Source organism: Nerophis lumbriciformis, linkage group LG06, assembly GCF_033978685.3.
Source record: "Nerophis lumbriciformis linkage group LG06, RoL_Nlum_v2.1, whole genome shotgun sequence".
NCBI lineage: Eukaryota > Metazoa > Chordata > Actinopteri > Syngnathiformes > Syngnathidae > Nerophis > Nerophis lumbriciformis.
The window spans coordinates 31,661,879-31,806,057 of NC_084553.2; the positions used below are offsets into that span (position 1 = coordinate 31,661,879).

At 40.2% G+C, this 144,179-nt stretch overlaps 4 protein-coding genes across 6 annotated transcripts; 3 read left to right on the forward strand and 1 right to left on the reverse strand.

Moving 5' to 3' along the window:
- Positions 1-14,808: 14,808 nt before the first annotated feature.
- On the forward strand, positions 14,809-82,122 carry LOC133608689 (calretinin-like). Of its 2 annotated transcripts, XM_061964146.2 has the most exons (11): positions 14,809-14,997; positions 48,717-48,793; positions 53,815-53,904; positions 54,027-54,107; positions 58,809-58,865; positions 60,007-60,084; positions 70,757-70,812; positions 70,882-70,921; positions 74,267-74,320; positions 81,478-81,549; positions 81,625-82,122. In XM_061964146.2, exons 1-11 carry the CDS (start codon positions 14,907-14,909, stop codon positions 81,739-81,741), a joined length of 813 nt encoding a protein of 270 aa, XP_061820130.1. In that variant the 5' UTR covers positions 14,809-14,906; the 3' UTR covers positions 81,742-82,122. The 2 variants fall into 2 exon arrangements, with proteins under 2 accessions (XP_061820130.1, XP_061820131.1); XM_061964147.2 differs by lacking the exon at positions 60,007-60,084.
- A 10,633-nt stretch (positions 82,123-92,755) lies between these two features.
- Positions 92,756-108,987, forward strand: LOC133608690 (aspartate aminotransferase, mitochondrial-like). The gene is made up of 10 exons (XM_061964148.2): positions 92,756-92,924; positions 98,944-99,100; positions 99,204-99,332; positions 100,449-100,508; positions 100,574-100,735; positions 100,965-101,069; positions 101,222-101,372; positions 105,368-105,533; positions 105,609-105,759; positions 108,062-108,987. The coding sequence occupies exons 1-10, from the start codon at positions 92,842-92,844 to the stop codon at positions 108,182-108,184; spliced, it is 1,287 nt and encodes a 428-aa protein (XP_061820132.1). The 5' UTR covers positions 92,756-92,841; the 3' UTR covers positions 108,185-108,987.
- A 453-nt stretch (positions 108,988-109,440) lies between these two features.
- slc38a7 (solute carrier family 38 member 7) lies at positions 109,441-119,817 on the forward strand. Of its 2 annotated transcripts, none has more exons than XM_061964152.2 (12): positions 109,441-109,603; positions 110,523-111,114; positions 111,269-111,322; positions 111,758-111,902; positions 112,690-112,834; positions 115,155-115,253; positions 115,387-115,444; positions 115,540-115,654; positions 115,765-115,912; positions 116,864-117,063; positions 117,143-117,194; positions 118,789-119,817. In XM_061964152.2, exons 2-12 carry the CDS (start codon positions 110,860-110,862, stop codon positions 118,889-118,891), a joined length of 1,374 nt encoding a protein of 457 aa, XP_061820136.2. In that variant the 5' UTR covers positions 109,441-109,603; positions 110,523-110,859; the 3' UTR covers positions 118,892-119,817. The 2 variants fall into 2 exon arrangements, with proteins under 2 accessions (XP_061820136.2, XP_061820135.2); XM_061964151.2 differs by having other exon boundaries at positions 110,686-111,114.
- Positions 119,818-119,931: 114 nt separating this feature from the next.
- LOC133608691 (lysosomal protective protein) lies at positions 119,932-129,795 on the reverse strand. The gene is made up of 11 exons (XM_061964150.2): positions 129,511-129,795; positions 128,069-128,180; positions 127,862-127,999; positions 127,627-127,785; positions 124,828-124,919; positions 124,379-124,463; positions 124,140-124,286; positions 123,937-124,082; positions 120,335-120,497; positions 120,161-120,250; positions 119,932-120,102 (listed from the first exon to the last, which is right to left on the reverse strand). The coding sequence occupies exons 1-11, from the start codon at positions 129,678-129,680 to the stop codon at positions 120,019-120,021; spliced, it is 1,386 nt and encodes a 461-aa protein (XP_061820134.1). The 5' UTR covers positions 129,681-129,795; the 3' UTR covers positions 119,932-120,018.
- Between the last annotated feature and the right edge of the window lie 14,384 nt (positions 129,796-144,179).

The window sequence follows — 144,179 nt, forward strand, 5'->3', positions numbered from 1 at the left end:
GTGTATGCCCCCAAAACCCTTCTTCCTGGTCCCCCCACTTTCCGCGCACAACTCCCTCATCTGCTCGGCTACAGGTATGTCTCCATTCAAGTTCGCGTATGGTTATCATCCTCCTTTGTTTCGTTCCCAGGAATCAGCCATGTCCGTGCCTTCAGTCCATCTTCACCTTTGACGGGCTCACTGCACATACTGGCTGACCACAACAGGATCCCGGCATTGGAGTATCAGCCAGAACAAGAGTTATGGCTTTCCTCCCGTGACATACTGTTGGCTGGTGTCTCTTGAAAGTTGATGCCAAGATTTGTTAGACCCTTCAGGATCGACAAGGTCATTATTACTGCATCCGTCAAACTTAAGTTGCCAATTTCCATTTAGCATCATCCGATGTTCCACGTCTCCAGCCTCAAGCCTGTGACCTCAAGCTCGCTGTGTCCTCCAACTGTGCCGCCGCCTCTGTATCCTTGAGTCGTCACTTGTCTGCGACTTCTACTCCTTCCATTCCGTCTAAGCCAGGTAAGCCGCCAGGTGTCGCTTTATATGAGGTGGGGTTCTGTGGTGTTTGTCTCCGCTGCTTTGCTGCCGCCTGCCTGCCGCCTGTCTGCCTTCTCTTACAGCGTTTGCAATGAGGCTTTCTTAAGCCTTGCTACCAGCTACAGTCATTGACATTTGATTGTCATGCTACACATCTCCCCTGCTATTGTGTGATTCCTCCAACATCGCATGTAGGTTCTTTTTGGCTAACTCTCATACTCTGGACATTCAATGTGTAATATCAGTGTAGTTGTTGTTTTCTTCCACACGACAACGCTCTTTAGGTTTTGTCTTTATTTTTGTGGCTTTGCCCGATTTATGTTGTACTTTGTATTTGTATCTTTCTAATTGCGCTTTTTGCTATTAAACCTATTGTATTTTTGTACCTGTCTGTCACTCTGCTTTGGGGTACTACTACGGCCTAGCCCAGGGGTCGGCAACCCGCGTCTCCGGAGACGCATGCGGCTCTTTGATCACTCTGATGCGGCTCAGCTGCATACTTGCCGACCCCCTCGATTTTTCCGGGAGGTTTCCAGATTTCAGTGCCTCTCCCGGAAATCTCCCGGGACAAACATTCTCCGATTTTCACCCGGATAACAATATTGAGGGCGTGCCGTGATGGCACTACCTTTAACGTTTTCTACAACATGTCGTCACGTCTGCTTTTACACCATGCTATCTGCGTGCCGGCCCAGTCACATGTTGTATGCGGGCTCTGCCCTACCCACGTATGTGACTGCAAGGCATACTTAGTCAACAGCCATACAGTTCACACTGAGGGTGGCCGTATAAAACAACTTTAACACTCTTACTAATATGCGCCACACTGTGAACCCACACCAAACAAGAATGACAATCCCGCCCACCTCAACCGACACACGGAGAAGGGGGAGGAGGGGGGGGTTATAGCGGGGGTGTATAATGTAGCCCGGAAGAGTTAGGGATGCATCGGATTCTGGGTATTTGTTCTGTCGTGTTTATGTTGTGTTACGGTGCGGATGTTCTCCTGAAATGTGTTTGTCATTCTTGTTTGGTGTGGGTTCACAGTGTGGCGCATATTAGTAAGAGTGTTAAAGTTGTTCAAACGGACACCCTAAGTGTGACCTGTATGGCTGTTGAACAAGTATGCCTTGCAGTCACTTATGTGTGTCTGCAGAAGCCGCATACAACATGTGACTGGGCTGGCAAGCTGTTTGTACAGGTTGTAGAGGGCGCTAAAGACAGTGCCATCATAGCACGCCCTTATTATTGTTGTTTGGGTGAAAATCAGCAGACATTCGAGAGAATAGTTGCTCTGAAATCCGAGAGTCTCCCGGAAAAATTGGGAGGGTTGGCTAGTGTGATGCTGTCAAGCGGCATTCATATAAAACTCGCGTGCCGCACTAACATTACATTTTCATATTAAGGTGCGGGCCGCGTGTCTGAGACCCCTGGTTTATACATAGCACAAAGCAAAAAAAAACTTTGTATGCAGTGTTATTTCATTTTAAATTTCAAAAGAGTTTTGTGGCTCCCATTGTTTTCTTTATTTTGTGAAACGGGTCAAAATGGCTCTTTGAGTGGTAAAGGTTGCCGACCCCTGGCCTAGCCGATCGTAACATAAATAACAGGGGTGAAGGTTTTGACATGTTTCACTCTTGTGTGTAGCAATTGAGTCGATAGTTAGTTTACACTAATAAATACATACAGTGTCCTAATAACGCCAAATGGATGTTGTGACAGTCTCAAGCTGTCGGGTGGGTTCCAAGGACCATCAAGGAATGACATACTGGAGAGCAGGTGTAGACTTCTTTATTTTTGCAAATAAGAAAAAGTATTTTGTGGGTTGCTTTTCAGCTCTGCTTCGCACTGCTCGCTCCTCCGCTCTAGCTCTTCAGCTGCGTGCGTTGTCGTCTCCCTTGCGCTCTTTGTCGCTCTCGCTCAGCGTCAGCTTCTCTCTGGCTCCTTCTCTTTCTCTTTCGCTCTGCATCCGCCTCTTGTTGTGTCTGTCTTCTTTCTCCGTCTCTCTTCCCGACGTTTACAAATCCTGCCCTTTTATACGGTGCGAGAGGGTGATTACATTGTCCGCAGCTGCGCGATCCACGCACCTTGTACTGTTTGTGGTGACGCTCACGGCGCGCCCCGCGTCGCCGCTCGCCGCCATCTTGGAGCGGGCTCCGGTGTGCCCTGCCTCGCTGTCGGTCTGCCGGCCCCGCCACCCCACAGATGTATTTTGCCAAATGCCATAGCATGCTGGAGACATTGTTCTACTATGTCACCCAGTGCTTGTTTGCTACCTTGACGAGCTAAATACAGAAGTTTAATTTGGTGTAATTAATGTGGGTTGACACCGTGCATCATACAGTAGGAAAGGATAGAATAGGATAGGATAGAACTTTATTAAAAGTACAACGAAATTACATTTTCAGCACAGACATACACTTAAGAAAACAGAACAGTAACGCTGATGGATCGCTCCTAGGGCGGCCCTGTGTTAAAGGTGGAAATAAGCCGACACAGGGTGAGGAGGATGAGTTAATAAAAGTCGATCCCAGACAAGGCTCCTATGGGGTTGGGGCTCAGTCTGGGGCCACGAAAATGTACAGATGTTACAACACAGAAACCACGAGACTTGCAACAGGGCAGGAGGGGGCATCATCCGGTGTTGAAGCTGCGGCCTTACTGGCGCCGCTCTAGCCATCCGTCGTACCTCAAGGGGTTAAGCGGTGGCAAATGTGTGGGGTTGGGGTGGGGGTATGTGTGCTTATCTTTATCTGGCAGTCTATAGTGTGTGTGTGTGCTATGTTTATAGGCCTGGAGTCGCTCTGCAGGCACGGGGCACAGAATTTAACTCTCTAGGTGTTGCTGAAGGACGGAGGACTTTAGGGCAGCTATCACTGTGCTTTCCTTGCAGGGATTTTTACGGCATGGCCTCGGCTAGGCCCTTTGCAGGGAGTTGAATTGTAGATAAAGATCGATGTTTTTCAAACGAGCAGACACATTCAAATATTTTGTCTAATCTTAATCGTCCATTTAACTCTCAAGCAGTTATTGGCAGTATCAAGCTACATGTAGTGAAGCTACGTAGCTTAACTACATTTCCCAGTAGGTAGCGTCACTACTTTTTGAACGAGTTGCGAGTCCCGTAGCTTAGCTACTTTTAGACCCATGAAGCTAGGTAGCTTACATCAAAGCTACAAGCTACAAAGAGAGAAAAAGGAATGCAAATCCATGCCAGAAAAAATACGGAGAAAATATAATGACCTGGATGAATAACAACATCCATAAATACGGAGAAAATTCATGATGATTGGTTGATGTTCGTATGATGAGTCACAATTGGCTAAGGTTAGGGCAAAACATTACGGACTGGCCAATCAGAGGCAAGATAAGGCGGGTCATCAAAACCAGGAAGCAAAATCATATAAACCCCGTTTCCATATGAGTTGGGAAATTATGTTAGATGTAAATATAAACAGAATACGATGATTTGCAAATCATTTTCAACCCATATTCAGTTGAATATGCTACAAAGACAACATATTTGATGTTCAAACTAATAAACATTTTTTTTTTGCAAATAATCATTAACTTTAGAATTTGATGCCAGCAACACGTGACAAAGAAGATGGGAAAGGTGGTAATAAATACTGATAAAGTTGAGGAATGCTCATCAAACACTTATTTGGAACATCCCACAGGTGAACAGGCAAATTGGGAACAGGTGGGTGCCATGATTGGGTTTAAAAGTAGATTCCATGAAATACTCAGTCATTCACAAACAAGGATGGGGCAAGGGTCACCACTTTGTCAACAAATGTGTGAGCAAATTGTTGAACAGTTTAAGAAAAACCTTTCTCAACCAGCCATTGCAAGGAATTTAGGGATTTCCCCATCTACGGTTCGTAATATCATCAAAGGGTTCAGAGAATCTGGAGAAATCACTGCACGTAAGCAGCTAAGCCCGTGACCTTCGATCCCTCAGGCTGTACTGCATCAACAAGTGACATCAGTGTGTAAAGGATATCACCACATGGGTTTAGGAACACTTCAGAAACCCACTGTCAGTAACGACAGTTGGTCGCTACATCTGTAAGTGCAAGTTAAAACTCTCCTATGCAAGGCGAAAACCGTTTATCAACAACACCCAGAAATGTCGTCGGCTTCGCTGGGCCTGAGCTCATCTAAATTGGACTGATACAAAGTGGAAAAGTGCTCTGTGGTCTGACGAGTCCACATTTCAAATTGTTTTTGGAAACTGTGGACGTCGTGTCCTCCGGATCAAAGAGGAAAAGAACCATCCGGATTGTTATAGGCGCAAAGTTGAAAAGCCAGCATCTGTGATGGTATGGGGGTGTATTAGTGCCCAAGACATGGGTAACTTACTAATCTGTGAAGGCGCCATTAATGCTGAAAGGTACATACAGGTTTTGGAGCAACATATGTTGCCATCCAAGCAACGTTACCATAGACGCCCCTGCTTATTTCAGCAAGACAATGCCAAGCCACATGTTACATCAACGTGGCTTCATAGTAAAAGAGTGCGGGTACTAGACTGGCCTGCCTGTAGTCCAGACCTGTCTCCCATTGAAAATGTGTGGCGCATTATGAAGCCTAAAATAGCACAACGGAGACCCCCGGACTGTTGAACAACTTAAGCTGTACATCAAGCAAGAATGGGACAGAATTCCACCTGAGAAGCTTCAAAAATGTGTCTCCTCAGTTCCCAAACGTTTATTGAGTGTTGTTAAAAGGAAAGGCCATGTAACACAGTGGTGAACATGCCCTTTCCCAACTACTTTGGCACGTGTTGCAGCCATGAAATTCTAAGTTAATTATTATTTGCAAAAAAAAATAAAGTTTATGAGTTTGAACATCAAATATCTTGTCTTTGTAGTGCATTTAATTGAATATGGGTTGAAAAGGATTTGCAAATCATTGTATTCCGTTTATATTTACATCTAACACAATTTCCCAACTCATATGGAAACGGGGTTTGTATTAGACACGCACTCTTGTCACATGACGACGAGGGAGTCAGACATAGAGGAACGCTTCAAGCTGATAACTCAAAAAAAAAAAAAAACATAATTGAAAATGGCAGATGGGTTCGCTCCTGCAGATTTGATTTTTCCTTTAGTGATGAAGAAGCACCCAGGAAAATAATGCATGTTCTTGGCAATATTTAGACAAACGCATGCGTTTATGGAAATCAGCCCCAAACCTAAGTTTTTAGTTGTTTACTCTATAAACCAAAATCATATGTGTTCTCTTCATCCAAGACATCCAACACAAATTTAGAACACACATTAATGTGAGTTGAGTCCATGAAAAGTTTTACTGCACATAACCATTGCCAACTGATCCCACAAACACACAAGTCATTGTTTTTTTTGTCAAGATAGATAGATAGATGCGTTTTTTTTTTTTTTAATTATAGGCAGAGAAAATAACAAAGTAGGGGTGGGTCAAAGAAAAGGCAAACTAAAATAAATACATACTTTGGGCTTTGGGGACCCCTAGAGATAGTTGTAGGGTGTCCTAAGCTAAATGACAAATAGTTAATAGTATTGTACCCTTATTGGGACCATTTGTACACTCTTAGTATATTACATTGATATTATAAATGTGGGCCTATAGATATACATGCCGTTAAATAAGGGTCTGTTATCACAGGGTGTTGATGACAAACCGCAAGATGCAGAGATGGTGGCAGGCAAATTAGGAGGTCAGCCGTTACAGCCGACCTCCAGTCCCTATTGATGTGTGTACTGTAGCGTGAGTGAGATATGTATGCTTGTGGGAACTAATAATGCGATTAAAATTGGGGGACATCAAGGTCATGGTGGGTCCCAACCAAGCCAATCCCCCCAAATCCTAAGTGTCTAATATGCGGCTAAGATTGAGGGATGGACGAGCAGGGGACAAGACAGGAGGACTGGAGCCCCATTGGAGGCATCCTCAACCCCCCGCCATGCCTCCCTGCAGGACAATCCCCAAAGTCTTATATATGTGTGACTGTGTGTGCTATAAGTAGGAGGAGTAGAGGGCCCGGACATCCCCCCAGTCCACGCGGCCGACAACCAGGAACTACGGCCAGGAGGCCGCCACCCCCCGCCACAGCCCGTGACCCACACCAGACCACTTTAACGTGACGCCACGCGAGCCCATCCCCCGCCATACAAAGCCAGCCCCCGCCCGCCCCAACCCAACCCTGCAGAGCCCAAACCGGCAACCAAACGCAGAAAAACTGCACAGCCCCCACGCCCAATGCAAACACCGCATCACGGCCTTCCACACAGCAACGTGCTCATACGAGTCCCGGCCAGGGGAAGGATCCCCCCAACGGGGGAAGAAGCCAATGCATCCCGTCCGCACGCCAGCCCCCAAACCAGCCGGCAAGCCAACGCCAGCCAGCCCCCACAACCCCATAAGCGCACAGACACCAGCCACAGTCCCCCAACCACTCCAACCCAACACAGCGATGCCAACCGCTGGTATCACCACAGCAACCATCACCACCACCGCCCGTCCGCAGTGCAAACACCCGCGGCCGCTGAAACCAAAACAAAAAAGCGACCGACCCCGTAAACCACAACAACGCACACCCCCAGCTACCACCGAGGCCACCAACCCACCTACCCCAACTAATCCACAGCCAGGCCAATTGAGCCACCGGACATCCACACCCATACACACACCTACACATTCATACACACTTACATACACACATACACATATACATACATATATGCATATACATATACATACACATACACACATATACACACGCATGCATATACATATACACATACACACCCACACACACACACACATATATACACATTAATACACCCACACACATATACATAAGCCCACATATACACAAACACATACATACACAACAAAAAAACAAAAACAAAAAAAAACAAAAATAGAAAGAAAAAAAAAAAGAAAAAAATAAAATAAAATAAAAATAAATCCTTTAAATAAAATAAAATAAATAAAAATAAACAAGAGGCCTGGTCGCCAACAGTGCCCAGCGCCACCACACCCCGCAGCCCTTCCCGCACGTCCAGGCCCCCCCCGCCCACCACCCACCAGGCATCCTATCCGGCAAAAAGCCATAAGGGCCCAGCCCTGCGCCCACAGCCGGCATGCCACGGCACCTCAGCAGACCCGGCGCCGCGATCAGCAATGCACACCGGGGCAGCGACACATACATATGTACCTACATACATACACACAGATTTCACCATACATATATACAAACGTACACACACCCACATACACGCGCACCCATATATACACATATATAATTTAACAGAATAAGTTAAATATATTAAATATATTAAATTTTTTTTTATATACATATATATATATATATATATATATATATATATATATATATATATATATATATATATATATATATGTATATATATATATATATATATATATATATATATATATATATATATATATATATATATATATATATATATATATATATATACATATATATATATATATATATATATATATATATATATATATATATATATATATATATATATATATATATATATATATGTATATAAAAAAAAATTTAATATATTTAATATATTTAACTTATTCTGTTATCAACTACTTTTAGCATGTTATCATGAAACACAACTTGACCTTTACTAATTATTTCTAACTTATTTCACAGCATGTATCTGTTTTATATGAGCACATTTAATTTCAATGCAATTTGCCATCACTTTGCCAGATGCACATAATCTCTCCTTTTTGCACTGCACATCCTTTTAAATCTGGGCTTCAAAGTTGATATTACTACTGCATTATTACAGAGATCTGTATTTTGTTTTAATTGCAGCTACAAAAACAAACACCTCACAGAAATGTAGGAGAGTGTAGCAAAATGTAGTAGAATGGTATAAAGCACATACTAGTCACTCTTCATTTCATACTGTAAAGGCTATGTATCCTTCATCCTTTAATTCTGGTTATCGTCAACTGATTTTCTTGCCGCTGACGACTTCACTTAATTTTTTTTCATTGCTGTCACAAACTCCTCGCCTCCATAAGCATTGCACATTAAGCTCATGGACATGTGTGTTCTTGTGTACAGTGTGTAGGTTTGATTTGCTGTATTTTATTATAATCTATTTGTACTAAAGGATCGCAAGCTATTCTATTTTTCTATTTATTATATTCTATTTATAAAATATTCCTATGAACCTATGCTATTTATAACCTACTCTATTTATATCCTATTCTATTCAAAATATTATGGGCAAACTATCACTCTTGTCATTGGGATAAATCTGGGACCTCAGGTTCTAAATTCCGTGCCATTTCATGGGTCTCATGTGTGCTGACACGACAAACTTCCTTGAATCCTTGAATTTACAGGAGTACTTTGACTGGGTAGCCCGTTGATTACATTGAGCACTGCCACCACCTAGCTTCAGACTTGTGTATCATTCTAACATGAATACTAGAGTTTAGACACAAACAAAACATATCTTAATGTCACAGCATTAATTTTGAAATAGTAAAACAGTACACAGAAGTGCAGAAACGTGCATTAGTAATACCAGGGTCCCTTTCAGGTGAGCTTTTGGAGAATAGCGGATTCCTGCAACTGTTCATTGTTTTGCAATTTGTTGTTCAATTGTTTTTGCTTACATTTTTTGTTTTACCTAGCAAGATACACCTCTAACATCACATCAAACTTCAGAGGTCATACTGCTATCACCCATGACGTCATTGTGATATTTAGGTCAGTGAGCATCTGAAAAACTCTAAGCGGTTGTCCCCCTTGTCTGTGTGTGTTTGCAAAAAATAGTGGTGATAGTAAAGAGGAAAAAGTATGATGATGGCCATAGAACCTAAAGTGGCACTTACTGCAACAATTTCTGTCCTGGCTGGTCAGTTCCATATGGCTGAGTTAACTATAACGTAGTGCTGTCAAAAGATTCATTTTTAGATTTTTGAATTTGGATTATTCATGATTAATCACAGGTTATTACTCGTTTGTATCATTTAAATCAACTTAAAAAAAGAGCCAAGTATGTGAACAGAAATGCAATTTTATTGTCAGAATGTCAAACAGGAACTGTTTTTAAAATGTTGACTTAAAGGCATATAATTTATTTGTTCAAAACTTGGTGACAGCTTTATCCATATAAAAACCTGCGCTGCCTTTCAGGTAAACCATCTGCAGTTAAAGGAGAACTACACTTTTTGGGGAATTTGCCTATCGTTCACAATTGGAGGACAGAGTAAAACAACTTGCACTGAGCCTAGTCTATAAAATCCGCTACGCCTCCCTGATACCGAAGTACATGTCAAAATACTTCCTTAACGGAAATGACCGCCATAACCACAACACCAGAGGGAGCTCCACTAACCACGTTAAACCCAGATTCCGATCTAACAAAGGTCTTAACTCATTCTCTTTCTATGCCACATCAATGTGGAATGCGCTCCCAACAGGTATAAAAGAAAGGGCATCTCTATCCTTCTTCAAAACCGCAATAAAACTACACCTCCAGGCAACTTCAACCCTAAACTAACACCCTCTCCGGATTGTTAATAATCAAATATAAACAATCAAATGTAGATACTTTTCTTATGCCTTCTGATCTCTCTCTCTCTCTCTCTCTCTCTCTCTCTCTCTCTCTCTCTCTCTCTCTCTCTCTCTCTCTCTCTCTCTCTCTCTCTCTGTCCACTAATTGATGTACATATCCTACCAAGTCAGACCTACACTGTTTCATTATCCATTTCTCTGTTCTCAATTGTTGATGACTGATGATAACAACCAAACCTACCCCCCCCCTCCACACCCCGAATTGTAAATAATGTAAATAATTCAATGTATACACCCTGATGATTATCTTGTGTGATGACTGTATTATGATGATAGTATATATGATAGTATATATCTGTATCATGAATCAATTAGACCCCGACTTAAACAAGTTGAAAAACTTATTCGGGTGTTACCATTTAGTGGTCAATTGTACGGAATATGTACTTCATTGTGCAACCTACTAATAAAAGTCTCAATCAATCAATCAAAATCATTATGAAAGACATGACAACGGATGTATTTTTTTAAATGCATTCCGACTTGTAAATAATTGTAAATAAAAGTCCGCTAACAGCGCAGTCAATGGAAGGTCCTCTATTCTGCCCATGAAACCTAATAAATAACCAGCCAAAAAACACCCACAATACTCTATTTACATTACGTGACTTGTATATTAACCAAGCATTAGTGATAATGTTATTATAAGCGCTAACGCAGACAAACTATTTTATAACTACGCCAGGATAGCAAGCTTGTGTGCCAATGTTGACATGATCGACTGATCAGCTGCTTCCTCGTTTCTTTGCTCGTCCAATTTTATTTTACATCAAAAATCATGCCTCTCACCTGGATAGTAGAAGGATGAGAAAATGGCGAGAACAACACGAAAAGACGCTTGGTTCCACTCCCTCTTTCCTTCGCGAGGATTGTGAGTCATTCGTCATCTAAACGGGTATAGATGAACATTCGAGCAGTCGGCATCCTAATGAGAGGAGTAAGTAAGTGATGTTTTATTACGTTTGTTGGCTTTCATTAAGTCTGCAGTGAGCAATAATCAGTGATGTTGAAAAAAAATGTGTGCCACGAATTCTTAAAATGAGCAAAATCTGTAAATATTAAATATTACTATACATGTGCCTGGGTGGTGTGCCTTCAGGGCCAGCAAGGCCTTCTCTGCTGGCCTAACATAACCAGAAATCAAGATCATAATTAAAGATAAAAGTATTTTTTCATTTGCTTTCCCAAATATCTAAAAGTATTCATATTCTCTTCATGTCATATTATTCTCCCTCCAGTGCTGTTGTTTTTCGGTCAGAGTTTTTATCCAATCAGAATTCAGCTAGTTTATGTTGCCATGTTGTAAAAAATCTTCCCGGGAACTTCAGAATCAACAATGCGGACACATACAGTTGATAGATAATTGCGATAGCCAATCAGATCACGAGTTGTTGTCAGTAAGGCTTTCCAGCTGGCCTAATGTTGAACGAGACATTGATTACATACTCACTTGAGAATCACAAGTGAGTATGTAATCATAAGTTGTGAGTTGCCAGAGCAGGAAGTGTTAACCAAATCAACAGAGCTGCACCGGAACCACGCTTGGCTCGCAGAGAAACCTGATATCGACTCGCTTTTTTAAACCCACGATGGCCGAAGAAGAGCAAAACGTTGATTAGGTTGCAGATATATACTTGCAAGGCCATACTCAAGAAGGACATTTCTAGAGAAGCTCGATCTTGTGAGACAAGGTCAGCCGACCCTTGAGCTAGCTAACCTGTGCCAGCCGGTGAAATGGTTTGTCCGCCACTTCCAATCGAATAAACCCCTGGTTTCCGGCTTCCGATGAGTGCTGCAAATTGTGAGTTCAAATATGTTTATTTCATTATTTCCTCACGTTTAATATGTTTTTACAATTATTTTCACTTTGACGGTACTACGTAAAGATATGTTTTAATTGCTGATGCAGGTTTTTGATTTTTAAATGCGCTGGAAAATAGAGTTGATTCAATGCCCAGTTGTGCGCATGCATGTTTCTGTATAGTAATTCTGCAGCCGTGGTCATGTGCCCACATAAATTATGGTATTATGAGAGGTATTTCTTAAAGTCAGACTAAGTACGACATCAATGAAGGCCTTGGTGTGAAATGCACGGCCCGCCCCTGCTACTACATTACATATGGACTTACATCATGTATATAGAACCCTAATGGAGGTGTTTGGATGTTTTTCAAGGGCTTTGTAGGCACAGTAAAGCTCCAATGGGCTCCAAAGCAGACATTTGATAGCATGTATTTACTATTTAGAATGAATTTAAAAGATACATCCGTCATCCTGTCTTTCATAATGATTGTGAACAATGGGCAAAATTCTAAAAAAAAGTGCAGTTGCCCTTTAAGGTAAAGGAGCATGTACAGATAGAGCATCCATCCATCCATCCATTTTCTACCGCTTGTCCCTTTCGGGATCGCAGGGGGCCGGGGGGGGACAGGAGCCTATCTCAGCTGCATTCGGGCGGAAGGCGGGGTACACCCTGGACAAGTCGCCACCTCATCACAGGGCCAACACAGATAGACAACATTCACACTCACATTCATACACTTGCACCATTCACATTTAGTAGCATACACACTCCACCACTTCATCAACATCAAGCTCAATAAACCCATTGAACTGATCCCTGCCGTTGTGTCGTCTCCTTCCCCCGCCGTACGTAATACTAATTAGGACATCAATGAAGGCCTCGGTGTGAAATGCACGGCCCGCCCCTGCTACTACATTACATATAGACTTACATCATGTATATAAAACCCTATTGGAGGTGTTGGGATGTTTTTCAGGGGCTTTGTAGGCAGAATCAAGCTCCAATGGGCTCCATTGTTAGCAGACATTTGATAGCATTTATTTACTATTTAGAATGAATTAAAAAAATACATCCGTCGTCCTGTCTTTCATAATGATTGTGAACAATGGGCAAAATTCTCTAAAAAAAGTGCAGTTGCCCTTTAAGGTAAAGGAGCATGTACGGATAGAGCATCCATCCATCCATTTTCTACCACTTGTTCAATTCAGGGTCGCGGGGGGTGCCGGAGCCTATCTCAGCTGCATTCGGGCGGAAGGCGGGGTACACCCTGACACCCTGGACAAGTCGCCACCTCATCACAGGGCCAACACAGATAGACAGACAACATTCACACTCACATTCACACACTAGGGCCAATTTAGTGTGGATCATGTACGGCCAAAATAAATTGAGTGATTAATCTGCATATATACATGATTATTGCAATCATTTTTGGTGATTAATCACACGATTTCACTTTTGACAGCCCTACTATGAATTCAACATCAAGACTCAAAGAATAACTTAATTTATACCAAAAAATTAGATGGATATAGTATATGTGGGAACATACTCGTCTCCCAGGCACATGTAGTAACCTTCCGTAAAAATACAAGTGAGTACACAATCACAATCACTTTTAGATTATTTTTACTTATATGATAGTGAGAGTTTGCTTTGGATTGTAAGGGAAGATCATGCAAACTACTTTTGCAACAAGTCCTCTGTTTCTCTGCGTGTTTTAGTTTGATTTATGGTGATTGTAAAAGAGAACAATATGGACATCCTATTTTCACTAACAAATTGTCACGGCGCTTGCGCAATCCCTCATGCCTTCTGCTGCAAGCTCGGCTGGCACCTCCGCTGGAAGCGCGCCAGGACACGCCCCTGCTCGCTCTGGCCGCAGGCAATCTGTAATGAGCGCACCTGGGACTAATGAGGGCAGGCAGCATAAAGACCAGCGGACCCGAGGATCCAGTGCTGGAACGTAGTTCACTCCTCGTAGTAAGCATCCCGTCACTGGCTTCCCTCCTCCGTACTTGCTCTCTCTCTCTGTGCCTTCCCAGTTCCCGTGTCTTATGTCCTTTGTGTGCCCCGCAGTGCCTCCCCTGTTTCCTGTGATCGAGCTGTGTGCCTCGACTTCCCTCCGGATTGTGGAGTGCCTCCCTTGATCCTCGACCCCTGTTTGGACACGGACCTCGTTGCTTCCCTCCAGTCCCCGACCGCTTGCCTGCCCACTTCTCGCCTTGCCCCTTTGGTCTGACGAAGGATTCATCCAACACACACATACAATAAACTCTGGTAACATTTACGTTTGTACATGGTTAATTCTACACATTGTTTTGCACCATTCACTTAGAGTAGCATACACATCCCACACATTCATTAAGTTCAATAAACCTATTGAACTGATTCTTGCCGTGGTGTCGTCTCCTTCCCCCGCCGTACGTAACACGAATGACAACAAATCCATTGACACCCCAGAGGGTTTGTTTGCTTAATATTGTCAATGATAATGCATTACTCTTTTGAGACGTTCTTCCTTGACGTAGTCTGTTTGATCAGCAAGAAAGAAGCGTGCAGGACCCCCATGTAGAGTAATAGGGCTTAACATGTCTAACAGGCTCCTTTTCTCTTCATAAGAGCAGCAGCGTTGCATGATGCATCATCCAACCAGCATATTGGCCATCATTTCATGGCAAGTCCTATGCAATGACCAGGAGAGACCCCTCCCTCCCGCTGCTAAAGTGGTCTCCCTGAGGGGGAGGGGGGGCCGACATCACAGCTAAGGCGCTCCCTGGTGGCGAGCAGGAGAAGTGCGTGCGCCGCGGGGGGGTTTAAAAGCTGCGAGTGAGGAGGAGCGGCGCAGAGTATCAAGGAGCTACGCGGAGAAAAGTTCTTCCACTGCAGAAGTGCACTGAAAGGAAGAAGGAAGAAGCAGCAAAGAGAGAGATGGCAGCCCAGACTGAGCAGCCTCACTTGCACCTTGCAGAGCTCACAGCAGCCCAGTTCATCGACATCTGGAAACATTTTGATGCTGACGGTCAGTGACTCACAAGTTCAATGCATGTTTTATACAAATATGAAACTAGTCTTTTCGAATGAAACGTCCGTTTAAGTACATATTAAGCCAATAAATGATTATCTAGTGAAAATCATGCATTATAATGATCTGTTTTGAAGGACATTTGAGAGTTTTGCACAGGGGAAAAAAAACACTGTCGTTTTTCAATATTATAATTTGATTATTGTTGTATGTGTAATACTTGTAAGATTAAAAGTGGTTAAATTGAGTATTTAGGACAGAAGGGTGTGTGAATGGAAAAGCGCTTGTGGGATTTTTACAAAGAAAAACAAGATGTTGGGGGCTATCTCAACAAGATGGTGGGGGGTGTCAGTGAAAATGATGCAAAAAAAATCGAGGAGCTGAATGTACATAGTGAAACTCTTGGTCATGATCATGAATGCACAGTAAATACATAAAAATGCACACAAACAACTTTTTTTGTTAACTGATTTTCATATATATATATATATATATATATATATATATATATATATATATATATATATATATATATATATATATATATATATATATATATATATACATATATATATATATATATATATATATATATATATATATATATATATATATATATGCAATTGCAAGAACTAAAGAAATAGAGTAAAATATATTTGTAAAATAAATATTGCTGCGAGCCAAATAATGAATATTACTATGTATATATATATACTGTATGAGTATGTATATATATGTACAAATTTATATGTATATATATATACATATGTATATAAGTGTGTATATATATATATATATATATATATATATATATATATATATATATATATATATATATATATATATATATATATATACATACACACACACACACATATATATATATATATATATATACACATACATACACACACACACACACACACACACACACACACACACACACACACACACACACACACACACACACATATATATATATATATATATATATATATATATGCAATTGCAAGAACAGTAAAATATATTTCTAAAATAAATATGAATACAAACCAGCCAGATGTGTGCAGTAGCTGCTATGTAAATGGGTCACAATGCCAACTGTTGTCCTGCTTTGTTTTGCTGCGAGCCACTCTGATTTGCATGTCTCAACATAAATTGAAGGATTACCTTCTCTTGTGATTACAAAAAATAACAAACCCCTTACCTCTACTGTTAAACCAAGCAGAGTCTTACTGATTATTCAGAGGTACAGTAATATTAAATATCACTATTATCCATGCAGATTTGTCTCAAAGCAGGGGCGGATTTAGGATCGAGGAAGATCCAGGTTATGATTGTTTTTTAGCATGCTCGTGCAAAAAAATGGTGCTTTTTAAAAAGGATTTGGTATCAATTCTGACGACACTCAAAGCAAAAAAAAAAGAACAACAATGCATTACACTTTTAAATAAATGTGCTTTAATGAAGCAAAATAATTATTATCCAAGCTTGTTTGGATCCTTCCAATTTAAACATGTACAGTTTACGTAACATGATCCTTCTTTGTATCATAACTTCATTGATACTAACTTAACATTTAGAAAACCTGAATCCTCATCAGCTGCTGCCTCTCTGTCGGGGCCACAGTACTGCATTTATGAGAATCCCTTCCACAGAAAAATGTATTTCAGGACTTGAGCCCAATTAGTCACGTCCTAACAAAGCCCTGCCTCAAAGCAGCTAAGGGTTGCTTTTAGATATTGATATTTAATGTTGTAATGACTTGATGATCCCTTTGTATTTACCAATACCTTGGATAGGACTCAGAAGTGCTATGAGTTGACTTAACAAAATGCATCTTGACTCTATAGCACAAGTGTCAAACTCAAAGCCCGGAGCCACATCTGCCCTGTCACTTCATTTTATGTGGCCCGCAAAAGCCTCAAAATAATGTGCATCATTAAGGAACTTCATTTTTTTTGTTGAATGTAGTTAGTTTTGAGAGAAAACAATCGTCTAAACTTTAATGTTATCCGATTGTGCAACAAAATATGCCAAGCTTTTGTTGTTATCAAAAAATCTGCCTGTCAACATAACTTCTGATTTCAAAGTAAGTTATTCATCCATTTGTTAGTAATACATATAATAATTAAATGCATAAACAGTTGCATGATAATATAATGAGGCAATTATAGTTGAATGTTAATATATATTTACTATTCATTTAAAATGGCCCTGAATGAAAACAAGTTTGACACCCCGCTCTATAGCCTTTAGCATTGCAATATTTGGTCAAAACAAGGTCTAAAACAGGGATGTCCAAACTTTTTGACTTGGGGGCCGCATTGGGCTAAAATATTTGGCCAAGGGCCAAAACCTGACTGCATGTACAGTAACAATATATCCATTAATTTATTATCTACCGCTTGTCTCTCTCGGGGTCGCTATGGCGCTGGAGCCTATCTCAGCTGCATTCGAGCGGAAGGCGGTGTACACCCTGGACAAGTCACTACCTTATCACAGGGCCAACACAGAGAGAAAGACAACATTCACACTCACATTCACACACTCGGGCCAATTTAGTGTTGCCAATCAACCTATCCCCAGGTGCATGTCTTTGGAGGTGGGAGGAAGCCGGATTACCCGGAGGGAACCCACGCAGTCACAGGAAGAACATGCAAACTCCACACAGAAAGACCCTGAGCCTGGGGATCAAACGCAGGATCTTCTTATTGTGAGGCACCAGCCATTACATCTGTGACACCGTGCTTCATATATATATATATATATATATATATATATATATATATATATATACATATATATATATATATGTATATATATATATATATATATATATATACAGTGTTGGGACTAACGCGTTACAAAGTAACGCGTTACTGTAACGCCGTTAGTTTCGGCGGTAACTAGTAATCTAACGGGTTATTTTTTTTTTATTCAGTAATTTAGTTACCGTTACTACATGATGCGTTACTGCGTTATTTTACGTTACTTTTGATGTAGTATCGGCTAGAAACAGAAGCGCTGCGGTGTCGCGTTCTTCTGAATCTTCCTCTGTCACAAGCCGGAGAGAAGAAAAGAGGCGCGGTCTATGTGTGTGTGTGTGGGGGGAGGTGATCCGCGGTTTGATATATGAAACAAACAAAAAAAAGTTGTTGTCACGTTCAGTCCACACACAGCGTGGTCATGGCGAGCGGAGTAACGGAGGAGCTTGAACGCCCCCGCCATTGAATCGGTGTGTTTATAAGTGCAGACTCGGTTGTGCAAAACGAGGGTTTTAAACACATGCTGAACGTGCTTGAACCACGTTACGACATCCCGTCGCGCACCCACTTCAGCAATAAGATTGTGCCAGATCCTTATGAGCAGGAGAAGAAAAAAGTTGTGGATGAACTATCCCGAGCATCAGCTGTTGCGCTCATGACAGACGGGTGGATGTAACTATAAGCGCTCACTTCATCACAGCAGACTGGGAGATGAGAAGACACGCCCCCTCTACGAGAGTCACCTTGCGCAGGTGCTGACACAAGCAGTGGAGGAATGGAAGATAAAGATATCCCAGTCACACGTGATAATGCCAAAAATCAAATAATTACAGAGAATGAGGCAGGACTGGGACCACAGATAGGTGCTTTGCACATGTAGTGAATTTGGCATCACAGAAGGGAATCTCAGTCAATAGGATGGAGCGCCTCTTTGGGAGGATCAGGAAGGTTTCTTACTTCCACCCAAGCACAACAGCTGCTCATGTGCTTAAGACAAAGCAAGAAATGCTAAAGCTGCCTGCTCATACATGATGTCCCAACGAGGTAGAACTCCACTTATGATATGTTGGAGCAGCAGGCAGCTATATACTCTGCATTGACCCACAACACCCTGAAGACAAATGTCACCCTGTCTGATGATGATGTGAGAGTGGCAGATGAGGTCCTCCAGGTGCTTAAAAGTGTTCCATCTCTACTGAGCACTGAAACTTCACCATCTGTGTCAATGATCCTGCCACTGAAAACAAGGATTCTACAATCCATGGCTCCAAGTGTGGAAGACAGCAGCATCACTCCAGATGTCAGGCTTTATTTCACTACCTATGTTTCAAGGAAGATGATGTTTCTTCTTATGTTGCACTTAAACTTGTTTTTTATTAATGGTCATTGGTCCAAGTTTAAAGAAAGGAGGAATGTCTTTTTATGTTGCACTGTTTTTCATTCATTATGTTAAAAGGAAAATAAAAATGTATGTCAAGTTGATCAACAGATTGTATTATTCTCCAGTGCAATAACAGTACTGAAATGAAGGCAAAAAGGGCATTAATGGGAGCTTTAAAAAAAAGAAGAAAAAAAGAAGTAACTAAATAGTTACTTTTCACAGTAACGCATTACTTTTTGGTGTAAGTAACTGAGTTAGTAACTGAGTTACTTTTGAAATAAAGTAACTAGTAACTGTAACTAGTTACTGGTTTTCAGTAACTAACCCAACACTGTATATATATATATATATATATATATATATATATATATATATATATATATATATATATATATATATATATATATATATATATATATATATATATATATATATAGATATAATGGATATATAATTAATGATTATATAATTTTATATTAAGAGTATGTGAAAGTTCGACTCTTACCTCGTTTACTTCCGTGACGACCTCCTTAAAGGTTTGTAATCAATTATAAATATCAAGCAGCTAAAATGTGCCAAACATGGTTAAGTGTGGAGAGAGTTTTACATATTTCCCATCATGCATTGCAGGAGATTTAAATGGGTGTATATTTCAATTATGTGTTGTGCTCAGACATGTTTTATAATATCCACAACGTTCAGTGAGCAGGTTGTCTTATGTGTGACCATGTGTGTTGTGTTAGTTTATTTGCGCTATGAGTCGGAAAGGTTGTTTGGATTGGGTCATATATAACAATGCTGTTCTGTGCGTTCTGCAATTCTTGGTCATTAACCTGTATTTCTCCTGTTGTCCAGAAATTTGCGGCAAAGGTGCAGCAATCATACTTTCATATATTTGAAATTAAATTGGAGGCACCCCTCATGCTAGATTCCTTAATAATACTTTGAGGTCTCAGGTGCCAGAATGAACACTCCGACGGGCCCCACTTGAACCGTGGGCCATAGTTTTTACACCCCTGGTCTAAAATCAGGCCCTTAGATATTCAGAATTGGTTCAATCAAGACCCAATGGCCATGCAATTGTCTATTTAAAGCTCAGGTGTCAATCTCAAGGCCTATGGGCCACACCATTTTATGTGGCCCGCAAAAACCTGGAAATGTGTGGCGATAATGCATTTTGACATTTTTGCTAAATGTGTTTCAATTTTGACAGAAAAAAAATGGTACCGCATGCAAAAAGTTATTTCAATTTTCCTTTTTTTGTCTTTGAAAGCCTTTTGGAAATTAATTCTACTCACTGACTTCTGGTTGCAAAGCAAATGTTCTGTTAGTTCATTGGCATACATATGACAATAATTAAATGATAGGGGCAAATGTTCAATATTTTTATGTGGCGATCATACAGTTTGCAGATACAAGTGGCCGTAACTGCGATGAAAATGAATTTGACACCCCTGAAACAAGACCAATCGATGTTATTCTTTGATGCTGAGACTGGCCAACATAATTACAAATCCACTGAGCAATATCAAGTAGAGTAGTGGTTCACAAAGCTGGTCATTGTTTAACCAGTGTGGGATCAGTTCCCATTCCCTTAAAAATAATTCCTATAATTCACTATATGCCCCATTCTCACATGTGCTGAAGTGAAAAAAGCTGGAAATGCATATGCAAATTCATCTGGACCGTGAGGTCATCATTGAAAATACATATTAAGAATTTGGACGCAAAACAGATATCTCCATTTTCCTTGTTTTGAGTATGGTAAATAGTTTGTATTTATATTGCGCTTTACTATACCTGGAATGATACCTAATGTGCTTTGCATCATACCCATTTACACACACATTCACACACTGATGGCAGAAGCTGCCATTGAAGGCGCTAACCACGACCCATCAGGAGCAAGGTGGGTGAAGTGCCTCGCCCAAGGACCGGCCGTGACTAGGATGGTGAAAGCTGGATTCAATCCTGGAACCCTCAAGTTGCGGACACAGCCGCTCTACCACATGCACCACGCCGCCCATAGTCAGCAGCCCCATAATAAATCAGTGTTTTTTGTGGAGCTTTTCATGAAACATCCAATTAAGTCGTTTCCTACAACCAAAATGAAACTCCCAATTAGAAAAAATGCACATTCATTACAAAATTTTTATTTTTATATTTTTTTTCAAATTTTGCAGCAAAAACAGATAACTCCAAATGTTTCTTTGCAAAAACAGACTAATCCTATAAGGTGCCTGCCTGGCCCTAAAAAATAGTGAAAGCAGATCAGTTTTTTCAGAACAATGCGTATTCCGTCACTGTAATGAATGAATTTTATCCAAACAAACACCTTGTTATGGGTGATCCCTGGACAGGGGGGTCAGAGGTTTACATTGACCGCTCAATCATGATATAATTACATTGACAGCTGCATCACAAGACAGCAACAGCAGAGTAACCACACGATTCAGTTTGTCATTGGAGAGAGTAGTTGCTGTATATTATTATATCAGCGGAATGGTGTTTATCGTTTTTTTAAGCCTTAACTCCATCCCTCCATTTTCTACTGCTTGTTCTTCTGGGGGTCGCGGGGGGTGCTGGAGCCTTTTCATATAATGTAGCGTCGATTAATGGATTAGATCGATTTTTCACAGTTATAATCTAACTGTCAGCTGCCACGCCCCCATCTTGCAAGCACACACACACACACACACACACACACGCACACGCACACGCACACGCACACGCACACGCACACGCACACACACGTTCTTGTATTTGTTACCTTCTTGAATGCCTACCTCTTTAGGACCATCCTTTCTAGACATATAAAGATCTGTATTTACAACATTAATAATATATACATACTATGCAAATATAAAAAAAGGTAAGCTTTTAGTACAATTTGGGGGTGGGGGTGGGGGGGGGGTATTTTTGTTTGCAATTGGTTTTTAATCTTCATTTTTTACATCAAGTTATTACAGTATGTCTCTATATACATATATATATATATATATATATATATATATATATATATATATATATATACATATATATATATATATATATATATATATATATATATATATATATACATACAGTCACGATCAAAAGTTTACATACACTTGTAATGAACATAATGTCATGGCTGTCTTGAGTTTCCAATACTTTCTACAACTCTTATTTTTTGTAATAGAGTATTGGAGCACATACTTGTTGGTCACAAAAAACATTCATGAAGTTTGGTTCTTTTATGAATTTATTATGGGTCTACTGAAAATGTGACCAAATCTGCTAGGTCAAAAGTATACATACAGCAATGTTAATATTTTGTTGCATATCCGCTGGCAAGTTTCACTGCAATAAGGCGTTTTTGGTAGCCATCCACAAGCTTCTGGTTGAATTTTTGACCACTCCTCTTGACAAAATTGGTGCAGTGCAGCTAAATGTGTTGGTTTTCTGACATGGACTTGTTTCTTCAGCATTGTCCACACGTTTAAGTCAGGACTTTGGGAAGGCCATTCTAAAACCTTAATTCTAGCCTGATTTAGCCATTCCTTTACAACTTTTGAGGTGTGTTTGGGGTCATTGTCCTGTTGGAACACCCAACTGCGCCCAAGACCCAACTTTCGGGCTGATGATTTTAGGTTGTCCTGAAGAATTTGGAGGTAATCCTCCTTTTTCATTGTCCCATTTACTCTCTGTAAAGCACCAGTTCCATTGGCAGCAAAACAGGCCCAGAGCATAATAACACCACCATGCTTGAGGGTAGGCTTAGTGTTCCTGGGATTAAAGGCCTCACGTTTTCTCCTCCAAACATATTGCCGGGTATTGTGGCCAAACAGCTCAATTTTTGTTTCATCTGACCACAGAACTTTCTTCCAGAAGGTCTTATCTTTGTCCATGTGATGTCAGATGAAACAAAAATTGAGCTGTTTGGCCACAATACCCAGCAATATGTTTGGAGGAGAAAAGGTGAGGCCTTTAATCCCAGGAACACCATGCCCACCGTCAAGCATGGTGGTGGTAGTATTATGCTCTGGGCCTGTTTTGCTGCCAATGGAACTGGTGCTTTAAATGGGACAATGAAAAAGGAGGATTACCTCCAAATTCTTCAGGACAACCTAAAATCATCAGCCCGGAGGTTGGGTCTTGGGCGCAGTTGGGTGTTCCAACAGGGCAATGACCCCAAACACATGTCAAAAGTGGTAAAGGAATGGCTAAATCAGGCTCGAATTAAGGTTTCAGAATGGCCTTCCCAAAGTCCTGACGTAAACGTGTGGACAATGCTGAAGAAACAAGTCCATGTCAGAAAAATAACAAATTTAGCTGAACTGCACCAATTTTGTCAAGAGGAGTGGTCAAAAATTCAACCAAAAGTTTGGCAGAAGCATGTGGATGGCTACCAAAAGCACCTTATTGCAATGAAACTTACTAAGGGATATGTAACAAAATATTAACATTGCTGTATGTATACTTTTGACCCAGCAGATTTGGTCACATATTCAGTAGACCCATAATCAATTCATAAAAGAACCAAACTTCATGAATGCTTTCTGTGACCAACAAGTATGTGCTCCAATCACTCTATCACAAAAAAATAAATTGTAGAAATGATTGGAAACTCAAGACAGCCATGATATTATGTTCTTTACAAGTGTATGTAAACTTTTGATTGCGACTGTATATATATGTTTTATATATATTTGTTTTTATTTGTTTTAATCAATTTTGGCCAAAGGGGGTGCATTTCAATTTCTTACACACACTTGTTATTACATATGTTGACCAGAGGGGGAGCACTTTTAAAACCGACTCACAGTCAATTTGAAAAATCCCTCCTTTTCGCGACCACCCTAATTTGGATAGATTTCACCACCAGGGGTGCAAATGAGACATTCTTTATTGGATGCAATGGTTTTCTGTATTGGGACCATGATTTCGGTCCTAACTCATCGGTCCTCATATGGAAGGTACTTTTCCTTGTTGATGTCTCAAGAAGGGGAGAAATACAAGAACACACACACGCACACACATATACACACACACACGCACGCACACACACACACACACACACACACACACACACACACACACACACACACACACACACACACACACACACACACACACACACACACACACACACACAGCTGTCAAAGCCCACTGTGACGTCATGGATTCACCAACATCAAAGTCAAAGTTATTTTTATTGCCCATTTTTCAAAATGTGCTGGACAAACAGGTTAAGAGGGGAGGAGTATATTTACAGCTAGAATTCACTAAGTCAAGTATTTCATATATATATATATATATATATATATATATATATATATATATATATATATATATATATATATATATATATATATATATATATATATATATATGTATATATGTATATATATAAGAAATACTCAAGTATTTCATATATATATATATATATATATATATATATAGATATATATATATTATTGGAGAACTATATGGATAAACTGATGTTGTTGTTGTTGTGCTGGGACTCTTCACCCGTGAGCGTACTCCGGTTAGGGAATAAGGACACCGTTTTATGTTTCAACTTCTTTATATATGACTTTGTAGCAGCAGCAGCTAAGCACACTCTACATACACACTGTTCAACACACTGCCCGAAGGACCCCGAGAGGTAAACATAGCTGCCCGGTAAACTACCTGACTCAAAAAAACTCAACTTAAAGGTGCATGACTACATTAGTAACTTGTTTACGTCAGCAATAATATAGTCAATTATATTCAACAATTAACATTAACTAGGGAACTTTATCTTCTATCTTAATCACTGACAGAGGGAATTTATAACAGCCGCCCCCTAAATAGCATGGCAATTTTGAAACAAACATAAATTCCCACAGCAATCCTTTAACCAGGATTATCTTCAGGAAGAGCTGACAGCTGGACCAGCCGAGCAACTGGTCTCAGGTAAGTCTTCTCGCCAACTTTGACTTCAGCAGTCCGTATACATCCATCATCACTTGCATTCAGCTTTACCACCCTCCCCATTGGCCAGTGAGCACGTGGAAGCTGAGGATCAACAATCATCACAACTGTGTCTAGGGGGAGATGATCTGTGTGTTGGCGCCATCTCTGGCGGGTTTGAAGAGAGGGCAAGTAGTTCCTGATAAACTGTGTCCAGAAGTGGTCGGCCATCATCTGGCAATGGTGAGGGTGTCAGGGGCATAGGTAACTTGTGGAAGAGAGGCATCCTGCCGCCCCATCAACAACATGCTGGGCGTCACTGGGTCTGGATCGGCCACATCCGAGGATACGTATCCTAAAGGCTTGGCATTGAGGATGCCTTCCACTTTGATGAGGAGTGTGAGCAGAACCTCTGCTTGGAGCACTTGTGCACCTTTGACCACTTGTAGGGATTTCTTGACTGATTGGATCTCACGCTCCCAGACACCACCAAAGTGGGGAGATGCTGGCGGGTTAAGACGAAACTTAATCTGTTTTTCTGCAAGCCGCTCCTGCAACTGTGACTCCATTGCTGCAAATGCCTCCTTCAGCTCCTTATCTCCCCCTCGGAAGTTAGTCCCTTGGTCAGAGAGGACCTCAAAGGGAGTGCCTCTCCGTGCGATGAACCGTCTCAGTGCGAGGAGGAAAGCATCTGTGTCGGGGCTGGTGAGTAGATCCAGATGTATACATCTCGTCGTGAGACATTTGAAAATGATCCCCCAGCGCTTTTCACTTCGCCTCCCAGCCTTGACCATGTACGGCCCAAAGCAGTCCACGCCTGTTGAGAAGAATGGAGGTTTGAGCAGCCACAGACGGGCTGAGGGCAGGTCTGCCATCCTCGGCACCACTGGCTTCCCTCTCCACTTCATGCAACCAGTGCAAGCTCTCTGATACTTCTTGATAGCCTGCCTTCCTCGCAGAACCCAGTAGTAGCGCCTCATCTCTGCAAACACCCTATCAGGTCCAGGGTGGTGTAGCTGAGCATCCATCTCTTTAATGAGGAGTGTGGTGACTGCATGACGGGGATCCAACAGTATTGGGTGAATGTCAGTGGGGCTAGAGCTGTCTAAACGGCGCAGGCGTCCTCCAACCCGTATAAGACCCAATGTAGGGTCTAATTCTGGGGCAAGCGTACTTAGCCTGCTGCTGGGTGGTACAGGCTTGCCAGCTCTGAGGCATCTGATTTCTACAGAGAAGCCGTCTGCTTGGCTGGTTTTGAGCAGGTGGACTTCAGCATCTCTTAGGTCACACAGAGGTGAAGCAGGGTCAGCTGCCGCCCCATGAAGAGACTGTTGCGTAGCCTTGACCAACTCTCTCCAGCTGCTGAATCGGGTGAGATCTGGTATCTTGGGTGGTGGGCTGGTCTGTGTGAGAGCACAAAAAACACTGTGTTTTAACTCACCACGGTCCTCTGGCTCTGTGATGCTAGGACATGATGGCCATTCATCCGGTGGACGGCGAAGGAATGCTGGTCCCGGGATCCAACGATTTGGCGCAGCCAGCTCAGCTAACGTCTTGCCACGGGTGAGATCGTCGGCCGGATTGTTAGCTGTATCCACATACCTCCAGGTGTGTGAGGCAGTCAGCTCCTGTATCTCAGAAACCCTTGTTCCCACGAAAACCTTGAACCTGCACGACTGAGATGTCAGCCAGGTGAGAACTGTTGTGGAGTCAGTCCATAAGAAGGTCTGGGCAATACACAAGGTGAGCTCTTTGTGAAGAAGGGAGGACAGCTGGGCTCCTGTCAGCGCGGCACAGAGCTCCAACCGTGGCATTGACTGCTGGCGTTTTGGGGCCACTCTAGACCTTGCCATCACAAATGAGACATAGACAGTGTCATTAGTTCTTGTGGTGAGATATGCCACTGACCCGTAGGCTTGCTCAGAGGAGTCACAGAAGACGTGGAGAGTGTACTCTGTGGTGTCAGTAGCAAGCTCCAATGGTGCATAGGTTCGAGGGAGGGAGATGTTGGCCAGCTCGGGGAGTTCTCTCTCCCAGCTGGACCAGGCCTGGAGGATGTCAGGAGGGAGATTCGGGTCATCCCAGCTCCTCTTCTTTGCCCACAGTCTCTGGACAAGAATCTTGGCCCGTGTAGTGTACGGGATAATGATCCCGATCGGATCATACTGGCGGGCGAGTACCTTATAGATGTACCGCATAGTAGGGGTCTCACTCTCTGGAGGCTTTGGCTTGAAACCGAGCCGATCAGATGGACAATACCACCGCAGACCAAGGGCCGGCTCCTGTGGATCGTTGCTCTTCTCGGCCAGCCACAGCTCTGTACTTTCAGATTGGGCACTGGAAGGCAAGTGGGAGACAACACATGAGAAGTTACTTGAACACTGTCGAATCTCAAATCCTCCTGAGGCCAGACATTGTCGCATCTTGTCCACCAGGAGCTTGGCTGACTCAGTCGTTGACAGGCTCTGCAGACAGTTGTCCACGTAGAAAGACTGTTCGATGAACTGCAGGACGTCTTCATTTCCTGCAGCACATTCTTTAACATGTTTTTGCAGAGCAAATGTTGCACAACACGGGCTGCTCGTGGTACCAAATGGCAACACCTGCCATTGGTATACGTCCGGATGTTTCTCCCTTTGCAGGTTTCTCCAAACAAACCTCAGTAACGGCTGGTCCTCCGGTAGCAGCCGAACTTGGTGGAACATGGCTCGGATATCTCCACTGATGGCGACAGCGTGCTGGCGGAACCGCAGGAGGACCCCGATGAGAGATGGGCCGAGGGTTGGACCTGGGAGAAGCTGCTCGTTGAGAGAGAGACCACCATGATTAAAGGAGCAGTCAAAGACAAGGCGATGTTTGCCATTGTGATGGACGAGGTGATGAGGTATGAACCATGACTCACTGGAGCGGTTTCCCTCTCCCTTCTGGAGCTTTGTGACACACCCACCATCTATAAGCTTCTGGATCTCTGCTTCGTATATTTTAGCTTTGACAGTGTCTTTAAGCAGTCGTCTCTCTGTGCTGCGTAGCTTTGGCATCACTGCTTCAACATCTGCTTTTAGTGGTGGTGCGCCTTTTACCCGGAGCAGGGGTGTAGTGTAGCGAAGTGTGTCACCAACCTTCACTCTCTTAGTGCGTGCTTCCAAGACGCTCACCGCTTCCTGGTCCAGGCGAGACCGCACTGCTAGCCGCTCGCTACGGAATGGGAGCACATCAAGCTGCCAGAGGCGTTCGACTTGTTGGTAGATGTCATCTGGTGTAGGCTTGAAGGCGGTGTAGTAGCATGATGCAGCGGGGGACTGTGAACCATCTGGGCCTTGGAGTGTCCAGCCGAGTGCTGTATGGATAGCCACGGGTCCTCCCTTTGGGCCAAACCTCACAGGTTCCGTAGCAGTGATCGGGTGAGTGTAATCTGCACCAAGGAGCAGCAGTGGTTGCACCTTATTGAAGCTCTGCAGTTGTAATCCTCTCAGGTGGCGGTAGCGTCTCTGGAGCGCTGCTATTGGATAAGATTGCTCTGTCAGGGTAAGTCGACCTGCTGTGTAGGCCCTCTCAACCAAATGCTGCTGTGATGGTGATGCTGGAGAAGCTACATGAAAGTCGACTGATGCTCCAGTGAGGTGAACCACATCCTGACGAACAGTCCGCAGGGTGAGGGCCTCTGCTCTGCCTCTGAGCTGTTGCTATCTGGGGGGGCTGATAGGCTGGTTGTGCAAACAGTGGAGCGTGTTGCTGCACGGGCTGTGCAGACGGGAGTGGGGTGTATTGCCACACTGGCTGTGCGGACGGGAGTGGGGTGTATTGCTGCACTGGTGCTAGATTTACTGGTGTTTTCTGCATGGGCAGGTATTGCAGTTGTGCAGCTGGTGGCACTCTTTCCTGTACATTGTTAATCATTACTGTGGTAGGCTGGTTAGACGGGTAGCCTGATGTAACTGATGTCTGTGGGCTGGCATAACTCACTGCTTGTGAAGCTTGAGGTGTAGGCTGCAGCATAGAAACGTTCAGCGTAGTGACGGGAGACGATGCCCATGCAGATGTCACAGTTGAAGGCAGAGACTGCGTCAGTGTGTAGTTCTCCTGTCTACTACCTGGTGTAGGAGTCATCGCTGCTTGAAGCTTTAGTGCTGTAGAGGTGGTATGTGGCAGTGTAGACAGGTGTGGCTCATGCTGAAGCAGCCTAGATGATCCAAGATGGAGGCTGGATGGCTGTGACAGAGGGGTGCTGTGAACTACTGGACAGCTTAGCCAGGGTGATTGATATGTTGGGACGCTCATATTGAGAATAGCTGGTGGCCGTAGGACAGGAGAACCCTGCCTGCTTTGATAGCTCCGCCCCGCGTGTGCCGCCGATGGATGGCTCATATGGCATGTTAGCTGGCTGGGTAAGTCTCTAGCATGTATCGCCATGTTCCACTCGCTCACCTTGTCGGCCGCTCCCGGCGATAATGGACGATCGGGGATAGCGTGCGCTCCGTGCGGCTGATCCTCCATACACGCCGACGCTCTCTCCTCGGTCCTCCGCACGGGCACCGTGAGGAATGAGGGACTGTGGAAGGCTAACCTGGTAGCTTTCTAGACGAGTTGGAAGCTGTCGCTGTCTTGCTCCGAGTGCGCCGCCGTCTGCCGCTGTTGTTAGCGCGGTGTCCATTTCTCCGTCGCGAGTGAAGCAATCCGGCTCGAAGGACCAATATTGGAGAACTATATGGATAAACTGATGTTGTTGTTGTTGTGCTGGGACTCTTCACCCGTGAGCGTACTCCGGTTAGGGAATAAGGACACCGTTTTACGTTTCAACTTCTTTGTAGCAGCAGCAGCTAAGCACACTCTACATACACACTGTTCAACACACTGCCCGAAGGACCCCGAGAGGTAAACATAGCTGCCCGGTAAACTGCCTGACTCAAAAAAACTCAACTTAAAGGTGCATGACTACATTAGTAACTTGTTTACGTCAGCAATAATATAGTCAATTATATTCAACAATTAACATTAACTAGGGAACTTTATCTTCTATCTTAATCACTGACAGAGGGAATTTATAACATATATATATATATATATATATATATATATATATATATATATATATATATATATATATATATATATATATATATATATATATATATATATATATATATATATACACTCAAGTATTTCATATATGAAATACTTGACTTTCAGTGAATTCTAGCTATATATATATTTATTTTATTATGTATGTGTATATATATATATAGTATAGCAGTTGTGCACTGCACTCTCTAAAAGCCCTAGATGTTATTGTCACATATGCATGTACAGTAGATGGCAGTATTGTCCTGTTTAAGAGTGTCACAACATTGCTGTTTACGCAGACGAACTGCTTTACGGTAGACGAAAACGTGACTGCTGTTGTTGTGTGTTGTTTCCGCGCTGGGAGGACGTTAATGAAACTGCCTAACAATAAACCCACATAAGAAACCAAGAACTCGCCCTCGATCATTCTACAGTTATAACGTGATTGGGCAGGCACGCTGTTTATATTGTGGGAAAGCGGACGTGAATAAAAGCTGTCGACACGTCACTCAGGTCCGCATGGAGCTGGAGGGGGCGTGGCCTCCAGCTCCACCTGAATTTCGGGAGATTTTCGGGAGAAAATTTGTCCCGGGAGGTTTTCGGGAGAGGCGCTGACTTTTGGGAGTCTCCTGGAAAATCCGGGAGGGTTGGCAAGTATGATGATACATGTACACACGACAAGCACTGCCTGGATAGAAATTTAAAGTGTTGTTTTTGATGGATTTCAATGACATTCATACGTCATAGTATAACTCCATGTTCCATGATTTTGACACAGTCAAAAAACGGTGTCATGCCAAAGTCCGCCTCATTAGTATTGAGCCTGCCTTCATTTCAAAGTTAAGCACTTGCGCCTAATGGGCGTTTCCACAGGCTGGATGGGACAATATGAACAAGAGAAATGTGCTTCACTTCGAGCATGTGAAAAAACACCTAAACGCAAATGGGTGAATAGGGCCCTATGAGCCCATTTAACAAGGGACACATCTGATGTTGATTGCATCTCTTTTGTTGGTTTTTAATGGAGGCAGGAGGACCCAAAGGTAACGGTCGGCTATAACTTTAATGAACTGAAGAACAAAATGGAAGGAAGACAGACAAGTGCGAGACAAATAACATTAACTCAACATGACAGGTGTACGTAATACATTCTATTTTGAATTGTAGATCCAAGGACATGTTGGGGCCATTTAGAAGCTTAGTCCTGGAGCAAGGCTAAAGCATCTCATGTGGACCCATTGAGTGGTTACATCACTTGACATGAGGTCTGTTAAAAGCATCTTCATTTATTGGGTGGCAACACAAACAACAAACATTTTGACTGGTAAAGTGCTGGATGCTGACGATCAACGTACTCTAAATTCACTATAAATCGACAAGCATGCGCTACACTCTCTCTTGTTAATTACAGGAGAAAGCTGTGTCTTTGGTAGGGGGGTGGGGTGGAGGGGCCTGTCAACTTCATGTCCAGCCTGCGTACTGGGGAATATTTGCTGGCGTCAGTTCAGTTAAGAAATGTTGTCATCACAGCTGTGACACATTGCCTGGACCTGGTACACAAACTGTGACAAATAGAGTAAAGTTGCATGCTGGACGAATTGCTTTGTTCTTAGTAATAATGCGACAATAAAAGTATGTCGGGTTTATTCTCGCCCTCTGATGAGTACCTCATCACTGGAAGCAGTTATCTAACAGATCCACAATCCCCGGTGAGAGACAAGAAGGAAGAGTTGACGTGTTTTTATAACATGACGCAATCGAGGGGGTTTGTACTTGCTCTCTAGTGCGCACTAACACAAGTCTGTTTGTGTCACTTTGCAGAGAGCCTTAATCTACTGACAACCCTGTAGTCTTTCAGGATTGACTAATTGAGATACTCTTTCCCGTACGGATAGAAGGATCAGTTACGCATAAATCATCTTTATAAATCAATCTTGCCTTTTTCAAAACTTGCTCCAAATAAGTCGTTTAGAATTTGAGACATTAGTGATGTATTTTGCCTTGGTTATGTCAGCTATCTCCATATATGGTAGAAGTTTACCTGAAAACGTTAGCGCAAGTCCGCAATTTTTATTAAGTTGTAGTCCAAAGTTGTAGTCAATAAGTTCATTATTTTTCTCTGTCCTCTTGTTGTGCAGCAAACTGGCTTGTAGATGTACATGTATCCTCCGTTGTTGTCATTTCTAATATAAATCAGAGCATAGTGCTTTTATCTGTCAGTAGACTCGATATGGAAGCGCCAAAAACGACAACATGACTGATGGCGTAAAGACCCAGTCGAAGGGGGCTTGGCCTGGAGGAGAGCTTTGGCACGTAAATACACTATATTGCCAAAAGTAATTGGCCACCTGCTTTTACTCACCTATGAACTTGAAGTGCCATCCCATGGAATTGTCCAAAATGTTTTGGTATCCTGGAGCATTCAAAGTTCCTTTCACTGGAAATAAGGGGCCAAGCCCAACTCCTGAAAAACAACCCCACACCATAATTCCTCCTCCACCAAATTTCACACTCGGCACAATGCAGTCCGAAATGTAGCGTTCTCCTGGCAACCTCCAAACCCAGACTGGTCCATCAGATTGCCAGATGGAAAAGCGTGACTCATCAGTCCAGAGAAGGCGTCTCCACTGTTCTAGAGTCCAGTGGCGACGTGCTTTACACCACTGCTTCCCACGCTTTGCATTGGACTTGGTGATGTATGGCTTAGATGCAGCTGCTCGGCCAGGGAGACCCATTCCATGAAGCTCTCTGCGTACTGTACGTGGGCTAATTGGAAGGTCATAGTGCATAGTGCAAAGTCTTTGCACTATTCACTTCAGCATCCGCTGACTCCTCTCTGTCAGTTTACGTGGCCTACCACTTTGTGGCTGACTCGCTGTTGTTCCCAAACTCTTCACTTTTCTTATATTAAAGTTGACTTTGAAATATTTAGGAGTGAGGAAATTTCACAACTGGATTTGTTGCACAGGTAGCATCCTATGACAGTTCCATGCTGGAAATCACTGAGAGCGGCCCATTCTTTCACAAATGTTTGTGAAAATCATGCCTAAGTGCTTGATTTTATACACTGGGCCAAGTTAAAGTTAAAGTTAAAGTACCAATGATTGTCACACACACACTAGGTGTGGCGAAATAATTCTCTGAATTTGACCCATCACCATTGATCACCTCCTGGGAGGTGAGGGGAGCAGTGGGCAGCAGCGGTGGCCGCGCCCGGGAATCATTTTTGGTGATTTAATCCTCAATTCCAACCTTTGATGCTGAGTGCCAAGCAGGGAGGTAATGGTGATTAGGACACCTGATTCTCTTCATTTGGATTGATGGCCAAATACTTTTGGCAATATAGTGTAAGACTGCCCACAAAACGGCACATTCTGAAGAGGTTTGAAGATGGTCTGTAAAACATAATATACTGTATATTTGGACCAAAGCACTACCATTACATGTTATGTAGAAAATAAATCATAATAAAGCCCCTAAAAATTACGTGTTTACCGTTGACGTCATTATTCCCCGTAGTAGTAGTATGTGTGTGTTTTACCTCCATGTTACGTGTTGTGCTGTCCTTATGTTGATATTAGGCCCTTTTCCACCGCAGGAACTTCCCCACTTACCCAGGTAAATAAAGTTCCCCCTGTGTTTCCACCAAAAACTACCCAGGTAGATTTAGTTATTTAGGAACCTTTCTGAGTTCCACACAGCTAATTGGGACTTTTCCAAGCGACCAGGAACCTTTTCGGGGGCGGGCTGTGCTGTCGAACGCTGATTGGTTGAACACAGTTGGGGGCATTCCTAAAACGTCTCTTTCAAACACACGACCGTCATTGGAATATATGCAGCAACTTGTTTATTTCATATTCTTGTGTATTTCTATCACAACAAACTTGACAACGGAGAGAAAGAACAACAAAGGAGCTTTCGAAATGCAATAACTTTTGTGGCGCACCTTTGTGCTGAAGAACGCTAATCAGTGGAACTATTTTGGAGAGTTTTTACTCAGTCGTAGTCTTTAAATTATATGCAGTTTATTGTTGTTTGTTATTTTTTTTATAAACTTCATTTCGAGAAGCGGGCGGACTCTTTTAAACGTATTTACTGCTTACTACTTACTCTGACTTTGTTGGATAATTGTGGAAAAAAATGAGGCAGTACACGAGTGGGATGAAGGTAAATAACATCAAATATTTACTATTTACTTCATTACATGTTGTTAAAGTACTCAGTGACATTCCATTTGTGTAGTTATTAGCCTCAACCTGAGTAAACAGAATGCTAATGCTAAAAAGCTAACGCTAAAGCCGATGTGTTTGTGTTGTCGGTGTGAGGTAAAAATGTACATTTATTATTTATATAGTGTTATTTATAGCTGAAATTGACCAATAGGAATCGCCTGACCCTCATGAATTCATCATTTACCGAGAGGACGACTTTCTGACTGATAGACATTGCGAACAAAAGCCTGACTTTTTATAGACATTTCAGTACACTTTATTTTTTAAATCATATAATTTTGTATGTGATGGTTTTGTATTTTAATTACTTACTTTCTAGTAAAAGAACTGTGACCTAATATTGTCTGTTTATTTACATGACATCCCCCGAAAGGGACAAGCGGTAAAAAATGGATGGATGGATGGACATCAGGTTAGAAACATAGTAAACCACTCCTCCATTCCTCATCAGCCTGATTTGTATACACTACCCAGAACTGTGAAATGCGGTGAAACACTTCTACAGGAACCTTTCGTTTCAGGAACTAGAGGTTCCAGGAACCAAAAGTTCCTGAATTTTTGGTGGAAAAGGGCCTATTATTGATAGTGAGGTTAGTTCAGATGTGACGTTCACGAACGAATAGAGTCTTTCGAGCGGCTCCTTCAAGTGAATGACCAAAACAGATTCACTGTTGTGAGCCGTTCGTTTGCAAGCTGTTTCAAATGCAAATTGCCAATGCAACTATTATATGTGTGCCACCTGACTGCAATGGACAGACTTACATCCACTGAAAACCTTCACAAAATGAGCCAGAGTCAAAAGAAATGTAGCAGCATTTGAATACACTTTTCTGTTTTATTGTTTTGGTATAGATTTGTTAAGTAGCATGGTTTAAGCGTATACACACTATGTCGGGGAGTATCCATCCATCCATCCATCTTCTTCCGCTTATCCGAGGTCGGGTTGCGGGGGCAACAGCTTAAGCAGGGAAGCCCAGACTTCCCTCTCCCCAGCTACTTTGTCCAGCTCCTCCCGGGGGATCCCAAAGCGTTCCCAGGCCAGCCGGGAGAGATAGTCTTCCCAGCGTGTCCTGGGTCTTCCCCGTGGCCTCCTACCGGTCGGACCTGCCCGAAACACCTTCCTAGGGAGGCGTTCGGGTGGCGATACTGAAGACGCCGCACCGATCCGCCTGTCGATCTCACGATCCACTCTTCCCCCACTCGTGAACAAGACTCCGAGGTACTTGAACTCCTCCACTTGGGGCAAGATCTCCTCCCCAACCCGGAGATGGCACTCCACCCTTTTCCGGGAGAGAACCATGGACTCAGACTTGGAGGTGCTGATTCCCATCCCAGTCGCTTCACACTCGGCTGCGAACCAATCCAGTGAGAGCTGAAGATCTTGGCCAGAGGAAGCCATCAGGACCACATCATCTGCAAATAGCAGAGACATAATCCTGCAGCCACCAAACCAGATACCCTCAACGCCCTGACTGCGCCTAGAAATTCTGTCCATAAAGGTTATGAACAGAATCGGTGACAAAGGGCAGCCTTGGCGGAGTCCAACCCTCACTGGAAACAGGTCCGACTTACTGCCGGCAATGCGGACCAAGCTCTGACACTGATTATACAGGGAGCGAACCGCCACAATAAGACAGTCCGTTACCCCATACTCTCTGAGCACTCGCCACAGGACTTCCCGGGGTACACGGTCGAATGCCTTCTCCAAGTCCACAAAACACATGTAGACTGGTTGGGCAAACTCCCATGCACCCTAAAGGACCCTGCCGAGAGTATAGAGCTGGTCCACAGTTCCACGACCAGGACGAAAACCACACTGTTCCTCCTGAATCCGACGTTCGACTATCTGGAGTAGCCTCCTCTCCAGTACACCCAAATAGACCTTACCGGGAAGGCTGAAGAGTAGGAGTAGAATTTCTTATTCACATGTATATATTGTGCTAATTGTTATTTTATTTTTGTTTATACATTTTATAGCCAGAGAACTATGGATGTATTATGTCGGCAATATTTTTCCCTGTTTTGTTCAAATGTTTTTTTGTGGAACATTTTATAGTAAGGTTGATTTGCATGGAGGTTATCTGTCGCCTGTTCAGTTTTTATTGTGCCACAAAGTTTCTTAGGTGAAAACAAATCAAAATATTGATCTCGCTGTCAAAACGGGGATTATTATAGATAAAAATTCCGACAAATAGATTATAAATTGGTAAAAATAACTGCTACCAGTGATTACCAATGATTATTTAAAAAATCTAAAAAAAAATATGACAACGAACCAGTCTTTTGAATGGCTCTTGAAAAGGAACGGTTCTTTAATATCCAATCTCCTTCAGTCAGCCATAAATCCCATCTGTTCTGTCGAGTTACCCATAAGTTTGTTCTGCTGTATGTCAAACTTATAATAAGGTCATCGTTGGCTATTAATTGGCCTAATAAAAGAGCATAAATGCAAAAGTGCCCCTGACCATCCTCTGCATGGCTCAAGATTGCCACCATATAGGTAAAGTACCTAATACTTCTCTGGCAGTCTAAATTAGAGATGGAATTTATGGCTCTCTGAAGGGAATCAAATCTTGAAAAAAAACAGTTCCTTTTAAAAAGCCGCTCAAAAGACTGGCTTGTTGATATATTTATTTTTTACAATTTGTTTCAGAAGTTACCATATACTATAGAGGGCACCGGTATCTAAGCCACTCTAAACAAAATTTTTGAATAAATAAATGTGTACAGATTGGACTATAAGCACCAGATATATTCCAGTACGAAACATTTTGTAAATGTTTATTTAGATACCTTAATTGTTTTTTTGTTTTTTTGTTTGTTTTTTTGTTTTTGTTTTTTTGTGTCCTGTCCAGCTTCTCAGGCAAATCATATAGTTGATGTAGATGCCCATGTCGGCTGTTCAGATTTACTTTACAAAAGAGAAGTGTAGGATACTTCTCTTGTTGCCTTATTTGTATTTGACTTTATTAAATGTATTTATATTATCATTTAGTGCAGCCGGGCCGGAGCAGGAGGGGATAGAAAGAGAAAAAAAAAGAAGACAGAGGGGGAAATTGTGGGGACAAGAGGGGGATTAGACAGAGAGACAAAAACAACAACAGCAAACAACAACAACAACAACAATAGAGCAACATCAGCAAATATGACATGTACAAATATGATGGTAAAAGTTATAGCAAATAAGCAGTTAGCGAAAAATAAAAAATAATACAGAAATGACAATGAGCATTATTACACTACAAATGGATCAATACAAATACCAATAGAAATAGCGCTATTGATAATGAACAATACCAATAATTTACCTTTATTATCAACAATACAGTTGTTTAAATGCAACAATACATATACGTAATGATAACTTGAGATACGAAAGAATGCAGAAAAATGGAGGGGGAGAAAGAGAAGCAACCTACATTAACCTTGTAGATTGTTATAGTCACAATAGGTTAAGCTCTGTCAGTGTGCCATGTGTTACACCCAGTTTACCCTAAGGCAACAACGTTAATATATGTTTGATGAAACGTGATTATGTGCATGAGTGTAAGTATGCATATGTACTTGTATATGTACAGAATGTGTATATGTGTTTGTACAATGAATGTATATGTACAGAATGTGTATATGTGTTTGTACAGTGAATGTATATGTACAGTATGTGTATGTGTATGTTTGTATATTGAATGTGCGTGTGGATGTACGAACATTAGGTAGGTAAATATGTACTGTATTTGTGTATGTATGTGGGAGCGTAGGTACCTATGTACGTATGTGAGCATATGTGAATTTGCATGTACAATACATTCGACTCCCAGAGTGCGTGGGAGCCAGAGCACGGCCCCATCACCCCCGAGAGCCCAACCCACAAACAGGAGGCGTGGTGCCCAGGGAACCAGGGACCACCGCCCCCGCGCAGCCAAGCCGGCCAGCGACAGGAACCCCAGAGCCCGACCCACCGTACCGCCCACAAGGGCCAGCAGCAGGCCGCAGACAGACGCACCCGGCAGAGGACAGGGCACGAGAAAAGCAGGGGACAGCCAGACCCCAAGCCAGCGAGAGACCACACCCCACACGGGCAGAAAGGCGAGACGCCCCGCCCGAGGGACCCAGAGACTCCCCGCAACCGGACGGGAAGACCGCCCCCGCCCCACCGGCAACCGGGCCCCCACGAGCCCACCCCCCCACCCCCGGAGAGCGCGGCGAGGCCAGCCCCCGGCCACCCCACCCAAATCGGCCGCCGCAGGACCACCCAGGCACAGGGCCACGGGAACCACCCACCCCACCCGCAGGGACCCCAACGATGGAGATGGAACAACCAGCAACGGCCCCGCCGAGCCCCCCCCCTGAGGGAGGGGAAAAATTAAAAAATAATATTAATAAAATATATTAAAAAATAAATAAATAAATAAATAAATTAATTAAAATAAAATAAAAAAAATAAAAAAAATACCTTAATTGTTTCCAAATGGTGCCTGTCACACGGCAGTAAAACGGCTGATTAAACAAAACAGAAGTCATCGTCATGGACCCATTAGCTGCGAAAGCTAGCTCTCCAATCAGCTAAACAGACTCAATGGTGACGTCTCGGGGAATTTACAAAACTGAAACAATACAAAAATAATTTAAGTTAATAATACTAACACAGAAACTTGTGAAAGTGTTAGCATATTTGCTAATGCTAATGACGCTGGCTTGATTACATTATGATAGCACATACTTGCCAACCTTGAGACCTCCGATTTTGGGAGGTGGGGGGTTGGGGGCGTACTTGACTTTCAGTGAATTCTAGCTATATATATATATATATATATATATATATATATATATATATATATATATATATATATATATATATAAATAAATAAAATAAATACTTGAATTTCAGTGTTCATTTATTTACACATATACACACACATAACACTCATCTACTCATTGTTAAGATAAGGGTTGAATTGTCCATCCTTGTTCTATTCTCTGTCACTATGTTTCTAACCATGCTGAACACCCTCTCTGATGATGCATTGCTGTGTGGCACGCACACAAAAGTGCTTTCATCAAATGCACTAGAGTCTGGAATCTTCCATCTCTCCCTAGCATGGCCCAAAACCGGTCAATCTTTGCTTCCTGAGGAAGATCTTCACTGCCAAGCACTTGGTACTCCACTACTTCTTCCCGGAGGCTATCCAAGTCTAATCGCAGCTGCGGCTTGGAACTTACAAGCGTATTTCTTCATCTTACTTGTCGTCGGCGTCGCCACGGCTGTATCTTCCTCGTTCTTCTGCTTCGTCTCCTTGTTGTGTGCGCAGTTGTGCACTGCACTCTCTAAAAGCCGTAGATGTTATTGTCACATATGCATGTACAGTAGATGGCAGTATTGTCCTGTTTAAGAGTGTCACAACATTGCTGTTTACGGCAGACAAACTGCTTTACGGTAGACGAAAACGTGACTGCTGTTGTTGTGTGTTGTTACCGCGCTGGGAGGACGTTAATGAAACTGCCTAACAATAAACCCACATATTGAAACCAAGAGCTCGCCCTCGATCATTCTTCAGTTATAACGTGATTGGGCAGGCACGCTGTTTATATTGTGGGAAAGCGGACGTGAAAACAGGCTGTCCTCACTCAGGTCCGCATGGAGCTGGAGGGGGCGTGGCCTCCAGCTGCGCCTGAATTTCGGGATATTTTCGGGAGAAAATTTGTCCCGGGAGGTTTTCGGGAGAGGCGCTGAATTTCGGGAGTCTCCCGGAAAATCCGGGAGGGTTGGCAAGTATGTGATAGCACGTAAAAATTTGTACTCCTACAGGCATCACACATGGGACGGTTTAGTAACGATGAATTGTTTTAGTTATATTGTACAAACCCTGTTTCCATATGAGTTGGGAAATTGTTTCAGATGTAAATATAAACAGAATACAATGATTTGCAAATCATTTTCAACCCATATTCAGTTGAATATGCTATAAAGACAACATATTTGATGTTCAAACTGATAAACATTTTTTTTTTTTTTGTAAATAATCATTAACTTTAGAATTTGATGCCAGCAACACGTGACAAAGAAGTTGGGAAAGGTGGCAATAAATACTGATAACGTTGAGGAATGCTCATCAAACACTTATTTGGAACATCCCACAGGTGTGCAGGCTAATTGAGAACAGGTGGGTGCCATGATTGGGTATAAAAACAGCTTCCCAAAAAATGCTCAGTCTTTCACAAGAAAGGATGGGGCGAGGTACACCCCTTTGTCCACAACTGCGTGAGCAAATAGTCAAACAGTTTAAGAACAACGTTTCTCAAAGTGCAATTGCAAGTAATTTAGGGATTTCAACATCTACGGTCCATAATATCATCAAAAGGTTCAGAGAATCTGGAGAAATCACTCCACGTAAGCGGCATGGCCGGAAACCAACATTGAATGACCGTGACCTTCGATCCCTCAGACGGCACTGTATCAAAAACGGACATCAATCTCTAAAGGATATCACCACATGGGCTCAGGAACACTTCAGAAAACCACTGTCACTAAATACAGTTCGTCGCTACATCTGTAAGTGCAAGTTAAAGCTCTACTATGCAAAGCGAAAGCCATTTATCAACAACATCCAGAAACGCCGCCGGCTTCTCTGGGTCCGAGATCATCTAGATCATGCAAAGTGGAAAAGTGTTCTGTGGTCTGACGAGTCCACATTTCAAATTGTTTTTGGAAATATTCGACATCGTGTCATCCGGACCAAAGGGGAAGCGAACCATCCAGACTGTTATCGACGCAAAGTTCAAAAGCCAGTATCTGTGATGGTATGGGGGTGCATTAGTGCCCAAGGCATGGGTAACTTACACATCTGTGAAGGCACCATTAATGCTGAAAGGCACATACAGGTTTTGGAACAACATATGCTGCCATCTAAGCGCCGTCTTTTTCATGGACGCCCGTGCTTATTTCAGCAAGACAATGCCAAGCCACATTCAGCACGTGTTACAACAGCGTGGCTTTGTAAAAAAAGAGTGCGGGTACTTTCCTGGCCCGCCTGCAGTCCAGACCTGTCTCCCATCGAAAATGTGTGGCGCATTATGAAGCGTAAAATACGACAGCGGAGACCCCGGACTGTTGAACGACTGAAGCTCTACATAAAACAAGAATGGGAAATAATTCCACTTTCAAAGCTTCAACAATTAGTTTCCTCAGTTCCCAATCGTTTATTGAGTGTTGTTAAAAGAAAAGGTGATGTAACACAGTGGTGAACATGCCCTTTCCCAACTACTTTGGCACGTGTTGCAGCCATGAAATTCTAAGTTAATTATTATTTGCAAAAAGTTTATGAGTTTGAACATCAAATATCTTGTCTTTGTAGTTCATTAAATTGAATATGGGTTGAAAAGGATTTGCAAATCATTGTGTTCCGTTTATATTTACATCTAACACAATTTCCCAACTCATATGGAAACGGGGTTTGTATATTATCGTTCACATATTAGATCTCATGAGCATGGTGGTAAACCCCATGAGTGAGCAGATTGAGCAATATTTCATATTCACTGTGTAGGAATGTGGGGTAAAAATGTGTCCCTAAATGCAAGATAAATCCTAAGCAAGGATGAAGGCCTCTTCAAAATCATACAAATATGCATTTAAATATTATTAGCGGTATAAAGAGGCAATGTCCTTCAGTTTAACCTACTTCTTATATGCACAGCTGATCTACCTAAGTCTTACTTCACTGGATCCAGTTGCAAAGTGTGCTAATGAGGCCCTGAGGGGTCACAAGATAGAAAAACAACTTCCATGGTACTAGTTTTTTTCTCCTTCTTTTTCATCGTTTTGATTACCTGTACGTTTAAATTCCCATACAAACCTAATGCAGCTTCCACGTTCTTCTATCTATTGTCTCTGAGAAGACTGCTATGTCCTACACGCAGTTAAAACTTGAAACACACGTTAAATCAATAAAACAGAAAAGAGATAAATTCTCTCTTTACAGAGATAATTGATTGACATTGTCAGATAGGGAATTATTTAACAATATGTTATGTATGTTATTTACATGGAAGGGTCAAAATATTAAAAACACCTTTGAGCTATGTTGCAGTGAAGTCTCCCACCACTGCAAACCACAAGCACACAATAAACATACAGTATTCAAATAAGTTGCAATAATACTGGCATGTGAGGTCAAGGCTTTGCATTGCAAGACAAATTGAATGGCAGATGAATTTGAGCAATATCAAAGCATGATTTGGATATATTTGTTTCTGCAGTAATGTGTGTATGTCTACAAGGACAGATGGTGCACCAAAGTCATACAGTATTGTGTCCAGATGAGGCAGAGTGGTGAAGGGAGGGAAAGGGTGGAGGTGAATGAGAGTAATCACAAAGGAAAATAATTAAAAGAAACCCATGAAAAAAGAGAGAGGGGGGTGTGGCTAAATCATGGGTGTCAAACTCTGGCCCGCGGGACAAATTTGGCCCGCCGTGTAATTTCACTTGACCCGTGAGGTGATATCAAATTAACACTAGAGCTGGTCCGCTGATTATATACAGCGGCGGTCCCGCGGTAAATCGCTAATCCTCATACTTGCCAAACATCCCGGGAGACGAGTGCTGGCCCAGTTACATAATATGTGCGGCTTTGGCACTCACACAGAAGTGAATACAATGCATACTTGATCTTCAGCGATACAGGTTACACTGAGGGTGCTAGTATAAAAAAACTTTAACATTGTTAGAAATATACGCCACACTGTGAATCCACACCAAACAAAAATGACAAACACATTTTGGGAGGACATCCGCACAGTAACACAACATAAACACAACAGAACAAATACCCAGAACCCTTTGCAGCGCTAACTCTCCTGGGACGCTACAAGGTGTGTGTGTGTGTGTGGGGGGGGGGGGGGGGGAGTGGGGGGGGGGGGCGGTGGTTGGAGGTAGCAGTGGTGTATATTGTAGCGTCCCGGAAGAGTTAGTGCTGCAAAGGGTTCTGGGTATTTGTTGTGTTGTGTTTATGTTGTGTTACTGTGCGGATGTTCTCCCAAAATGTGTTTGTCAGTCTTGTTTGGTGTGGATTCACAGTGTGGCGTATATTTCTAACAATGTTAAGGTTGCTTATACGGCCACTCTCAGGGTAAACTGTATCGCTGCTGATGAAGTATGCGTTTCATTCACGTGTGTGTGCGTACAGGAGCCGCTCATATCTTGTGACTGGGCGGGCACGCTGTTAGAAGGGATGAAAAGCGGACGTGACGTCAGCTCGTAGAGGACGTTAAAAGCAGTGCCTGTATGGCACGCCACCAAGACTGTGGAATACGAGAAATAATGACTGATGAACACCTTCGTTCGATAATGAAGGTTGCTTCAGCTCAAAGCCTGAGCCCCGACATTAATGAACTAGCATCCAAAAAAAGATGGCAGGTATCTGGCTTGGGCACATCAGATTAGATCATTGTGTTGCAAACAGAGCCGTTTAAAGTCCTGAATGGTTGGTTTATTCATTATTTTATTTTCAAATTTATTAGCCTGTGGAAAAAGTTAATGTTGATATTTACCTCAGAAGGCTGCAAATAGAATAGAGGCATTCAATTTTTATTTAAATTGTATTTGATATGCCATTGATATTTTTTAATTATTATTATTGTTATTTGAAACTCGATTTTGCATGTCACTATAAAGTTATATAAGCCTTGCTTGTTCAATATTTAATGCAAAACTTGTTTGGGTCCCTATTAAAAGGTTAATTTGTTCAACCGTGGCCCGCGACTTTGTTCAGTTTTAAATTTTGGCCCACTCTGTATTTGAGTTTGACACCCCTGGGCTAAATCTTTACATTACTGTAAATTTTAGACTTACCGTATTTTTCGTAGTATAAGTCGCTCCGGAGTATAAGTCGCACCGGCCAAAAATGCATAATAAAGAAGGGAAAAAACATATATAAGTCGCACTGGAGTATAAGTCGCATTTTTGGGGAAATTTATTTGATAAAACCCAACACCAAGAATAGACATTTGAAAGGCAATTTAAAATAAATAAAGAATAGTGAACAACAGGCTGAATAAGTGTACGTTATATGAGGCATAAATAACCAACTGAGAACGTGCCTGGTATGTTAACATAACATATTATGGTAAGAGTCATTCAAATAACAATAACATATAGAGCATGCTATACGTTTACCAAACAATCTGTCACTGTTAATCGCTAAATCAGATGAAATCTTATACGTCTAGTCTCTGAATGAGCTAAATAATATTATTTGATATTTTACGGTAATGTGTTAATAATTTCACATATAAGTCGCTCCTGAGTATAAGTCGCACCCCCGGCCAAACTATGAAAAAAACTGCGCTTATAGTCCGAAAAATACGGTAGTTATTCAAGTCATACTCATTGTCCTGTTTGTTTTTTGCGGGCAACCCAGAAGACTAAATTATGTATTATCCCCGGTTATGTGACTCATCCTCGTAATTATGTAGAAAGAGGGACAGAATGCCCCAATAAGCATCAATCTGACTGCCCACTTTCACTCTCTTAGTCAAGAAAACACTCTCATTACACACTCCAACTGCTCCCAAGTCTGTGATTCATTTCTTCTGCTCCAGCAAACCCTGCCGCTGCAAATGCCACTTTGACATGCGACATCATATTGTCATGATAATCTCTATTGTCGTTTTGCTTTTAAGTCGTCACATCTTTAGTTTTTGGACACATTTACAAAAAAATCAGCATTAACATATGTTGATAATATTTTCTGTTGATTTAACGCCACACGATAATATTTGTATACATCTTATCTAACATATATATATATATATATATATATATATATATATATATATATATATATATATATATATATATATATATATTCTGGGACCATGTTTTCTGCTCATTCCAAACTCTGTTTACTCTTTATATATATATATATATATATATATATATATATATATATATATATATATATATATATATATATATTCTGGGACCATGTTTTCTGCTCATTCCAAACTCTGTTTACTCTTTAAACTCCAACCATTTTCTACTGTTTGTCGCTTTCGGGGTCACAGAGGGTGCTGGAGCCTCAAAAAATCTATTTTGTTGACAGTAACTGAAGTAAAAAAAGTATAATTTTCTTTATGTTTCTCAAGCTGCAGTATCTACACTAAAGTTACGCATTAAAAACCCTGCCTTATTAACTGTAAATATTTTTTTACTCAAGCAAAGTGTCCTTCACATTGATGTAATTGCATTTTTATTATACAATTAAAACACAACAACTTTAAACTACCTTAAACATTGAAAAATAGCATTTGTTGCATGTTTCCGCTTCTCAAATTAGACTTCATGTATTGCCAGATTTAGAGTGGAATAAAGACTGACTCTATTTTGAGATCATTATATCGTTGTAATCAGAATACAGCTTACATCTTGATCATAACAACACAACATACTTATACATTGTAAAAGTGCTCCATTACATTTGTAACACAAAATTCTTCTCTGTTGACATTTTGCAACAAGCATTTTTAGTAGCAATCTCTTGATCCCGACCATGGGATCATGGCCTTTGTTACTTGATCTGTGATGTGTTTACCTTGCTAAAGATTGTATTCATGTGAAAGATTTCTTTAAGAGAGATGTACGCTCAGGGAGACACAATTACATTTCATTACTTGTTACACACATGTAGGAGTTGCATGATTTCCTGGAGGGTGTGTGTCTTGCCAGAAAACCTGCTCAAATTTGAGAGCATGCTGCAACAAATGCATTCTCTATCCACAGTCCCAAGCCACTTCTAAGATACTAAATAAACTACGTTTTTTTCCAAGTACTGGAAGAAAAGGAATGGCTAAGAATACTACTCACACACCAAGCGGGACAACACAAGAAGCTAACTGCTAAAGCTTCAATCTAAAGTAGGAGTGATCGATCCAGATATTGATAAAATCCCTAATTAATATCAGTATATAAACCAGGGGTTTCAAACTCGTTTTTACTGAGAACCACATCGCAATTATGGCTGCCATCAGAGGGCTGCTTGCAATATATATGAATACAAACATATAATAACCTTTTTACACAATTTGCATAGGCAACTTATTTGAAGTATTATAATTTTTACGAACATATTGATGGATAACTTACTCTGAAATTGAAAGTCAAGGTGACAAGCAGATATTTAAAGGGGAACATTATCACCAGACCTATGTAAGCGTCAATATATACCTTGATGTTGCAGAAAAAAGACCATATATTTTTTAACCGATTTCCGAACTCTAAATGGGTGAATTTTGGCGAATTAAACGCCTTTCTATTATTTGCTCTCGGAGCGATGACGTCACAACGTGACGTCACATCGGGAAGCAATCCGCCATTTTCTCACTTTCGTCGGTGTGTTGTCTGAGGGTGTAACAACACGAACAGGGACGGATTCAAGTTGCACCAGTGGCTCAAAGATGCGAAAGTGGCAAGAAATTGGACGAAATTTGTTCAAAATACGAGGCTGTGGGGAAAGCCGACTAAATGGTCAGTCGCTTGTTCCACACACTTTACCGACGAAAGCTATGCTACGACAGAGATGGCAAGAATGTGTGGATATCCTGCGACACTCAAAGCAGATGCGGACATCAACTCCAAAACTGGACAGATCAGCTTTCAGGAAAAGAGAGCGGATGAGGGTATGTCTACAGAATATATTAATTGATGAAAACTTTATTCATTACTCGCGGTTTTACGTAAATTATTATACATAAACTGTGTTTACCAATAATTTAGCTTAAAAACATTTAAATGCAGACAGCCCATTTCAGGGCTGTCTGCACTCTCAAAGTGCATGTTGTTGCCAAATGTATTTCATATGCTGTAAACCTAGTTCATAGTTGTTAGTTTCCTTTAATGCCAAACAAACACATACCAATCGTTGGTTAGAAGGCGATCGCCGAATTTGTCTTCGCTTTCTCCCGTGTCTTTGTCGTGTCTTTTTCGTCGGTTTCGCTTGCATACGGTTCAAACCGATATGGCTCAATAGCTTCAGTTTCTTCTTCAATTTTGTTTTCGCTACCTGCCTCCACACTGCAACCATCTGTTTCAATGCATGCGTAATCTGTTGAATCGCTTAAGCCGCTGAAATCCGAGTCTGAATCCAAGCTAATGTCGCTATAGCTTGCTGTTCTATCCGCCATGTTTGTTTGTATTGGCATCACTGTGTGACGTCACAGGAAAATGAACGGGTGTATATAACGGTGGTTAAAATCAGGCACTTTGAAGCTTTTTTTAGGGATATTGCGTGATGGGTAAAATTTTGAAAAAAGCCACTAGGAAGTGATTTTTAATGGTTTTAACCCTTCTGAAATTGTGATAATGTTCCCCTTTAAATATTTAAATTTGATAACCCAAAAAATGCTTAGAGCATCTTGTTGCATGATCAGATATTAAAGTGTAGAACACATGCAATTGTGTGCAGTATATTTTCAAAATCGAGAGAAAACAATACATTTATACAGAAGTGGGATCTTTCTGTGTGGAGTTTGCATGTTCTCCCCGTGACTGCGTGGGTTCCCTCCGGGTACTCCGGCTTCCTCCCACTTCCAAAGACATGCACCTGGGGATAAGTTGATTGGCAACACTAAATTGGCCCTAGTGTGTGGATGTGAGTGTGAATGTTGTCTGTCTATCTGTGTTGGCCCTGCGATGAGGTGGCGACTTGTCCAGGGTGTACCCCGCCTTCCGCCCGATTGTAGCTGAGATAGGCTCCAGCGCCCCCCGCGACCCCAAAGGGAATAAGCGGTAGAAAATGGATGGATGGATGCTTTAGTATTTAAAGCCTATCGTATTAAATAATGTGGCGGGCCACTTTAAATGATGTGGTGGACAATTAAAGGATATGGCTGGCCAATTAAATGATGTGGCAGGCCAAAATAAATTATATGCTTGCCCAGATATGGTCCCCGGCCTTGAGTTTAACACCTGTGATATACACGACACAACAATGTTTTTGTTTACTTTGGTTACTTGTTTTAAAATCTTTTCAGTTCTATAATCTTTTATCAAAGTATCGGATCGGGACTCAAAATTAGATCTGATCTGAGGCCAAAAATGTTAATTGGGACATCCCTAATTTTTTGTAATAAACACCTTCTCAAATAGATGCCTCCTTCAGCTAGGATTCGAAAAATACTGTACATACATTTTGTATGCCTATGGATTGGAGGCAGAAGCATGCAAGGTTTAGATGCTATAAAGTAGAAATATGTCCATCTTTCATTAAATGCCTCAAAAAGTGCCCGAAGCTATCTAAACGCTTCATAACACTTGATTAGTTCCTTTGGTGTTGGTTACAGGAAATGGATACATTGAAGGGAAAGAGCTGGAAAACTTCATCAGAGAGCTGGAAACTGCCAGACGAGGAGCAGGCGTGGTGAGTGTTTGCTGCTAGGGTGCATTTTTCATCATCAAGAAATGCTTCAGGCTACTTTGAGCACAAGACTGTTCATAAATGCTATTCTGCAGAGTGCCCTGCTTCGTTCCCCATTTTTATTAACTTTGGTTAGTGTCAACGTAAAGGAGCAGGATTATGTACAAAAAGTAACACTTAGAAAACCTGTTCTAGAGTACATTAAAAAAGTGTTGTTTGTGAAATGGGTTGGAGTTTGTGCATTGACGCCAATAAAGACTTTCAAGTCAACACTTTGTGATTGTCACCCACTACAGCGACCACATGATCATGGCATACGCAGAGTCGAGTATATGTAGAGGGTATGGCCAACTCAGATTCAGGCGATCTCCTCAATGGTTGATCAAAAAGCACTCATGTGACTGTTGGTCGCCAGGACTGCTATTAACTTGGAGCTTGTTAATTTTTCGACATGTACTAATGCCCTGTTGTGTAGCATGGGGCTGCTCCACCAGCGAGAGCTGTGGAAAGCTTTTACATCGCTTTTCCCACAACCCGGATTCGTGTTTGCGAACAACATTGTAGAGCAGGCCTGGGCAATTATTTTGACTCGGGGGCCACATTTAGAGAAAAAAAATTGTCTGGGGGCCAGTATATCTATTTTTAGGAACACTAATACAAAACCTCACAATAATGTCTGATTGAATGCTAAAAACGTTATGACAGACCGCCTTAAAAAAAACATAATGGAATTTTTTTATTTTTTATGAACGATAAAACAGTGAATATTGACCAAATATGAATGTCACTCCCCCTTTCGATCGACATATTTTACCATCAAGTGAAACGCAAAACAAAAATGCAACAAACAGTGAAATATGAACGCGAAGGGTACAAAATAAACCAACCTACAATCTGATATATCACTAAGCTTTAGAACTTTGTTGTGAAATTCTCCTTCCGCGTCTGTGGAAACGCTTCCCGCCCACACTGCTTGGTGCCTCGTCTGAGCTGCTGTGACGTAGATTACCATAGTAACTAATTAGATGACCATAGTAACTAATTAGATGACCATAGTAACTAATTAGATTACCATAGTAACTGGTATATCATCCATAAGGGCAGATTCCAACCATTGAAATACTTTGTATAGTTCAAGACTTGCGGTCATTAGAAAACATCACTGCACATCATAATAGCAGCTACACTTTCCATCATAAAGATCTAAAAAAATTATTTGGGAATGTCCAGCAGGCCAGATTGAATAGCTTAACGGGCCGTATGTGGCCCCCGGGCCTTAATTTGCCCAGGTCTGCTGTAGAGCCACCAATTACTGTGTCTTGTGCGAGGTAAACCCACGACACAACATCTGCGTTTTGTTCAGGAGAGAACACACATAAGCTAATACAAATAATAACAAAAGAAATGAACAAATTAAAGAAATGGTTTGACAAAAATCTCAGTAAATTAAAATAATGCAATTCGGTAATAGTAGAAGAGAAGTTCAAACACAAAATAGACGGGATAATGGAAGTGTAAACAAAAAAAACTAATTTGGTGTGTAATAATAGATGGGAAAATGAAATGAAATATCATAAAAAATATATAAGTAAGAAACATGTCAATAATGAATAAAGCGAAATACAAACTTCTGGACCAAAAATCACTCCATATTCTCTACTGCTCGCCAGTGCTACCATATCTGAGTTATTGTGCAGAAATATGGGCAAAAAAACTACAAATATATACTTATTCACTTACCATGTTACAAAAAATAAAGATGAGTTAGAATAATACATAATGAGTGATACATTCAGTGATTACAAATACATTGGAGGCAGCCACCACAGGTGACATACTTCACATAAAAGTCACAATTTCTCCGTGATTGCTAGTCCGAAGCTAATGAAGATTTTGGCAAAGTGAGAGTTATTTTTTGGTCGTTTTGTGAATTTTTTTACGTTTATTGCGCCATCGGGTGCGTGTTAGAGTGCCTGCAGATTATGAAACACTGCAGAAATGTAGCAGCAGAGTGCGTCAAATACGCCCACAAAATTATACTTTCACGAAATAAAAGCAAGTTTTATTGTAAGTTATGAGTTGAAGTATGTTTGGAACTATAAATAGACGTATTATTATAATTTATTTAATGAGAAAAACTAACGTCAAAACGACAGCAATTGCATGCATCAGGGCACAGCCGCTCATGTCCTTGGTAGCAGTCATGGCGCCTGATGTTTAGTTGGCCATACTCTCTTTATACACAACTCTGGGCATGTAGGCATTGGAACAGATTTGAATATTTTTTTTATCTGATTTAAATCTGTCAGGTATAAAATACAACACCATAAAAGTTCAGATAAAAATAAATTTTGTTGGCAAAGTTCAATGACAAGGTTGTCAATATATAATCAAATTAGGAATGTGTAACACAATTTACACTTCCTTAAAAAAATGCAAAATGGTGCATTCCTTCTGGTAGCCTCAAACCCAGGATTGAACACTTCATGCAACGTCTTCAAAGCTCACCTTTATACATTCATACATAGCGCCAAAAATGGAAACCAGGATGAGATGATAGAAGACAGGAAAATGTGACTAATGTATTTGTGGCAGCATTGGACAAAGTTATGTTTAAGTTTAATTTTTACATCTCATAGCACATAATTGTGGTGTGTTCAAGCAACCTTGATTTAAGTTCAAAACAGAGGTGTCACTAAATTTTAAAGACAGCAAGATAAATGATAAATGATAAATGGGTTGTACTTGTATAGCGCTTTTCTACCTTCAAGGTACTCAAAGCGCTTTGACACTACTTCCACATTTACCCATTCACACACACATTCACACACTGATGGAGGGAGCTGCCATGCAAGGCACTAACCAGCACCCATCAGGAGCAAGGGTGAAGTGTCTTGCTCAGGACACAACGGACATGACGAGGTTGATACTAGGTGGGGATTGAACCAGGGACCCTCGGGTCGCGCACGGCCATTCTTCCACTGCGCCACGCCGTCCCAAGATGCACGAAGAACAAAAAAAAGTAATACTTGGCAGGTTTATAAATGGATTATACTTGTATAGTGCTACAAGGTAGTCAATGTGCTTGGACACTATTAGCACATTCACCTCCTGATGACGCAGCAACAGGAGCAACTGAGGGTTCAGTATCTTGCTCAAGGATACTTCGACATGGTCACAGGGTGACCGAGGACCAAACCCACAAACATCAGGATGGGGCCAAAGCACTCTACCATTCTGAGCCATGCTACCCCAATCATATTTAAGTGTACAATGACAGGTTGTATGATTACTAAAACTCACAAATGTAAAATATATTATATGCTGCATTCTGCATGCAAAAACCTTATTTTTTAAAATATGTTTTAAAAAGCTAATTTCAACTAAGTTAAGTCAACAATTCGTTTTTTAGTGGATGTAAACAAACTGAGTGTGTGTACGTGAGCCGATGATGTTGGCTTTAAGGTGGGGTGGGGGCCATTCAGGACTCTAATAATAATAATAAATACGTAATGTTAAATGCCTACTGAAATGCGATTTTCTTATTTAAACGGGGATAGCAGGTTCATTCTATGTGTCATACTTGATCATTTCGCGATATTGCCATATTTTTGCTGAAAGGATTTAGTAGAGAACATCAACGATAAAGTTCGCAACTTTTGGTCGCTGATGAAAAAGCCTTGCCTCTACCGGAAGTAGCAGACGATATGCGCGTGACGTCACAGGTTGTGGAGCTCCTCACATCTGCACATTGTTTCCAATCATGGCCACCACCAGCAGCGAGAGCGATTCGGACCGAGAAAGCGACGATTTCCCCATTAATTTGAGCGAGGATGAAAGATTTGTGGATGAGGAAAGTGAGAGTGAAGGACTAGAGGGCAGTGGGAGCGATTCAGATAGGGAAGATGCTGTGAGAGGCGGGTGGGACCTGATATTCAGTTGGGAATGACTAAAACAGTAAATAAACACAAGACATATATATATACACTCCATTAGCCACAACACAACCAGGCTTATATTTAATATGCCACAAATTAATCCCGCATAACAAACACCTCCCCCCTCCCGTCCATATAACCCGCCAATACAACTCAAACACCTGCACAACACACTCAATCCCACAGCCCAAAGTACCATTCACCTCCCCAAAGTTCATACAGCACATATATTTCCCCAAAGTCCCCAAAATTACATACGTGACATGCACATAGCGGCACGCACGTACGGGCAAGCGATCAAATGTTTGGAGGCCGCAGCTGCATGCGTACTCACGGTACCGCGTCTGCGCATCCAACTCAAAGTCCTCCTGGTAAGAGTCTCTGTTGTCCCAGTTCTCCACAGGCCAATGGTAAAGCTTGACTGTCATCTTCCGGAAATGTAAACAATGAAACACCGGCTGTGTTTGTGTTGCTGCAGTCGGCCGCAATACACCGCTTCCCACCTACAGCTTTCTTCTTTGCTGTCTCCATTGTTCATTGAACAAATTGCAAAAGATTCACCAACACAGATGTCCAGAATACTGTGGAATTTTGCGATGAAAACAGACGACTTAATAGCTGGCCACCATGCTGTCCCAAAATGTCCTCCGCAATTTGTGACGTCACGCGCAGACGTCAACATACCGAGACGTTTTCAGCAGGAAATTTAAAATTGCACTTTAGTAAGCTAACCCGGGCGTATTGGCATGTGTTGCAATGTTAAGATTTCATCATTGATATATATATAAACTATCAGACTGCATGGTTGGTAGTAGTGGGTTTCAGTAGGCCTTTAAAGTCCAAAATGGGGACACAAAAATCTTTGTTTTTTTTCTATGCTTGTCAAAAGATACATTTATGTACTAATCTAATCTAAAATATTGTGAATACAGGTTGCGTACATACAAATAGTATAAACATGTATAAAAGATGATGTTAAGCACTCTATCGTCCGCATTCTGTTCCAACATGTCTTTATGTTTACCTGTATATTTTATGTTGAAAACAGGCCCTACATTATCTTACTGTACATGTTGCTTTCTGCAGGATACCTCACATGCAGCGTTCAAGGAAAAGATGCGAGAGTTCATGGCCAGTTTCGACAAGAATTCCGACGGGAGGATTGAGATGGCAGAGGTGAATGTCATGATGAAACATGAAGAAACATGAGACTCATATAAATTGATGTCTGTTAGAGTAGAGATAAAGAGAATAACATCAGACTTCCCATCCAGCTCTCATTTTTCTCTTTTTTTTAGTTGGCTCAGCTTCTGCCTACAGAAGAAAACTTCCTGCTGTGTTTCAGAGAGTTTGTGGGATCCAGTGCTGAATTTATGGCAGTAAGAGTCAACACAATACTGAATGTATACATATTTTTGGACACACCTCTCTCATCAGGTGTTGACTGGTAATTTTTCATCTTAAAGGGGAACTGTACTTTTTTGGGAATTGTGCCTAACGTTCACAATCCTTATGAGAGACAAGAACACATGTCTTTTTTTTTTGGGGGGGGGGGGGGGGGGAGATTTTAAAGATGGTGAAAAAACGTTTGACGTTGTGGCTAATTGGATTCGCTGTTGTAGCCATCAAAGCCCTCTAAAATCATTTCAAAACCCTCCACCAAAGTTTTATAAACACGCTGCAAGTATATATATACATATATATATATATATATATATATATATATATATATATATATATATATATATCCATCCATCCATCCATCCATTTTCTACCGCTTATTCCCTTTGGGGTCGCGGGGGGCGCTGGAGCCTATCTCAGCTACAATCGGGCGGAAGGCGGGGTACACCCTGGACAAGTCGCCACCTCATCGCAGTATATATATATATATATATATATATATATATATATATATATATATATATATATATATATATATATATATATATATATAATGCAGTAACAGACACGTTCATAACAAAATGTAATATGTTCAATTTTTACCGTATTTTGGTCATTTTAAGCACTTGAAAGTGGTTTTCTCAGCGCATTGATGTCCTTTTCCATAGCAGTGCACTTACGACTTCCGGCAACAAATCTGTGTTCCTATATTTCCGGATACAAATGCGAGTGTGTTCTAATCATGGCAGACTTGGTAACAGTCAATGACGGCGACTATTTTGGGACAAATGAGGATTCGCAACCTTATCTTTTTGAAGCTGAATATATGAACAATGAACTGCTGGTTTTAGAAGCGAGCACGAAGAGAGGGTGAAACGTTGAAGCAGACGGAAGCCAAGAGAGTGAGGTCGCCGTGACTTTGACGCTGTAAATGTGGAAGTTGGAGCCATGTTATTTCGACATAAAGGGCATGCTTACCAAAAAAAAGTTCCTCATAGTTCGCTCTTACAATAACAATGTTGCTACAGCTTGGTTATTATACAGGTTACAGAACATAAATTAATGTTTTTGTCCACTTGTCTCTCATAACAATTTTGAACAATAGGCAAAATTTAAAAAAAAAGTGCAGTCCCCCTTTAACGATAGGTTCTGAATATTATGATTTCCACTTTGTCAGAACATTTCGATAAAAGCCCTTTTCATGTTCTCAGTGTAAAAACAAGGTCCTTATATGCATGTTTTATGAGTTTGATGTGGAAGAACCCAATGTCTGTGTTTCTTAATAACTTCTGTATTCTGTCCTTATTCTGTATTACCCATCTTGTTTTTGTCTAGTCATAACTTTACACAGTAGTACATTAACTTAGGAGCTTGTGACAAAGTTCTTAACTCAAAACACTTATGTCTGAAATCAACATCTCTCAAGAAATTAATTGAATTCAGTTAAATTGGGACTTTGCCCCCCAGAATAGCACAATTTAAACATGTAGCATGTCTTTTACAAAGAAAAACAAACTCTTAGATAATAAATATTGTATAAAAACAACACAATAGAATGCACTACTAACAAATACAGTAGTTTTGTGAAGTAATGTTATAATAATGTATAGCATTTACTATGGAGAGTGGACTTCTACGGTATCTCCTTCCATCTGCTTTTCTGTCGAACACACCATCAGCAGATTCTCCATATTTTCATGGATAAATGTTTGCCGTTTCGATATTATTTTTAACCCTTTTTGGGTGGCATTAGATTAATTCTGCTTGAGTATGATGCAGACTAGTAGTGATACGCTCAAATTGCTTTGCCAAGTTGGCTACACAATCGGTCATCTTTTCAATAATTTCATCGCGGTGCGATGCCAGGAGGGGTGTGTGTGACCGAAAATGGGCGTAAAATAAAATATTTGAGAAGCTCTGCTTTAAGTCAATTAATTAGGGGTGTGGGAAAAAATCGATTCGGATTCGAATCGCGTTTCTCACCTTGTGCGATTCAGAATCGATTCTCTTTTTTTTTTAAATCGATTTTTTATTTTTTTATTTATTTATTTTAAGATTTTTATTTATTTATTTTTTATTTTTTTAAATTAATCAATTCAACAAAACAATACACAGCAATACCATAACAATGCAATCCAATTCCCAAACCAAACCCGACCCAGCAACTGCAATAAACAGAGCAATTGAGAGGAGACACAAACACGACACAGAACAAACCAAAAGTAGTGAAATAAAAATGAATATTATCAACAACAGTATCTATATTAGTTACAATTTCAACATAATTGTGATTAAAAATCCCTCATTGACATTATCATTAGACATTTATAAAAAAAATTAAAAAATGAACAATAGTGTCACAGTGGCTTACACGTGCATCGCATCTCATAAGCTAGACAACACACTGTGTCCAATATTTTCACAAAGATAAAATAAGTCATATTTTTGGTTCATTTAATAGTTAAAACACATTTAAATTATTGCAATCAGTTGATAAAACATTGTCCTTTACAATTATAAAAGCTTTTTACAAAAATCTACTATTCTGCTTGCATGTCAGCAGACTGGGGTAGATCCTGCTGAAATCCTATGTATCGAATGAATAGAGAATCGTTTTGAATCGGGAAAAAAAATCGTTTTTGAATCGAGAATCGTGTTGAATTGAAAAAAAAAAAAATCTGTTTTTAATCGAATCGTGACCCCAAGAATCGATATTGAATCGAATCGTGGGACACCCAAAGATTCACAGCCCTACAATTAATATCATTCACTTTTTCTTCTCAACAATGTCCTTCACATTCACTTTTTTTCCTTTCCATTGTTGGAAAACAAAGTTACATCCATCTCTAGCTATAAGCTAATGCTAGCGAGTAAGATCAGGGGCCGTATTTATCAAACGTCTTAGAATTACTCCTAAGAAGTCTGCTAAGAGTTGACTTATGAGTAAAGAAATTCTTCGCTGAAAGCTGCACTTAAAAGTTAGTTATCAAGCGTCTTACTCACATTTTCAGCAAAGTGTTGTACTGAATCTTAAGTGTAACACTCAGAGCTGAATTACGACATGACTATGTGCCGTAAACGGAATTTTAGGTGACGTAATTTCTGTGTCCATAGAAATGACCAATCACGGAAGGGAATCCCTTGTCTAAGAATAAAGAAATATCTTAGAAATATTTAAGTGGACAATGGGAGTGTATATTTTGACAATAAACTACAAAATAATACAAAACAAACAAACAATATTAGCAATGAATCAAAAATAAATGTTTCCTTTTCTTTCCAATTCATTTTCCTAGTGGCGAGATTTCGAAGCATTGTGATGACCTTTAGTTCTGCTGTGAAAGCTCTACTGCGTGATGTTGCTGATGAGATGACGCCCCTTATTAAATCTGTGACAAAAATAATACCCGCTCTGTCTAAACGATACCGTTTGATCAGCTGCTCGTCATCAAACAAAGCCAGGACATCCTTCCGCTCCCTGAACGTTCGCGCACGTCTCTCTCGCCTCAGTGCCATCCCCCGCTGGCAACTCCTAACCACTTAGCACACCTCTGAAGGTCTCTTAAATATCGTGGAGAGTAGGAGTGATTCTTAGACTTAAGAAAGTTGATAAATAGCTTTTATTCTTAAGTTTGAGAGTAGGACTACATTTCGAAAATTCTAAGGACTTAAGTGTAAAATGGCACTCTAAGACGCTTGATAAATACGGCCCCAGATGTTTTAAGGGGTTCACTGTGACATTCGCTAGACCAACTATTAGCGGGAATGATTGTAACTCACATTTTTGCTTGCAACTTAAAGCGTAACAATTAGCTGAGAGACAGCCTTTACCTAAAAACACTCGAGTTTGAGCACTCTTAAATTGAGGTTCCTAGGCACCGTGTTATAACTTTCAGCCACAACACTATTGCAAACGCCTCAACACAACAACATAAAGCTGCAACACAACAACATTAAGCGAATTAAGAAGTGACGGACACAATGAAAGTGACTTTGATCATATCATCTTACTTTTTCAACTTCGTTCATTAAAACTTCTTCAACATTCCGTCTAAGGCACTTGGTCTGTCAGCGAAACTTAGTCCGCTGTCACTATCGTTGTATTTGTCACTATAGTTCTTCCTTAATGTTATTGTATTGTGGCTTTATGTTGTTGAGTTGTGGCGTTTGCATTTGTTGTTATCTTTCCAAGTATGTTTGAGATTTGCCCCGATTTGTGATGTAAACGTTACTTTTCTTTCATTTGTTTGATTTGTTGAATAGTTTAGTGTAGAGTCTTCTTTCACTCATCTGCAAAGAGCAAACCCTGGTCAAGTCTTCTTCCAAGCGTATGTTAAAATGTTCATGCTGCTCTTGGGCATTAAAACCTATTCTAAGACAAGCATACATTATGGATGGACCACTACCTCCATCAGAGAAAAGGCAGTGTGTGTGTGTGTGTGTGTGTGTGTGTGTGTGTGTGTGTGTGTGTGTGTGTGTGTGTGTTGTGGGCATGCGCATACATGGGTTTAGGCATCCATCTTGGACAAATTCTATATTTAAACAAAATCTCATGGCTGCCAACCTTTCACTTGTATATACAATTTACCAGACTTGCTGCCTCTCCTCGTTTGAAGACTGTTTTAGAAATGTTGTTGTGTTTGCCGAGTCTGTAGTCTAACTTCATTTCTCCCCTGCAGGCCTGGCGGAGGTATGACACTGACCGCAGTGGATATATCGAGTCAAATGAACTGAAGGTAAATCAGTATTACATTGTTGACACAAAAGGAGTAACAGGTCCACATTCATTTGGATAAATGTTTGTTTAGAATAAAACAAAACATGATGTTTAAGGTGCTTGATAAACACGTCAAGTGCATGTATAATTAATTCTTTTTCTGTCTCTTTGCTCATGCAAAATGTGACATGATCAATATAGATTAACAATGAATGAAAGTGAATCGTGATAAACAGAATTAATCTACAGAGCGACCCTGAGATTCTTCTGGTTAAAACTTTACTTTGTTTCACACTACTGATTTCAACCATTATGTAGGGTCATAATTTGGTGCTACTGTCTCTGTTGCAGTTTCTTGTGGGAACATCCAGTCAGGACCTCTTCTTCACTGATCAAAAGCTTTATTTGTTTGACGGCATTAATGTACATATAATTTAAGTGGTAGCGTTGACTACTTAATTATCAGTAAATTCTCTACCTCAGTGCTATTCAACTGGTGGCCCAGGGGCCAAATCTGGCACGGCGATCATACCATAAAAGCCTCCGAGTTTAGCTCAAAATTTGAGGGATAAACATTTTTGCAGCAAATTTCTAAAAACACTTTAGTGCTCCAGTTGCATAGTGGAACTTGGCAGATCCTTGCAATGACATGAAAACCGCTTTTTGTCAGTTAAAATGTTTTTTCCTAGTGTGACTTATGTAACTAAGGTGTGACTGTTTGTTTACTTCAGATCATTGTATAATCATTTGTTAAACATCTTTAGTTATACTAGTGGTGTTCCCCATGGTTCCATTTTAGGTCCTCTCTTTTTCAACTGATGGCCCACGTGTTAAGTTAAAAAAACTTGTGAGACTCACATTTTTGCAGCAGATTTTTAAAACACTAGAGTACCGTCCTAAACATGATCTTTGACTAGCTTTTTTGCATACGTTTTTTTAAAACAGCAGAGCGCTCCCGTAACTCTGACCAAACAAATTGACAAAAATGTTACTTCTACAGTAAAGGACACTGGTTCTCTGGATTTTACAGAATAAGACAAACAGTGAAGGGAGAAGTTATGCACCCAGTCCTTAGCTTTCTGGAAATTTGACTCTCAAAACAATCGAGTTGAATATGCCTGCTCTACATGATGAATTCACTGACTGACAAATATCTTCAGGGTTTTCTGACAGACCTGCTGAAGAAAGCTAACAGAAGCTATGATGACAAGAAGCTCCATGAGTACACACACACTATTGTGAGTATCATTTGGCAAAAACATGCCATTGTTTTCTGTTATTTAGGAAAATACAACAACATTGGAATTCGTTTCACAGCTTGTATTTTTAATCAAGCATCATTACCAGATGGCATTGCATTAAATTCTATCTCCAACTATGATCTTAAATCCTGGAAACTTTAACTGCAAAACCTTAAAAAAAAAGGGTTAAAGGCACACTGTCACGGTGGCACATATTGGCTGATGGCATGACTCCAGGATGCAGTGACAGATGCCAGCATACAGGTAAAACCTTTATGTATTTACTTAGATAGCATAAAACAGCAGAAACTAAAGGCTAGTGCAAGGCAGTAGCAGCAGCAGAGTAACCCATGCACACTGACAGAATGGCAATACGGTACTTCTGCGCAGAGGTGGGTAGAGTAGCCAGAAATTGTACTCAAGTAAGAGTACTGTTACTTTAGAGATGTATTACTCAAGTAAAAGTAAGGAGTAGTCACCCAAATATTTACTTGAGTAAAAGTAAAAAGTATGTTGTGAAAAAACTACTCAAGTACTAAGTAACTGATGAGTAACATACACACTCATATCATACACATGTATATATATATATATATACATATATATATATATATATATATATATATATATATATATATATATATATATATATATATATATATATATATATATATATACATAGATACATATACATTGATGTATACAGTATATCATTTATATGTATTTATTTTGCTGTTTTTGTTTACATGTTAAAGGTGTTTTAATGAATATACATGCATGTTTAACACATATAGATTCCTTTCTTTCATGAAGACTAGAATATAAGTTGGTGTATTACCTGATTCTGATGACTTGCGTTGATTGTAATCAGACAGTAGTGATGATAACGTCCACGTTTTCAAATGGAGGAGAATAAAAGTTCCTCCTTTCTGTCTAATACCACATGAAAGTTTCCAGCTTCCATATTCGTTTTTATATACTTTACAATAAATATATTGGCGTCAAACTCCGTAGCTTGCTAGCTTGTTTGCGCTGGCTTTCGGAGACTCTTGTTTTGAAAGCGCAGGCGCGATGGAGCGGCACTTTTATTGTGAAGACAGGAACGTCCTCATGTGCGGTCAGTCTTTAGGCTTTTGACAGAATGTACGGCTGAAATAAAAAAGTATCTTTTTTCCTTCACACTTTTGATTGATTGATTGGAACTTTTATTAGTAGATTGCACAGTACAGTACACATTCCGTACAATTGACCACTAAATGGTAACACCCCAATAAGTTTTTCAACTTGTTTAAGTCAGGTCATGTGACCACCTGGCTCTGTTTGATTGGTCCAACGTCACCAGTGACTGCATCTGATTGGTGGAACGAAGTGAAACGTCACCAGTAAGGCAGGCATTTTGAAGGTCTGTCTGACAGACCAAAACAAACAAAGCGTGCATTAACAGATCGATAAAAATTAGTAGCGAGTAGCGAGCTGAATGTAGATAAAAGTAGCGGAGTAAAAGTAGCGTTCCTTCTCTATAAATATACTTCAGTAAAAGTAAAAGTATGTTGCATTAAAACTACTCTTAGAAGTACAATTTATCCCAAAAGTTACTCAAGTAGATGTAACGGAGTAAATGTAGCGCGTTACTACCCACCTCTGCTTCTGCGCTACAGGCAAGGAGCAACAGGCGCATCTACATAGACCTGATTAGAAAAGTAAAACAGGTGCGCTGGCAGGAAACTAAACAAGGTGATGGTGCAGGAAACAAGAAGTTCAGCAGGAAGTACAACCAAAATAAGAGCACCAGGACAGGAAATGATACAGAACACAGAAAAATATAGTGCATCTGGAATGTATTCACAGAGCTTTGCTTTTTCCACATTTTGTTATGTTACAGCCTTACTCCAAAATGGAAAACATTTATTTTTGTCCTCAACATTCTACACACAATACCCCATAATTACAATTGTAAAAAAAATTTTTTCCAGAAATTGTTGCAAATTTATTACAAATAAAAAAACTAAGAAATCATATGTACATAAGTATTCACAGCCTTTCCCATGAAGCTCAAAGGTGAGCTCAGTGGATTTATGTTTCAACTTCTTATCTGCTGTCCCATTGAGCATATTGACCTCCATCATCCATAAGTGGAAGAAGTTTGGAACCACCAGGACTCTTCGTAGAGCTAGCGGGTCGTGCAAACTGAGCGCTCGGTGGGGAAGGGCCCGAGTCAGGGAGCTACAGAATTCCTCTGTGGAGAGAGGAGAACTTTCCAGAAGGCCAACCATTTCTGCAGCAATCCACCAATTGACCTGTATAGTAGAGTTTTTTCTTCACTTGTCCTCATAAATAAATAAATAAATATTAAAGTAATCCCTTGTTTATCGCTGTTAAATAGTTCAGGGCCTGACCATGGTAAAGTAATTCCCATGAATGATTAATTATAATTGTAATCTTTTCAAAGCTTGAGCATCAAAAATGTGTCTACAACATTCTAAATGGGGTTTTAACATTATGAGAGTCCTCTCGACATGAAATAAAACTCCCATAGTCACATTTACATTTATTTAATCCAAACATGACACCATTCCTTAGTAAAAGGCACACGGCAGCCCGCTTGGAGTTTGTCGAAATGCACCTGAAAGACTCTCAGACCATGAAAAACTAAATTCTTTGGTCTGATGAGACAATGATTAAATTATTTGGCATAAATGCCGGGCGTCATGTTTGGAGGAAACCAGACCAATACCATCCCCAATGTGTGAATGTGGAGTGAATGAATGATGGGTTCTCACTTCTCTCTGCCCGCTTCGAGTGTCTAGTGTATAGAAAAGCGCTATATAAATCTAATCCATTATTATTATTATTATTATTACAGTGAAGCATGGTGGTGGCAGCATCATGGATGTTTTTCATCGGCAGGAACTGGGAGACTAGACAGGATAGATGGAAAGATAAATACAGCAATGTATAGACACATCCTAGATGAAAATCTGCTCCAGGATGCTCTTAACTTAGACTGGGTCAACAGTTCAAATTTCGGCGGGATAACGACCCTGAGCACAAGATATCAATTGGAATGGCTTCAGGACAACTCTGTAAATGTCCTTGAGTGGCCCAGCCAGAGCCCAGACTTAAATCCGATTGAACATCTCTGGAGATATCTGAAAAAAACTGTGCACCGATGCGTCCCATCCAACCTGACGAAGCTTGAGAAGTGCTGTAAATAGAAATGGACAAAGAGGAATGGGCAAAACTGCCCAAAGATAGGTGTGTCAAGCTTGTAGCATCATATTGAAGATGATCAGTGTTTCCACAAAGATAAATATAATTAATTATTAATAATAACATAGAGTTAAAGGTAAATTGAGCAAATTGGCTATTTCTGGCAATTTATTTAAGTGTGTATCAAACTGGTAGCCCTTCGCATTAATCAGTACCCAAGAAGTAGCTCTTGGTTTCAAAAAGGTTGGTGACCCCTGCCCTAGACCCTCGCTTTGAGGCACGAGCCTTAACCACTGCTCCACTGTGCTGCCCTTACTACTTTGTTTTTATTTATGTATTAATATATTTTTAATTTTTAATTTTTAATTGTATTTGTGTATATATTTTTAGAGTACATTATTTACATTTTACATGAATAATTTTTAGTTATTCTCCTGTGTGAACGCCTCAAAGGAGGCGTTTTCCTCAACCCTCAGTGCCATATCTTGTTATTGTCAATGTAGCTGTGTGTGCGTTTTATTTTCTCCCCCTGTTCAATTGATTTGAATAACTTTGTGTGGCAACTTGCCTGGATATGAAGAGTACTATCTAAATAATGTTTTGATTGACTGATATAACATGTTAGACACAAAATAATGTAATAGTCTACCTCACTGGTTGACTGTCAGGCTTGGACGGAGGAAGGGACTCAGATGCAGAGAGGTGATTCCAAATAAAACTTTTATTTTGAAATACTCTTTAAGCCTCCAGAACCGAGTAAATTCAATTACTATGAAATACAAAAATACTATTGACAAAATGTTCCAAAAGGGAAAAACCGAAAAAAAACCGCTCCAAACAGGAGGAAGAAAATAACGACTATAAAACTTAACTACTCTAATCAATGTAAACAAAAATCACTCAACGAACGTTGAGGAAAAAATCTTTAAGGAAAAATAATAACTCACCACTGCGGTTGAAAAAGGTAGGATAACAAAAGTCGCTCTGAGGGAGGAAAAAAGTCAATTCAAAATTACAGCGTGGGATCTTCTGGGAGCAAGGACGTAGACGTGAGACAAGGCAAGGCATGGACATGAACAGGGACATGGAACGCAAGACAGGCACGAAAGCTCGAGACAATCTGGCACAGAACAAGGGGAGGCTTGGGCTTATAAAGAACATGAGTGTAATGGGAAACAGGTGGAAACAATCAAGGGTCAGGAATGACGTCAGACTGGTGACACAAGAGGAAGGACCCGTGATCTGAAACAAGAGGAGTTGCTTTTCAAAATAAAACATGTAAATCACAAGACAGAAAAAACCAAGACAAGACTTCCCTCACCGCGGTGTGACAGTACCCCTCCCTTTAGGGCCGACACCTGACGGCCCAGATTGTCCGGGATGGTTTCTATTGAAATCCTCAATGAGGGTGTAGTCCACGATATGCCGAGAAGGCACCCACTGTCTCTCCTCTGGTCCGTACCCTTCCCAGTCCACCAGGTACTGTCTGCCCGGCCCCTGCTGCGAACTGCTAACAACTTCTTTACTTTGTAAACAGGACCGCCCTCAATCATCTCGGGTGGTAGAGGGGGCGTGGTGGCTGGAACCAGCGGGCTTACTTTGACGGGTTTCACTCGGCTGACGTGGAAAGTTGGGTATACACGCAGGGATCGGGGCAGACGGAGTCGTACAGCAGAGGGTCCGATGACTTTGGTGATGGAGTATGGACCTATGAATCGTGGTGCAAGTTTCTTGGATGGTACTTTGAGTCGCATGTCTTTGGTCGAGAGCCATACTCTATGCCAGTGATCCTCAACAGGCGGACCGCGACGTGTCCGTCCGGACCCAGCACGAATTATAGTAAAAAAAAAAAAAAAGTTTTTTTTATTATTATAATTATAATTATTATACAAAAATATAATAATTGTATTTATTTGTGAGTTATCGCTAGCGCATGTCAACGTTCTTTGTTGTTTTTAGTCAAATATCTCCACGTTTCGTTTACACTTCTCGTGTCTCACTCACTCCGTCTCTCTCTCTCTCTCTCTCTCTCTCTCTCTCTCTCAGAGAGAAAGAGAGAGAGACGGAGTGAGAGCGAGAGAACGCCACTCTGATTGGCTAATTCCGGGGTATGGGTTGTCATCTCTTTCACAACGACGCGCTGATAGGCTGTTACCACCTGGGTCATACACATGTGCACAGTGCATGGAACCTTTCGCTGCAGGCACACAGTTGTCTCGTATCGCTACTTCGCTAACTGTTCACTTGTCAGTCACTGAATGTGAATCAAATCACAATGGCATGCTCCAAGTTGGCTCAGGCTGGTAAAAGAAAGGTGGACAGGGAAAACCGACGTTTCAAGGAAGAATGGACAGAGCAATATGTTTTCATCCTACCTACTGCAAGTACCAGACCAATGTGTCTACTATGCAACACTACTATTGCTCTGGTGAAAAGTGAAAATCTGAAACGTCACTATCTGAAAGAGCACCGCGAATTTGAAGAGACATTTCCTCATGATTCAGAGCTAAGAAAAAAAGAAATCACGAGGCTGAAAAAGCCATATGAAACATCAAGCAAGATTTTTGTTAAATCTATGACACAACAACAAATAGCAACAGAGAAGTAACGTGCGGTGAGGTTGATGGCTGGTGGGGCACTGACTTCAACACAGTCAGATTTACAAACATATGAACCCTAAAGAGTATCTTATTCACCATTTGATTGGCAGCAGTTAACGGGTTATGTTTAAAAGCTCATACCAGCATTCTTCCCTGCTTGGCACTCAGCATCAAGGGTTGGAATTGGGGGTTAAATCACCAAAAATGATTCCCGGGCGCAGCGCCGCTGCTGCCCACTGCTCCCCTCACCTCCCAGGGGGTGATCAAGGGATGGGTCAAATGCAGAGGACACATTTTTTCAAAGTTCTTATTTATTTTTGTTTCAAAGAAAATATTTCATGTATTTTATTGGATATTTATTTTATTTTTGTTAATTTTAAGAAAATGTTAAACTACCTACCTCCTGCTATTATATAAGCTTGACCGATAATAAACGGACCCAGCCTGTTTCAAAAAAACATTTGTGGACCTTCAAGATTTGTACTTGAGGACCCCTGCTCTATGCCCTGGCTGATATGCAGGAGCGGGTTTCCTTTTACGATCCGCTGTCTTCTTCATCCGGTCTCTTTGTCGGATCAGCACCTGACGAGCTGCTGCCCAGATGCGTCGGCAGCGTCGGACCAGGGCATGTGCCGTGGGGACCGATACTTCCGGCTCATTGTCTGGAAAGACTGGAGGTTGGAAACCATAAGCAGTTTTAAACGGAGAGAACCCTGTGGCAGATGTAGGTAGTGCATTGTGAGCATACTCAACCCAGACCAGGTGTTTACTCCATGTAGAGGGATTCTGGGACACCAGGCACCGGAGGTTGGTTTCCAGTATCTGGTTGAGGCGTTCGGTCTGGCCGTTGGCCTCCGGGTGATAGCCTGAGGTCAGGCTGGCCTTAGCTCCGATGAGTCTGCAGAAATCCTTCCAAAACCGTGATACAAACTGGGGCCCCCGGTCAGAGACAATGTCTTTCGGGAAGCCGTGAATCTTGAAAACATTGTCCATCATGATTTCTGCCGTCTCCTTGGCGGAGGGCAACTTAGGCAAAGCAATAAATCTCACCATTTTGGTGAAACGGTCCACCACAGTTAGGATAGTGGTGTTACCTTGAGAGACCGGGAGCCCCGTGACGAAGTCCATGGAGATGTCGGACCACGGTCTGGAGGGAATAGGTAGGGGCTGCAACAGACCCATACGGGACCCGGATGATGTCTTGTTCCGAGCGCAGACCGAACATGCCTCCACATACTCCCGAACCTCCGGTTCCATGGATGGCCACCAAAATCGCCGAGAGATGGCGAACATCGTTCTCCGTACTCCCGGGTGGCATGAAAGCGGGGAGGTGTGAGCCCAATGGATCACCTGTGAGCGCAACCCAGTCGGAACAAACAAGCGATTACCTGGGCACCCACTAGGTGGCGGGGTTCCACCATTTGCCTGCTTCACCTCATCTTCTATTTGCCAGGTAACCACTCCAACCACACGGGACAGTGGAAGGATAGTTTCTGGTTCCTTGGCAACAAGCTCGGGGTCGAAGCGTCGAGACAGGATGTCTGGCTTGACGTTTTGAGACCCCGGCCTGTAAGAGAGAGAGAAAGAGAAACGGTTAAAAAAAAGTGCCCACCTGGCCTGGCGAGAGTTGAGTCTTTTAGCCTTCTTTATGTATTCTATATTTTTATGGTCTGTCCAGACAATGAACGGAAGATCGGCCCCCCCTCTCCATTCTTCAAGGGCGAGTTTGACCGCCAACAACTCACGGTTGCCGACATCATAGTTCTTCTCTGCCTTGGACAGACGTTTAGATAGGAAGGCACAGGGGTGCATCTTGCCATCCTTCTCAGATCGTTGTGATAAGATGGCTCCGACTCCTTCGTTGGAGGCGTCCACCTCCACCACAAATTGGCGTTGCGGGTCTGGCATGGTGAGAATAGGAGCCGAAGTGAAACGCTGTTTTAGGTTCTGGAATGCCTTTTCAGCTTCTGGAGTCCATTGGAATTGTACCTGAGTGGAAGTGAGGGCATGGAGAGGGGCCGCTATAGTGCTAAAACCTCTAATAAACCTCCTGTAGAAATTAGCAAATCCTAGGAACTGCTGAACCCTTTTGCGGCTATCAGGAGTGGGCCAGTCGGTAACTGCGAAGGACGGATCAGCCCCGCTTTTAATGAGGCTGTGAGGTATTCCTTCATGGCCGTCCTCTCTGGACCGGAAACAGAATACAGACGACCTTTGGGTATGTTGGATCCTGAGATCAAGTCAATGGCGCAGTCGTATGGACGGTGTGGAGGAATAGACATGGCTTTGGTTTTGCTGAAGACTTCTTGTAGCTGGTGGTAGCATGGGGGTACGGATTTCAAGTCCGGGTACTCCGATTCTGTGGTGGGGTTTGCAGAAAACAGGTTGACTTGCGCTACACTTTTTTTGTGTGTAGCGCCTAAAAAACAGTCATTAATACAGTCCTTTCCCCATGCTTTAATTTCACCTGTCCTCCAGTCTATCTGGGGGTTGTGTTGAAACAGCCAAGGTAGTCCCAAAATCAAAGTGTGTGAGGCGGCTTTGAATAGATATAAGCGAATCTTTTCTTCATGGTCTTTAATATTTATGCGGATGAGTTCTGTGGCATGAGAAATTACGAACAGTTCCTTCCCATCAAGAGCTTTAGCTCTAATTGGTCGAGCTAATGGTTCAGCTTTGATCCCTAATTTTGCAGCCAAAGACCAGTCCATCAAACTCTCGTCTGCCCCTGAGTCAATGAGCGCCCCAATGTTTGTGACTGTGTGATGTTTTACCTGAATCCTGGTGAGGGTACGCTTATTAGGAGTAGAAGTAGTTGGTAGACTCACTCCTATGGGTCGTTTAATTGGACAGGTGGCGACGAGGTGACCCGGTTCCCCGCAGTAGAAACACCTTCCTTCTAGCTGTCGTCTTTGGCGTTCCTCCTGTGTCAGCCGCGCTCTCCCCAGCTGCATGGGATCCTCACCTTCCATCAGAAGGCTGGAACGACTCGACTCAGGTGGAGTGGTGTAGAAATCCGGTCCGTGTTGCGTCTGGTAATGTGTCGCTCCTCCCGTGGTGGAGGTTCGTGCGCTCCGATGTCGTCTGAGCTGCGTGAGTCTGTTGTCGGTACGGACGGCGAGCGCAATAATCTCGTCCAACCCAGCAGGTAAGTCTAGTGGGACAAGTAGATCTTGAATAGGGACGGCCAGTCCTTTCAAAAAAGTGTCATAAAGAGCAGCGGAGTTCCACCCTCTCTCTGCCAATAGCGTGCGGAATCGGATGGCATAATCACAAACCGAGTCTCGACCTTGCTCCTGTGCCTTCTCTCGGTTGTCGGTGACAGGATCAAATGTCATTCGTAGTGCAGTCTGGAAATCCGTGAGTGAGTTGCATACCGCTGAACCTCGGCCCCATTCGGCGGAAGCCCAGGCCTTGGCTCTACCCGTCAAGTGCGACATCATAAAAGCAATCTTCGCTCTCTCAGTGGGGAAGGCGTGAGGATTAAATTCAAAATGAATTGAACAGTCTATCATAAATGATTTGCTTTGTCCTGTTTCACCTGCTGGAGGTGCCAATTTACTTCCGGCTCCGGCGAATGACGTAGGCAGTGGTTGGACAGGTACGGGTGCCGATGCGGCGAATTGAGGAATCCGCATGGCCATCTCCTGCAGCTGGGTGGTTAGTCGGGCCATATGCTCGGCCATAGCCGTCTGGAAAGCCTCTTGGCGTGAGAGGCGTGTTTCCTGATCCTGTATGGCGGCGGAAAAATGTCCTTTCTCTGCTGAGTCCATACTGGCCAGATTGTAATGTCAGGCTTGGACGGAGGAAAGGACTCAGATGCAGAGAGGTGATTCCAAATAAAGCTTTTATTTTGAAATACTCTTTAAGCCTCCAGAGCCGAGTAAATTCAATTACTATGAAATACAAAAATACTATTGACAAAATGTTCCAAAAGGGAAAAACCGAAAAAAACGCTCCAAACAGGAGGAAGAAAATAACGACTATAAAACTTAACTACTCTAATCAATGTAAACAAAAATCACTCAACAAACGTTGAGGAAAAAATATTTAAGGAAAAATAATAACTCACCACTGCGGTAGAAAAAGGTAGGATAACAAAAATCGCTCTGAGGGAGGAAAAAACTCAATTCAAAATTACAGCGTGGGATCTTCTGGGAGCAAGGACGTAGACGTGAGACAAGGCAAGGCATGGACATGAACAGGGACATGGAACGCAAGACAGGCACGAAAGCTCGAGACAATCTGGCACAGAACAAGGGGAGGCTTGGGCTTATAAAGAACATGAGGGTAATGGGAAACAGGTGGAAACAATCAAGGGTCAGGAATGACGTCAGACTGGTGACACAAGAGGAAGGACCCGTGATCTGAAACAAGAGGAGTTGCTTTTCAAAATAAAACATGTAAATCACAAGACAGAAAAAACCAAGACAAGACTTCCCTCACCGCGGTGTGACAGTTGACAAGAATTGTATCAAATGTGTAAACTTAATCTGAATTTAACAATATGTGCATATGCAGTGGTGTAGAACTGCAATGCATCATATCAAGAGGCATTTTTCATATTTTGCCCCTTTCATGCATGCATTGCAATCGTACACCACTGCAAACTACAAGCACAATAATAAACATATTGTTTATTATTCCTCTTATGTTGTCAACTTGAGTTTTATTCATGTAAAAAGGCAGGTATTCTTTATTCAGCGCTCGTATTGGATATCCTAAAGCCAATACACTGATTGAGGCATCACCGTGTGCTCACTTGAAGCACTTCCTAATGCACACATGTTACATAAATGTAGAGCGGCTGCTGTCTACGGTTCCTGATAACATTCTCTGTTAATCCTCTTTCCCTGCAGCTAACGATGTTTGATCTGAATGGCGATGGGAAGTTGGGTCTTTCTGAGATGGCAAGGTTTGTCTTTAATTCATAAACCTCAGAAACCCCTCATAAAGACAACATTAACACTTTGTGTCACTGCAGGCTCTTGCCCGTGCAGGAGAACTTCTTGCTGAAATTTCAGGTAATATAATACACACATTAGGATCCTAATGAAAACACTTTGATATGAATTCATTAATGGTTACTGTTGAGTGACTAAAACATCTTGTGTGACGCAAAGAACTAGAGCAGACGTTAGAAATAACACGATTCAGCCCTACAAGAGGATTAAATGTCAATAATGTGCTGAATGGACATATGGCACATTGACACAAATGCATGGTTACTTTAAATCCTGTAGTAATCATGTTTCATAATATTACTACGTCTGCCTAGAAGGTTGTTGTTTGTCTCTTCGTTAGCGAGATGATGCAATTAGGGTTTTCACACGCACAAATATGGTCTCAAAATCACAAATTGCCCGCCAGAGACAATGTTGTTTTTGTCTTTATTTAACATTGTGCAACAATTGAATCGTAAATTGACAGATAAAAGGAGCAAGGATCCTCAAGAAGGAACACAAAAACATTTACATAACAAGAGTTACTTTTCTGACTAGCTGTTTTTCCTCTATACTTTTGACACCACGCAAAATAATTTACATAAGCACACAGGAATGATAAACCAGCGGTTAAGACGTGTCTCATCCGCTCACTCGCTTGGTGCATGTGAGATTGTGACATTGCTGTCACTCAAAAGCTTTGAAGTTACAAAAAACTAATAACATGTTTTTCTGAAAACACTTTTACAAGCTTACTACTGCTTGTCATAACAAGTTGGCGCTCTAAGCAAGAAAATAAAATGTCATTACAGCCAATCAGAAGCCAATAACAATAGGGAAGCAGAAGAAAAGCTGAATATCATGCTTAAAGGGGAACATTATCACAATTTCAGAATTGTTAAAACCATTAAAAATCAGTTCCCAGTGGCTTATTATATTTTTCGGAGTTTTTTTCAAAATTTTACCAATCACGCAATATCCCTAAAAAAAGCTTCAAAGTGCCTGATTTTAACCACCCGTCCATTTTCCTGTGACGTCACATAGTGAAGCCAACACAAACAAACATGGCGGAAAGAACAGCAAGCTATAGCGACATTAGCTCGGATTCAGACTCGGATTTCAGCGGCTTAAGCGATTCAACAGATTACGAATGTATTGAAACGGATGGTTGTAGTGTGGAGGCAGGTAGCGAAAGCGGAATTGAAAAAGATACTGAAGCTATTGAGCCATATCGGTTTGAACCGTATGCAAGCGAAACCGACGAAAACGACACGACAGCCAGCAACACGGGAGAAAGCGAGGATGAATTTGGCGATCGCCTTCTAACCAACGATTGGTATGTGTTTGTTTGGCATTAAAGGAAACTAACAACTATGAACTAGGTTTACAGCATATGAAATACATTTGGCAACAACATGCACTTTGAGAGTGCAGACAGCCCAATTTTCATCAATTAATATATTCTGTAGACATACCCTCATGTCAGCAGGCCAGGGAAGCTAGGGTCGATATTCTTCTCTTGATCATCTTCGGGACGGTGTGAGCCAAGACATCCAGGGGGTTTAGCTCGCTCGTCTGCGGGAACAAACTGCCGCCATTTCTTGCCGTGCTACCGAGGTCCTTTGTCCCTGAATTGCTCACACACTCCGGCAGATTCAATGGGGGTCTGGCGGCAGATTTCTTTGACTTTATCGTTGGAAATGCATCTGCTTTGAGTGTCGCAGAATATCCACACATTCTTGCCATCTCTGTCGTAGCATAGCTTTCGTCGGTAAAGTGTGCGGAACAAACGTCCAATTTCTTGCCACTTTCGCATCTTTGGCCCACTGGTGCAACTTGAATCCGTCCCTGTTCGTGTTGTTACACCCTCCGACAACACACCGACGAGGCATGATGTCTCCAAAGTACGGAAAACAGTCGAAAAAACTGAAAATAACAGAGCTGATTTGACTCAGTGTTTGAGAAAATGGCGGATTGCTTCCCGATGCGACGTCACATTGTGACGTCATCGCTCCGAGAGCGAATATTAGAAAGGCGTTTATTTCGCCAAAATTCACCCATTTAGAGTTCGGAAATCGGTTAAAAAATATATGGTCTTTTTTCTGCAACATCAAGGTATATATTGACGCTTACATAGGTCTGGTGATCATGTTCCCCTTTAAATAAAAAATAAATAGAAATAAACCTAAGGAAATCAGCCACATCACGCTTCAAAGTTTGCGGTAAGTGAAAATACATCAGAGCGCACTTTTCAGTATTGTGGCTACTGATTGGCTCAGCCTCAAACAGCCTTACTATATTAGATTAAATGAGTGTAAATGTGACTATAGGAGTGTTATTTCATGTATAGAGGACTCTCATGATGTTAAAACACCCATTTATAATGTTGTAAACACATTTATGATGCTCTATCTTTGAGAATAATAAATTTATAATTAATAATTTAACATGGTCAGGCCCTGAACTAATTAAAAGCAATAAACAAGGGATTACTTAATATGTATTTATTTATTTATTTATCAGGACAATTGAAGAAAAAACTCAACCCAAACACATTTTCTTCTCCTTGTTTAGACTATTAAAATAATTTAAAAATAAATTCAAATAATAAAATGCAATGTATGTGTGGAAAAACGTCCACAATGCATTTATATTTAAATTAAATGTTTCATTTATTTTAGACCAAGCCTGACTTTTTTTACTGCAGCACATTGTTTCAATATCATATACATCAAAAATAGGGCAATACCATTAGAGCTAATTTGACCCCCCAAAAAATAAGGTGGGCTATTTGTGTTTTATTCATGACTGGCAACATTTAAATTGTACTTTATTTACAAAGCAGACCCCACCCAAACATTTTCTTTATGCTATTTTGTGATAATTTGTCATTAACTGGAGGCACAATGTCCAAATTGAACAGTTGTATTAAAAAAGGAGCTTAGGCAAATATTCTAGTTTGACCCTTTGGTGAGCTATACTTAAAATCAGGTAATTACTTACTGCTGGAGACCCTAATTCCAGTTATCTTAAAAATCCCACTAAACATATCCATTCACTTTAATGCATATCCTCTGCCTTCAAGATATGATCGCTAACATACTGTACACCCTATTTTGTTATAACTATGCAAAAAATTCAAAGATTGTTGCACGGTGTCAATGTTAATCTTTCCCATAGGCCTAAAGGTGATCCTCCACATGGATGGTATGTTCCCATGCATACACACTCCAGTTTGTGAGAGCAGATCAACAATTCCATTCTGTCAGAGGATTAGCTCGTCTGATCGGGATTAATTCAACGCTAGTCCCAGTTATAATAATCTGCATGGATTAATATCAGATGTTGGCTCTGCTGTGGCTTTTACTGCTCTCTAGAAATGTCCCTCCGGCTTATAACCATTTTCTCCCTCTTTAATGCGCACAGGGCATCAGGCTCACCGTCAAGGAATTTGACTCCCTCTTCACACTCTATGATAAGGTGAAAAACACTTGTTGTTTATGTTAAAGCGGATCATGTCTTCCTGACTAATGAATCCAGTAATGAGACATCTAAAGAAAATATGTGGAGGATTTTATACTATATGTTGTCTATTAATCTAGAATAACATTTGTGAGGTCCCAGCAAGGGCATAGAGCAGGGGTGTCATTGAGTCATCAGTTATGGCTGACATTAGAGGGCCACTTGTAACAGCAAATATTATATAAATTTACCTACATATTTGATTATTATACATGTTTTTTTTAAATAAATCTGTAGATTTTACAGTAAAAAAACTGACAGCAGAATTTAAAAATATATAGTGTTGTTTTGTTCACGATAAATTGAAAAGTGGTTTTACTGGCAGTTTAGTCACCAGAATGTTACTGTAAAATTCCATCCATCCATCTTCTTCCGCTTATCCGAGGTCGGGTCGCGGGGGCAGCAGCCTAAGCAGGGAAGCCCAGACTTCCCTCTCCCCAGCCACTTCGTCCAGCTCTTCCTGTGGGACCCCGAGGCGTTCCCAGGCCAGCCGGGAGACATTGTCTTCCCAACGTGTCCTGGGTCTTCCCCGCGGCCTCCTACCGGTCGGACGTGCCCTAAACACCTCCCTAGGGAGGCGTTCAGGTGGCATCCTGACCAGATGCCCGAACCACCTCATCTGGCTCCTCTCGATGTGGAGGAGCAGCGGCTTTACTTTGAGCTCCTCCCGGATGGCAGAGCTTCTCACCCTATCTTTAAGGGAGAGCCCCGCCACCCGGCGGAGGAAACTCATTTCGGCCGCTTGTACCCGTGATCTTGTCCTTTCGGTCATAACCCAAAGCTCATGACCATAGGTGAGGATGGGAACGTAGATCGACCGGTAAATTGAGAGCTTTGCCTTCCGGCTCAGCTCCTTCTTCACCACAACGGATCGATACAGCGTCCGCATTACTGAAGACGCCGCACCGATCCGCCTGTCGATCTCACGATCCACTCTTCCCTCACTCGTGAACAAGACTCCGAGGTACTTGAACTCCTCCACGTGGGGCAAGATCTCCTCCCCAACCCGGAGATGGCACTCCACCCTTTTCCGGGCAAGAACCATGGACTCGGACTTGGAGGTGCTGATTCTCATCCCAGTCGCTTCACACTCGGCTGCGAACCGATCCAGCGAGAGCTGAAGATCCTGGCCAGATGAAGCCATCAGGACCACATCATCTGCAACCTAATCCTGCAGCCACCAAACCAGATCCCCTCAACGCCTTGACTGCGCCTAGAAATTCTGTCCATAAAAGTTATGAACAGAATCGGTGACAAAGGGCAGCCTTGGCGGAGTCCAACCCTCACTGGAAACGTGTCCGACTTACTACCGGCAATGCGGACCAAGCTCTGGCACTGAGCATACAGGGAGCGGACTGCCACAATCAGACAGTCCGATACCCCATACTCCCTGAGCACTCCCCACAGGACTTCCCGAGGGACACGGTCGAATGCCTTCTCCAAGTCCACAAAACACATGTAGACTGGTTGGGCAAACTCCCATGCACCCTCAAGGACCCTGCCGAGAGTATAGAGCTGGTCCACAGTTCCACGACCAGGACGAAAACCACACTGTTCCTCCTGAATCCGAGGTTTGACTATCCGGCGTAGCCTCCTCTCCAGTACACCTGAATAGACCTTACCGGGAAGGCTGAGGAGTGTGATCCCACGATAGTTAGAACACACCCTTCAGTTCCCCTTCTTAAAGAGAGGAACCACCACCCCGGTCTGCCAATCCAGTGGTACCGCCCCCGATGTCCACGCGATGCTGCAGAGTACTGTAAAAATTACTGTAAAATTGACAGTGATTTTTAGAACATATTACTGTAAATGGCAAAACAGTATTGCAGGTTTTTTTTTAATTCTGACAACTAAGCTGCCAGTTTTTTTAATGTAAATTGTATAACTATTTTTCCATTTACACTAAAGCACCGTAAGAACAACAACTGTAGAGTTTACGGTAAAAAAAAAACTGCCAGCTCAATCGACATAATTTTATGGTAGAGTATTTTCAATTTACAGCTGAATACGGTAAATAACTACTGTACATTTTACCGTAAAATCTCTCATTTTTACAGTCTACAATTTGATGGATAACTCGCATTGAAATCGTAAGTCAAGCAGATATTTAGGTATTAATTTTAATTTTGACTAAAAAGTGTTTGGGAAGTATGACACAGTAATATTATATTTGTTGCAATATTGGATAATGGTAAAGTTTAAAAGAAATGCAATTTCGTACAGTATATATGTTTTTCTCTGTCAAAATGGAAAAAAGAGTACATTTATTAAGAAAAGATCAAGTACTTTAATAATGCATATTAATTCCAGGCATTCGCGGGCCACATACAATTATGTGGCTGGCCAAATCTGTCCCCCGGGCCTTGAGTTTGACACCGGTGGCAAAGAACAACAAAAACAAAACTAAATACGTGTGATACCTCACACCTTTTTAAAATACCTATTCCAAATTTCTAAATACAATCTTTTTTTTCTCTGTAGTACAGTACATTTTTGGGTAGGACAAATTAATCTGTCTCCAATATTGGGGGACACATGCCCCGTACCCCGTAGTGGGCAGTACAAATGAGTAGCGAGATAAATGTGTCTTGACTACTGTACAGCCAATCATAGTGACATAATGTCAAGTTATGGGCTGCATGAATGCTGTCAGCAATGGGGAGCCGTGGTTTAGAGATGCGCGGTTTGCGGACACAACCGCGGAGTCCGCGGATTATCCGCGGATCGGATGGATGAAATTAGAAAAAATAAGATTTTATCCACGCGCGGGTCGGGTCGGGCGGATTAATTAGATTTTTTTATTTTTATTTATTTTATTATTATTTTTTGCCGGTGGCAGTTAAACCAATTCGGAAATATATATACATAGTTAAATGTTGTTACCCACATACGAAAAACGAGCAGGCACCTGCTGCATATGCCACAACAGAAGAAAAAAAAAGAAAAGAGATGGACACTTTTACGGAGCGGAGAAGGGACGCCTCGCCGGGGTCCGGGACCGAGGCCCCTTCCCCCGAGAGGGCCCCACCGGGAGCCGTAGCTGAGGCGATCCGCGAGAAGGGCCCGACGCACCTCCAGGGTCACTACCGCGCCCACCGCACCGACACCCCGCCTCGTCCGCCTTCGCCGCGGCCGGCGTCACGCGCAGCAGGTAAGCAGCTTACCTGCCCGCCACCCCCGTGGCCGGGGGCTCGTAACAGGGGTCACTCCGCGCGCTCCGCCCGCGCAGCTTACCTGCCCGCCACCCCTGTTGCCGGGGGCGCGTAACAGGGGTCACTCCGCGCACAGTGCGCTCACGAAAGGGGTGGGGCTCACCCTGGTTGATATAGACAGCAGCTAGGACGGTGGCCATGGAAGTTGGAACCCGCTAAGGAGTGTGTAACAACCCACCTGCCGAATCAACTAGCCCTGAAAATGGATGGCGCTGGAGCGTCGGGCCCATATACCCGGCCGTCGCCGGCAGCGAGACGCGCTTGGAGGTGCGCTCAGCGCGGCTCCCATATGATTGCGCACTGGTGTGCGTCTGGGTCGTGACAGCGTGGCACGCGAAAGTCTGTACTGCATTGGATCAGTCTCCTTTCTTTAACAGGCAAAAGCTTTATAACCTCACCATACCTGCCAACTTTTGAAATCAGAAAAACCTAGTAGCCAGGGTCCAAGGGCCGCAGGCCCCGGTAGGTCCAGGACAAAGTCCTGGTGGAGGGTTCAGGGCTTCGCCCCCCGACGCAAAATGATTATTAGCATTCAGACAGGTTAAAATGTTGCTAAAACCATCACTTTTCTATCAGTCACAGTGACTTTTCAAAACAAAAATATTACAGCAAAAATCATATGGGTTGATTGGCATGTTTATTCTGTAAGCTAACTTCAATAGTTTGAAATTATTTTGACAGTTAATGCCAGTTATCCTGTCAACCTTTCACAAGACTTCAATTTGTTAATTGAAAGTATAAACAGTATAAACACTTTTTACAGTAAACAAATGGTAAAACAGTACTAAACAATTCCATAAAAAAAAAAATTGGTGTCATCATTAACTTTCTGTCCAAGCTCGTATAATCTACTGCCTTGTTCAATTGTAAAAAATATTCTGTGCCTAAAATTCACATTTCTATCACAATTATCATACTGTAAACATGGTAAGCTAACTTCATTAAAATTAATAGTCCTGTCAATAGCATGGAATTACAATTCAAATGTAGTTTTTTTGTAAGCCTTTCAAAAGAATTCAAAATATGAAAAATTAATGAAAATTAATTTAAGCCATCAGACACTTGAAAAGTGGCACATCACATCTCTAATGTAATCATTTGAACTTTTCAACAGAAATAGCACTGCAAAAATATTAAGGACATACTTCTGTATTTTGGTAGTTATGCTGTCAACATTTAACAAGATTTCTTCAACTTGGACTTGAAAGCATAAATAGTATAAACACTTTTAACAGTATGTCGTGCTGTGAAATACAGCCGACAGGATTGCGCACCAAACACGAAGCAAGGCCAAAGCGCATATGCATGGTGCAGGAGAACAAAGGACTTCTTTCATTTAAGGTTTGTGATAAACCATCAAACTCATTCGTTAAAAGGACTCTATAGTAATATAAAGCGAATTTTTCTGGACATTATCATGCAAGAAAAGTTTATTTTTGGGACCGCGATCACCGCGTAATGATTTTTAAAGGTTGCATTACAAACATTTAACTGTCCCATGTGATCAGCCAGTGCGATTGGAAATCCATGCTCAATTATTGCCTCCGTAAATAAAACTTCGGCATTTATCACATCCAAAGAATCTGTTTGGGCGACGAAAAACGTTGAAAGTTTTCCACTTGTATCGCTAGCAACGGCATTAGACTTGTGTTTTTTTGTCCCAACGTGGTCTTTTACATCGCTAATTCCTCCGTGTCCGATCGAAAAATCTTGTCTGCACAAGGTGCAATTCGCGTAGTTTTCACCCTTTTTTTTTTTTTAATTAATGAAAAACCGTATTTTTTATCACTGCAACCGTAACCCGGAATAGGTTGATGAAAACCGTACGAATTACGGGAAAACCGGAGTAGTTGGCAGGTATGCCTCACTAATGCCTTGCATCGTCTATATTAGATATATAACAACGGGCGGGTGCGGGCGGATGGCGGGCGGGTGCAGTTCTGATCAAACGTTACATCGGGTGGATGGCGGATGGTTGACGACTTTCTGACGCGGTTGCGGATGAAATAAATTGCCTATCCGCGCGTGGTTCACTGAGGGAAACATGAATTCCAACATGTACTGTTTTATTCTGAAACAGAGCATAATCCCTTCACTGGCTAAATGGCAGGTTCCTAACATGATAGGGAGCCCTTTCAAGATGAGAAGTGTCTTGCTGAGGAAGCTGAAGGTGAAGATGATCGAGAGGTGTAGTATAGACCTGAACACAATTAAGCAGAAGGTGGAGAACTGCAACCAGTGATGTCATCATGGAAAAGTGGAAGAGGATTCCATTGCAACTGGTCAATATCATGTCCAAGTTGATTAAAGCGCTACGTGATAACAATGATCCATCCATCCATCCATTTTCTACCGCTTGTCCCTCTCTGGGTCGCGGGGGGTATTAATACTTGGGACAAGAAAACGGTTAATGTAACATAGCATTTTGTGAATGTTTTGTGGTCTATAGCAGTGGTTCTCAACCTTTTTTCAGTGATGTACCCCCTGTGAAAATGTTTTTAATTCAAGTACCTTCTAATCAGAGGAAAGCATTTTTGGTTGAAAAAAAGAGATAAAGAAGTAAAATACAGAACTATGTCATCAGTTTCTGATTTATTAAATTGTATAACAGTGCAAAATATTGCTCATTTGTAGTGGTCTTTCTTGAACTATTTGGAAAAAAAGATATAAAAATAACTAAAAACTTGTTGAAAAATAAACAAGTGATTCAATTATAAATAAAGATTTCTACACATAGAAGTAATCATCAACTTAAAGTGCCCTCTTTGGGGATTGTAATAGAGACCCATCTGGATTCATGAACTTAATTCTAAACATTTATTTTGTTTAAGTATTATTCAATACATATATTTATAAAGGATTTTTGAATTGTTGCTATTTTTAGAATATTTTAAAAAAATCTCACGTACCCCTTGGCATACCTTCAAGTACCCCCAGGGGTACGCGTACCCCCATTTGAGAACCACTGGTCTATAGTAAGGGGGCTCAAAAAATCAATTTGCATCCAAATTGCAATATTTTTTATTCTGATTTCAAATCGATTCCTAATTTTCAAGAATCAATTAAAAAACAGAAAATATTTTTTAAGAATACATTTTTGGATTAAAAAATATTAAGCAACTATAATTTATATTATTATTATTATTATTATTATTATTATTATTATTATTATTATTATTGATGTTTTTGCCTTTTAAAAAAACAAATGTTGTTTTTTCCTTTTTTTTAGTTTTGTATTTAATAAGTATTGTATTTGCATGGATTCTCAATTGCTTGGTACATTTTTATACTGAGTACTGTATTGTAAAGCTGGGATTGGGTTGGAGTTGGGGTTGCTCTATTTTCTTTTATTAGATTGATTAACATTCTGTGATTTTTGTGAAGACATTTATAAACATATGTTTTTAAAGAGACGTTTTTTTAGGCCAACACTTCGCTTACTATATAAGTTGTACGTCAGCAGCCAAGAGGAGCTTTTGTAAAATGTAACCTATTTTGAAAAGGTTTTATTACAATTTATATAGCAAATACAGTATGAGAATCATGTTGAATAGAGAATCGATTCTGAATTGAATCGTCACCTCAAAAATCTAAATCGAATCAAATCGTAAGGTGCCCAAAGATTCACACCTCTAATGTACAGTATATATATTTCTGCTCCAACGATTAATTAATACAGTATGTGTCTACCCCGATGTTAAACCTATTTATATGCCCTTGCTAGCTGTACACTGAGTCCTCTAAGTTATATTCCAGCTTTATACTGGAATAAACTGGGTGCTGCATCTAAGCTCATCGGTACATCCAGATGTTTTTTTTTGTCCTTTGCCCTCAGCACAGCTGTGGATTCTTCATAAACACTGCATAACTAATGAGAATCCACTTCATGTGTTTATCTATTAGGATGGTAACGGCTACATAGACGAGCAGGAGCTGGATGCTTTGCTGAAGGATCTCTGTGACAAGAACAAAATGGTAATAGTGACAGTGAGATGTACACCCCCCCACACTCACCTTCGCCCCCCGGACTAACAGAGTTCATGTTGACAGGATGTGGAAGTAACAGGACTGTCAGGCTACAAGAAAAGCATCATGGCTCTGTCAGACGGAGGGAAACTATTTCGCGCCGAACTGGAGATCGTCCTCTGTCGGGACTCCACGCTGTGAGACGCCTGCCCCCATTGCCTCCTTCCTACCTGTGCATGTGTGACCTTTAACCCCGCTTACACTGCTAGAGAGAAAACAAAAAGTGCTCCTACAAGCACACAGTGAACTGCTGGTCCTGATGTTTAAGCTTCTTTTTTACATAGTGAAATAGCCCTAGCAATATTGTGTACTTGTTTATTTTTGAATACCCATTTTAATATGTATATGCAGTTTTACATTCATCCATCTATGTCCCCGCCCCCACTTAACACTTTTGTTCATGTGTTCTATTTATTTTACTTCAATTCAATGCCGTCTTGTTTATTTCATGAGGCTTGTACTGTTCAATTAAATATATTACAGAGAGAATGAATAAATATAACAACAGTCTCCTGCTCCAAATTCTCCTCTAGCGCCATGCAGGAGGATTATTTCACCTTGTAACAATGCAATGTGCAAGGAAATCATTTCATCCCAGAGGAATGGAGCGCAGATTAAAGTTCCAGCGCAGGAAGATAAGCACGGCGGCAGGAGGAGTGATACAACTTCACTGTCCAATCTCCGGCTAACAGAAAGCGGGACGCAGCCGAGTTGGAGCTCCTCCATTTTTCATGCAGCAAAAGCTTTTGTGACACTTTTAGATAAAAGTGAGCCGAGTGGGCAAAAACCGCGTGAGCGCGGGGTGGGATTGTTTCATTCCTGCTACATGAATACCAACAATGCGGCAAAACATGAGTAGACAACTTGACTTGCATTACTTTATACATGTGTGTACCTCAATCACACCAATTGTTTCTGTGTCATATAGAAAGCTATCTTATACACACAGTATGCTGGAATTAGGTTTTGGAATATAAATCTATTAGTATCATTTGCAACACACTTTCAGTTATTACCTTTCTTGACTGCTATATAGAAAGAACCCCTGCCCAAATATATATATACATACATTTGTATATATATATATATATATATATATACATACATACATACATATATATATATATATATATATATATATATATATATATATATATATATATATATATATATATATATATAGTTGAGGTTTCTGTGGTTTATTCGTTATACAGTGCTCAATACCGGGGTAGAGCGGAATATACGTTAGGTCAGGAAAAAACACAGAGGCTATTTAATCCCTACAAGCCTGTTTTGCAGGTTTCTCTGCTCTTCAGGGGATTTACCGCTCTTCCCCTGAAGACTTGTAGGGATGAAATAGCCTCTGTGTTGTTTCCTGACCTAACGTATATATATATATATATATATATATATATATATATATATATATATATATATATATATATATATATATATATACAAATATATATATATATGTATATATATATATATATATATATATATATATATATATATATATATATATATATACATATATATATATATATATATATATACACATTTCTACATTATGGAGCAGTCTATCTTCCATCAATTAATCATCAGCACTTTCATCTTTAATTAAACTCACTATTTTTGAAGCATTCCTCTCGTTCACACACCATCACAGCACTACTGACACACACACACACACACACACACACACACACACACACACACACACACACACACACACACACACACACACACACACACACACTTTGTGGATTGTACAAATGCACACATAAATACAAGAGGGGGAAGTGGGTGACACAACTCAGTGTAGTCAAAGCTGCTAACTGCTGACAACAAGGAAGGACACTTATATCCGCTCTGATTCCTTCACACACATCAGCCACTCGCAGTGAGGGAGATGAGACGAGAGGCCGAAACAAACAGATGCGATTCTCCCCCTACCCACACACACACACATGCACGCGCACACGAACACGCACACGCAGTGGACCAAAAAAGAGTGCATATGATTGTTGTTACAAGAATACACTGCAGATTATTCAGTCCCCTAAAGTTACATGCATACTCCTTAAAGGGGAACTGCACTTTTTTTTCAGAATTTTGCCCATCATTCACAATCATTACGAGAGACAAGAACACACACCTTTTTTTTCTTTTCTTTTTTTAAGGATTTTAGCCTTCAAAACCCTCCATTAACATTTTATATACACACTGCAAGTCTATATATGATGTAGTTACAGACATGTTCATAACAATATGTAATATGTTCAATTTTTACTGTATTTTGGTCATCTTAAGCAATGCTGGAACTTCCTCAGATGAGGATGAACTACTGCTTCTAGAAGCGAGCATGCCAAGGAAGGGTGAAACGTTGGAGCAGACGGAAGCCGAGGGATTGAGGTCGGCGTGACTTTGACGGGACGGCGTGGCGCAGTGGAAGAGTGGCCGTGCGCGACCCGAGTGTCCCTGGTTCAATCCCCACCTAGTACCAACCTCGTCATGTCCGTTGTGTCCTGAGCAAGACACTTCACCCTTGCTCCTGATGGGTGCTGGTTAGCGCCTTGCATGGCAGCTCCCTCCATCAGTGTGTGAATGTGTGTGTGAATGGGTAAATGTGGAAGTAGTGTCAAAGTGCTTTGAGTACCTTGAAGGTAGAAAAGCGCTATACAAGTACAACCCATTTATCATTTATAAATGTGGAACTTGGAGCCAAGCTATGCCGACATGAATGGAGTGCTTACCCAAAATAAACCGGGAAAAAACTTCCCTGGCCAGCTGGACCAAACGCAAAACGGTCCATCAAGTGAGTGACTATAATATTGATCATGATACATGCAGAACGTCATGCGTGCTATTACAACTACATACACTGTCGCGCTAGCTGTGTACAAACAAAACATGGAATAATACTTTACAAATACTGTAATATGGTTGTTCATGTTTTTTAGTCAGTACAGATTGGTGTCTTATTGCATTGTGTTGTGCATTACAAACTCAAACATGATTCGGGTGCTGACGTAGAAGCCTGCTTATCAAGTGCCATAGCAATGCCGAAGCATGCCAATGTGTTACTCTGCTGGAAAAATAGTTCCTCAGTATTTCGCAACAGCTTCATTATTAAACAGGTTACGAAACATAAATAAAGTATTGTTGGCGGTTTTTGAATGCATTTTTAAAGTAATTTACAGGTAGAATTGATTGCTCCCATTAGCTGCATTGCTAGCCACCTACGAGTCGATGTTCATATGTTACAATGCAAAAAAACGTGTTTCTCATAAGGATTGTGAACTAAAGGCAACATTCCCAAAAGAGTGCAATTCCCCTTTAAAACACATAATGTTAATACCGTCATCACCTGATTATTCTGGCTAATTAGTTCCAGACCTAAAAACCTAAAATATTTTTTGCGAAATAGGACCATTTTTAATCAATTAAATATTTTTATGGTTACAGCATAAAAAAAAACTGTTTAACACATTCTAAATACAGTGGAACCTCAATCTACAAACTTAACTGGTTCTTGAACATGGTTTGTAAATCGAGGTTTGTATAGTGAAGCAGAGTTCCCCATAAAAACATTGTAAACATGTATAATGGGTTCTAGTCTCTACAAAAGTCCCTATTTTAGTAAAACATTGCACACTTTGAAGACATATATATATATATATATATATATATATATATATATATATATATATATATATATATATATATATATATATATATATATACGTATCAAACATAAGAAGGGGGAAATGAATCAACAATATTTTAATTGTTAAAACAACACAACAACAACAGCAGGCTCAACTGTTAATGCATGGACACAAAGTCTCTTGGGTGCTCTAAAAAACATTAACAACCATGTTGCTACAATTTAAAAAAATTACACAGTAAATTAATTTTTATCTTGGCTGTCGCCAAATTTCAGACGATGTTCCATCACGAAACAGAGAAGGGAAGGCAGGCAGAGAGAGGAAGGCACAGGAGGAGTGGAAGTGTTTGTGGGTCCCCTCTCCTCTCGAAGTTTAAGTTGACAGAGAACCCATCCTTCTTTCCTGGCTGGTTTGTTGGCTTTTTTCTTAACCAATAAGCAAATTAGATAAACTTGGTGAATGGCGAGAAAAAAAAACACGCGGAAGCACTGAGAAGTGGCGACCGATTCACAGCCAACGAAAACAGGATGTGATGTTGGGGGCTCCGCCTCTCCAAAAGGGCAATGCCAAATGTGTGCTGTGCTGCACCCTAAGACTTCCAGCAGCACACAAAACAAAAGAATGGTTCGCACACAGAGCCATATTTGGCACGATCTAAAGATTTGTAAAACGAAAAATTCGCAAATAGAGGGGTTAGTAAATCGAGGTTCCACTGTATGTTTTTTTGTTTGACGTTATTAGTGGCCTCTAAACATGAAATTACACCCATATAGTCACCTTTACACTCATAGCCTTGAGTGTGTTCTACTGTAGATTACAGTACTGCCTGGGGGATCCTCCAAGCGTGAGTCCACCGCCGCCACCCGTGCCCGTCGTGCGCTTGCTTTTTTCGCCTACTGAAGATGCACCCGTCTGGCGCTCGTATCCCCCCTCCTCGTCGACACAGGTTGTCTTTCCTACAATCGCTCGCAGCGGGGGCGCAGAGTAGCGACCCTTCATCAAGTCCTCCCTCTGCCCTCCCTTGATTTTGGACTTTTTTCTTTTGGGGACAAAAACGTCTGGAATACGTTTGTGTAGGAGCTACTGTCAGGCTGAATCGATTTTGTATTTTTGTATGTTTGGTGTTTTGGTTCCTGTCTCGCGCTCTTATTTTTCATTCCACTTCCTGTTTCCCTCCACCACTCCGCTGGTTTCAGCACTGTTTTCCTCACCTGCTCCTGATTATTGGATTCACCTACCTCTGATCGCTAATCAAGAGGGTTTATATTCCAGCTTCACTTGCCTCTGACTGCTGGTTCATAGTAATATACAGTATATATATTTTTTTCAAGAATGGGTAAGTTTATTAGAATTTCCCAGTTTCCTGTGCACTTCCCTGCTGCACTTAGAATTTGTTTTTGGTCAATAAATGCATAATTTTGCCAGCGCATCATCAGACCATGCGGCACGAACTCAACACTACGGTGGAAGAGCACTGATGTCCGGAAATGCAGATTATTTTCTTTTCTTTTTTGCTCATGATGTCAACCATATCCATCTGTCCATTTTCTAAAGATTGTCCTTCTTGGTGTCACGAGGGGGGGCTGGAGCCTATCCCAGGAGCACTCAGGCAGAAGGCGGTGTACACCCTGGACAAGTCGCCGCCTCATCACAGGGCCAACACAGATAGACAGACAACATTCACACTCACATTTACACACTAGGGACCATTTAGTGTTGCCAATCAACCTATCCCCATGTGCATCAGTTTGGAATGAATAATGGACCAGGGGGATAAAAAGATGCAATTAAAGGATCAAAGTAATAGTTTTACATGCCTTTATCCTCACTGTCTATGCGGGTAAATGGGCTCCAGTTCTGTAGCTGAGAGAGGTTGCGGATTATCGAGTCTGGTGATGGAAATGGGGCAATCCAAGTAGTTATCTACTCATTACTCAAAAACTAATTGATATTATAGGAAATTAATGCCAGATAAATTTTCAGGAGCAAAAAATACATATATGATTGACAACAATAAATTGACCCTAGTGTGTGAATGTTGTCTATCTGTGTTGGCCCTCCGATGAGGTGGTGACTTGTCCAGGGTGTACCCTGCCTTCCGCCCGAATGCAGCTGAGATAGGCTCCAGCACACGCCGCGACCCTGAAAGGGATAAGGGGTAGAAAATGGATGGATGGTTGAAAAATTAGATACAGAGAACTTGTTGGTGAAAGTGTGGTCATCTGGGCGCTATTTGTCCTTAAATATACCCTTACTTGAGTGGTTTTTGGTGGTTTTGGCTATTATTTATTTAGATCCTGCCTGGGAAGTTACAGTCTCTTATTTTCTTTCATCTTCATCCACTGTACATGACATTGCCGTATGTCTCACATAGGTGAACCTGAACAGGGTAAGAGGGTAGAAAATTGATTGATTGAACTTCTTTTGTTTATATTTATACTTTTGTCATCCATAAACACCAGAGGTGGGTAGTAACGCGCTACATTTACTCCGTTACATCTACTTGAGTAACTTTTGGGATAAATTGTACTTCTAAGAGTAGTTTTAATGCAACATACTTTTACTTTTACTTGAGTATATTTATAGAGAAGAAACGCTACTTTTACTCCGCTACTTTTATCTACATTCAGCTCGCTACTCGCTACTAATTTTTATCGATCTGTTAATGCACGCTTTGTTTGTTTTGGTCTGTCAGACAGACCTTCATAGTGCCTGCGTTTCAACAAATACAGTCACTGGTGACGTTCACTCCGTTCCACCAATCAGATGCAGTCACTGGTGACGTTGGACCAATCAAACAGAGCCAGGGGTCACATGACCTGATTTAAACAAGTTGAAAAACTTATTGGGGTGTTACCATTTATTGGTCAATTGTACGGAATATGTACTGAACTGTGCAATCTACTAATACAAGTTCCAATCAATCAATCAAAAGTGTGAAGGAAAAAAGACATTTTTTTATTTCAACCGTACACCCCGTCAAAAGCCTAAAGACTGACTGCACAGTTCCTGTCTTCACAATAAAAGTGCCGCTCCATCGCGCCTGCGCTTTCAAAATAAGAGTCTCCGAAAGCCTGCGCAAACAAGCTAGCAAGCTACGGAGTTTGCCGCCAATGTATTTCTTGTAAAGTGTATAAAAACGAATATGGAAGCTGGACATATAAGATGCCAAAAACCAACCACTTTCATGTGGTATTAGACAGAAAGAAGGAACTTTTTTTCTCCTCCATTTGAAAACGTGGACGTTTGTCATCACTACTGTCTGATTCCAATCAATGCAAGTCATCAGAATCAGGTAATACACCAACTTATATTCTTGTCTTCATGAAAGAAAGGAATCTATATGTGTTAAACATGCATGTATATTCATTAAAACACTATTAACATGTAAACAAAAACGGCAAAAAAAATAAATATAAATTATATACTGTATATATCAATGTATGTATATATATATATATATATATATATATATGTATATATATATATATATATATATATATATATATATATATATATATATATATATATATATATATATATATATGATATGTGTGTGTATGTTACTCATCAGTTACTCAGTACTTGAGTAGTTTTTTTACAACATACTTTTTACTTTTACTCAAGTAAATATTTGGGTGACTACTCCTTACTTTTACTTGAGTAATAAATCTCTAAAGTAACAGTACTCTTACTTGAGTACAATTTCTGGCTACTCTACCCACCTCTGATAAACACACATTAGAGCAGCAAAAATGTCCACAAATGAGAATCAAACCGTCAAACAAGTGATATAACATTTCACAAATTATGTAGCTTCTGCACTTGACTAGCTCTTATAGTAGTGAGGTAAACAAATACATTGCTGCCTCACACACGGTTCCATTACTGGAAAGGAGATTTAATAGTTTGAAAACACATCATTTAATTGTCAAATATGTCTACAGACACATAAGCCCCCATACTTAACATTATACTTTGATATGCCACATTTTTTATTTCAGTGTTGTCATGCTGAAATATAAAGATGGTGTTGAAAGATGTTTTTAAGAGTAATCACTCTTAATAAACCACACTTCCTTTGGCATTAGTCAATAAGGCTTCTTCTCACTTATCATCCACCCATTCATTTTCTACCGCTTGTCCCTTATCAGTTTGTCCTAATTCATGTTTTTCAGCAGCACTTTCATTTTTCTGCTTCTGTCAGCACTACTTCATTTAATGTACTTTTCTTCAAAAACGACCTCTATTTTGACACTATAAGTACCTTTAAATATTTCATTTGCTATAAATGTCAACCAAGCGTTATATGCTGCATTCTGCCAGTACTCGTGCCGCTTTAGCAAGTAATTAAAAAACATTAAAAACTCTGCAGGTATTACAGGATGGTAAGAAAAGTTCACAAAAATCCCTGTGACTGCACATTAAACAGTACAAAGCCTGCAAGTAGAGAATATGTGCTTTCGGGCTTCATATAATCTCCCAAAAACTTTATCTGGAGCATATTTGGGGGATGGCTTGACGAAGTTGGGAGAGTGGCCGTCCCAGCAATCTGAGGGTTACTGGTTCAATCCCCACCTTCTACCATCCTACCATTGTGTCCTTGAGCAAGACACTTCAACCTTGCTCCTGATGGGACTGGTTAGTGCCGTGCATGGCAGCTCCCGCCATCAGTGTGTGTGTGTGAATGTGGAAATAGTGTCAAAGCGCTTTGAGTTCCTTTAAAAAAAAAAAAAGGTAGAAAAGTGCTATACAAGTACAACCCATTTACCATATTTGGTGGTTGGTTCTAAGTTTACTCACTCAAAATAGGAACTAAACATCCACTAATTTTGCATTTAAACAACTGAGTTGAGTAGGTATGAAAAATATGTATTTCTTTATTTTTCTCAACATGCTGCACTTGACTCCTGAGAAGTAATCAGTACTATATGTTTAAAATACGGCACAAATAAACAAAAAATACAACATTTGCATATGTTTCCACATTGCTGTGTTGATAATAATGTAAACTACAAAAGCTCAACATTTCAAATGATGTGTGGTTGGGAGCTATTTGATGCATCATGTTAAGTTAAGGAAATGTGGGGGGGAAAAATGCAAACTACCCAACCTTTCAACGCAAAAAGTTCAAGGATACAGAGATATAATTTCCCAACGTGTATGACATTCGCAACTTCCATCCATCCTTCCATTTTCTACCGCTTTTCTCTTTGTGAGTCACGGGGGTCGCTGGAGCCTATATCAGCTGCATTCGGGCGGTAGGCGGGGTACACCCTGGACAAGTCGCCACCTCATTGCAGGGCCAACACAGATAGACAGACAACATTCACACTCACATTCACACACTAGGGCCAATTTAGTGTTGCCAATCAACCAGTGACGTGCAGTCACTAGAGGCAGGTGAGGCGGGGCCTCACCTGCCGTCATGGAAACTAAAAAAATGTAAAAAGAAAAAAAAAATGTATTAAATTGTTTAATGTATCCAGTGATTATACTATAAAGTTATTTTCCATTTAACTTTACCAGTTTTAGATTATTTTTATTCAAAATCGCTGAATTTTCACATTTGCCGTTCAAATACTGAGAAGAGACGGTGCGGTGATCAGCAGCCAGTTGAGGCACGTCACTCAGTTGTGCCTCACCATGGATTGCGGACTTGGCTAAATGCTGGCCTGCTGTGCAGTGAGACTGTATTGCTATATGAACTATATTATACATTTCCATAGTTTAGTTAGCTGAGGTATATAATGTACAGTGTATTTTGTCAACAACTGTATGTGTGTAACGTATTTCTTGTGCTGAGCAATCATAAAACTGCTGCGAAGACGCACTGTGTGAGGCTCGCAGTAATCCCGCCTCCTGGTGGTAGAGAATGCACTCCCGCCGTAGAACGCCCCCCCCCGATGGGAGTGTTATATCAACTAAAGCCCACACTTAAACTTCCACGTGCAAGTTTGAATCTATTTAAAAAAGTTATTTAATAAGAAGCCAAAAAGTGCAAAAACAATAATGTTCGTGTTGGAGGAGTTGTGAATGACTGCAGGGCCACAACATTAGGTACACCTGCAGACTGCAGCACAGATTTCATATTTCATTCATTCACAACTCCTCCAACACGAACATTATTGTTTTTGCACTTTTTGGCTTCTTATTGAGCTGCTGCATTTTTTGGTTGGGTTGTTTATTTCTATTGAGTAACTTCTACATTTCTAAAAGGGGCGGAATGTAGTAGAGTGATCTATGTTTGTCTGTTGCCATCTCCTGGTTAATGTTGGCTATAGCGTACTGTGGTTACTTTTTGGTTGGCCAACGATTTACGTGGTGTTGCGCACCTGACGTCAAGTGTGTTGAGTCTGTTCTGAAGTCTACAGTAAAGAGACGTACTTCATCCCCTCGCCTGGTTATTGCCTCCAACCCAATATATTACATAAAGGTAAGACCATAATAACGTTTTTTTTTTAATTAAATGTGCTTTTTTGTGTGCTACAGTTTGTATGTGTAAAGTTAAAGTTAAGTTAAAGTACCAATGATTGTCACACACGCACTATATTGTGGTGAAATTTGTCCTCTGCATTTGACCCATCCCTTGATCACCCCCTGGGATGTGAGGGGAGCAGTGGGCAGCAGCGGCGCCGCGCCCGGGAATAATTTTTGGTGATTTAACCCCCAATTCCAACCCTTGATGCTGAGTGCCAAGCAGGGAAGAATGCTGGTATGAGCTTTTAAACATAACCCGCTAACTGCTGCCAATCAAATGGTGAATAAGAAAGTCTTTAGGGTTCATATGTTTGTAAATCTGACTTGATGAAGTCAGTGCCTCACCAGCCATGAACCTCACCGCACGTCACTGCAATCAACCTATCCCCAGGTGCATGTCTTTGGAGGTGGGAGGAAGCCGGAGTACCCGGAGGGAACCCACGCAGTCACGGGGAGAACATGCAAACTCCACACAGAAAGATCCCGAACCCGGGATTGAACTCAGGACTACTTAGGACCTTCGTATTGTGAGGCAGATGCACTAACCCCTTTTTCACCGTGCTGCCTCATTCGCAACCTTTAAATGATAAATAGCTCTATCTGGTGGAAAGATACTGCAAGCACTGAGTCTACTGGTGGATAAACAAACACTAAAATACATCAAGACAAGTACACGCTACTAATCAAATAAGTCAAAACGGGAAGAATAATTTTGCATATAAAAACTAACTAATATTTCATCATGATAACAAATTCAACATAAATGGAGGTAGTGTATACTGTCATGTGCGATTGCGACCTGGCTTTAGCGGTCAAACTGTGCCATTGCATGCTATAATGCTATTTGTTTCATATTTGCTATTTCTTGTCGACCCATATATGTTTAAAACAGAATGGTTGTAATCGACATCAAAATAATCATGCCGATTTTTTTTAAATGTATTTTTAAAGTCCGAACGTCCCACGTGACCTCCATGCGTTTGCGGGCCTGGTGACGTCACCAAGCCCTCCGAGCGTCTCACCGTGGCCGTGACCGCCCTTCATCCGTCCACTTCCTGCTAGGCTCCACTCCCCAAGCAAGCGCACAGCAATGGCCCTGCTCAAGTCCAACAAGGTGTTCTCCTGTCTGGGAAACATCACCCCTTCTCTCGGGGTCCTGTCCGCCCGTAACAGGTAAAAAGCGACATTGTGTTGCAATGCAATTTTAGCTGTGTATGTCTTAGCCATGGTAGTCCTTGCCGCTCATACTAGCGTGTTTGGCTACAGTTATGTCAAAACTCCCACTGGCATTACAAGCTTGTATACGCGGAATAGCTAATGCTAGCCGACTAGCATGAGCAGATAGGGGTCATAGGGTGACAGCAGGCCTTCCTGTCTGAACTGTCAGTGTATTTGCAGCATGCGTCCCCATTTGGGGGTCTTTCCAGCATGAATTCCACATCCACCTGTTGGGAATTAAGTTGATTGCAATAATCGATATCGATTTGCTTATAATGAAAGTCGCGTTGGAATCAGCGCTACTTCCGGTGTAGCTGGTATGCAGGGAGAAAGGGTTGAGCAATATTGCTGCATTACGATAGCTTAGTTATAAAGGCTGAAAACTAAAAAAACATAAAAAAATAAATTACAATACCGTTTTGGTCAATTGTTTTGTTTATTGTCTGCACTCAAGCTTATCTTAAGCCTTGTGTAGGTAGTATTATGAAGACGAACCCTACATGCAGTTTGAGCCAGGCGACTTGCCGTAGTTGGCGGATTAGTGTAACCTGATTGGCTAATGTAGTTCACTATCGCTCGGTGATTGGTTGATTTGTAGCGTGGCGTGCATGCTAGTGCTGTTGTCCTTTTAGCTTCTATTTAGAGGACAAATCACGTTTTTACGTTTTTAGTGTGAAATTAAATGCGCTCTGTTTTCATTTAGTCTCAATTTATTCCAATTTAAATCTAGTTGTTTTTTTTATGCCAGCCATTGCTGGTATTCGGTGGTTTTGGGTGTTTTTCTCTTTGTAACGTTTATTTACTTAAAATGTGGTATTTATAGGTCCGTGACAAACCATTTCAAATGCAAGATATATTTTATAAATGACACTGTTGCAAAGACATTTTTAAAATATATCTGGACCATTGTAATATATCTGGACTCTCACAATATTATGTCAGACCCACTCGACATCCATTATTGTCATGGATTGTGTTTGAGTTGATTTCGAACATGTGTGTGAATGGGTAAATGTGGAAGTAGTGTCAAAGCGCTTTGAGTACCTTGAAGGTAGAAAAGCGCTATACATGTACAACCCATTTACCATGCGTGCAAACAACATGATACATCGCAATTCCCAGTTGTTTCTTTTCAACGTGTTGGCCCTGCGATGAGGTGGCGACTTGTCCAGGGTGTACACTGCCTTCCACCCGAGTGCAGCTGGGATAGGCTCCAGCGACCCCGAGAGGGACAAGTGGTAGAAAATGGATGGCTGTTCGAAAAGGAGTAGGAAGAAGCAGAGCTTGTTTAATCCTACTCCCTTTCCTTTACATTAGGGCTGGGTGATATATCGAGTTTGTAAGTTATATCGATATATTTTTAAAGAAGATATGAATTGAGAAAATATCGTAATATTGATATAATTTATTTCATGTTAAAATGACCAAACACAGCTTATTTGTTGTGTTCCTTGATTCTTCCCCGCTTCCCACTCCCTCTCAACACTCCATGGGCTACTAAACCCTTCCACTTCCTCCTTGCAAGACGTGCTTGCACTATAAGAACATCCATGATTGGTTGGTTGTTTACTATGATGAGTCACGACTGGTTGAGATTAGAGCAAAACATTAGGGACAGGCCATTCAGAGGCAAGATAGGGCGGGCCATCGAACCAGGAAGGTAAATCACAACAGACATCCCAAATGACGACGGGAGAGTCGTAGAAGAGAAGAGGGAATATTCAAGCGGGCGATTTATATATTAAAACAACTAGTGGAAGATGGCAGAGGGATCCTCTTCTTTAGGTTTTTCTTTTAGCGATGTAGACGACGTCCAGGAAACCCACAGTGCATCTACTTGACCACATTTGGACAAATGTATGCGTCTGGATTAGGGCTGCAACAACTAATCGATTCAATCGATTAAAATCGATTATAAAAATAGTTGGCGATTAATTTAGTCATCGATTCGTTGGATCTATGCTATGCGCATGCGCAGAGGCTTTTTTTATTTTATTTAAAATTATTATTTTTTATAAACCCTGTACAAACAGCTGAGAAACAATAATCAAAATAAGTATGGTGCCAGTATGCTGTTTCTTTTCAATAAAATACTGGAAAGGATAGAAATGTAGTTTGTCTCTTCTATCCGATTATTAATCGATTAATCGAAATAATAATCAACAGATTAATCGATTATCAAATTAATTGTTAGTTGCAGCCCTAGTCTGGATAAAACATACCATTTGAGTTACCATGTAAGCCCAAATTAAAACTGTTCTCGAGTTGCCAAGTCGCGCATATTTCACACGAGAAATGCTGCCAAAAATGTATGCCGAAGTGAGGAAGATCATAGCCGCACAATTAAGTCAAGGGACTTACTTGGCGCTGACCAGAAACGTACGTGTGTGACAGTCCATTACATGGTCGACTGGGAATTAAAAAGTGCCTGCAAAAATTTTTTGGATCTGAGTTGTATTGTATTTTGTATTATTTGCACAGCTATGTTATTTACTTTATGTAGAAATAATAATTTTCTATTTTATTTATGTTATGTAATTCTGTGCTACTTAAACAGTTTATTTTCTGTTCTGTTAATACCCATCTTGACTAACTGGGTTAATAAAAGTGCCACTGACTGTTTACAGTACACTTGTCATTCAGTTCAATTTCACTGAATCTCGCTCAAAAATGAATATCTTTATACTTTCACCGGAAAATATATCGAGATATATATGGAGTTTAAGTAAAAATGTATTGAGATATAGTTTTTCGTCCACATCCCCCAGCCTTAGTTTACATTGCAGTTTTATTCAATTCCTGTTCTCAATTTATTCAAAATATACTCCATAAGTAATAGCAATAATAAATAAATAAATAATTAGCTAAGTAAGTTGTATTTCCTATGGTGCGATAAATAAGATTATCAATAAATTCAGAATGTTTATCATGGTTCTCCTTTGCACTTTGTAAACACTTTAAGTTTGAAGAGTTTCTCGAATTGGATCATATTAGTACATGGTTAGATTTCTTTGTTTAATCCATTCCATAATTTAATTCCACATACCGGTATACTAAAGGTCGTAAGTGTTGTACGTGTATACAAATGTTTTAAATAACATTTTTCTCTAAGGTTATATTCATTCTCTTTTGTTGAGTATAATTGTTGTACGTTCTTCGGTAGCAGGTTATAGTTTGCTTTGTGCATAATTTTAGCTGTTTGCAAATTTACTGTTGCGGAATTTCAGTATTTTTGATTCAATAAATAAAGGGTTTGAATGTTCTTTATATCCAACATTGTATTATTCTAACTGATCTTTTTTGTAACACGGTTAATGAATGACGTGTACTTTTGTAGTTATTTCCCCATATTTCTGCACTATAACTCAGATATGGTAATACTGGCGAGCAATAGAGAATATGGAGGGATTTTTTTTGTCCAATGCATATTTCGTTTTATTCATTATTGACGTGTTTCTTGCGACCTTATGTTGTATATTATTTTTATAATTTGATTATCCAATTTTATTTTATACTGGGGGCAGCACAGTGGAGAAGGGGTTAGTGCGTCTGCCTCACAATACGAAGGTCCTGGGTTCGATCCTGCGCTCTAGATCTTTCTGTGTAGAGTTTGCATGTTCTCCCCGTGACTGCATAGGTTCCCTCCGGGTACTCTGGCTTCCTCCCACCTCCAAAGACATGCACCTGGGGATAGGTTGATTGGCAACACTAAATTGGCCTTAGTGTGTGAATGTGAGTGTGAATGTTGTCTGTTTATCTGTGTTGGCCCTGCGATGAGGTGGCGACTTGTCTAGGGTGTACCCCGCCTTCCACCCGATTTTAGCTGAGATAGGCGCCAGCGCCCCCCGCAACCCGGAAGGGAATACACGGTATAAAATGGATGGATGGGTTTTATACTGGATTATCCGTTAAGACAATAGAGAAATGTGTGAGCTGCATTTTGGAAAGTGAACTTCAAAACAACATACCTCCCATATTTGTCATCCATCCACCCATTTTCTACCGCTTGTCCCTTTCGGGGTCACAGGGGGTGCTGGAGCCTATCGCAACTGCATTCGGGCGGAAGGCGGGGTACACCCTGGACAAGTCGCCATCTCATCGCAGGCCAACACAGATAGACAGACAACATTCACACTCACATTCACACACTAGGGCCGATTTAGTGTTGCCAATCAACCGATCTCCAGGTGCATGTCTTTGGAGGTGGGAGGAAGCTGGAGTACCCGGAGGGAACCCATGCAGTCACGGGGAGTACATGCAAACTCCACACAGAAATAAATGCATGAAATAAAAAGTAAATATGATAGTTATGTAACCCATAGAAAATCACTTAATGGAAAAAATTAAGATTTCATTGTTTAATTTTTTATTATTTAATTAAGTTGAGTAGCAATGTTACAATTACCAGAAACATAGCTCTTAACGTCCATATTTCCTGGAGATTCCAAATGGGGTTTTCAACAGATGGTACCTTTTTTGAAGAGACAATCTAAAAACATATTTACATAAAAAAACATCATAAAATGCCATTTATAGCGAATAATTCCGCATTATACCATGATACTATCTGACTATAGTGGAGTTCTTTTCTGAATGAAATGTTACACAAATTACGGCAGCAAGCGTCAAATGACGGCAATGAGCATCATGGCTGCCGCCTCGAAAGGACATTAATAAATGATGATGTAATTTACAGACTTACTTCATATTTCAGGATTTTAAAGACAAACCTATGTACAAAAGTAAGTATAAAAATATATATAAGTTAACTTATCTTCGTGTATATTTATTTACGATCTTGTGATTTCACGTGTTGATTTTTTTGTCGTGTTCATACTGACCCGAAAGTTTCAATGTTGAGGCACTTCTGGAAAATGTGAATTACGCCATCAACCTATGTACTCGTCAACTGGTAACTTATCTTCGTGTATATTTATTTACGATCTTGTGATTTCACATGTTGATTTTTTTGTCATGTTCATACAGACCCGAAAGTTTCAATGTTGAGGCACTTCCGGAAAATGTGAATTACGCCATTAACCTATGTACTCGTCAACTGGTAAAACATAACCCTAAACAGAGAAAACTACGACACACATCGCAAATCACAAGCCGACGTAGCAATACAGATAAGTAGGTCAGTGGCCGATAGTCACGTACCTAGTATTTTTCTTAGTTGGGCCCCAAAAGTGGTATTTGCAGATATTTTTATTGACAGACATGAGTGCTGTGGTAACCGCAGCTTGGCCTTTGGTTTGTTGATCCCAGATAGCTTGTCTGATGTTTTTAAAAGTTGAGGTTCATTTGTTTCATCTGTTCAAAGGTTCTATGTGCTAAACTGCAATGGCTCACTTGACGTCAATGTTTGAAATACTTTGCCATTAGGATTTTATTAAAGTGATGCAAAATAGTGAAATGTATATTTCCTTGGAGCAGTTATTACTGTTTGAAAAATTACCCCATTTAATGCATAACTATCTTTGTGATTTGTCTAATTATTTATAAGCATAATATTATTTGGAAGTGATTGGAGACCGTTGCCCTTTGCAGATATTTCAATCCTAATTTTAGCTGCTAAGTGAAGAGGGTTTACAAAGCAGATGAAACCTAAGACATAAGCCTCACGGTAGCAACATTCAAGAACAACCAAATGTTTCATACTCATTACTAGCAATAAAAACTCAACATTTTTGTAGTTCACTATCATCAAAATGCAGTGGATAGGCTAATAATGTTGTTTCCAATATTTGTATTGATTACTATTCTTCATGTGTTTTTCACAAGTTTCTTCGTCAGTGTGGTTCACATGATCAGTTAAGCTCAAGCATTAGGTCCACATGGTGCTCTGGTCACACTACTATTACTATTACATTGGCATGACCAGTCTACTTAGCATTACTTAAGAGGTAGCACATTTTTAACCTCATTTGAGTGATTCTGTGCATGATATTTTTTAATCTTTACGTCTTCGCAGCTCATGGTGGGGCGGAGTGCAGATGGGTCCCCCTGATCCCATCCTGGGGGTGTCCGAGGCCTTCAAGAAGGACACCAACCCCAAGAAGATGAACCTGGGGGTCGGAGCCTATAGGGATGACCAGGGCAAGCCTTTTGTTCTCAGCTGTGTTCGCAAGGTAACACTGCACATAAACACATGCTTGCACCTTCTCACTATGAAGTGTTTTGTATTCCATATATTTATGTATTTCTATGTATATTTTCTATTTTGTCCCCCAGGCAGAGGCTTTGATCGCAGCAAAACAGCTGGACAAGGAATATCTTCCCATTGGCGGTTTGGGAGATTTTACGAAAGCTTGTGCCCAGCTTGCTCTTGGGACTGATAATGAGGTTTTGAAGAGTGGCAGGGTCAGTGAGTGCGTATTGCTTGTATTGCAACATGTGACTTCTTCCCTAAAGTGAAAAGCAGTGGTGGTCAACCAAGCTAAGATGGCTGTCGTACAGCCAGCATAAGAGGCCTAAATCTTCCTGCAAAAAGCAGATCGGAGCAAAATATCAAACTATGCAAAGGAATAGATGTGTATACTTTATCAAAAAAAAGATTTGTCGAGTGATATCAAGGATTTTACGTCATTCGCGTTCTCAGACAAATCGAACTTTTGTGCTCCAGACGCCATTCTACACGACAAAACACATGGAAACTTGGAAAAGCATGGAGGTCTACAGCTTCTTTGTGTGTGACTGGACCAAAGAAATTCATATCAAGACTCTCCCGAATAAAAATATGTATCGATTTTGCTGGGGTAAGGTTGCATTTCATAATTTAACTTTGCGTCTACTGATGTTTGTTGCTGTTGCACGCGCCATTTACGAGTAGCGTGTTTTTCCCGTCTTTATGAAAATATAACTATAGATGTCAACATTGTATATGCTGAAAACTTCATTTATGATTGCTGCCTTTGGTAAAAATTCAACTCCTTTAGGTTTTGCTGACATTTGCTTTCTTTTATTTAGACTCACCGAGTTGGTGCTTTTCAAAACACTTGTAGCAAACATGTGGGTAAAAAAATATAATATAATATCAAGATAATATTTAAATGGGAAATAATAAACATTAAAAGTATATCAAACAAACCTATAACAAAGTGATCACTGCGAACTCGTGCATTTTTCTACTCTGCTACCTTGGACAAAAGTGTGTGCTTCTTTTTTAGTCGTCATTTCGTAAAATCCTGCACTCTTCCTCCCTTTTTAATTACCTCTCGGGGAACTCTGAATAAATATTTATCCTTTTCGCGATTCTAACAATTAGTGCAGCCGAAAACACAACCATAGGATCTTTTTTCTTTGAGAAAGGCTCAATGGCGCCTAGTACCCATTGAAAACAGCTAACTTGACCACCACGCATATTCATTGGGTGCGATTTGAGCCGGACGTGACATCACTAACATCACAGCAACACGAATCTAAGTCAAACATAATTGTATTTGGTCATAAGATTTCAAACCAGTCATCTTCCAACAGAACATCACCGTCCAGACCATCTCAGGAACTGGATCTCTGCGCATCGGAGCTAACTTCCTGGTAATGCACTTGTTTATTTAACCAGCCCAGACAAACTAAATCACAATTCCTTTTTTCTGGTTCAGTCTCGGTTCCATGGAGGTCCCACAGATGTTTACCTTCCCAAACCCTCCTGGGGCAACCACACACCCATTTTCAGAGACGCTGGCATGCAGCTCAAAGCATACCGCTACTACGATCCCTCAACATGCGGCTTTGATTTCAGTGGCGCTCTGGAGGATATTTCTGTAAGATACAAGGAACAGTTATTTTTAAGGCAACAGGATCTCATGATTTATCACAGAAATAAATAAGGAACTATGTATTTGGTATACTTGAAAATTATTTTGCATAGTGTGAATGTTTGGCACCTCCATTATAAGACTATTTATGTTAAAGTGACCAGTCGGCCAAGATTAGCTGCATGACCCATTTGAAGTGTGACTAATCCTAATTTGTTCATTTGTTTTGTCACAGAAAATCCCAGAGCAAAGCGTGATCCTGTTGCATGCTTGTGCCCACAACCCTACTGGTGTTGACCCCAGGCCTGAACAGTGGAAGGAGATCTCTGACATTGTGAAAGTGCGTAATTATTATCTGTAGAAAATGTCTGCATTCATATATTTACAATCAGATTTTGTGAAGGTTCCAAAGGCAGCACACTGCAGATAACTGGATCGTTCAGATTTATTGACGTCTCTCTATCCTTGTACCTTTGTACTCCCACCTCTCAGAAACGTAATTTGCTGGTGTTCTTCGACATGGCATACCAGGGCTTTGCCAGTGGGGACATAGATCGCGATGCCTGGGCTGTGCGCTACTTCATTGAGCAGGGCCACAACATCCTTTTGTCCCAGTCCTTCGCTAAGAACATGGGTCTCTATGGTCAGTGCCAATGCACCACGGCAACCTTTCTCAAAATACTTTTAACTCTGGGTACAAGAAAACCTAAATTATCATTATATTTCTCATAATCAGCTTTTTTGTATACAGAGTATCATCAGACAATCATAATGGCCCCATCGGTGACTGATGAGATGAAATCTTGTTATACTGAAAGCAGCACTCACTAGGGTTGGGTATTGTTTATGCAAAAAAGGATGAATGTTAGTTCCTCGGTAACAAATCAATAAGGGCAAAAGATTTCACGGAAGATGACGAGAAAGTGGCATGCATTCTAGTTCAAACGAGAGTTGAAGAACGTACGAGATTGCAGTGATCACTTTGTTAAAGGTTTGTTTGATATACTTTTAACATTTATTATTTCGCATTTAATTATTATTGGGACGGCGTGGCGCAGTGGAAGAATGGCCGTGCGCGACCCGAGGGTCCCTGGTTCAATCCCCACCTAGTACCAACCTCGTCATGTCCGTTGTGTCCTGAGCAAGACACTTCACCCTTGCTCCTGATGGGTGCTGGTTAGCGCCTTGCATGGCAGCTCCCTCCATCAGTGTGTGAATGTGTGTGTGAATGGGTAAATGTGGAAGTAGTGTCAAAGCGCTTTGAGTACCTTGAAGGTAGAAAAGCGCTATACAAGTACAACCCATTTATCATTTATTTATCTTTAAATTATTTGTATCTTATCTTGTTTCAGCGTTCTTAAAGCACATTTCTGCTACAAGTGTTTTTAAAGCACTAACTCGGCAAGTCTAAAAGAAAGCAAATGTGAGCAAAACCAAAAAGAGTTAAGCTTTTACCAAAGGCAGCAATCATAAATGAAGCTTTCAGCACATACACAATGTTGACATCTTTAGTTATATTTTGATAAAGACAGGGGAAACCCTGCATACTCGTAAACTGTGCGTGCATCGACAACATGGCAACAAACATGGATGTAGACACAAAGTTAAATCATGAAATGTAACCTTACCCAAGCAAAAACGATGCATGATTTATCCTGGAGTCTTGATAGCAATTTCCTTCACCGAGCCACACACAAAGAAGTTGTAGCCCTCCATGCTTTTCCCAAGTTTTCATCTGTTTTGCCATGTAAAAAGAAGAAGCACCAGATAGTTCGACTTGTCTGGAAACGTGACCAACGAATAATTTTTGAGATCACTTGACAAATCTTGTCTGATAACCCAATGTGGTAGATTCTAGGGGTGTGGGAAAAAATCAATTCGAATTCAAATCGCGATTCTCAGGTTGTACAATTCAGTATCGATTCTCATTTTTCAAAAATCGATTTTAATTTTAATTTTAATTTTTTTAATTTATTTTTTTTAGTTAATAAATAAATGATAAATGGGTTGTACTTGTATAGCGCTTTTCTACCTTCAAGGTACTCAAAGCGCTTTGACACTACTTCCACATTTACCCATTCACACACACATTCACACACTGATGGAGGGAGCTGCCATGCAAGGCGCAAACCAGCACCCATCAGGAGCAAGGGTGAAGTGTCTTACTCAGGACACAACGGACATGACGAGGTTGGTACTAGGTGAGGATTGAACCAGGGACCCTCGGGTCGCGCACGGCCACTCTTCCACTGCGCCACGCCGCCCCAGTTTATTTTTTTATTAATCAATCCAACAAAATAATACAAAGCAATACCATAACAATGCAATCCAATTCCAAAACCAAACCCGACCCAGCAATACTCAGAACAGCAATAAACAGAGCAACTCAGAGGAGACACAAACACGACACATAACAATCCAAAAGTAGTGAAACAAAAATGAATATTATCAACAACAGTATCAATATTAGTAAAAATTTCAACATAGCAGTGATTAAAAATCCCTCATTGACATTATCATTAGACATTTATAAAAAAATAAAATAAAAAAATGAACAATAGTGTCACAGTGGCTTATACTTGCATCCCATCTCATAAGCTTGACAACACACTGTGTCTAATATTTTCACAAAGATAAAATAAGTCATATTTTTGGTTCATTTAATAGTTAAAACAAATTTACATTATTGCAATCATTTGATAAAACATTGTCCTTTACAATTATAAAAGCTTTTTACAAAAATCTACTACTCTGCTTGCATGCCAGCAGACTGGGGTAGATCCTGCTGAAATCCTATGTATTGAATGAATAGAGAATTGTTTTGAATCGGAAAAATATCGTTTTTGAATCGAGAATCGCGTTGAATCGAAAAAATCGATTTATATTCGAATCGTGACCCCAAGAATCAATATTGAATTGAATCGTGGGACACCCAAAGATTCGCAGCCCTAGTAGATTCCATTGAATAGTTAGATATTTTGCTCGTATCTACTTTAAGTGTAAAGATCCAGGCACATAGCCTAATTGGATAGTTCGCTCTGTTTGCTTCACAGTAGCCATGGTGGTTTGGTGGCCCACCACTTCAAGTCACATGACTGAATACAACTTAAAGTGAGAGTATGGCCAACTAAACAACAGACGCCATGTTTGCTAACAAGGACGTTTGCGGCTCTGCCCGGAAGCTTGCAGTTAATGTTGTTTTGACTTTGTTTTCCTAATTAAATAAACCAAGATAATACGTCTAATTATAGTTCTAAACGTACTCCAGCTCATAAACTTACAATAAAACACGCTTTCATTTCATCAAAGTACAATTTTGCTTCCGTATTTGACACATTCGGCTGCTACATTCATGCAGTGTTTAGTGACCAGCAGGCTGTCCAACACAATAAATGTAAAAAAGTACACAGAACTACCAAAAAATAACTTAATACCCTCATTTTGCTTTGTACATAATTTAAACTGTTTGGAAATGCACCAGATCATTGAATTTCAATATTTTTGATTTAAAAAATAAAGGGTTTGCATGTTCTTGATAGCCAACATGATGTATTATTCGAACTGATCTTTGTATTTTGTATAATGGTAAGTGAATATGTGTACTTTTGTAGTTATTTCCCCATATTTCTGCACAATAACTTAGATATGGAAACACTGGTGAGCAGTAAAGAATATGGAGGGATTTTGGTCCAGTGGGATAGGCCCCAGTCTTCCCACGACCCTGAAATTGACAAGCGGTAGGAAATGGATGGAATCATGGATCATATTTTGCTTTATTCATTTTGGACATATTTCTTGCCACTTTATGTTGTATAGTTTCTACGTGAGATTTCCAGTTCATTTGATCATCTTTTATTACACCTAAAATGTGGTTTCTTTTACTCTTACAATGTCTACTCCGTTTATTTGTATTTGTTTGACTTTCTCTTCTGCTGTAACCGAATTTCATTATTTTAGTTTTACTGAGATTCAAGGATAGTCTGTTTTTGTCAAACCATTTCCTAAATGTATTATTTTCTTCTGTTATTTGTATTAGCTTATGTGTGTTCTCTCCTGAAAAAAAACACAGTTTTCGTGTGTTTACCTCTCCAGTGTTGACAGCAAATCTTAACTTCCAATACTTGCTTCCTTTCCGAGTTGTTGGTAAAGCGATGTAAAAGCTTTCTACAATTCTCGCTGGTGGAGTAGCCACATGCTGTACAATTGGGCATTTTTACACGTCGAAAAACTAACAAGAAAGCGCCGCGGACAAATAGCATATGCTCAAAGTTGGTAGCAAACATGGCACTTTGTAGTCATGTGAGTGCCTTTTGACCAACCATTGAGGAGATCTCCTGAGACTGGGTTGACCATACTCTCTCTATACTCGACTCTGACTAATGGTACACGTACCACAGTTTGAGAATCACTGCCTTAGCTAGATGCACACAGTTGTCTTTAAGTGGAAAACTAACTTATCTTAGTGGTAACCATACTCTTTATGCTTCATTTCAGTGCCCATAAATTTAAGTAAAGTATTGATATTTACTGTTTTTTTCGGTCTTGTTACTACTGTTTTACATTGCACCAAATTTCAGTATGCATCCCTAGTCGTCACAGTAGTATTCTCATATGCTGTGTCCTTACTGCCGTTTACAGGTGAGCGTGTGGGAGGCTTCACAGTGGTGTGTAAAGACAATGAGGAAGCTAAGAGGGTCGAGTCTCAATTAAAGATTCTCATCCGACCCATTTACTCCAACCCACCAATGAATGGTGCAAGAATTGCTACAACTATTCTCAACACGCCTGACCTGCGTTCACTTTGGTAAAGGTTGCTATGTTCCTATGCAAAAATAATAGCGTATGTCAAAACTAAATGCATTCTTTGTCTGTTTGGCAGGCTGGAGGAGGTCCATGGGATGGCCAATCGCATCATCAAGATGAGAGAACAGCTTTCGGCCGGCTTGAAAAAGCATGGCTCCTCCCACAACTGGCAGCATGTCATCGACCAGATTGGCATGTTCTGCTTCACAGGCCTGAAACCTGAACAGGTACACACACTAGAAATATGCATTGTTAGGCTTTCCAAAATTATACTGTCCAAACATAGCGTTAATCTGTAGATGTAGTGTCACACACTGTGACAACATGACAGTAGCTAAAGCTTTGATTACAAATAAAGTACTGTTCTTGTCCAATTATTAGGGTTACAATAAATTAGTATAAAATTCGGTCTACGACAGCTTTTAATACTGTCGTTATATCGTGACAATGCATGTTGATGACCCATTCTGTGTCCTTCAGATTTGTCAGTGACAAGAGACTGAACGTCCTCAACGTAATGTAACGTCCTCACGAGCTGCTAACGTCCCTCGACAGTGCAAAGCCACTTTTAAGTCAGCAGTCCTCGCTGTATGGCGTCAAATAAATTACTTTTTTACAAGAGTAATTTATCATTTGAGGACAAGGAATAGCTAAACATGCTACACTACCTTACCGTAGGAGGATGCAAGAAGACAGGATACCGGTAACTACTAAGCTACAGCTTTTGAATGTAAACAACCGTAGGCGGATCGAGAGAAATATCAACAGTAACAATACCAAGTATAGTATTAGCATGGTTGATACAACAGTGATTAGAGCGATAGTTTTTATTATCAAAACATTTTGTTTGTTTTTGTTTACAAACTCAGGAAATAAGTCACTGGACATAAGAGGCCTTTAAAGGGGAACTACACCTGAAAAAAAATGTTGCCTATCGTTCACAATCATTATCAAAGACATCACAATGGATGTATTATTTTTTTAATGCATTTTAAATATTAAATAAATGCGATCAAAAGTCTGCTTACAATGGAGTCTATGGGGGCTGCTCTATTCTGCCTATAACACTTTTAAAGCACATCCAAACACCTCCATTAGGGTTTTATTTACATGCTGTAAGTATATATGTAATGTAGGAACGGGCACATTTATAATAACGTTATTGATGTATTTTGATAATTTTAAGCATACGCTGCGATGCATTAATTTCATGAACTCATCATGACGTTTTTTTTTTTCTTCGTCACTGATTATTACCGGTACTCACTGCAGACTTCATTAGAGTCAACAAACATAACAAAACATCACTTACTGTGCAATGTCTGCTGTCATTAGGATGCCAACTGCTAGGATGTTCATATATTCTCATTTAGATGAAGAATGACTCATAATCCTTGAGAAGAAAAGGGGGGTGGAACCAAGCGTCTTTTCGTGTCGTTCTCGCCATTTCCGGCTCTAACCAACTTGACGGAATACGTCATCGTACCTCTACTTTTCAGATGAGAGGCATGATTTATGATCTATTATAAAGTTTGACTAGCACGGAAACAAGGAAGCAGCTCTTCAGTTGATTATGTCGAAAAAGGAGCACAAGCTTGTGATCACGGCGCTGCTATAAAAAAATTGTCAGCGTTAGTGCTTATAATTACAATATCACTAATACTTGGTTAATATTCAAGTCACGAAATTTAAAATTAAAATTTTTGGCGGTTTTTGGATGGTTATTTATTGGGTTTTATGGACGTAATCGAGGACCTCTCGTTGGCTGCACTGTAAGCAGACTTTTTTACGTTTATTTATAGGTAAGAACACATTAAAAAAATATTTAAAAATACATCTTTTATGATGATTGTGAACGATTGGCAACATTTTAAAAAAGGGCAGTTCCCCTTTTAAGGGCAAAAACCAAGGGACTTAAATCAGAGCCAATAGTAGGAAATCGTTCAAATATTTAATTGGTATATGTTTTTGTCTTATTATAATTGTGATAAAAAATCATTAAATGATCTTGAAAATTTGAAGTTTCAGCATTGGTGTGATCAATACTGCCCCTGCAACTATTTAATATTGGATTGATACCCACAATTGTCCTATCTCCCGCAACTAATGTACCGGTAAAGTGTCCAAACAGAAGAGTAAGTGCTTTTTACATTTTAACATAAGTGTAGATAGAACCATCTAACAACACAAATAAACAAGATATTAACAAGTAGATTATTAATACAACCATAAATGCTGCAGTATGTTACCACATATGTCAGCAGCCTAATTAGGAGCCTTTGGAAGTTATTTTGGAATAGTTCTATCATCATTTACATGCCAAAATCTTATATTGCGATATATATTGTTATTGTAAAAGCCTGCAATATATATATATATATATATACGGTATATATATATATATATATATATATATATATATATATATATATATATATATATATATATATAACAAAATAGATTTCAGGCCATACCAGCCATCCCTAATTATTAATATTAATATTATTATTATTATTTTTTTTTTTGCAGGTTGAGCGCCTGACAAAAGAGTTTTCAGTCTACATGACCAAGGACGGCAGGATCTCCATGGCAGGCGTGTCCTCTGGGAACGTGGGATACCTGGCAGAGGCCATCCATGCCGTCTCCAAGTAGAGTGGATCCTGTTGGTAGAACATCCAAGCAGTGAGGTTGAAGGAGATTTGATAAATCACTTTCTCCTCCATTTTACTTATAGTATACAGCTAGACATTTTTGTTGGACTTTATCTGTCTACTGTCCAACTATTGTTGCTGGTAAAATGGTTTACTATCTTGTTTCCTCAGAAATAAATCTCATTAAATGCAAGTCCCCTGCTAAATTAAACGTGTACTTATTTATTGTGTGGAAAAAACTTGGCTGTTCTGCTGGTTCTTTTAAATGTCAAATGTCAATTTAGCTGTATAAGTTTCAAGAACAAGTAAAGACCTCCTTGGCTCTGAGAAAATGTAAATGTCTTTTAAAAGGTGGATGCACTTTATTCAAAGTAAAGCACTATTTGAATTTCAATATTGGCTCTGCTCTAATGTATTTTGGGGAATTTGATTAGTTCATTATTTAAACGAATCAATCATTCACTACTCTATTGCTGTTGTTTTGGAAAGTAATCTGCATCCTGAGTAGTATTCACTTGGGCTTTCAATTGTAGTTGTTGGCGGAACAGCAGTTTTTCAGTTACTTCATGTTATCTCTCAAAACAAACAAATCATGTAAGCCTTCACTTCTTCTTTACTCTGAATAATTTCTATTATAAGGACTTTGTATTTAATATTGGTACAGTTACGGTGTCTCAGTGCGGGCCTTTTGGTGTCATTTTGAATGTAGAGAGTATAATTGAAAGTCACCTTTCGCCTCTGTATTCTGCACATTAAAACATTGGTCATGTTCATAACAGAACTACAATAAATCATTGTAGAGTATCTGCTCTTGTGATTTCTTTGTCTTTATTCATCTTTATAATAAGTGATGAAACACATTTTCTTCAAAATATCCTCAAAATAAAGAATTATAAAATGGCTATTTTTATTCGACCTGCAAAGTATTTCTTGATTGGATAGAGTTGACACGGGTGTCTCAGACAAAAATAAGACTGGAGAAGAGGCCCGAATGCAGCTGAGATAGGCTCCAGCATCCCCCGCCACCCCGAAAGGGACAAGTGGTAGGAAATGGATGGATGGATGAAGAGGCATCATTGCGGTAACAAAATTTCTCAAGGTTTATTTACATTCTATCAAAAGGTTATTACAAAATTTCCAGGTATATGAAAAATTTTGAGCTTCACTGTACTTTTGTGGCAGATTCGGCTTATTTGCAGTCAAGTATCAGCGAATACTTTAGACTACAATACCCACAATTCCCGGTCACGTGAGAAAGTGTCACGTGGCCCTCAAAATGCTATCAGGCTGCTAAACAATGGCTTAGTCGAGCTGTTACCTGTGAGAGATCTTTCCGAATGACCGAGCTATAGTTGCATAATTGACTATTTCATCTCTCCCATGCCGCCGAAGAGGCCTCGTATTCGTAAAGATATACATTGTAAGTATTTTTAAACGTTTTGTTTGTCATAATTTTAAATTAATAAACGTAAACTTTGACGTTTATAAGCGGTAGAAAATGGATGGATGGATGGGTAGGGCAATGTAGCTTAACTAACTCACAGCCAAGACTGATTAAAAACAGGGTTTGAGTGGACTCACAGCTCTCCATGGTTACGTAGTGATGAGCTACATTTAATTTACAGTTCATGTTTTGATTTAATCACGGTGGTCTTTAGTCAATTACCACGTCCCCTGTAATGTTAGCTCCACTTCTACTACCTTTACATCTGTCACTGGACATCTACTGATTTGTGTAGGTAACATCTTTTTTTTGGTTATTAACTCTGGGTTACTTAAATATAGACCTGTGCTATACATCTATAGCATGCAGGAATGATTATTATGTTAAATTGTTAACACTTTGTTTTTCTTCCATGATGGTATTCACTCCTGAATAATTTGGCAATCAAGTGGTTTTCTTGCACATACAGAAGTATTTGCATTATATCAACATATTGATGAGAAGGCAGTTCTGAAGGTTTTATTTCTACATTTGCTTAAAATTGGACATGCTATTCACATGAAACTGAATGTAGATACATGTACCAGTAAAACAATTCTAATTTATTTACCTTTATGTACATGTTATGCTTTCATGGGATTGGATAGTTTAATGCGGTGGTTGTCAAATTCTTTCACCAAGTACCACCTCAGAAAACACTTGGCTCTCCAAATACCACCAGAATGACTAACATTAAAATACAGTAGCGTGGTAGACCAAGGTAATCACAAAAAAAAGGCAGAGGTTTTCATTTAACAAGTATATTTCATATTTTTAGCCACTGTAACAATACACACAGTTTGAACAGTAACACTGTTTGAATATTTAATTAAGTGATTATTTGGTGGACTGATAGATGGAGCCTGCCGTTTGAAAACCACTGTCCAGGGTGTACCCCACCTTCCGCCCGAATGCAGCTGAGATAGGGTCCAGCACCCCCCGCGACCCCGAAAGGGACAAGCGGTAGAAAATGGATGGATGGATGATCTAATATCTAAATGGAAACTATTTCATTCCAGATTACCAAATGGATTTACTAGCTCACTAATACTAAGGCGTATTGTGAAATACTTTGGACACTCCGGATTTACTTGTCAATCCAAACAGTTATTCTTCAACCTGGATTAAAAAGTTGGAGACTACATTTCTGGGGCGCAAAGGACTCTGCAACCCAAACTACGTCTCATTAACTGATGGCAATAAACACTAGTAATGAGGACTGGAGAGAGGTAGGCAATAATGATTCAGGAGAGCGAGCGTGGCTTTTGCAAAGCCCCAGCGTGGACTCTGCAGAGCATCTTGAGTTGGAGAGAAGGCCCGGCGGAGGAGTGTCGTCCTGGGGAGCCGTCTTCATCGTGGTGAACGCAGCTTTGGGAGCAGGTCTGCTTAACTTTCCAGCAGCCTTTAATATGGCTGGAGGAGTCACGGCGGGAGTGATTCTTCAAATGGTGAGACCCACCCTTAATTGTCCTTATGCAATTCCACATAATGACAATTAAAAAACAGATGAATCATATTTTTACACTTTAAACTTCGACCGATCATTACAACTGGCACAATTCTAACCTTATAATGCAACTCTCTGTGTTTTTTTTCCATCAGTTTATGCTGATCTTCATCATCAGTGGGCTAGTGATCTTAGGCTACTGCTCCCAGGTAAGTGACATTTTTTCAATGTGTCCTCTTTATTGTGATATCCTCCTCACATCTTCACACATACGCTCCCCCCACCTCACCATTAGTAGTAAAATGTAGAAAGCAGCATTGTGCAAGACCAACAAAGACTTTCACTTCCTCAGCAGCACATTGACTGAAATGTGTCACGTTTTTCAAGCATGTTAATGGTGGAGTAGATAGTAGTTCATGTTTTAGGATGAAACTGTGATTGGGTTTGTTACGATGACACCGGCCACAACATTAGGTACACCATCTATTTAGGGCCAAAACAAGATCTGCATTATAAATTCCACACCATAATAACAATTCAGTATGACAGTGTTCTTCTCTACAGCTCTTGCATCGGATCTTAGTTTATTTTGCAGAACTGCATTGCTGGCTGTGTGACGTCACGATCTCTTTTGTATACCTCAGGTCAGCAACGAGAGCACCTATCAGGAAGTTGTTCGAGTCACTTGTGGAAAAGTCACAGGAGTCCTGTGTGAGATTGCCATCGCCGTTTACACCTTTGGCACATGCATCGCTTTCTTCATCGTAATTGGAGACCAGCTGGACCGCTGTAAATAAACTAATCTCTCCGTCTATTTGGTACTATTGAATATGCTGTGCAGTAACACTTTTTCCCATTACAAAGAGGAAGTGTTTTGACAGTTTGGCTTTATGAAGCAGAGTCTGCCAAACTGCTCGGAGCAGAAGTATGGTGTCAGACAATCTGGTCACTTGACTGAACATATCTCCATATTGGCGATAAGTGGGCGAGCGCATGTGTGAAGTCTGCCAAGAGATTGTTACAGTCCTACTGTATAGTGACCTGCTGTTGCTTTACTGTCACAATTTGCTTGAGAGTTTTTGCTCACAGCTCACCTTTTATTCTATCATGAATCATCTCAATGCTGATATCAGGATTGATGGGAATTTGGTCATGTGATTTTCACAACTACAACACTAAAACTATGCAATAAACTACTTGAGACTGCCAAAGTACAGTGCTGGTGACCCAACATACGAAGATAACACGTATTACTCCTGTAAATTGTCCCAGCAATATGTTAGAAAACAACTTTCTTTTTTAGAACAGGATTCATACATCCTGCCTCTATTTCCTTTAAACAGGAAGTTAACTCTGAGCTATATGTATATGTGGTAACATAGGTCGATACCACTCATCCAAATGTGTCCCTCATGTGACCAAGTCATGTGACATTGCGTCCTAACATGCTGACAGCAACTAAAGTTGTCTCATTGCCTGCGTCTGAAAATAGCCTGTGACCTTTTGGAGGCCTCTTTAAAACAGTGTGATGTTTTACCTGCCCATCCTTCTCATGTGTTTTCTTTTTTGTTGTCAGTGATTGCTGGTGTAGCTCACAGGGGAGATGATGCCGTCACCAACTATTGGTACACCGACCGCAAGTTTACCATCGTTGTCACCGCAGTCCTGGTCATTCTCCCTTTGTCCATCCCCAAAGAGATTGGCTTCCAAAAATATGCCAGGTACTGTACCTCACCTCATAAACTGCTTACACCTGAGCCAAGAAAGTTATGTTCTCATCATCAAGTGGAACTTCTTTAAGGGCCAATGGGAAATTGCGCCAATTGGATTTGGGCTAGACCTAGCGATTTTAAGCAGTTAAGCCCATACGGCCATGTAGATACAAGGTAGTAGGTTTCTACAATGGATAGATGACAACAAATCAGCCTTGTGGACATGCCATCAATTATTGTGTGATCTTGAAAGAAACCAGAATGAATGTGTTACATTTGGGAAGCCACCTTTTGATGGGCCAAACAAAACGACTGTGGGTCCCCACTTTCAGCACCCCTGTTTTAATTATTTATTTTTACCTTCCTTAAGATTGATAGTCTATTTTTTTATTTTTTTGTAGTTTTTTCATATTACCAGAACTTATTTTTTTGGGTTGAAATATGTATCATAACATTTTTCAAGCATATGCAAGAGAACGTTTTATTCCTTTACTGCTACTGCACTAAAACCTCTGATAATTTCAATTCGACTTTTTAGAGGGGTGAGAGTTAAGGCATGGACAAGTGTGTTTTCTTTTTAGGTGTAGTTGCAGAAATTATGTGGAAGTATTTTTCAAATATTAAGGAATTTTGTGACCTTTCTTTTCAGACATATTCTAGAATTGTATGAGATTTGTTTCTAAAATATTCAGGAATTTTGGGATGAGTAAAAAAATATTCAAATATTTTCTTCAAATTTCAAAAAAATGTTTAGCAATTTTGTCAGATTTCTTTTCCAAATAAAATAAAATAAATAGATTTATTTTTTGATAATTGCAACAGGACTTTGTGAAGGGTGGGAGTTAAGGCACAGAAGAGTCCAATTAACTATTGTGCTAACCCAGATTAAAGTGTAGTTCTAAGAATTATGTAAGCATTTTCCAAAAGTATTTTTCAAATATTATGGAATTTGGTGTGATTTATTTTTTTCAAACATTTTCTGTAATGTTATGAGATTTGAGGTTAGGGGGATGAATAAATAAATAGTATAATAGGCCATGCCACCAACTTGAGGGTTCTAGGTTCGATTGCAGCTTCTGCCGTCCTAGTCATGGCCACTGTGTTATTGAGCAAGACACTTCACCCACCTTGCTCTCAATGCCACACACACTGGTTTATGAATGTGAATACATGTTTGGTGGTGCTCAGAGTGGCCGGAGGTGCAAATTGGCACCCACACTTCCGTCAGTCAACCCCAGTACAGCTGTGGCTACAAATATAGCTTACCATCACCATTGTGTAGATGTGGAATGAGTGAATGATGGGTGCTTGAGTGTCTGGAAAAGCACTATATAAATCTAATCCATTGTTATTATTAATATAATTATTATTATTATTATTATTAGGTGTGTTAATCATAGATGATTACTCACTTGCATGATTAAAATGTGCTTATAAAAACATCTCAATATTTGTACACAAATGCAATTTTATTGTCTGAATGTCATACCTACTCAGTGGCCTAGTGGTTAGAGTGTCCGTCCTGAGATCGGTAGGTTGGGAGTTCAAATCCCGGCCGAGTCATACCAAAGACTATAAAAATGGGACCCATTACCTCCCTGCTTGGCACTCAGCATCAAGGGTTGGAATTGGGGGTTAAATCACTAAAATGATTCCCGGGCGCAGCCACCGCTGCTGCCCACTGCTCCCCTCACCTCCCAGGGGGTGATCAAGGGTGGTGGGTCAAATGCAGAGAATAATTTCGCCACACCTAGTGTGTGTGTGTGACAATCATTGGTACTTTAACTTTTAACTTTACAGGAACATTTTTAAACGTCTTACTTGAATGTATGTCCTTTATTTTCACAAAACTTGCTAACAGTTTTATGTAAAATTCTTATAGGCTGTATTTTGGAGTGACATTTTCCAGGAAGCACACAAGTTGGAGTCTCCTCACTCATTGTTGTACTGACGTATGCATTGATCTGATAATTGACGTTTAGCAGTTAAGGTAAAAGAGCTTGTACGGTCAAAAATAAATTGCAGGAATAAATGATTTCACCAAAAAATCATGCAATTTAGAAAAAAAATCTCACAAAATGGGTGCTTTTTTTATTTAACAAAATTCCTAAGTATTTTTTTTGCACTTCAGATATTAACTCACATTTCTCAGTGAAGATTGCATCAAACCATGAATATTCAGGTGGTGGTTATTTTATTCAGGTCAAAATACAAATTCCTACCGATCTAAATAATCATTGTTTGGCTGCTCTGCTGCTCTCTACTAGCTATAATGTATTTTACTAGCAACTTATTGGTGAATCCCAACTGTATTTCTCGCTTTTTGCAGTGCTCTAAGTGTGATGGGAACTTGGTATGTTACCACAGTAGTGATCATTAAATACATCTGGCCTGATAAGGAGTTTATGCCAGGAGTTTTTCCCACCAGGTGAGGGCGCCACTAACACCATGCAAAATGTTCTTGCTGTATACTATTTTCCAATATATTTACGTATTTTTTTGATCCATTTTTGAAAACAGTGTTGACTTCTATTATGCATGCTTTGTCGATGTGCTTGTAGTTCTGCGTCATGGACTGCAGTGTTCAATGCAATGCCCACCATATGCTTTGGTTTCCAGGTAATTCAACCTAATTAAGCTCATAAAAATCATGCAGTCTTTCCGGCACTGGAATTTTAAACGATATAGTTGATAACATGTCATCTTCTTTACAGTGCCATGTCAGCTGTGTGCCCGTGTTCAACGGCATGAGCAAAAGAGCCATCAAACCTTGGGGAGTTGTTGTTACTTTCAGCATGATCATCTGCCTCTTTGTTTACACGGGTACAGGTACTGTCACTATACCTTTTTTAAGGCTCAGAATAAAGAGTTAAATGGCAGAACTATTCTTTCTCATACTTACTTATTCTTATAGTATTGCTTTATTCCCCTTTGGTCAGGTGTCTGCGGCTTCCTAACGTTTGGCTCCACTGTCAGCCAGGATGTGCTGATGTCATATCCTTCTGATGACATCGCCGTGGCCATCGCAAGAGCCTTCATTGTGGTCTGCGTGGTCACATCCTACCCTATTTTACATTTCTGTGGCAGGTAGGAACATCAATCTGTTTGAAGGGCTACCATGCAGTTATGGGATCCTAATGAAATCCAAGAAATAGAGCTGTATGTGAAAAAAAAAAAATATATATATATATATATTAAAAAAAAAAAAAAATTCTGTTTTGATGGGACACTGTCACCGTTGTTTTTATGTCACCGTATGTTACTATGCAAATGCACTGCATCACACATAGGGTTGTTTCTAATATTTTACATATTCATCTGCCTATGTGATGCAGGTTTTGTTTTATTAGCTTATATATTAGTGCATAATAAAGTGTCCTTCCTCACAATTTGATATTATATTATCATACCGCAACAATAAGAAAACCCTCCATGATGCATCATGATAATGATCGAAATGAAGAAGAAAAATAGAAACTTTTCAAAAGTGGGCTCAAACGTTCACTTTTGAAAGTCTCATTTACGTTGAGACGTATGTGAATTACAACTGATTTAACTATTTATTGAGAATTTTATTATTTATGGATTTAAATTGTGTACAACTTCAGAACAGGAAGTAAACAAATGTGTTAATAATTGCAATTAAATGGAAAAGGGATAGGATTAAATAGGGCCTGCTTGTTACTACGTACTCCTTTTCGTACATGTTGTACCGAGAATACTGGAAATATGTGATGTATGATGTTTGAAATAAACTTACACTGTAAACCATAAGTATTGACCATTAGAGTTACCATGGAATGTCCTTAGGTTGCCTGGACATTGTAACTTGCACATCCATATTTGATGCTTGTGTATCAAGAGGTCCAACTCAAGGTTATAATGTATACACTGTAAATGGCACGAAGATTGTATAGTAGGACTAATAATAGTCAGATACACATATGTATAATAGTACTGATAATAGTCACATACAAATTAACGTCAGGATGTTGGTGCTTCATCGTTTCATGTGCGCACTTATTACGTCTTTTGCAGGGCAGTTATCGAGGGTCTGTGGTTGCGCTTGCAAGGCGAGCAGGTGGAGGTGTGCGTGCGGCGTGAGCAGAGGCGGAGGATCCTGCAGACGCTCCTGTGGTTCTTCATCACTCTCATTCTCGCACTCTTCATCCCCGACATCGGCCGCGTCATCTCGCTCATTGGAGGATTGGCGGCCTGCTTTATCTTTGTCTTTCCAGGTATTGTCGCTTTCTTGTTTATTTGTGTGTGCATTTTAAATACAGTATAGTAATGTTCAAGTTCTCCTTTATTTGACAGGTTTATGTTTAATTCAAGTCAAACTGTCAGAGACAGATCGTCGAACTAGCAGGTGAGTTGTTTGTTAATTTTTCACATTGGTAAACAATAATACACAATAACATGTTGTAATGACATATACCCTCATAGAATACAGTTTAGAAGTTTTACATCACCTCAAATATAACAATGCTGCTCATGGAGCGGTCACTATTTGGATAAAATATACACACTGTTCGCTGAGGTTAAGGTTCCAGGAAGCTGGCAATACATTGGATTAAAAAAAAAAAACCAATATAAAAACATTTGACTGCACAAGAAAGTAGAGGAGAAAATGTAGCTGTCTTTGCCCACACTTTGTCATTTATTAAACAAGTACATTGCCATAGGTAGGTAAAGTAGCCCATTGTACTCAAGTGAAAGTACCGTAGAGTAAAAGTCAAAAGTAGCCATCCAAATAATTACTTGTATAAGAGTTAGTATTAAGTGAAAAAATACTGAGTAACTGGTGAATAACTTCTGATTTATTTAGGAGCTGTTTTTTTAATGGTACTTGCAATACAACTGCAGTTGGCGTGCGAGAGACAGAAAGACCGTACTACAGCATGTACTGCAAAAGATGCACACTTTAGATTGTTATAACAGATTGTTATGATAAATTGAACTGGAAATCTCATGTAAAAAATATACAACATAAAGTAGCGAGAAACACATCAATAATGAATAAAGCAAAACATGTTCTAGACCAAAAATCACTTCATATTCTTTACTGCTCGCTAGTGTTACCATATCTGAGTTACTGTGTAGACTAATGGGGAAATAACTACAAAAGTACACTTCATTCACTAACGGTGTTACAAAAAAGATCAGTTAGAATAATACATAATGTTGGATATAGAAAACATACAAATCCTTTATTTATTGAATCAAAAATACTGAAATTCCATGACATAGTGAATTTGCAAACAGCTAAAATTATACACAAAGCAAACTATAACCTGCTACCCAAGAATATACAACAATTCTTCTCAAAAAAAGAGAAATATAATCTTGGAGAAAAATGTAATTTAAAACATTTGTATGCACGTACAACACTTAAGACCTTCAGTATATCAGTATGTGGAATTAAATTATGGAATGGATTAAGCAAAGCAATCAAACAATGTATTAATATGATCCACTTCAAGAAACTCTTCAAACTTAAAGTGTTTACAAAGTACAAAGAACAAGAACCATGACAAACATTCTCAATTTATTTCATCCATCCATTCATTCATTCTCAAAATAATCTTACTTATCTCATCATATGAAATATGACTTTCTTCACCAATTATTTATTTATTTATTTTTATTGTGATTACTTATGGAGTATATTGTGAATAAATTGTGAACAGGAAGTGAACAAAAAGTTTTAGCAACTGTTATGTAAAGAAAAGTGGTAGGATTAAATAAGCTCTGCTTCTTCCTACTCCTTTTCGAACATGTTGAAAAGAGAAACTGGAAATTGTGATGTAAATTTAGCTACTGCCATCCTGGTCTCCTACATCAACATCTAGTCATGTAAATATGTCATGAAATCTCAGTGGTTATTTGCTATTGTAGACCACACACCTGTGCGGTTAATGGTATATAGTGTACAGATGATGGACTGGTCTTTTCATTCCCAGTTGGCACGGACAGTTGGTGTTCGGCATCGTCATGGTTACGCTGGGAGCATTCATCTTTGGCCTCACTACGACAAACTCCATCTATCAGGACGTTATCCGCTAAAAGGAACATTTGTTATCCAGCGCTGCTTTTGGGAACATGGATGCTTCTTATGATCCAAGTCATTGCACATCTGTACTTTAGGACAAGGAGTAAAGTGAAGACACCCTGGACACTTTTTCCTTTTGGGGTCGTGTTTATTTTTAAGTGCTGGTTTATACCTGCAACTGAAGCGGTTTTGTGAATGCAGTCAGCCCACATCAACTTAGGCTGTGGTTCCATACTAGTCAATCATTCCTAAAAAGGGACTTTGTATTGAAGACATTTTTTTTAATGGAATTGAACCAATTGTATATATATTGCATGTCAAAGTGGATGTTTATCCTTCAGGAACAAGTGTAGTAATCACAGGTCCATCTAAATACAGTCCAAGCTGAAATCATGTAAGAGTTAAATGCATAATTTTATTGTTTTAACTTGGTTCGGTGCTTCCAAGTAAACAATGTGCAGGGTTGATACCTTGATGCAATCAGAAGTGCTGTGCAGGACAAGCACAATGTCAGACCAATATTGGCTTGATAATGTTACTGTGACGGTACAAAATGCTAACATTTAAGAAGCCATTAATGTATCAGATAGTATCTCAGTGTACAAAATATTTGTGTGAAGGCTCAAACCAAAGTGGGACGTTTTTGTCTTGAGCTTCTCTTTGAACTCAACACTATAAGCATTTATGTTGGATCTTTTAAAGCAATATTTGTCTTGGGACTGACAAGGGAACATATGTCTTTTAGATCACATTTAAAAAGGGAATTGTTTTCATGGCTTGAATTTTAAACATTGGTGTCAAATTTATTTTATTTTTTTTCCCTTTGGTGCTGCAGTCTGCTGTTTATTGAATTAAATTAATAAATAGCTGCATTTGTCATGTTTACCACACTATAGTTCAGATTAAAATAACAGCAAATGGATGCTAACAAACATGAGAATGCATTTATTACTTAGGTTTCTTAAAAATACCAGCTTCAAGTCCCTCTGCATCACTATAAAGTGCAAACTGTGATTTGAGTGTACAGACATTTTTTGCACTGCATAAAATGTCTGCACAACCAAAAATATGTCCAACAAAAACTATTTTCCCCTCAAAATCCCTGAAAAAGTGACAACTCCACATCTCCATCGAGGATGGCTCAGTAGTAGCTGTTTGTGAGAAAGGACTGGAACATGTGAAGAGCTGGACCTGGAGCCCACTGTGGAACCATGTGACCTGCACCCTGAAAAAGTAACACGTGCTCAGTATTGGAACTTCCATGCGTTGTTGACCTGGCTTACCTTAACTGTCAGGAAAGTGATGTTTCCATATTGCTGGTAGAAACCTGCAACCTGGTGTTCATGGTGCCAGGGTTGGTACTTTGTTGTGGCCTGGGAAAAATCCATTTTAAATTTTTTTATTTTATTTTTTTTAAATTTATCTTGGCAACATTATCTTCAATAATAGGTCGCTACCTTCATTCCGAGGTCTTCCACAAACCACTGATCTCCAAGGAAGTTGCAGGCCATGTCTGTGTCCCCGTTGTAAACCAGCGCTCGGAGGCCCCAAGCAAGCAGTTTCAGATAGACCTCCTTCACTGACGGGTACAAGTTTGTGTAACTCTGGCCGACAACATCACTAAAGACAAGGAAAGTAGTACTTTAAACAAATACTGTACATCACCCGAGCAAAACATTACTAGGTACTGTAGGTTAAAAAGGTCCTCTAGAGTGGACATTAATGACTAATGCAGTGTTTTTCAACCACTGTGCCGCGGCACACTAAGGCACACTAGTGTGCCGTGAGATACAGTCTGGTAAGCCGTGGGAGATTGTCATTTCACCTAAATGGGTTAAAAATATTTTTTGCAAATCAGTAATTATAATCCGCAATCAATGTGCCCTTGTTGATTGTCTGTACTGTCTAGAGCTCGGCAGAGTAACCGTGTAATACTCTTCCATATCAGTAGGGGGCAGGAGGTAGCTAATTGCTTTGTCGTGATCACAATATGGAGACGACAGCGGGAGGCAGCGTGCAGGTCAAAAAGGTACCTAATGCTGAAACCAAAAATAAACAGAAGGAGAGTGCTGCCAAGAAAAGTCATTGAAGCTTAGGGAAGGCTATGCAAAACGAAACTAACTGAACTGGCAACAAAGTAAACGAAAACACAATGCTGGACGACAGCAAAGACTTACAGCGTGTGGAGCAGAGACGGCTTCCACAAAGTACATCCGAACATGACATGACAATGTCCCCACAAAGAATTATGAAAAATGAAATAATCTTGATTGCTAAAACAAAGCAGGTGCGGGGAATAGCGCTCAGGGAAGAAATTAAACTGCTACAGGAAAATACCAACAAAACAGGAAAAGTCACCAAAAGTCAAGAACTAAAACACTACACACAGGAAAACACCAAAAAACTAAATAAGTCACGGCGTGATGTGACAGGTCATGTCAAGAGCTATAGTGATGCATGCTTGGTTATGGTTTGAATTCATATCCAACAATTGCCAGAACAACTTTTTACTGTCAATATCAGCTGCTGAGTTTCATTTTTTTATGTTTTCTGCTGGTGGTGTTCCTTCGCGTTTTTTCAATGAAAAAAATTGTGCCTTGGCTCAAAAAAGTTGAAAAACACTGGACTAATGTATGACCTATTTTAACACCAAACTTCATTCTCCATTACTGGTTTGCTTGATTTGCATTTGAAATTCTGTGTTTTCACAAATTAATTAGCTCCTTTTATACATCCACCATAGGACAGCTTTGTTAAAAAAATAAAATAAAAGAATAAAAGCTTTGCCACATATGGAAGCAAAATTATTTGCAAACATGTATCTCAATCTGTGCGCATGTAATCCAATTCGCATGCGCGAATAAAAAAAAAAAAAGTGTGTTTGCATAATGACCTCTTTATGCCCATTTTTGAAGTTACAGTGCACCTTGATTTGCGAGCCCCCCTATTTGGCAACTTTTCAGTTAAACTTTTAGATGAAGCCAAATATGCCTTTTTGTGCAAACCATGTCTGAGTAAGAGTGCTTCATTCGTTCATTTTTGAGTCCCGCTGGCAGCCATTTTGTGCTTGCTCGTATTGAGAAGATTTAGGAAGCCGGCTTCCTACCACAGCTAGTTTTTAATTATAATGAAAACGACCCTGAGAGGGACGAGCGGTAGAAAATGGATGGATAGAAAACAAAGACAAAATGGACTTATTTTACAGCGGCGTAGAAGATTTTTTTCACACTGCAGGTCAATTAGGATCTTTTTGCCCATATTCAACTTGTATCACATTTTTTCATGTCCGTGTGAACAGTACAATTCAGATTTTTTCATATCCAACCCAAGCCTCTTTCGTATGTGGAAATAAATAGTGTATATATATGCCAGGTGTCCTCAATGTGAACGCTCCCGCGATCAGGTTGCATTCATATGACCAGAACGTCGTCAACAAACGATATGCGTAACAATTATTCGCCAAAATAGACGGTTAAAATATAATTAGTTTTCAACGGAGCAGAAAACAAGTGAAAAAAAAATGTTTTAGGATCTCACGTGAAAGTTCCACCACCTGTTTCCGACTACTCGCCCACAGACACACACTTCAAGCAGACATCAAAGCAAAATATCCCGTAAAAAGGCCAGAGCCAAAATATTTGCCCTCTTCTAAATTTTCTACACGCCATAATTTGGTTCAGAAAATGCAAACATTGCAGGGCATGCAACATCTTGTCCGCATGCGGGTCAGATTTAACCTGACTCTCGCCAGACCCTTGTAGTTCGCTGAGCTCCACACAAGGATCTGGGCTCGAGGCCAATGCAAACTCCTTCAAGATAGCAAAAAATAATGAACCAATCAGAATCGCCGGGCGGGATTTCATAGATGTGACGTAGCGCCGAAGCTACTGTTTGATTCAAACAATGGCGGCACGCAGCGAGGAGTCGTGTGCTGACATTGATTCTGATTCTGCTATTGCAACTGTTTTGTTGAATCTATCAAATATTAATTATTTAAAAAGATGAACAGAACGGTTTTGAAAGCATTTATTGGTGGCAAGGATGTTTTGGCTCCTCTTTCGACCGGGTTTGGATTTCCCAGCGTCGCTCTCATTAACGTCACGGGTTGATTTAGATGTGAGTGGTTGAAGTAGCACGTCATTCAAGATAACGGACAAGTGGTTTATCCAATCACATACAATGATTTTTTTACAAGGCCCCGCCTTCTGAAATACATCTCCTATTGTGAACTCCCAGATCCTTGTGTGGAGCTCAGCAAACTACAAGGATCTGGAAAGAGTCAGGTTAGGTCAGATTGCATTCACATTAGAAATCAAATTTTTTTTGTAATGTGAACGGCCACTAAAAAGATCAGATTTGACAAAAAAATCCAAACTGGACAGCCGACCCTGGAGGGTGAATGTAACATAAGGCTACCTTTCGTTAAGCATAGCCTCTTTCAAGCGTGCGCGCGCACACACACACACGCACGCTCGCCCGCCGTTAGGTACGTGAGGAGCAGTTTACAAGAGGACTTTGACTATGATAATCAGAAACAACTTTATGTACTGTAAGAGGATTGTACTAGTTTAAATGGTTATTATTGTAGCAATATGGTTGTTAAAGTTAATCATTTGTGTGACTTCTGATCGTTTGTGAGAGCACCATAGTGACTGTGTGCGAGTGTTGGCAGAGTAACGCATTCAGGACAGCAGCTTGTTTGGTTTTTTGAATAAAGGGAAAGTACACTCATCACCTTTGTTTGATAAACAGTATAAGTAAAATATGGACTTTTGAAACTGGAACCAAAAATGCATGTTTACTTTGTTTCTTATGGAGAAAGTTGCTTCACTATATGAACTTTTCGATTTACAAACCCTGTTCAAAAACCAAGTAAAACGAGGTTCCACTGTAAGTATGCATAATTTTTTTTAATGACACTGTTTGTCATCCCCTCTCCCCCTCCTTGGGAGATTTGTTTCAGAGTAAAGGCGAGAGAGAAATATATCTTCATTCTTTCTTATGTCTTGCATGCATAGAGGAATGGACCAAAAAAAAAAAAGAAAGAAAGTCTGATTACCTGCACAGGTCCCACCGTGGCAGCGTGTCAGGAATATGCAAAGCTTTCCTCACGTCGCCTCTGTTGAGCCAGTTGGCTTGAGCTGTGCTGTTGATGCAGGGCGGCACTTCTTCCAAAGAAATTGTAAATGACGCTGCGCCTGAAATCTGCAAAAAGATTCCCATCACTATTCCTTTTGTACCCACCTTTTATGACAAACTCACCTGTGTGATGGGTTTTCTGTAGCCCTTGAACAGGTGACTCATGGCCCTCTCGTAGCCTTTGTGAAACCCTCGGCGACCCTCACAGTTCAAGTAGAGCGCATACTCGTTAAGGCCGCTATCATAAACGATGTTAAAGGCCACATTCACCTGCAGGGAGATGACAAGGAGAGCAGAAGAGGACTTTGTAAAAGCAAAATGGCAACATGTCCATTTTTTAGAAATAAAAAACGCACACGTACCAGAATCACACATTTGTCTGAAGTAGAGTTGTAGAAGTCACACCTTTGATTTTCACAGCAGTAATGGTTCAAATCACGCCACAAGCTGCATATGGAGCACACATTTTAATTAACGCAACAACCATTATCCTGATTTGAACAGTCACTAAAATCAATAAAGCATCTTTCTTCAGTTATTTTTGTATTTAATAATGGATGCTTGGATCCACATTGATCAGGCACAACATTATGGACACTTCCAACACAGCTTATGGCAAATCGCATTATCAAAAGATAATGCTCAGTATTCATTGGTGTATTACTCTACTGCGTCTTACTTTTGTTGATATTTTGTCAACCTTATAAAAACGACAAATTAGAAACAGCTCTCAATATGACATTAAAAAAGGTGCTTAGGCTGGTGTTCAATTACTTCAGCAGTCTATGAATCATATAAAAAGCCAACTTACTCTTCTCCAAAGAGGCCGTGGTAGTAACCAAAATATATTAAGGCCTGGTCATTGAAGGCATAGCTGCTGAGACCGTTTCCCACTGCAAAACCCTAAAACACAAAATAATGTCAGAGATTGATAGGTAATCACTGTATCAAGCCCAATATACCATAACACCACCCGGAATACATAACAACCCCTTTTAAGAATATATTTTCAGGACAACATTTTTACAAATGTTTTAATATCAGTTAAATAACAGCTGCTAAAAATTTAAAATATATATATTTCTGCTCAAAAAGGTATTTGATGACCATTATTTTAAAACTGGCATCTTAACTCCTCGTGTGTGGTTTGCAATCTCTACTTAAATCTCTCCAGCTGTGAGGAAGAAAAGCTCTGATTCACTCAGGAAGATGTTTGTATGTACCGTAGTACCTCAATTTGTTTTGAGACAAGCATTGTATCTCGGCTAATTGGTATGTTTTATGTTGCAAGCAAAAATGTGAGCATCCCTGCCGTAGTTGGCTTAGCAAATGTCACGGTGAACCCCGTAAGATCCGCACAAAACATCTGGTCTTACTTGCTAGCATTAGCTTATAGCTAGAGATGGACAAAACTTTTTTTCCCCCCCAACCATGGTAAGGAAAAAAGTGAATGTGAAGGACAGTGCTGAGAACAAGAAGTGGATGATATTTATTGAATTAAGAAAATAATCCAAAACATGGTTGAACACCATGAAAAACATGAAACACCTTCATTTTTTAATCAAGCCTTGTTTTTTGGAAAATACCACAATTAATACTGTGACAATATCATACCGTCAGATTTTGATATCGCTACATCACTACTGACTAGTGATGCACCGAAAAATCTGCCACAGAAAAAAAAAAAAAAAAGACTGACACCCGAAACAGCACTGCCGAAATCGTATGTTGTGATGACGCAGCCAAGACGCGCTCGATTGACTGGAGCGGAGGCATCATATCTGATGTGGACGTACTTAATTATTATAGCCGAGATATACCCGCGAACAGATCTATAAAACGTGCAAATATTAAGAGGACAGTGGCAGCTTTTATAAGAGAGAAAATGCAGTTGGAGCAGCAGCGTGGAGCAAGTATGACGTCAGGCTCCGCTCGCTGTTGTTCACGGACATCGAGCCACAGAAGTAAAGCGTCTCTAAACACGAGTAGTCTCCAATAACACCAGAAAAATATGCTAAATTAGTTTTTAATCGTTTTTATTACAAAAAAAGTCCAAGAATTGGAAAAGTCTCTTGAAACTTGAACAATTCTTGATAAAATGCATTGTACAGCAGCAACAATTGAAAAATATATCATAAAAAAAATGTTTGTTAATACTAATACTTTATTATTTTTTTTGGTGTAGTTATATTCTATTTGCCTTTTGAAAGAAAATATGCATCATCATATGCTTATTATGCAAATTGTAAGATGACATCACACTGACCACACCCCCACAAGTATATTGACAATCTGGGGGAAACCCTGACAGTGATTTTAATGTATTTCAATGGCAGACATTGATTTAAGATGCAAGTGTTTTGAGTTAAGAGCTTGGTCACTCTTTTTAGAGTGTCAAACGTGCGGGTCTGATTCAGGTTTAACCCCGGCCCACAAGATGAGTTTGCGAAATATAACAATGAGCTGCATTTTTCTAATGAAAGAAACTGCTGTTCTAAATGTGTCCACTGGATGTCGCAATAGCAATTCAGGTGTAACTCACATCACACATGACAGTGTTTAAAAATGACATGTCAGCTGACTTTAAGCGTCCTCTGGATTGGCTGCCGCTACTCCAATCAGCTCAGGTGCAAGCAATCGGCTGCTCCTGTTGTGGATGGCGGCAGTATCGACGCACAATACCGTTTTTCATTGTAAATTATCCACTAAACGGATAAAAAAATAAAACTAAGATGCAAAGACTTAAGTCAGTTTGACAATCATCTTTTTAGTAAGAGTTCCATGCACCGCTTGCAATTGGTTGAATGCACGATGCGCACCCTGAACTCCATTGTAAAATGTATGTTTCTATATTTGTTGTTTGTTCTGTTTTATTTATTACTTAAACACACTATGTTCCCATTGGTTAAGTTTGTAGTTATGTTACCTTGATTTCAGCTATGGTGTCATTTTGATAATTGTTTTGATTATATTGTAACATTTGAATGATGATAAATGCATGTGTTGTGGAAGTTGCGGATATCACCAATGCGGCGGTTTGAGGAAACATCTGATTGCTTTTACAAATGTTTTTAATGGTGAACTACCAACATGACAATTCTAAACAGGAAGTGCTTAAAGTGTAATGGTTTTGTAACAACACAGACAATGTCTAAGTTGATTGTGTTCATGGTGTTATTGGAACTGCACCAATTCTTTCCTCAGATTTTTCAACTAACTTGAAGTGTTTTGCGAAGAGGATTATTTGTAAAATGTACATTTTCAGAATATGCTTGTTCTATTTTTTGCCAAAGTAAGACAACGAAAACAATCTGAAGTCGTCCCTAATTTGAACATTATAATGCTATGATTTTCCCAGTCCGGCCCGCGTGGGAATAGATTTTCCTTCATGCGGCCCCTGAGCTAAAATGAGTATGAAACCCCTGCTCTAAACCAACTAAGATTGTAAGTTAAGGTACTACTGTATACATATCCATACCCAGAATATAAGACGTATTTTTCAGCCTTTTTAGGGGAGAAATACTGTCTCATACTTGGGTCCTCACATAAAGTAGCATTACGTATGAAATTTTAGTCTCCATGTAAAAGGCTGACCGATGAAAATACTCACCTTAAAGTTGATATCGGTATTTCCTAAAGCGACACGCAAGCTGAGTGTCGGTGCGTATATTCCCCCGTAACTTTCTCCAAATATGAAGAAATCATTTCGAGTAAAGCTTGGGAATTTGGCGTAGAAACTCTGCAGCGCTTTGTAATTGTCGTCGGCGACCTAGCAGATGGCAGTACGAGATGTTAAAAGAATGTTTATTACTTTGCCCAACGATTCAATGAGTAACTAAACTCACCTGATCATCGTCAGTGGCATAGTTGCCATCATTGGAGTACGAGTAGCCGACCCCTGCAGGAGACTCTATATAGAGCACGTTTGCGATCCTGTTCCAGCTGAAAGCGTTCTCGTACAAAGTGGCTCCGTCGTCTTTTACCTGAGGGGGAAATCAATGATCAAATCCATTTAAGTGTATTTAACTTGTGCACACTTGGAGTATGCTCACATGGAAGGGTCCATTCTCTGATAAGAATCCATCCAGCGAGCTGCAGCCTGGGCCGCCGTTTAGCCACAGCACCAGCGGGTCTTTGACCGGGTCCCTCTGAGAGGTCACAAACCTGCACAAGATCAAATATCAGCTACAGATTCAAATTGTACTGTGATCAAAACCAGAAGTGGTTTCACTGTATCATGTAAGAGGCTCAGAGTAACACAGCAACCTAACTGCTGGAAGTGCAATGACAGGGTTGTCAAACTTGTTTTGCTTGAAAGCCACATCGCAGTTATGGCTGCCTCCAGAGGAAAATACTTCATTGTGGTCTACATAACATGTAATGGTGGTTCTCTGGTCAAAATTTTGCATAGATTATGTTTTACAGACTTTCAAGCTGGTTTCTGACCGTCGCTTCAGGATGCGCCGTTTTGTGGGCGATCTTATTTACGTGCCTTCACTTCAACTTCTCCCCGTTAGCCATGTTCTAATTTTTAGCGCTTTTATATGGAGTCTCCCAACAGATATAAGTTAGAACAACATGCTACTTTGTATTAGAAATGGGAGCAGTGGAGGATGCATGTACGAGCCAATCTGGTACATGCAAACAAAAAGGATAGAGAAAAATTAGGTACCTTTTGACGTCAGTGTCGGAGTACAATGGCGGACTCGCGCAAAGTAAATATCTACCATGTATGGAGATATTCGCTGATGTCACACAGCAAAAACATTACAAATGAACCCTGGACAAATCGCTACCTCATCACAGGGCCAACACAGATAGACAACATTCACACACTAGGGCCAATTTAGTGTTGCCAATCAACCTATCCCCAGGTGCATGTCTTTGGAGGTGGGAGGGGCCTATCCCCAGGTGCAGGTCTTTGGAGGTGAGAGGAAGCCAGAGTACCCGGAGGGAACCCACGCAGTCACGGGGAGAACATGCAAACTCCACACAGAGAGACCCTGAGCCCGGGATTGAACTCAGGACCTTTGTATTGTGAGGCACATGCACTAACCCCTGGTTTTACCATGCTGCCCAGTTCCTTGAACCGTTGAACATTTTTGGATTGATAAAGCAACACAACGTTGACATGAGAGACTATAGAAATTGAGATCAATGTGTTAAGTTATGGCAAATAAGTGTTGGACTATGATGCTTGCATCAAGTTGCCACGAGTACGTTTTACATTCCAGCAGGATGCATAGCTCATTGCTGCTTCTTACAGGTCAGTATAGGTGCTACGTTAGGTGGTTAGGTGTGTGCGTTGCTGCTCATTTCCTCGTACAGCACACACTTAAAAATAAACTCGGTCAGCACGATTCAGCTAAAAAAAATAAAAATAATAATTGTATTGCTTTAAGAATTAAAATGATTTTCTGCGACGCCGTTTTACACACACATATACACACTATGCATCTAAAAATAGTTAACATGTTCGTGAAATTGTACTTACCAGTAATGTAAAAACTTTCCAGGCCGTGCCTGGAGGTGTCCCGACCACTGCCTGTACCTGGGTTTAAACGTCATGCCGGGGAGATAGGTCACCTCGTCGGGGGCATAGTGAGCCCAAGAGCCGAGCTGGACGGCGGCTAACAAGGACAAAAAACGGCCAGCGGCTATCATTTTCAAACCTCACTGACAAGGTGTCGAAACAAAATGAAATTCCGTGCGTTTGAAAGCCAACCGAGAGGCGTGTTTTATGCAGTAGCTTGTGACTTCCTTGTGTAAGTCATGTGATCGTCACGTGACAGGTAGTACATTTATGTGGCGGTACTTTTATTTTGAAGGTTAGGAAAGTAGACAACCGGGAAAGCACACGCCAGGTAAGTCATACACTAAATGACTAATTAAGACAACACCAACATTGAACGGAACAGTTAACATTACAACTTGGTCAGTCACATTTGACGTTTCGTAAATTGCTAATCCAGTATATCAGAGTACAGGACTTTTAGCAGCGATGTTCGCCCCTCTCTAACAACTTTTGTTGATCCTCTTTAAACTAACGAGTTCCCGTTATATCCACGCTGCCCACTAATACTCAAATAAACACTTTACTTTAAAAAACAACAACAACATTACAACAGCTATTAATGGTACCTTTGGCTACTTGAATTTGTTCTCAGTGGTATAAAGTTACACAGACATTTATTATAAAGCCGTTACATTAATAACAACCCCAAGAACTTGCAACTCTTCAATAGTTTGGAATCACTTGCAAGTTTCTTTGTTTTCCGGAAAAAACATTTTTTTATGTATTTCACATAAAGTGCATCTGCGATTATAATTAGTTAGATGCTTAAAATAATTAAACTGATACCTTTTGACTAAATACCCAAATACGATGCCCCTTTATAGCCCCTTTAATTGATTTTAATGTTTTGCTCGGATGATCAGGAAGAAAAAGGAATAAATAACTATAATGAATGCTCTTAAAAAAATTGGGTCTCTTTTTGGATATCCCTCAATTTTAATAAAACCCAAGACCTATTATCCAAATGTTCTATCCCATAATTAGTCAGATAATCTGACTTTGATTGCAACTAGTCACAGATCCATTACTTTGGGGTAATTCTCTTTTTCTGCCAATTAACTAAATGAATATTACACATTGAGAGGAGCCAGGTGAGGTGGTTCGGCATCTGGTCAGGATGCCACCCGAACGCCTCCCTAGGGAGGTGTTTCGGGCACGTCCGACCGGTAGGAGGTCACGGGGAAGACCCAGGACACGTTGGGAAGACTATGTCTGGGAACGCCTCGGGATCCCCCGGGAGGAGCTGGACGAAGTGGCTGGGGAGAGGGAAGTCTGGGCTTCCCTGCTTAGGCTGCTGCCCCCGCGACCCGACCTCGGATAAGCGGAAGAAGATGGATGGATGGATGGATGGCATCAGTTATTGGACGGTACAATATTACATAGCAGCTATATTAAGACCATACCCTTTGGTGTGATGAATCCTATGAGGCTAACTAATAGGGTTTGGAGTTTTCTCTGAATGAAGTACGTTATTCAGTACTCTGCAGTGTATGTTGTACCAAATAGCTTTTACAGCGTAGGAAATTTTGTCGGTGTACATACATTATTATATGGCTTGATGTTCTAAAGAAGTTCTAACTTCAAAGGCAAATCAAAATTATGGACCAGACCAGTGATTTTCAACCTTTTTTGAGCCAAGGCACATTTTTTGTGTTGACAAAATCCAGAGGCACACCACCAGCAGAAATCATTAAACAACAAAACTCAGTTGACAGAAAAAAGTCGTCGCAATTGTTGGATATGACTTTAAAGCATAACCAAGCATGCATCAATATAGGTCTTGTCTCAAAGTAGGTGTACTGTCACCACCTGTCACATCACCCCCTGATTTATTTGGAGTTTTTTGCTGTTTTCCTGTGTGTAGTGTTTTAGTTCTTGTCTTGCGCTCCAATTTTGGTGGCTTTTTCTCTTTTTTTGGTATTTTCCTGTAGCAGTTTCATGTCTTCCTTTGAGCTTTATTTCCCGCATCTACTTTGTTTTAGCAATCAAGAATATTTCAGTTGTTTTTATCCTTCTTTGCTTGGACATTGTTGATTGTCATGTCATGTTCGGATGTACATTGCGGACGCCGTCTTTGCTCCACAGTAAGTCTTTGCTGTCGTCCAGCATTCTGTTTTTGTGTATTTTGTAGCCAGTTCAGTTTTAGTCTCGTTCTGCATAGCCTTCCCTAAGCTTCAATGCCCTTTCTTAGGGGCATTCACCTTTTGTTTATTTTTGGTTTAAGCATTAGAAACCTTTTTACCTGCACCCTGCCTCCCGCTGTTTTCGACATCTACAAAGCAATTAGCTACCTGCTGCCACCTACTGATATGAAAGAGTATTACACGGTTACTCTGCAGAGCTCTAGACAGCACCGACACTCAACAACAACACATCATTTGCAGACTATAATTACTGGTTTGCAAAAAATACTTTTTTTTACCCCAAATAGGTGACATTAGATAATCTCCCACGGCACACCAGACTGTATCTCATGGCACACTAGTGTGCCGCGGCACAGTGGTTGAAAATCACTGGACTAGACTGTATGTGATCAATACTTCTAACCAGTTGTACGCAGTGTTGGTTTAGTTACTGAAAACCAGTAACTAGTTACAGTTACTAGTTACTTTATTTCAAAAGTAACTCAGTTACTAACTCAGTTACTTACACCAAAAAGTAATGCGTTACTGTGAAAAGTAACTATTTGGTTACTTTTCCCCCCCCCCTCTTTAAAAAAAAAAAAAGCTCCCATTAATGCCCTTTTAGCCTTCATTTCAATACTTTTATTGCACTGGAGAATAATACAATGTGTTGATCAACTTGACATGCATTTGCATCACTGAACTCTGCTAAGCAATGTGGTCTACATACAACACACAAAGACAAAGATATGTTTTAAAGGGCCAATTTATTTCAGGCCAGAACAAATTGACAAAACTATTTTAAATAGCTGCAACATAACATACATAAGTAACAAACAGCATAATAACAACATAGCTGTAAACATGGCTTCACCTAAGGAAGGCACACGTGACATACACAAAGCCTAACCAGGCAGATTTGAATTGTTGTTTTGGGCAGTAGATGTGATCTTTGATCCAAGACACAACTTACATTTAACTAAAATGTTCTTTTCTTTGTGCTTGACAAAAAAAAGAAGTGAGAATATCTCCATGTTAAGACACTCGAGTGCGGCGCCGTTGTTAGTAAACACAGACACGCCCCCCTCCCCTTCCCTTCCCACACCCACACCCAGACACACACAGAGCGCGTCTCTCTTCTCTGGCTTGTGACACAAGAAGATTCAGAAGGACGACACTGCAGCACTCCAATAAAACACACTCAGATTTTCTGTTTCTAGCCGATACTACATAAAAAATAACGTAAAATTACGCAATAACGCATCATGTAGTAACGGTAACTGAGTTACTGAATATGAAAAATAACGCGTTAGATTACTAGTTACCGCCGAAACTAACGGCGTTACAGTAACGCGTTACTTTGGAACGCGTTAGTCGCAACACTGGTTGTACGTAACTCTAGATGTAAACAATGGTTGTAATTAGGTATAAAAACACATTGTGTGGCACCTCAACTTAAGAGTGCATCGAGTTAAGTTAAGTTTGGAACAATTTCCCTTGTGGATCAATAAAGTTTAAAGTCTAAGTTAAGAGAATTTTGAGATAAGAACTATCGGCTAATTCATATGCTTTGAGTTGCAACCAAAAATTGTTTTTACAAGCTACCCGCCATTAGTTAGTGTAACAAATGCCATATGGTAGAGGTTTAACTCTCTAAGGTAAATACTGTATATTATTATTATATTACTTCATAAAACTACTGTAGTTGTTAGTAGTACATTCTATTGTAGTGTTTTCTTAACCATAGGTCTCAGGCGAGAGCTCCCTAGAGGGCCGCCGAAATATATTTGTTAGTGAAACAAAAGTCTGGAGCTAAAGTCATTGAGAAGTTTCTTATGCGCAAAAAGTATGACGAAAGTAGTGACATTGTATTTTCATTTGCACTTTAATTTTATTAACAGTTCATGTAAGAATCATACTTGTTATCTATTTAGTTCGGATGTATTTAACAAACTTTTCCGGGGAAGGCGGGGCTCTGGTGGTAGAGTGGCTGTGTCAGCAACTTGAGGGTTTCTGGTTCGATCCCAGTTTCCGCCATCCTAGTCACATCCGCTGTGTCCTTGGGCAAGACACTTCACCCTTGCTCCTGATGCATCGTGGTTAGGGCCTTGCATGGCAGCTCCTACCAACCAGTGTGTGAATATGTGTATGAATGGGTGAATGTGGAAATAGTGTCAAAGCACTTTGAGTACCTTGAAGGTAGAAAAGTGCTACACAAGTATAATCCATTTACCATTTATTTTAACCACTGTGTAATTGTATGTACTTTTATTTTTAATCAGTTTTCATGAGTCCCTTCTTGTGCAGTATATTGGATTAATATTTATTTTGTAATCAGTCCGACCTAAGCCTTGGTAATAAAATTTGTAAGTAACACATGCTTTTTTATATTTAGCAAGGGTTATCCTGTTAATACCAAATACTATAAAACTGGGACCCATTACCTCCCTGCTTGGCACTCAGCATCAAGGGTTGGAATTGAGGGTTAAATTACAAAAAATTATTCCCGGGCGCGGCCACCGCTGTTGCTCAATGCTCCCCTCACCTCCCAGGGGGTGATCAAGGGTGATGGGTCAAATGCAGAGAATCATTTCGCCACACCTAGTGTGTGTGACAATCATTGGTACTTTAACTTTTTAAACTCTAAATAAGTTAGATATAATCATTGAATACGATTAAAATCAAAAGTTAATTACTAATTCCCTGTTTATATTTAAGTGGGCCACAGGCCCATCTGAAGTAGAACATTTGGGCCCACACAGGTCAAAAAAGTTAAAAACCCATGTTCTATACTATTGTTTTCATACAATATTTATTCTAAAAGTTAGTTTTTCTTTCTAAAAGTCCTGTTACGTGTTAATAATGTGCTTTTTTATGTTGGGTGAAAAGCACCAATCAAGTGGATTTCAATTAATTTCAATGGGAGACTATAATTCGAGGTACGAGTGATTTGAGTTGAGACCTCCGTCACAGAAACAATTAAGCTCGTAAACTGAGGTGCTACTTTAGTATATTTAAAGGCCAGTTGAAAAGCTTTCAGAATCTCTTGCTCAAATTTGGATTTTATTTCAGGTAAAGGTAATACATTGGTTCCAGATTGAAAACCCCTCCAATTTAGTTTCATATTGTTGTACATGCATAAATAAAATATAAGTGGCCATAATTGTTATTATTTTAACTTTTGAATTGAGCAACTCTCAGTCAACATTAACCTTCCTCTTGTGTTAGCTTTCTGTTACCATCTCTTATGTTAACGGGTCAGTTTTGACCCATGTCTTAAATCAGCTGTAAAATACACTAAAAACAATTATCTATCATCCAATTTGTTTCTCATCTCTTGGTTACCTTGTTAGGCTTCCTTATCCATGAAAATATTGGTTTTAATATTTTTGGTGTGGGCCACTGGGCATTTTTTTTGTCAGTATACCCCTCGATTTTAATTTAAAAAAAGGTAAAATGAACCTCAAGAGAATCGTATAAATAAATAAAAGGTTGTTGTGTTACCTGACTATTACTGAGGGGTATTAGAACACATCTCTTAAATACATTTGTTTTATTTATTTTTTCATTTTAATAATTTTAACTTTAGTAACATTTATTGTGTTACGGGTCAATTCCGACCCATACATATTTACTTCAAGAAAAAGGCTAAAAAGTATTTTTTTCAGCAACAGAACTTTAGTACAAACACAAAATGAAAAGCAGAACAAGTCATAACACAAAATATAGATTTGCAAGGTCACACACACACTAGGTGTGGTGGAATTTGTCCTCTGCATTTGACCCATCCCCTTCTTCACCCCTTGGGAGGTGAGGGGAGCAGTGGGCAGCAGCGGTGCCGCGCCCGGGAATCATTTTTGGTGATTTAACCCCCAATTCAAACCCTTGATACTGAATGCCAAGCAGGGAGGTAATGGGTCCCATTTTTATAGTCTTTCGTATGACCTCCTCATCAGACTCATCAGATGTGTCTGTGTCTTCTGGATGATACTCCTCCTCAGAAACCTGTTCATCCGTATCACTATGCTGCTCTGTGTCCTCTCCCTCATTTTCACCAAAAATATTATCCAAAACGTCTCTCACTGTAAATCTTTTTTTCATTTTTGCATGCTGCAAATTGGAGATGTGCACTCTGCAAGTCACCAACTCTATACTGAATTGACTTCACATGTCTTGACATGCCCATCATTGCTTGTTTGTGTACTGGATAACAAGGTAAAATGAGAATTCTCTAAAGCTCACATGATTGGGAGAGGAGCTGGCTGTCAGTGTGTTCAGTTGTAGCTCTAATTATTGCTTTATAATCTTATTTTTATAACTGGATCGAAACCGACCCTAACAACACCAAGGTCATAATTTCAACCAGAGCATTTTATAATTTAGTGTTTAAAAAAAAAGTGTTTTATTTTGTTGAAATAGAGGTTCCTGACAAAGTCAAAAAGCCTTGATGCAAAAAAATAAATTTTTGTGGTTCTTTTATGCATTTAAAAACTAAAACGGGTCGGTGCCGACCCTAACACAAGACGAAGGTTAAGATTGTGGTGTATATGAAATTAAATTTATAAACAGGATACGGGTTTGTTGGTTAAATAAACTTAATTGACACATTGCTATTGGAAGAACATGTAAACATACAGTTTTATGAGGCAGGCTCTACTAAGCTGAATCAAACAGAATCAAAGTCTGATGTTTGTTTTTCCTCCTGGCAAAGCAGCATGGACTGTGAAATTATTACACAGACTCCTGAAGAAGATTCCAAGCTAGATCCGATGTCAGAGAATGACCAATGTCAGAGGAGTCTGGACAGCCTTCACAGGATTGCCACACAGTTTGTACGATTGCTGCAAGAAGCAGAAGGCGGTGAATTGGATATCAGACAAGTCAGTCATATTTTGATATTTGTGTTTAGATTGACTAAATAAAAAAACTGTTGCAAACACTGCAATGCAGCAGAATCAGGTTTATAGAGTAGTGCCATTATAGGGATGTAGAGTGAACAAAGAATACATCTGAGTGTATGATTAGCTTTCAATAAGCAAAATAAATAGATTGCCTGTTTCCTAGTACTAATACAATTTATTTAATACAAATATTAGGGCTAGCTATTAAAATAATATCAATCAATGATCAATGTTTATTTATATAGCCCTAAATCACAAGTGTCTCAAAGGGCTGCACAAGCCACAACGACATCCGCGGTACAGAGCCCATATAAGGGCAAGGAAAAACTCACCCCAGTGGGACGTCGATGTGAATGACTATGAGAAACCTTGGAGAGGACCGCATATGTGGGTAACCCCACCCCTCTAGGGGAGACCGAATGCAATGGATGTCGAGTGGGTCTGACATAATATTGTGAGAGTCCAGTCCATAGTGGATCCAACATAATAGTGAGAGTTCAGTCCATAGTGGGGCCAGCAGGACACCATCCCGAGCGGAGACGGGCCAGCAGCGCAGAAATGTTCCCAACCGATGCACAGGCGAGTGGTCCACCCCGGGTCCCGATTCTGGACAGCTAGCACTTCATCCATGGCCACCGGACCTGTGTGTCTCCCCCTTCACAAGGGAGAGGGGAGCAGAGGAGAAAGGAAAAGAAACGTCAGATCAACTGGTCTAAAAAGGGGGGTCTATTTAAAGGCTAGAGTATACAAATGAGTTTTAAGATGGGACTTAAATGCTTCTACTGAGGTAGTGTTAGAATAATTATGTATATATTATCACACTAACTTTAGTATGCTTAAAGTCCGTTGCTTTATTTATTTAGCTATTGTGCTCAAGTTGGACTTTTTCTAATGTGAGCAAGGGCAAATACTTCTTGTCTGAGGGGTGGCCTCAGCTGTAGATGTTATCTTTGTTTGAGCCCGCCAACAGCCAAGGACTTCAACCGACTTCAGCGAAGATGGGATGACGGCACGCGGACGAGGCAGAGACTTCAAGGACCTCAACAAGATAAGATTCCAACACGCAGACGAAGCGGTGACGGGGCGAAAGCACAAGGCCCCCAGAACATTCCGTCACGTATTGCGCGTCCTGGACCTGCTTTGCATAAAATATGTGACCACTCCTTTTAGAGGCAACCTTAGTATTGCTGATTGTGGAACTCCTGAATAAAAAGAGGGATGCAAGAGCTGGACCTTAGAGCGTAGGGCGAGACTGTGACTAAGGGTCCGGCTCCATGCATTCTCCTCATGAGCTAAATTGAACTCTGTCTCTGATTGATTCCTTGCTTCTTGTCTGATTAATAGATGTCATCAGTGTTTGCACCTGACATCTCCTTGGTCCTTCGAGCCGGATCCCAACACTTCTGACGATTCCAGCCTGGTGAGTAAAACCAGAAGACCATGGCACCCACATCTCCCATTGAGGAGCTGCTTTTTCTGCACCCGGGCTGGATCTGACGACTGACGGGGAACCGAGGACAAGAGGAAGGAACGCAGATTTCAGTGAGTACGTTTTGAATTACAAAGGAAAAATAGCGTGTGACTGAGGGTTACGACGCATAGAAGAAGAAAAAAAAGCGTGTAACTAAGGGTTACGACGCATACAAAAAGCGCGTGACTAAGGGTTACGACGCAAAAACAAACCCTGTAAATCCTAGGCTCTAACAGGTAAAAAGGCCTGCGAATCATAAGGACGTCGGAGTCCGCAAAGAATGAAACTTCCGTAAGATTCAACATTGAAAATAAACCAAATTAAGGACATCGGAGTCCACGTAAAAACCGACCATTCTAAAACAGAAGAGGCCATATAAGGACGTCGGAGTCCACAAGTACTGAAACTTCCGTAAAACAAGTGTGAAAGGTATGAACGGGAGAGTGTGTGGGAGTTATCGCCACTAGGCGATCACTCCATACTAAAGTTGTGAGAAGTAATAGTGGGTTATTGTGGAGGCATCAGGCAAGACATCTCCACTGGGGGAAAAACCTCCAGTAGAAGTGACGTGTACCACAATAATAAATTGAACCACTATCTTACAACAAAGACAAAAGTAATCCTTATAAGTTCGGCTCTGTAGGGGACGACGGATTACTCCAAATTCTCAAAATGGAAAGAGGGACCCAAAGAAACGCAGATCTGATATGGTCTATTACAATCTATTATAACCAAAATAGGAGAAAATAACAACAACGGCAGCGGTTACACCCTACTGCATGTTGGCGTTGTGGCAAAGAAGGACATTTAGCACGAGACTGTCCTGAGAAAAAATAAATTAACAATCAAGGTTACTCAGCATGACTAGGTCAGGAGACATCCAAATCTCCAAAGACCACACCAAAAGACAAAGAAAATGATCAGAGTGAACATAAGACATACTAAGTTATGAGAACTTAAGTGAAAAAACAGCAAGTAAACCAGAAATAATAATTGAAATAAAGGACAAAGAAATCACATTTCTATGTGACAATGGAGCATGTAGAATTACATGTATAGAATAAAACTACGTGAAAAATAAAATATTGGACACTGGCAGGTGAAAGATTCCAAAAAGACGACAGAGGTGAAAGAAATGTTTAAATATAGATGAAGAGGAGAAAAATCCCAAAGTGCTAAAATGAGATCAAAGTAAAAATAAGATGAAAAAATGGGAAGAAATCAAGAAGAATTTATGCAAAATGGAATAAACTAATGCGAACGAGAGATAATGGGGGATATTGAAATAAGATATGAAGAAAATGTAGATTGAAGATATACATGTATGTTTGGATATATAAATAGCGCTTTTATATATGCAAATATATATATGTATATATATATATATAATTAAAATAATGGAACAAATAAAAACCTAGATTAATAACTATAATAAGAGTCGATATGTATAGCATAATAAAATGATATAAAATAACTTACATGTTTAGAGGCTGAGGAAGAACAAAAAAAAAAGAATAAACGCTCTTCGAGTGTTGTTCGCCTTATCTCTTAGAATGTGTACTCACGCACACACACAACCGTGTGTGTGTGTGTGTGTGTGTGTGTGTGTGTGTGTGTGTGTGTGTGTGGCACATTGGGAGTGGAACTTTTCAAAATGAATGTATTAACTTTAAGTTTTAAGTCGTTTAACTTTAAAGTGTAGTCTAACATTCTTAGGTTAGAATACAGTACACCATATACAGTAAATAAAGAGGCATGGCAATCTCAACAGCTTTCAGTTAGCTATAGACTTTTGATAATATAATGTGAGTAACTATAACCATTACAACTGTTTGCTTTGAATAATGTTGAATAATAATTACAAATGAAACATATAAAGAATTGGAAGAATGTCTCTTCTGAGTTGAAAAATTATAGTTGATACACTTAGACAGTTTTTTAGTGGTTTTAAAATGTTACTTAAAATTACATGAAGTAATACGTATAACATTTGAATTAGGAATATTGATTTAGTGTTCATTAGGACAATAAAGGCTGTAATTTTAAAACATCATATGCAGGATTGGACACATTTCACAGTGATTGATATCAGTAATGCATTCTTCTCGATACCAATACATAAAGAAAGTCAATTTTGGTTTGCATTTACTTATAAAGGGAAAAGATTCACCTATACAAGACTACCTCAAGGGTATGCGGAAAGTCAGACAATCTTTTCACAAGCAATGCATGCAAGCATGTCCAAATTCGACCCTCCAGGAGGAAGACAAAAGTCTTGATATACATAGATGACATATTATTAGCATCACCGGATAAGAAAACCTGTAGAAAAGATACATTAGCCTTATTAAATCATCTACACAGTGAAGGACATGAAGTAAGCAAAACAAAAGTCCAATTATGCAAAACAGAAGTAAAATATCTAGGACATTCTCTAAACAAAGATGGACACACTATTGTGGGAAGCAGAAAAACAGCAGTGCTGCAAGCACCAAAACCACAAACAAGGAAGCAAATTATGTCATTTCTAGGATTAACTAATTACTGTAGAAGTTGGATACCAAATTACGCTGAAATGGTAGCTCCATTAAGTACATTTATGAAAAATATCTAAAAATGTCATCACTTGTAGAGTGGAATTTAGAAGCTGAAGCAACATTCTGTGAAATAAAAATAGAATAGGATGTGCGGTTGTTACAGCAACGAAAGTTTTGAAAGCTATCAAGTGACCATCAAAATTATTCAATGCAAGCTGCACAACTAGTAACACTAAAGCATGTAAGTTAATGAAAGATCAAAATGTTACAATACACACAGATAGTCAATATGCATTCTCAGCAGTACACACATTTGCACAACACTGGCAAAATAGAGGAATGATAACATCAACAGGAAAACCTGTAACACATGGAGAACTATTAAAATAATTATTAAAAGTGGTACAGTTACCAGCTAAACTAGCAATATGCAAATGTGCGGCACACACCAACGGAACGAACGCAATATCACGTTTGCGGACAAAACTGCAAAAAAAAAAAAAAAACAGCAGAAGAAGAAATACAAGTTTTTAAACTACAAGCTAGTGACATGAATTATGATATACTAAAAGACATGCAACAACAAAGTACTCCAAAAGAAAAAGATGAATGGATAAAAAATATATATAATTAAAAAAACGGAGCCAGGTTGAACAAAGAAGACATCTATGTATGTCCAGACAATAAACCAATCTTACCAAAAAATCTGTATAAGTGACCAGCAGTATTGAGCCATGGTTGTACTCATGTCTCAACAGGAGGGAATATGAATCTTATACAGAAGTACTATACTACCTACAGCTTTTATTCTTATTCAAAACATTTTTTGTAGGGCATGCATGACCTGTGCGAGGCCAATTCCCCAAACCACAACACCCGTTCCAGCATCTATGCATGGATTTTATGGAACAAAATAGGAATGAAAAAAACCAGTATTGTCTGGTCATAGTAGATGCAGTTTCAAAGTGGGTAGAAATATTTCCTACAGGAAAAGCAAATGCGCTAACAGTAGCAAAAGCATTATGCAAAGATATAATACCAACATATGGTATACCCGAAAAACTATACAGTGACAAAGGATCCCATTTTGTAAGTCAATTAATCAAGAATATAGGACCATTGTTCAAAATTGATCTAAAAAACCACTGTGCTTATCATCCACAAAGCACAGGACTAGTGGAAAGGAAAAATGTAACAATTAAAAACAGACTAAAGAAATGTATGGAAGTAAACAATTTAGGAACCATACTGAGAAAACACACACAGGTCTAACAATAGGACCCCTGACCAAAAGCACTCTCAAGGTCCACATTGTCAATGGACCCTTAACAAAGGATGAATGGATTACTATTACCACAGGAGTATCGGGGCAAAACAATAATTGGTTGCTCATGGCGGAGCAAGCGGAAAAAGACTGGCCAAATTACTGGTGGTACCTCACAGGCCATTGAATACGGGGGAAATGGGATACTCTGGTCAATATATATATTATATTATATTTATTATTCTACTTATTTTTTGTCTGGTTTTGTACCATCCCGTGAGGTATATATTACTTTTTGTTATGTTTGGATGTATTTGTTTGGTTTGTATGCTTGTGAATCTGGACTAACCATTAAGTAAGACTACTTATTATGTTGAAGGGGGCGGGAAATGTAAGATTTTCTTCATCCTGTTCCTTCTCAAGCATAGGTCTGTAAATATGTGTTTAGTTGCTAAAGTTTAATTGTCTATTGATAATGAATGAATTAATTACTGGCCCCAGGAGATAGCGAAGAAGCTAAATTCTTTAAAAGTCGAATAACTCTGAAACATCAAGACCCAAATCTAGTGTTTAACCATATCACTCCCTGATGGACAAAATATACCACCCAATGCCACACTGTTCAACACATCCAGATGGGGTTTCCAATTATGGGCATGGTCAAGTGGACTAGACCCATATTTCCCGGTGATTGTTTGCATAAATCAAACCATGCGCAACACCGAACAACCCAGAGTGTTCTAAACACGCTGGAAGTCACAGTTGTAAGCGTACCATTTGATGATGTGGATAAATGTTCAAAGTAACAATTGGTGTGTAATAATTGGTTCCTCCTTTGGCTGTTAATTGGTTACTCATGGCAAAAAGGTTTAATTAAAGTAATCAGCGAAACAACTCCTGAATGGAATTGCACTACATGGGACAAAATCTAGCCTGTAACCAAAGAAACAAAGCAGAAACCAATATTTGATAAACATGAGACAAAAGCTAATTACACCTGCATTAACATACTAGGCTCTGGACAACAGTTAGGAAACTTATCGTCAGACAACTGCTTACACATAGTAAATGTATCAATATTTGTACAAAAATTGTTAACACGTCTGAACAGTTTGATACCCGAACATTGGAAAAGAACTACACATTATGTAAACTGGCAAAGGGTTAGAGATCCAACTTATATCGATACAATAGATGTCCCCAGAGGTGTACCTGACGAGTACAAATTGGTAAATGAAGTTGCAGCTGGATTCGAATCATCCGTCTGCTGGTGGTGTACGACAAGAATGTTGACAGAATAAACTATGTCCACTACAACGTACAGAGACTAGGAAATTGGACACAGGCCGGGTTTGAAGCCGTCGCTGATCAACTCGCTGCCACCTCCCTTATGGCCTTTCAAAACCGTATGGCGCTAGACATGTGGTTAGCGGAAAAAGGAGGCGTGTGCGCAATATTTGGTGAACAGTGTTGCACGTTCATACCAAACAACTCTGATACAGAAGGTAGCCTGACCAAAGCACTGGAAGGCTTGCGCACCCTCAACGGTAAAATGAAAGAGCACTCCGGCATAGACACATCTATGTGGGATGGATGGTTGGATGTGTTCGGCAAATACAAATCCTTGGTATCGTCAATTCTAGTATCTATGGCTGTATTTGCAGCCATACTGACGTTGTGTGGATGTTGTTGTATTCCCTGTCTGCGTTCTCTGCTTAACCATTTGATCACCACAGCGATTGGCCCAGCAGATGATAGAACTGTTCAGATGCACCTTCTGGCGGACAACAAGGAAGATGAATCTTATGACGAGCATACCTACCTGGACGGTGTTACTGATCTGTTTTCAGACCCTGGTGACTATACATATAGAACAAATATAAAAATATGATGATGTTGAACTCTGAGTGTAAACATAACTTGGCCCTAAGGAAATGAACTATTAACTGAAAATCGCAAGAAGAAGTTATTAGGGATAAAAAGATTCTGGGGAAGTTATGTGATAAACAGGAGGGAAATGTTAGAATAATTATGTATATATTATCACACTAACTTTAGTATGCTTAAAGTCCGTTGCTTTAGTTATTTAGCTATTGTGCTCAAGTTGGACTTTTTCTAATGTGAGCAAGGGCAAATACTTCTTGTCTGAGGGGTGGCCTCAGCTGTAGATGTTATCTTTGTTTGAGCCCGCCAACAGCCAAGGACTTCAACCGACTTCAGCGAAGATGGGATGACGGCACGCGGACGAGGCAGAGACTTCAAGGACCTCAACAAGATAAGATTCCAACACGC

Bases quoted from the DNA above. Each gene is read 5' to 3' on its own strand.
- LOC133608689 (XM_061964146.2), top strand. From the start codon at position 14,907: ATGGCAGCCCAGACTGAGCAGCCTCACTTGCACCTTGCAGAGCTCACA. The intron at 53,905-54,026 runs GTGAATGTCATG...TCTTTTTTTTAG, and splicing joins GGAGGATTGAGATGGCAGAG to TTGGCTCAGCTTCTGCCTAC. The intron at 58,866-60,006 runs GTAAATCAGTAT...AAATATCTTCAG, and splicing joins TCGAGTCAAATGAACTGAAG to GGTTTTCTGACAGACCTGCT.
- LOC133608690 (XM_061964148.2), top strand. From the start codon at position 92,842: ATGGCCCTGCTCAAGTCCAACAAGGTGTTCTCCTGTCTGGGAAACATC. The intron at 92,925-98,943 runs GTAAAAAGCGAC...ACGTCTTCGCAG, and splicing joins GTCCTGTCCGCCCGTAACAG to CTCATGGTGGGGCGGAGTGC. The intron at 101,070-101,221 runs GTGCGTAATTAT...CCCACCTCTCAG, and splicing joins AGATCTCTGACATTGTGAAA to AAACGTAATTTGCTGGTGTT.
- slc38a7 (XM_061964152.2), top strand. From the start codon at position 110,860: ATGGCAATAAACACTAGTAATGAGGACTGGAGAGAGGTAGGCAATAAT. The intron at 111,323-111,757 runs GTAAGTGACATT...TGTATACCTCAG, and splicing joins TCTTAGGCTACTGCTCCCAG to GTCAGCAACGAGAGCACCTA. The intron at 115,254-115,386 runs GTGAGGGCGCCA...ATGTGCTTGTAG, and splicing joins CCAGGAGTTTTTCCCACCAG to TTCTGCGTCATGGACTGCAG.
- LOC133608691 (XM_061964150.2), bottom strand. From the start codon at position 129,680: ATGATAGCCGCTGGCCGTTTTTTGTCCTTGTTAGCCGCCGTCCAGCTC. The intron at 124,464-124,827 runs GTAAGTTGGCTT...CTCCATATGCAG, and splicing joins CACGGCCTCTTTGGAGAAGA to CTTGTGGCGTGATTTGAACC. The intron at 120,251-120,334 runs GTAGCGACCTAT...GATTTTTCCCAG, and splicing joins TGGAAGACCTCGGAATGAAG to GCCACAACAAAGTACCAACC.